General features: G+C 33.5%; 14 protein-coding genes across 29 annotated transcripts in view; 8 read left to right on the plus strand and 6 right to left on the minus strand.

The window, feature by feature from the left end:
* LOC132636882 (cytokinin dehydrogenase 3-like) overlaps positions 1–677 on the minus strand; it is a 3,609-nt gene extending 2,932 nt beyond the window's left edge. For both annotated transcript variants that reach the window (XM_060353940.1, XM_060353941.1), the window contains exon 1: positions 1–677. This exon is cut by the window's left edge and continues 24 nt beyond it. In XM_060353940.1, coding sequence (XP_060209923.1) covers positions 1–607 — 607 coding nt within the window. In that variant the 5' untranslated portion in view covers positions 608–677.
* A 16,406-nt stretch (positions 678–17,083) lies between these two features.
* On the plus strand, positions 17,084–31,471 carry LOC132636885 (translation machinery-associated protein 22-like). Its single transcript, XM_060353942.1, has 8 exons — positions 17,084–17,178; positions 17,223–17,391; positions 17,859–17,921; positions 25,852–25,913; positions 29,708–29,789; positions 29,898–29,965; positions 30,039–30,122; positions 31,145–31,471. The coding sequence occupies exons 2-8, from the start codon at positions 17,244–17,246 to the stop codon at positions 31,199–31,201; spliced, it is 564 nt and encodes a 187-aa protein (XP_060209925.1). The 5' UTR covers positions 17,084–17,178; positions 17,223–17,243; the 3' UTR covers positions 31,202–31,471.
* A 15,833-nt stretch (positions 31,472–47,304) lies between these two features.
* LOC132636886 (cytokinin dehydrogenase 3-like) lies at positions 47,305–51,266 on the plus strand. Its single transcript, XM_060353944.1, has 5 exons — positions 47,305–48,043; positions 48,756–48,883; positions 49,056–49,313; positions 49,775–50,043; positions 50,720–51,266. Exons 1-5 carry the CDS (start codon positions 47,392–47,394, stop codon positions 51,009–51,011), a joined length of 1,599 nt encoding a protein of 532 aa, XP_060209927.1. The 5' UTR covers positions 47,305–47,391; the 3' UTR covers positions 51,012–51,266.
* Positions 51,267–59,551: 8,285 nt separating this feature from the next.
* LOC132638800 (uncharacterized) lies at positions 59,552–60,891 on the plus strand. Its single transcript, XM_060355568.1, has 3 exons — positions 59,552–60,035; positions 60,191–60,215; positions 60,313–60,891. Exons 1-3 carry the CDS (start codon positions 59,929–59,931, stop codon positions 60,592–60,594), a joined length of 414 nt encoding a protein of 137 aa, XP_060211551.1. The 5' UTR covers positions 59,552–59,928; the 3' UTR covers positions 60,595–60,891.
* Positions 60,892–62,857: 1,966 nt separating this feature from the next.
* Positions 62,858–65,076, plus strand: LOC132638802 (uncharacterized). 2 transcript variants are annotated; one of them, XM_060355569.1, is made up of 3 exons: positions 62,858–63,044; positions 64,364–64,498; positions 64,903–65,076. In XM_060355569.1, the coding sequence occupies exons 1-3, from the start codon at positions 62,862–62,864 to the stop codon at positions 65,068–65,070; spliced, it is 486 nt and encodes a 161-aa protein (XP_060211552.1). In that variant the 5' UTR covers positions 62,858–62,861; the 3' UTR covers positions 65,071–65,076. The 2 variants fall into 2 exon arrangements, 1 of the variants encoding a protein (XP_060211552.1); XR_009581894.1 differs by lacking the exon at positions 62,858–63,044 and adding an exon at positions 63,322–63,456.
* Positions 65,077–67,399: 2,323 nt separating this feature from the next.
* On the plus strand, positions 67,400–69,830 carry LOC132638803 (putative transcription factor bHLH041). Its single transcript, XM_060355570.1, has 3 exons — positions 67,400–68,071; positions 68,587–68,946; positions 69,565–69,830. Exons 1-3 carry the CDS (start codon positions 67,463–67,465, stop codon positions 69,628–69,630), a joined length of 1,035 nt encoding a protein of 344 aa, XP_060211553.1. The 5' UTR covers positions 67,400–67,462; the 3' UTR covers positions 69,631–69,830.
* A 2,192-nt stretch (positions 69,831–72,022) lies between these two features.
* Positions 72,023–80,677, minus strand: LOC132636887 (nucleosome assembly protein 1;2-like). Of its 4 annotated transcripts, none has more exons than XM_060353946.1 (13): positions 80,518–80,677; positions 79,542–79,613; positions 76,881–76,924; positions 76,706–76,789; positions 75,753–75,845; positions 75,533–75,617; positions 75,395–75,456; positions 74,235–74,419; positions 73,964–74,141; positions 73,799–73,842; positions 72,821–73,022; positions 72,708–72,728; positions 72,023–72,368 (listed from the first exon to the last, which is right to left on the minus strand). In XM_060353946.1, exons 1-13 carry the CDS (start codon positions 80,561–80,563, stop codon positions 72,300–72,302), a joined length of 1,185 nt encoding a protein of 394 aa, XP_060209929.1. In that variant the 5' UTR covers positions 80,564–80,677; the 3' UTR covers positions 72,023–72,299. The 4 variants fall into 4 exon arrangements, with proteins under 4 accessions (XP_060209929.1, XP_060209928.1, XP_060209931.1 ...); XM_060353945.1 differs by having other exon boundaries at positions 76,706–76,801; positions 80,518–80,676; XM_060353948.1 differs by lacking the exon at positions 79,542–79,613 and having other exon boundaries at positions 80,518–80,672.
* A 10,296-nt stretch (positions 80,678–90,973) lies between these two features.
* Positions 90,974–94,562, minus strand: LOC132637994 (uncharacterized; the record flags this gene model as incomplete). Its single annotated transcript, XM_060354995.1, has 3 exons — positions 90,974–91,585; positions 93,942–93,994; positions 94,090–94,562. Coding segments are annotated over 3 exons (750 nt in total), but the record flags the coding sequence as incomplete, so codon positions are not given.
* Positions 94,563–97,391: 2,829 nt separating this feature from the next.
* On the plus strand, positions 97,392–98,379 carry LOC132637995 (uncharacterized). Its single transcript, XM_060354996.1, has 2 exons — positions 97,392–97,656; positions 97,769–98,379. Exons 1-2 carry the CDS (start codon positions 97,392–97,394, stop codon positions 98,377–98,379), a joined length of 876 nt encoding a protein of 291 aa, XP_060210979.1.
* Positions 98,380–99,729: 1,350 nt separating this feature from the next.
* LOC132637997 (uncharacterized) lies at positions 99,730–100,266 on the plus strand. The gene has a single exon (XM_060354997.1). It carries the CDS (start codon positions 99,730–99,732, stop codon positions 100,264–100,266), a length of 537 nt encoding a protein of 178 aa, XP_060210980.1.
* A 91-nt stretch (positions 100,267–100,357) lies between these two features.
* LOC132636888 (nucleosome assembly protein 1;2-like) lies at positions 100,358–108,853 on the minus strand. 4 transcript variants are annotated; one of them, XM_060353950.1, is made up of 13 exons: positions 108,672–108,853; positions 107,704–107,775; positions 105,031–105,074; positions 104,856–104,939; positions 103,903–103,995; positions 103,683–103,767; positions 103,545–103,606; positions 102,384–102,568; positions 102,103–102,280; positions 101,938–101,981; positions 101,148–101,331; positions 101,035–101,055; positions 100,358–100,703 (listed from the first exon to the last, which is right to left on the minus strand). In XM_060353950.1, the coding sequence occupies exons 1-13, from the start codon at positions 108,715–108,717 to the stop codon at positions 100,635–100,637; spliced, it is 1,167 nt and encodes a 388-aa protein (XP_060209933.1). In that variant the 5' UTR covers positions 108,718–108,853; the 3' UTR covers positions 100,358–100,634. The 4 variants fall into 4 exon arrangements, with proteins under 4 accessions (XP_060209933.1, XP_060209932.1, XP_060209935.1 ...); XM_060353949.1 differs by having other exon boundaries at positions 104,856–104,951; positions 108,672–108,852; XM_060353952.1 differs by lacking the exon at positions 107,704–107,775.
* Positions 108,854–115,627: 6,774 nt separating this feature from the next.
* LOC132636889 (uncharacterized) lies at positions 115,628–120,995 on the minus strand. 2 transcript variants are annotated; one of them, XM_060353955.1, is made up of 4 exons: positions 120,747–120,995; positions 118,663–118,924; positions 118,527–118,567; positions 115,628–116,158 (listed from the first exon to the last, which is right to left on the minus strand). In XM_060353955.1, exons 1-4 carry the CDS (start codon positions 120,787–120,789, stop codon positions 115,935–115,937), a joined length of 570 nt encoding a protein of 189 aa, XP_060209938.1. In that variant the 5' UTR covers positions 120,790–120,995; the 3' UTR covers positions 115,628–115,934. The 2 variants fall into 2 exon arrangements, with proteins under 2 accessions (XP_060209938.1, XP_060209937.1); XM_060353954.1 differs by having other exon boundaries at positions 118,515–118,567; positions 120,747–120,993.
* An 8,794-nt stretch (positions 120,996–129,789) lies between these two features.
* LOC132636890 (IQ domain-containing protein IQM1-like) lies at positions 129,790–133,759 on the plus strand. The gene is made up of 8 exons (XM_060353956.1): positions 129,790–130,234; positions 130,965–131,356; positions 131,466–131,646; positions 131,758–131,846; positions 131,967–132,054; positions 132,163–132,393; positions 132,490–132,591; positions 133,043–133,759. Exons 2-8 carry the CDS (start codon positions 131,004–131,006, stop codon positions 133,496–133,498), a joined length of 1,500 nt encoding a protein of 499 aa, XP_060209939.1. The 5' UTR covers positions 129,790–130,234; positions 130,965–131,003; the 3' UTR covers positions 133,499–133,759.
* Positions 133,760–136,608: 2,849 nt separating this feature from the next.
* LOC132636891 (diacylglycerol O-acyltransferase 1-like) overlaps positions 136,609–139,516 on the minus strand; it is a 12,929-nt gene continuing 10,021 nt past the window's right edge. For all 7 annotated transcript variants that reach the window (XM_060353958.1, XM_060353959.1, XM_060353957.1 and 4 more), the window contains 5 exons: positions 138,409–138,471; positions 137,894–137,941; positions 137,697–137,759; positions 137,472–137,525; positions 136,609–137,355 (listed from right to left, as the gene is read on the minus strand). In XM_060353958.1, the coding sequence (XP_060209941.1) occupies positions 137,251–137,355; positions 137,472–137,525; positions 137,697–137,759; positions 137,894–137,941; positions 138,409–138,471 (333 nt within the window). In that variant the 3' untranslated portion in view covers positions 136,609–137,250. The remainder of the gene's footprint in view (positions 137,356–137,471; positions 137,526–137,696; positions 137,760–137,893; positions 137,942–138,408; positions 138,472–139,516) is intronic.

Below are 139,516 nucleotides of genomic sequence, written 5' to 3' on the forward strand. Positions count from 1 at the left end.
TATTACTGATTTGAGGACCATGTCGGAAAGTTTGGCCACTAATTCCAGCATTAGAGAGAGTACCACCAACAGTGAGGTACAAATAATCCGTCCACGAGACAGGTGCTAGGCCATGCTCGAGGGTGGCATGAAGAACATCAATCCATAACTGCTCACCGCCAACGTCCGCATAAAACCCTAAAGAAGAATCCCTAGAAACCCTAATTCCATTATTTAAATTATTATTATTAGTGGTTAAAGAATTCATTTCCACAACAACCCCATTTTGTGCCATGGCTTGTCCCCTAATGGAATGGCCATGACCTCTGGCTGCTACATGAAAAGGGACAGAAAGTCCATAGGACAATTGAATGAGGTCAATTATGTCATTAACACAAGAAGGATAAAGAACTGCAGCTGGGAATATTTCTTGAACAATTTTTCCAAAATCTTTGGAAGATGCTTTTATGGCATCTGAATTTGTACTAAGTTTAGATGAAATATTAAGGGATAGAATTTCATAAGGATTTGAAGGATTCCAAGGCCTTAACTTTCCTGTAATGGACATTAAACTACTGATAATGAAGAAAATAATGAGATTATAACCATGGGACAAAAGCTTAGTCATTTTAAAATATGGGGAAATAGAAGATCAAAGAAGGATATTAGAAGTAGGTGATTTTTGGTGAAGAGAAGAGAGAGTGATACGAGGGTATATATAGAGGGGAAATAATAATATATGCATGCAAAAGAGTGAATAAAATATTCTTGGATATAGTAGCAGTACAAGATTAGAAGATCTTGAAAAAAATAATACTGATTACATGTGGGGGGAGAAATTCCATGAAAGATACAAAAGGACAAGACTTTAGTGACAATTGCTCTTTTGACTTTATGTTCTAATTGAACGTCATAACTTTCTCATGGGAAAAATTCAGCTCTTTCATGGTATTGTCATTACATGATTAATCAAGATTCCGTGACTAGCCACCCACTAATTATGGTGTTAGTGGTGGAGCAATTATCAGTTACATACATTTAAGGATAATCAAAATATGAAAAAAGTAAATGATTGAAAAGATCAAGAAAAAAATTCAACACAATATATATACATAAAAAATCTATCTACACAGTATATATAATTTTTCAGCAAAAGTGTATCAATTAACACTCATTGGATATTAATTTAATCTATCTACATAGTATATGCACCAGTTATACTAATTTACCATGATTAAGTGTGTACTAGTTACTTATAATATAGTGATAAAAGTGGTACGTGAAAATATATATTATGTATTCATTAAATTGGCATAAACATAAAATGTCTGTGGAGTGAGTTCATACATTGTGCCTGCAGGCACGCTAGACAAGTCCCGAAAGCACACAAATTTCTAGTTATAAATACATAAGTATTTATAATAAGTAATCAGTAACCTAAAAGATAAGGCATGGTAAAATTTCACTATCGGTCTACAAATTTCATTATATTGTCGGCAGCAGTGTTTTAAAAGATAGTTTCAGGACTCGCTCCGGGGCGGGGCGCTGGCAAAATGCCCCCGGACTCACGTGCAGGACTTAGTTCTTGTGAGACTATACGCCCTAAACGCCAGACTATACGCCCTAAACATGCCTAACGTCCAATGCTCGGGGCTCACCTAACAGTTCTTACACAAATTATATGTTAAATTCCTTAATTGAAATCGTTAACCCTCATAATTCTTTAACAAATGAATGATACTTAATAGTTTTTCATCTATAGAAATAAAAAGATTGGGCGTAACTCAAATAACAAGTCGTATAGAAATAAAAAGATTGGGTGTAACTCAAATAACAAGTCATAGTATTGCATATTTACCATTTGAGAACATCGTGAGGGTGAGTATCATTAATATTTCTTTTAAAATGAAAATACATAGCCGAATTGTACATTTTCACTTGTCATTAATTAGTCTTTTGTTCTGTGTATCAAAATTATCATATTTTATTAATTCGCTATTTGAAAGTAATTTTATTTTTATTCATGAAGGAGTTACGTTTTAATTATAATACTGATAGAGTTTATTGATTATTTCTTATAGGTAGATAAAATGAATAGTATGATAGTAATATTGTTTTAAGAAATATAATGTGATTTTTTCATTGTTTGAACGTTAAGATGTTAGAGTTGATTTACATTTCATAATAGCTTTTATTTCATTGTATTGTTTATACTTGTAAAATTATGTTATATATAATTACAACTTATAAGTGGCGTATAATGAATTGTTTTGCGCGCGTGCACACACACATATGTAAAGCGCTCCGCCTTTTAAAACACCGGTCAACAGTGACAGCGTACACAATATTTTGCACCATTAGTACCAACTTATTAATTAAACTAATATATATGTGTTTATTTATACAAATAGTGTCACTTATTATCACATTTCGACTAGTATATATGCTTAAATATGAGATTTTTTTTATTTTTTTTTTGGCTATAGCTAGTTAACCGCGTTTCAGACTTTCGGCATTATACTTTTGTTGAATATTAGAGTCTCGAGTTTACTTAGTCTTTGTTTTCAATATTAAGGAACAATATGGTCATAATTAGGTATGCACATATGAAAAGTAATTTCTAAAACTATCAATTCAATATCTTATGCAATCTTCACGAATCTTTGGTTTAATTGGACGAGCAATTAGATAGACATTTTACATTTGAAAAAAAAAAAAGTATTAATCTGCAAATTAACAGTTAACACAGAGAAGGGAAATGTACTGGAAAGTTGAAGGAAACACATCAACAGGATTTTTCTTCTTCTTTTTCTAAGATTTGGTTTGTAGGTATCTGATTTGAGATAACATATGAATGTGAAAAGTCAATTCCATGTTTAATGAGCACGAATCGTCATGTCCATTTCAATAGAGATTTCATCACTTTCAGCTGATCGTATCTTTTACTTTCATTTGAGTTTTTTTTCATGTGCATGCATTAATGTTGTAGATTAACACTATTTGGGGTCTTTTTGTTTGTGGCAAATTATGCTGGTATTAGATATCCTGATATTATTTCTTATTGGCGGTTTGATTTGTTGTATTAAAGTTAACATGCATTACATAACTTCTTAGAAGAAGTTGTTTGTTTTCAAAATACCCTCCATTTTATTTAGTACAAAAATGGTATGAAGGACCTCACGGGTATCTTTGTGATTTTCATTGTCTTATCCAGGGATAACGGATGGGGCTCCTCTCCATTTTCACTCTCTCTATTTTTTCCAAGTTCCTACTTGGATGAAAGACACATGTCATAGTTAATAATTAATGGTTAAGATCTAATTGTCCAAATCAAGGTCCTAACCATAGTTAGAATAACGAATATTTTCTTTATTTACTCTAAAAAAATTTGACAATCCCAAAATTCTAACTAAAACATTATCTCACCTATAAATTAATCCTTTTTTTTTTCCTATTTATTACGTGCTCTTCCTTTCTTTTTTTTTTTTTTTGCTTCTTTTGAACTTTTTTTTTCTTGTACAATTCTTCTTAATTCCCCCCCCCCCCCCACCCCACCCCCCACACCGTCCATCTGGATATGTTCCCATATTTGTTTTTGTATACTTTGTGCTTTAATTTTAATTCAAGAAAAGAAAATTTATAAGTCATTTATATGACATGTAATAAATAGGAAAGAAAGAAAACTTTAGGATTAATTTATAGGCGAGATAGCTAGAATTTTGGGATTGTCAAATCTTTTTAGAGTAAATAAAGAAAATATTTGTTATTCTAACTATGGTTAGGACCTTGATTTGGGCAATTAGATCTCAACCATTAATTATTAACTATGACATGTGTCTTTCATCCAAATAGGAACTTGGGGAAAATGAAGAGAGTGGAAATGGAGAGGAGCCCCATCTCAGGGATAACTAGTCCTGGTACTATTATTCCACCATCTGACAGAGATAATTATTCCCAAGGTTAATTAATAATCAAGCAAGGGATAAGACAACGCTAAATTTTTATCTCGAAACTATTTATACCTGTCCAACATACCAAACAGCCCCTTATAGAACAAATTAAACTCATAGTAACACCAAATCTAGTCTTGTACAAGCATTGTAGCAAGCAAATAGAAGTGAACCGTTAGTCCAATTACTTACTAGGCTGGAATTTTGAAGTCTCGTGTTTAAGATCCCATTAGTAGATCCGGGGGCAAATCCACGGCACTAGTTCATTTAAACGGGAGTATTTTCGGCACGTATAGAAAATCACTAAATTTCAACAAATAGTATATTTAATTTCTTAATTTTAAAAATTCAATAAATTCAATGTTATAACCTTGAAAGTTTAATTCCACAGAGGTCATCTGGTTATTAAATTTGGGATTGCATTTATCCACTATTTGGTTATCGATTATAGTTAACACCGGTATAAATTATCTATTCCATTATAAGAGATGGAATTATAATCTCAGGATTATATAATCTTGGGATAACCTATTATTTTGAACCAAACGACCTCATAAAACTTAAATCTTGTATCCGCCTCTGAGTAGATCGAGACCAATAATTCACTGTGTAATTTACTTGTAGTTTTCCCTATATTAGTTCGTATATCTATGTAGGAGCCGTTTGGACATGGTTTGAAATCACGGTTTCAAACCATGGTTTGAAATCACGTTTGGACATGCAATTTAGATATCTTAAGTTATATTTTCTCTTATAGACATAAAAACCTCACAAGTTGTGAAAACTATCAAAACATTCTCAATTCTTATACAATGTTACCAAATGAGCCAGTCATAGTTCATAACAAAATTAATACGCTACTAGAAGGTCTTTCTAAAAAAATACAACACCAATATTTTTTTAGAAAGGTCTTCTAGTAGCGTATTAATTTTGTTAATACGCATAAATAAAGGTAGACATAAATAAAGGTTGGTGGAAGTTAATGAGGTTGGCAAATGGTTGGTGGGAGTAATTGTTAAAGATATCTATCTATTTATGAGTCTTTTTTTATAAAATATAAACTTATGGGTCACATTTTTTATTTAAAATTTTTAAAACCATGGTTTGAAACCATGAGATGAAATGCATGTTTAAATACTAATTTCATCTCATGATTTCAAACCGTATGTCCAAACGCCTACATAATATTGGCCGTGGTACATGAATAACGAGCAATGCCATAGTACCTAGGTCACACGTGCATGTCTACATCTGGCAGAAGTGAATCCAAATAAGATCCTAACATTGCGAATATGGTCTCAAGTTATATAAGTCAAGAGTAATTTAAGACTAGTTAGTCAAGCATCTAAGAATAAAGGTTCAAAATTTATACTTGATGAGTTTAATATTTAAGGTTTTTGGCATCCAACTCAACATACATTTGGAGTTCCTGATTTCAAATAAATTATTTGTTAAAATTTCAGTATTTATAAATATATATTTATCTTTGTGTCGAAAATACTGGAAGCAATTGAACTCGTCGTTCTCGAATTTGGTTGGTTCTGGCATATTTTCACATCCTTGTTCACTGTCTTGGCTGAAAATATGAATTGCGAGGAGTTTCCCAACACGAAGTTAGAGAAAAACTGAAAGAAAAAAATTAAAGAAAAAAAACATAATTCCGTGTGATATATAGAATGGTCATGAAAATGCTTTGGCGTAATACACAAATAAGACAGAAAAAATGTGAGACATGAACTAAAACTTATTAAGCGTATGAATGGCGTGATATCCATTTGCTACCACATTACAATTTCACTTAAATATAATTTTTCTAACAAATTAGGAGACTCACTCCACCACCTTTGGCCAACATGGCTCCGCCACGGAACGAACGAGGGCGGAGCTAGCTTGAAGGAAGGGGTTCAATTGAAAATTCCATTTGTTGAATAATTATACCATGTAAATAATAGAGTAAAAATAAGTAGTGAATTGAATTCTCTACATATAAAATGTTGAATTTCCGTGACATGAGGAAAATTTTTAGTAAAGTAACAAAAAGGATTCAAAATTGCTTTAGGTCACATATTCAAATTCCATGTATTATATTTTTTAATCCCCTTGTATAAAATTTTGACTTAGCCACTAGACGAAGATATATGTTTAACACACACTGAGATCTTTATGATCTAGTTAGGAGAAACAAATTGATAAAGACAGAGAGATGTTTCTCGTTGGTCGTTGGGCATGCACTTCAATTCCCCCAATACAATCTGTGAGATTTAGATTTGAATATACTAGCATTATTGTTTTCAAGTGCTACAAGAAAACTATACTACGTATAATCTTTGACTATTTGACGTAAAGATCTAGCAGGTAGGAATTTCATCCAAACACTTATAGCCCCACATACCATACGGTCTATCTTTTCCTATATTTCGTGGTCCAAATATATATTTCAAAAGATACTAAGAATCACATCCATTAATTTTGCAATCTTGTACACGTTGAATTATTTTGGAACCAATGAATAATGTGTTTCAACAGGAAACTATGAATCAACAGAAACATAACGTCATTTCTTTTCAAATATCAGAAAGGACAGATGTCGGCTAGTAATGTCTTCAATACATACAAAATTTTGGTGCACAACATGTTACCACCATTCCATTGTTCTGCATCTTTAAACAAACACATTCATAGAGTCTCTCTGGCATTTCTCTCTCATGGCGGTGAATCCACAGTGTAATCTACATGCTCATGTAAACTAAATAGCTTTTGCCCAAACCATATGTATGTATTAAATATTTTTTATAAATATTTCATTTTGTACTAAATTATTATTATATATTAACTTGAGATTGCTATAGAAACTCATAAACAGACAAACTATGTTGCTCAGACTTTTCAAAATTGTCATCGGCTGTGTGTCAGATTATTCAAAAATAGTACATCGTTAGAGAATTCGGTACGGATGCGACAAGATTTCTATAGAGTCGAAGCAACATAACAGACAAATCGGCCGTGCAATAGTGAAGTGGTGATGGGGTGGACTAGCCTCAAAGATATTGCATATCTTCATGGGGTTAACATGATCATGAGAGAGTGGTCTCATTTCTCTCTAATGAAAGAAAAAAAAAAACGTAAGTACTCTGTACCAGCCTGGCTTTGGCCACGACCAAATTCGTCTTACTGTGCAATAATGGCTATGCATATATATATTGCATGGGAATTTTAGTGAACCCCAAAAGTACAATCAATCGCTTGCCACTAATTAATGTATAGTATCTATGGTCCAATCCCAAGTATATATGTCCATATGCCAGCCAATGCTTGGTACATTCACTAACAAGTACTATTGCTTACAATTATGAGTTATATATAAATTGTTGAATTTCTGTTAACATAAAGAACTATCCTATTTTAACGATAAAAGGTGGCCCAAAATGTTTTAAATCACATATCCTAATTTAATGATTAAAGGTGGCTCAAAATGTTTTAAATCACATATTTGAACCTCATGAATGACTTTGTTTTAATATATCGTTGTTAGAGTTTCAAATTTCGCCGCTACCTTCTCTAGACCACTGGATCATGTCATTGTTTATAATTAACATTTATCACACTTTTACTAGAAAGAAAATCAAGTAGTATAAGCAAAAGTTTTATACTCAGAATGCTTGACAGTTTCCAAAATTTGGATGAATTAGGGGGCCACCCTCCCAAAAGAGAAAGGAGTTTGTCAAAGAGCCAAAAAGGGTAAAGATCTTGCAAGATCGAACAATCAGACAAATCGGTCATTCATTATAATGTACCATGAAGATATACTTGGGTCCTTTAGATTCTTTGGTTCCTTCCTTATCCATAACTCCAACTTGGCTTTAGTACAATATAATTTATATATGTGTGGTGCTCTATTATCTCAGCTTTACTCTTGAAATTTATTATCACTCACCTAAGCATGAATGTTTCATTTTTGCATTTCCATGCCATCAAAGATATAATTAGGTAACTAGAAGTGTGATTTGTTCAAACGGATTAAGTTTTTAAATTGATGAGATCATCACACAATTGCATATGATATCAATCATCAGAACACATAAAAGTCCTAGATTTGAGTCCTACCATCACTCATTTGAAGAAAAAAAATCACATGCTTAGTCGAAAAACAAAGAATCTGCCCGCACAACAGTCGACCGGTGACATGTTAAAGATATTATTAAGTAATAAAAGTGTTTTCTCTCTGGCAATTTAAAGTATTAGATGTAACGATCAAAACATTTAATACCCTCTTAGATCTAGTTTCAGTACGTAATAGACATGACAATGGGTTCTTAGTGTCAGACCATATATATGTGTGTGAAAAACAAGTGTATATTGGAGTTAGGTAAATATCTCTAAATCCACGATGTCTAAATTCTAAATATGCTACTATAGTGTCTCAATCATTTTTTTTTTTTTCATTTGTTCTTTCTTCCTATTCTATTTTACTTATTATAGAAATTAGAATAGGCCATAGAAGCAAGGGCTGACGGCTACACGTTTTAATTTCCTCTTTTTCTTGAGCTTATTATCAGTACTCCAAAAACGTATTGTTTTTAAAATTTAATAACTGGCAAACACTATCATGATCATATGATGTAGTAGATATTTTGATGATAAAGAGCAAAATAGTCAAATATGCACGTAAGAGTACTTTAAACAATATGGTTCAGAGTATAAAAGAGGGTCAACTTGATATTACTCCTAATATTTATTAAGCAAAAAACAAAAATCCTAATATTTTGTACAGTACTATTTTTTAAAATATTGATGCTATTAGTATAGCTGTGTGACACCAAAAAAGGGTGACCTAATTATGCATAAATTAATAGTACCACAGAAAAATCCTTAGTTATTATGGTATGTCTAGCCCTAATTATAGCCCTTCTCCAATAACGAGGCTATGTAAGAAACATCTATAATCACTTTTTGTCTTGCAAATTACTGTGCAAAGCTCTGCTGATGGCAACACAAAGATTGAGAAATAATTACATCAGACAAAATTGTTCTATATTCTAGGAAGAGAAAAAGTACTATATATATGCACCATTGCAATTATGGGGCTAATTATCAATGATCATGCTGTATAGAGGTTACATATTTAGCCAAAATTATTATGTTCCCATCTCTTTAGTATTTTTTTCTCCGTGTGCACGCGTGCTTGGTTTGAGATCATAATTATCTTGGATTAAGGACTTCAATTATTTGCTTTATCATGGTAATCTCATAATGAAGGTTGAAGATTGCTATCTCAAGGAATTATTGAAGGGATAAAGTTTTATGCATAGGTGGTGTATACAAATTATTTGTGTTGATTAACAATCTGATAAAAATGGTGACAAACATACCGTCACATGTTAAACAACATTGATTATATTATATTTTCTTAAACTATGAGGGCGTACAATGATAGAGCAACCCTTGTTAACTGAAAAATATATTGCAGTTTGTAAATAGGTCAAAAAATTACAGTATGCATATATACTACACGCTGAAATTTCTTTAACTTTTTCGTGCATTTACTTTCTTATAATTAAATTAAACACCTCCTAATAAAAATCTTGACTCCAGTGCTATTAAGCGTATATATAGCTTAAATCCTAAAGTAATGTACTCAATTATTCTATTCTTTTTTCTTGTGGTGGGGTTAAGCATGGGGTGTAATCCTCCAAGTAGTAAAAATGTATTACTTTCTTGGGACAAAAAGGGGCTCTATGAAATATCTTGCTGTAGCATATTAGAAGCTTAATTTGGGCAATCTAGAAGGCATATTCACACTTCGGAATGTAATGAAAATTTTAATTAGGCACGTGAAACATAAAATCGGTGGGACTAAAATCTAAGCCTTTAAAAGAAAAGAGGGCACATATCTGATCTTTCGGTCCAACAGAATTGACTCAACATCAAAAGCCATTGGTGATTGGATATGCTTTGGAATGTTAAACCTTAAGCCATTAGGTCAGATTTTATACTCCCTCCCGGATAAAAATAAAAAAGTGTTCACTTAGTCATTTGCATACCTCTTAAGAAGATACTAACTCCTAGATAAATAGATAATTTGATTAAACAGCCCCTAATTAAATAGGAATTGTGATTTGGTCATATAACACTTAATAGGGGTAATCCTGGAAAAATAAGATTAATTCTTGGCAATCCTGGAAAAATAAGATTAATTCTTTTTTTATTTGATAAGTGGACACTCTTTTTGACTTAAGAAAAAAAGGCTAAGCGAACATTTTTTTAAACCCGGATGGAGTATGTGTTAACAATTCACATAAGTATAAATAAGAGATTTCAAACAAGGAAATCAAATGGATTGTGGTAAATTCCAAACTCAAATGCCCAAATTCCGAACTCGAACCTATAAAGTGAGATTCTTGAATGCGCATATGTCTCCACTGTTTCATGTCGCTCAATTTAACTCTGCCTATATGAGTGTGCTCGCATTACCAATCTCAATTCGAGATAAAGAAGGATGACTGTAGTAGCTTAATAGTCAACGCAAGATTAGTCCATTTATGATGAATCCTCGTAGTGCTCTAGAATGTTTGACTAACTCTAAAAATTATAACAAGTTGTGGATGACATATAAAACCAGATCTTACCGCAAAATGCAGCCTTGTTTCTTTGCCTTTATTTTTTATTTTTTTTGTTAGTTGTTGGAGAGCTGCACATCTTCTTTGTTCAAGTGAAGGCTGTGACTTTATCTAGTCTAAAGACACATTACGAAGTATTTGGTTTGTGTAATAGTACTTTATGTCTGGTACCTTGTAATACAGTTGCTTCTGCCTTAAGTAAATATCATGTTGCCTTTTTCACTAGAATCAACATTCAATGGGTAAGGTTAAGTACTTGGGAAACAGACTAGCTGCAGAAATGTCTCACCTCTATATATTACCCTTCCTTTCTTTCGTTTTCATTCATTTTGTCAAGTTTTATGTTAAAGCTAAGCATTAGAGGTGCAACTGCATTGCGCGCCCAGTGACGAATCAAGAATTTAAAATTTGTATATTCTAGGAATTGAAAGTGTGAATTTCGAACTATATATCTAATGTTTTCTGTATTTGGTTTGACATTTATATATGTCTCTAAAAGTTTAGTTTGATAGTCGTAATTTCTGACAAACCCATAAACTGACATCGGAGGTGACAAATCCATATATAGGTTTAAGGGTGATCAATTGAATCCTCTTTATTGAAACAATATAAATAATGTGTATCTTGAGCATTGTATTGGGCTAAATTCGTAAAAGACAGTTGGACCAGTATCGCTATGCCACGTGGTTTAAAGGATAAGTCAAAGATGAGTCAGCATTGAATGGCACTGGAGGAAATGCAATTGCACCGGAGGAACCATTTGGTCCGGTAGATTATTGGAATAGGTCCGGAAGAAAGCTCAACCTACTGCTGTTACAAATCAAGTTGAAACCAATGTTATTAGGCTTAATGGTCCTCTTTGTTGCTCATTATTATTACTCAATTAATACTCATTATGGGCAGCGGCGTCATACAAAGAATGTGTGCCCCTAACTCCTAGTATAAATAGAGATTATCATTCCCATTGTAAAGACAAGTAATTCAAGAGGAATACACTCCACTTATACATAATTGCTCATTTCTTAAGTTCTTTATTATTTTACTAAGTGTTTAGTCACAAGCTTGGTCGGAGGAACTAGCACCGGGGTCGATCAAAGCTAAGGCTATTCTCAACTTCACTTTGGTTTATTTCGTTACATTCGATTTATTTGCATAATATATTGACTTACTGGTCATTTTGATTCACGTGTCCTTGACCACGAACACAAATTCAACTTAATCGTTTTTCCGGTAAACAAACATCTTTAGCTAAATTCTCGACTCCACTAATGAATGGATCTGCCATTTGTATCATTAGGTACCTTCAAGGCCGACTTTAGGGTAAAGCTTGTGCTTTTAGGGGGGGCATTTTTTTTTCAATAATAAGCTAAATGGTTAATTATTTAGAGAGTAACGAGTATACCTTTAAGTAGAAAAGTAAATTTTTATATACAAATAATTTTTAGATGTGTTACTAATTGGAGTGATAATGTGAGTAAAAATTTGAGAAATATGAATCACTCTTTCAAATCTTTTACGTGTAAAAATTTGGCGAATAAGAATCACTACCAAATCTTTTTTGTGTGAATAAAAAATCTGACAAGTGAAATTATTTTATATTTTTACATTATTCACTCTCTATCTGTTAATTAAGAGTCTATCTCTCACATAACATTTATGCACTTCTATATTCTCTTTCTTGTCTTTTCCGAGTTCAAGCATGATAAGTTGTTGCTCCCAAACGCACACATAAGTATACGTGGTCGTACAAGTAATATAGACTGTTAAGTCCATATATCGATCCCACAGAGACTTAAATTCTACTGTTAAGCTAATTCAAATTCGAATGAAACTATTCAAGAAAGTGAAAATCAAGATGTTTGTTGTACTAAACTAAAACTTAAAAGTAAACAATTTGTGATGGGTGTTTTTGTGACTAGGACTAGCTTGACAAAGATTGTAAGAATTATCATATGAGAGAAAGATCTAGGGTTGTGGCTTTCGACAATCCAGTTGATCTTCAGACAATTCCACCTATTTTATTTCCTGGGTTACTAGTTGACGGGTTAATTATACTTTATGATATTCTCTCGAACTACTCACAAGCCTGTAGATGTTACTATAATGCCTATATCTCTATGGTCATATCAGAGGTAACAAGGACGCATTTATTTCTCCGTATTCAACTAAGTAGGGCTAAAGGGTATATCTCTATCCTCAGTAGCGAAACGATTAAATCGAACAAACTCTATTTATTCTTATTACGTACGCGAATCCCTTTCTCAAGTTCAATTCGCGCACCACAGATAGTGTCTAACTATTGGCCAGATAATCAAACAATTAAGATCAAGAATAAATAAGCAACCTAAATATGGAAAATCAATAGATAATAATTGTCATCAAACCAACTGTCAAGTCTTTCGCCACAACCCTAGAATTAAGAAGTTTAGCTACTCATGATTCGATCATAGACAAAAGAATCCCTGAATAAACTAGGTTTGAAAAAGATGAAAAATAAAATAACCTAGAGAGAGAAAAATAGAACGGTGGCTTACAAATCCTTGAATAATCCCAACACACCGAACTCAGCTATTAAAACGTCTATATATAGTCTAGGGTAAAAACAGAAAATAAGTAATCCAAATCCTAGTCGAATCGGGACAACTCTCGCAGAACCCCGCTTTCCTTCCGCATCGCGAAAGGATCGCGCAGAGTACTGGGGCTTCTCGCTTTCCTTCCGCATCGCGGAAGGATCGCCTGATGGTATTGCCTGGCTGGTCTTGTCCGTTTTCTTCACGATGCAGAAGAAAAGCGGACCCTTCAGTCGAAGTATTTTCCTTTTTTGGTTCGTCCTTTGTGGTCTTCGACTTGTCACCTCGTTTACACGTCAAATGCTCCAAACTCAATCACTTTAAGCTCAGTTTTCCATCGTCTGCCATCATCGCACCTATACACATGAAATATAACGACATAAGTTCAAATACGACGATTGCATCATGAATTAAGCGATAAAAGTCATACGAGTAGGCTGTAAAATGACACAAAACATGATATTTGTGCCAAATATCATAAGTTATAGTATAATTTTGTGAAAAATCACAAGTTAAGAGTACTATATTGACAAAATATATATATTGCGATCTTTTTTATATTTATTTTCGCGCGTTTCAAGCATTCCAAAGAGTTTTTGAAAAATATTTGGCAATCAACTCATCAATTTTTTGGATCATTCTACTATTCTAATTTTCAAGTTTTATTTTAGTTACATTTTTTTTTTGGTTGTTGTTGTTGTTATTTTTGTTATTTTCACTTTATAATTATATTTTATCTTTTCAATCATTTATAATAATTTAAATATGTCGACAATATGATCTGGTTTTTCAATTTTTTTTAAAAATCTAAACTATAACACATGTCCTAAAAAGGTTGGAGAAATTGATTATAAAAGGTTGAAATAAATTTGCATTTCAAAACGTTAGGAAAATAGATTTCAAATGTTCTAACATTTAGTTGTTTTAAACAAAATCTAAGGCCTCTCATCAATATTGGCTTTAGGCAATAAATATTCTTGAGCCGCCACTGAGTACCTTAAGATGCCAAGCCTCTTGTTAAATGTTTGTACCAAATTTTCCTAGAAATTAAACAAGCAAGAACATTGAGTGACATAAAGAGGCAAATGGGCTCCCCTTTAGGACTTACTGGGTGAATTGTTTCTGAGAATATTCTATAATTAACTTTAAATAAGGTTTATATACAATTATTTCAATATTGTAAAGTAATATTAACACATTATCTATCCTAGGTCCTCTTGATGCCAGAAAATTAAGTAAAAATTGTTGTATCTCACTAAGTATGTCTTTACGTTATGAAGACAATGTAATTTTTTTTTACATCTTTAATTAATTTGGCCTATAATAACAAGTAACTATTTGTATCAAACCTGCTATATATGATAACTCAAAAAAATGCAATAATAATTTGCAATAACTGACTGAATTGAATGTTAATAGATTTTTTTTTACACTATCAATTGCTTATAACTTAAAACCATTATACTTATATATACTCTTATTCTAGAACATGATCTAAAATGACTTACTACAAAACACCCGTAAAAAGTTGAAAAACTCTTAAACATATACTACTAAAATTCGAAAGCTACTAAATTCACATTAGTATTTGTTAATATCCTTTCAACGTGTTCTTTTTGAGATGCTTAAATTTCTATATTGATAAATCATATTTTCTCTCTCCCAATTGACATGAAAGTGTTCAATACAAGAGTTACAACACATAAATTTTGGCATAAATTCTTCAAATTTTTAAAAACAAAATTTGCATAATTAACAATTACATGAAAAATATTACTTGTAATTCTATGTAGTAGTTAAAACTCAAAAAATTTAAAAAACTTGAGAAAATTACTGTAAAAAAAAAATTGTTTGAGTCTCCAAAAAATCAAACTTCACGTAAAATACAACAAAGGAAATAAATTATTTAAAACATATTCCTTTATTCTTTCTTTTAAAGCTTTCGGGGGTCGTTTTGGTTGGTGTGATAAGAATAATAATTCCGGAATAAGATGCAAATTATTTATCCCTCGTTTGGTAAAGGGAATTAATTAATTCTAGGATTATTTTGTCCCATCATTTGTACTAAAATAGTGGGATAACTATCCATATAGAAGGTGGGATAAAATAATCTCATGAATATCTCCATTACAAATTCTTGCCTATCCCCATTGAAATTAACTAGGCAAAGTTAGTGACTTTTGAAAAACAAAATAAAGTTGAGTGGCTATGATGATCAATTACCAAAATTGAGTGACTATTTAAGCTTCTACTCAATGTTGAGTGACTTTTGGAAGAAAAAAGAAAGTTGAGTGACTATGGTGGCCAATTACCCAAAGTAGAGTGACCATCCAAGATTCTAACTGAACGTTGAGTGACTTTTGAAAGACAAACCAAAATTGAGTGACTATGGTGGTCAATTACCTAAAGTCGAGTGATGATCCAAGCTTTTAAGTTCTAACTCGATTATATATTTACCTTTTTGTTTTTATGGAAAAGGGCCTAAAATGCCCCCAAACTATGAGATTTGGTACAAAAATGCCCTCCGTTTACCTCTGCGCTCTAAAATGCCGTCAACCTATTGGGCCTAAATTGCCCTTATTTTTAACAGCAGTGGCATTTTTGGCCCAATAGATGGACGGAGCGCAATATTGTACAAAATCCCATAGTTCAGGGGCATTTTAGGCCCTTTTCCGAAAAAATATTTTTTTATTTATTTATTACGTGGCAAGTTTTAATTGGTCAGTTTTAAAATTAATCTAAACTAATTATATCCCAACACAAAATCTGGATCCACCTAACCAGCCTTGACTTAAAATGGTGATTGTAGCAACATCGGGCCCCGCCGATGAGCCACCATTAATCTCCAGCATCCTTTCCTCTATTGAAACAACCCAAAACTTGGATTGAAACCACCATATTAATTGGTTAGTTTTAAAAATTTTAAAAAAATATTACACTTATTGCGTGGCATGTTTTAATTGGTTAGTTTTAAAATTAACCTAGACTAATTATATCCCAACACAAACTTCTGATCTACCTAACTCGCCCCGAGTTGAAATGGTGACTGTAGCAACAACTGTGCCCACCGATGGGCCACCATTAATCTCCATCGCCCTTTCCTCTATTGAAACAATCCAAAACCTCCATTAAAACCACCACCGTAACATTGCTCATCCAAACGGTCCATCGAGCCACCATTAAATAGCTAATATTCTTGACAGTGATATGGTGGTGGTTTTAATTACCCTTAATTTCACTTGAAACCCATTAACTATATAAGGGAAATTAATGAGAATGTTCATGCGGCAAAATTGATTACCCTTAATTTCACTTGAAACCCAGTAACTATATAAGGAAAATTAATGAGAATGTTCATGTGGCAAAATTGATTACCTTTAATTTCACTCGAAACCCAGTAACTATATAAGGGAAATTAATTAGAATGTTCATGTGATAGAAATGATTATCCGGAAATATTCATTTAAGAAAATATTTCACTTCATAACTGCATTTTAAGGGCAATATTGCCTTCCGTCCATCTATTGAGCCAAAAATGCCCCTACCCTTAAAAATAAGGGCAATTTAGGCCTAATAAGTTGACGATAGGGGTATTTTAGAGCGCAAAGGTAAACAACGTTTTTCTACCAAATCCCATAGTTCGAGGGCGTTTTAGCTCTCTTTTACATTGTTTTAAATTACTACTCCATTTTTCGCAATTTATGGGATATTTTCCGCTTCCTATATTCAAATTATACAAACTTTGATCAACATTTTAATATGACTTTTTTCACCAAATTGATATGAGAAAAGTTACAATTTACAGTACTTTTCATGCAGTTTTCAAATATATAAATTTTAATATTCAAATACTAAATTAATCTAATTCAATTTAACTTCAAATTTTAATTAAATTAACTCTCCAAAAATTAAAAAAAATATATCACATAAATTGAAACAAAAAAAAAAAAAGTATTACTCCATTTGCTAAAAGCTAAGCTTCCTATTCCTTTTTTTCCCCTACTCCTCCCACATCAATAACCGATCGAACAACACCAACCCGGAAACGCCGTCGTTTTCGATACAATCGTCTTTTTTAATTTTCATAGTAACGAAAGAGAGAACTCAATTTGAGTTACCTTTCAGTAATGGCCGAAAAGCCCCAACCAATTCAAGTTTTATACTGTGGAGTTTGCGGGTTACCCGCTGAATACTGTGAATTCGGACCCGAATTCGAGAAATGTAAACCCTGGTTGATCCAATTCGCACCCGATCTCTACCCGGACCTCATTAAAGGTTATATAACCCTAACAAAAATCCAAAGACCATGTTTTATGATATTTGTATTTATTTATTTATTTATCAATTTGTCGATTTCTATTATTATCTGTTGTTTCTTGTACTTCAATTATATTGTAGGAGTATTCCTGTATAATTGAATTTATCATTACCATGGAATTTCCTGTAATAATAGGCAAATGAGCATATTTTGTGATGTATATGTATATGATATTCTCGTTAACCTTAATTTTCATATTTATCATTTTTTTTTTTGTGATTTGTTTAGTACTCTTTTCATTTTAATAGGAGTATTATGTGTATTACTATCTATTGCCGAGGGTTTATTGCGAACAGACTCTCTGCGTCGCAAAGGTAGGGGGTAAGGTCTGCATACATCCTACCTTCCCCAGGCCCGACTTGTGTGATTACACTTGGTATGTTGTGGTTGTTGTTGTTGTTTATGTATTTGTTTGTTTTTGCAGATTCCAATTCAAAAGAAGCTGATAAAGTCTGTGATCAGCTGCAGTCAACTTCAATCTCAGAAGGTAAATTATTATTATTATTATTATTATTATTTTTTTTTTTTTTTTTTTGCTATTGCTCTCTAGGAGAGATAGGATTAGGAATGAAGGCATCCGCGACAAGGTGAGAGTGGCATCGGTGGAGGATATAAGATGCGGGAAGCGAGGCTGAGATGGTTTGGGCATGTGAAGAGGAGAGACACAGATGCCCAGTGCGGAGGTGTGAGAGGTTGGCTATGGACGGTTTTAGGAGAGGTAGAGGTAGGCCAAAGAAGTATTGGGGAGAGGTGATTAGACAAGACATGACGCAGTTTCAGATTACCGAGGACATGACCTCAGATAGGAGGTTGTGGAGGACTCAAATTAGGATAGAAGACTAGTTGGTAGTCTCGCTTTTCTTTCGCACTAGTAGTCATAGTTTTGCTCTATCGTTTATTGCCCTTTGATTCCAGGTTGTTTTATCATGACTTCTTCGCTCTTGTTATTTCTCATTTTCGCATTGCTTTGATATGCTTGTCCTTATCTGACTCTTTTGCCTTGTTGTCCCTTGTTTTCTTTTGAGTCGAGGGTCTTTCGGAAACAGCCTCCTTACCTTCCAAGGTGGGGTAAGATCTGCGTACACTTTACCCTCCCCAGACCCCACATTGTGGGATTCCACTGGGTATGTTGTTGTTGTTGTTGCTGCCATTGCTCTCTTGTCCAAGGATATTAGTAGAAGTATTTGTTTTTCCTATAAAAATTTTTTTGGAACCCCTGGGGAAACTCGCAGCCGCTGGCCTCGAGTGCGCACTGGGTAACCTGCTCACTGTGCATTAGCTCGCAAACCACACTAGGCAAGCCTGATGCGACGAGCTCTGACTGAGAAGGCTGTTGGTGAGGGGAATTAATCTCAAGTCTCCCAGGCGGAAACTGCTCATTCAACCAACTCAGCCAATCCTTGCGGGTTGTTCCTTGTAAATTGGAACATGAGTTTTTTTACTTTAATGAAGAAAAGCACTATCTTTTTTCTGGTATAATGTAAATGTTTTAAATTGTTGGCAACAACCCTGGTATATAAGTAATATATCAAGAAGCAGAGGACCTACAAATAGATGTACTCCCTCCATCCTATTTTATGTGAATGTGTTTGGCTGAACATGAAGTTTAAGAAAGATACAAAGGCTTTTGAAACTTGCTGTCCTAAACAAGCCATGGCACTTTTGTGGCTATTAAGTCACGTTATTAAGGATATAATGCGGATTCTAAGATTAAATTGTTTCCAAAGAAATGTGTCATTCTAAGATTAAAAGGAAAGACTGTCACATATGGGACTTAGGAAGTAGTTTCTTTGAAAGACACCCTACCTTTTCCACAATTCGGGACATCATTAGTGTTTTAAGAGGAAACTAGAAATAAGAGGTTATTCCTCAAGTTAACAAAGTTATTTGCATCCCATCAAAAACTCTACTTTGATGTACGCACCAAGTGTTTCCATTCGTGCTCATCAGAGTACATCGTGATTTAGGATTTGGACGTCGTGAGCACGAACGGAAACACCGCACGTCCTAAATCTTCTCTTTTTTTTTTCCATAATTCCAACTAAATAGGGCCTCCTTTCCAGTGGTTGGTGTTGTCCATTTTGTCCTGAAAACCTCTAACCACTGACATGTGCTAGCTGACAATACAAAAAGAGGTAGTCCACATCCTCGATCGAGCTCTTTACGCATATAGCACCAAAGAACATATGTGATCCTTCTCCGGCTCAAGTTTTCGACTATTAGGATTGTTATGATCGTTGCTAATCAAGTGAAGAAGTGGCGCTATAGTTTTACGAATGGTGCAGGGAGTTCAACTCGTCCCCGCTTAAAGGCATATTGTAATAGGACTTTATTAGGAACAATCTACTGTTGCTTCCCCCTCCACCTCTATGAGTCTTTGTTCAGCGATGTACTCTGATTATAAGGCATTTCAATCAGGCTTGGAAGTTCTGCTACCTCCAAATCCCAAAGTTTCCTCCTATATTGTAGGTCCAAAGAACACCACACTCTTGTAGCCTTCACATATGTTGGATTGCATTCCTTTTGGCTCGTGCTTCTTTAGATGCTTGGGAATGTGAGCCTCAAAGTGTTATCTCTAAATATGTGTGCTTTCAAACATGCGTGCTTCCAAAAGATAATCTTGTTCTTGTTCCCTACCTTGAATGTTATGCTGCCGCTCTTTCTGTTCCTTCACAACTAGTATCCGTACCCGCACGTCGCGCGGAGAATATTAAATATAATATATCATAAGATAATGTTACTTGAAAAATATGGTGGACATGAAGGAGCATAAAAGAATTTTGGTTTTGTTATATGCATTAGCTCGTTCTATATGTAGTATTCTTTTTGCACTTCCATAATATTTATGTATGTAATCGACACTCATTGTATGTTTCAGACAAAGACAATAGAATTTATCAAGTATGAGTATAGCAGAATGATTGTTCCTTGAACTCAATTAGGGGATAAGTTCTTTAGATGTCGATGCAAGTAAATCAATATTATCCTTTCAATCTTCCCATCAATGATCCAACATTCATCTTCAAACACCTTGTACTGATAATGGAAAAGGCATAAACTAAAGGGAAAATTAGATATCAAGGGTAGAAGATAAAAACATTAAGAAAAAGTAATAACAGATAGACAGTAACATATTTGTTTTTGCACTTTAAATTAATTGAATTCAATCTCTACATGCTACAGATGCTTTCCTTTTGCTTAATTTTTTTTTTAAAATAAAAAACTAAACCCCATGAATCAAAAGAAGCACAACAATGACCCTCGGTGTTCCGAATTCTCTTTTTTGCACTAATCTTCATTAAAGATATAAATTGCCAGATCGAGTTCGTTCTTCTTTCAAAAATTTCTTCATAAACTGTTTTTGCCCAAACATAAGTAACCTTCTCATTCCGAGGGCTCAACTTCATACACTTTTTTTTTTTTGACAAAAAATCTCATACACTGTTCTTTTGAGCGATCAATCCAACTGATTGCATCTTGACTTGGTGTACTGCAACTGTACAGTTTCAACCGTCTGAATAGGTTTATACATTATAACAACATTAATACCTTCAAAAATCGATCCAAAGACACGGTTAATGGGGGTATAACCTTTTTGAAAAAATTTACCAAGAAATCTACATGCAGTGGCTCTGTTCACAGTTGGAAGTATCTTAAAATATATGCCCTGTAAAAAACGCTGGACATGATACAAATACACTACCAGTAAGGAAGTCTAAAGATAATAGAGCACAAGTGCACAACCACCAAACTCTCCCTCTACTACCTTATCACAAGCAGGAAAACACTTCAGCAATTAAAATAATACTTTAGTAAAGTATTGTGAATGGTGAGTGGTGACTGAATATTTCATTATACTCTTTTAAAATCGATCATATTGCATGGATGAAATAATATACGGTTTTCAAAAGGAGCACTTCTCCTCTCAAGTGTAATAAATCCGAGCAAATAACGTGTATTCTGTCCTTATGGATTTAACAAAATACGGAGTTATCATTTCTGAATGAAAATAATTAAGCTTTATTTCATACAGTGTTAAGATGAGCTGAAACTTGATGGTAATTACCTTCATTAAATTAATAAATTACCCCATCCAAATGAGCATGAAATTGTAATAAAATTCTCGTATCATCCACCAAAAATATGCAGCAGGTTAGTCCAAAAATTTAATAACTGGAGAAAATGCTTGCTTTTTGAGCCAAGATTTAGCCACCTATGCTAAAACTACAGATCATAAAATAAATCTTATATGCCACATAACATTCAAAAGGAGGGATCACTTAACTTTTGCAGTTCTGCTACAACTACTTTGTATTATGGACGTTCTTGAAAGTGTTATCTTCCTTGCTCATAATTTTGACTTGCAGAATCCATTGAATCTTATCCTCTAGCAAAGTAAAGTAATAGACCTCGACTGCAAGATATTTATAGGTCTGTGGAACGAGAATAAAAGATTAAATGAAACTTTAGCTAATCTTATTCTAATAATTGCATTTAAATAGACATATAAGTATAATTCATTGTTGTATCTATTTCTGCTTAAATTTAATATTTAAGCAAGTAATTTGAAAGATTTTTCTACAGTAAAGGCTAGCATCCTTTTCATATCTACATGCTCGAGAAATATGCTAAGTTAATTACTCATACATCAACTCATCAATGGGTGAGAAATGCAAAATAGATCAGATAGATTACCTTGAATAACGGAGAGCAATATATATATATATATATATATATATATGTGGTTCCCACCATTATCTCTAAGTCTATATATCCACCAACTTTGTTCCAAACTCCTCTATCGCATTCCTGTAATGTAGAGCCTGATAATTTGCTCTACAGGGAAACTTTGAATTTAGTAGAAACTGTCAGTTTACCTACTGAGAAATCCGCCGAACTCGAGAAGCGCTTATTACCATAACGATATATGTCATCATCAGGGAGTGGTCGAGATGACTTGGTGAGGGTATAAGGACTATTCGCACTACTGCAGTTGTTATGTTGAAAAAAACAAAAAGTACACAACATGAAGTTATCTAATCATCAAGACAATACCATTCATACAGAATACTTAAAGGAAACGAAAATCTAAGCGAGTAGATGTGCCATAAAATAATCCATCGGCACTTTTAAGCTAATGGTGGAACCTTTTGATGAGCGAAAGAACCTCCAATAGTTCATCCACAAATTAAAATCATTATTTCCATGGCTGAACTTCAAAAACTACAAATATCCATCAAACTCAAGAATATAGCAGCAGGCTAAGGTGACATTGACTACATTTAGATATACGAATAATAGAAACTGTGCAAATATTATGTGCGTCCCTCAAACATTGAATTAACTCATCACACTATTTTTGTATAATAATGTCCATTATCCATGCAATGTCATTGTTTTTATACATCTACCTAAGCAGCTTTTATCGAGCGATCATAATTTAGAGTAATTAAAACCATAGTGTAATTAGAAGTAAGAGTAAAAGTCAATGTTGATTAACGTTTTTGTCCTGCAGAATCAACTCAAATTCCACTACATCTTATTGATGGTGATTTCGCTAATAAGAAGGTAGATTACGCAAACAAAAATGTTAAAGAACAAACACATTAAAAAGCCTTTGTTTGCTGATAAAAATCCTCTGTTTGCTTATTTTCTAGTCTCCAGATTGAAGTGAAGATCTTGTGCTTCTTGACTTCTTATTCATGTTAAACAGAAATACATTTGGATGAGATTGAACTTACTGAAATTCCAAAAATCTCTATTCTACGATTTAGCGAATATTTCCTGTCTTTTCCGATGCCGGATTCTTCTCGGTGGCCTTCTTTTCTGCCTGAGGAGCCATGGAATAGTGTAGAAATTTAGCAAAGATTTGAGAAAGATTTTTGAATTAAGAAGTAAAACAATTTATTCTATGATGAACTATACCTTAAAACAAAGCAAAAAATGAAACATTGCTGCACACCTAATTGAAACACAGGTTAGCTACAAGTTTCTATTATAGAAGATGATAGAGCCGGAATTTAAAATAAGAGGTTACATGGTTTTAATTACGTTAAGATAACTGCAAGTCCCCCATCACTGCCCTTCATCTTACTCACAGTTTAAAAAATAACTGCAATAACACAAATTAAAACCGACCACAATAATTTTTTTTTTTTAAATAGAAGAAACTGCAAGCACACTGAAACAGTATCTCAACTCAAGTGGATAAATTGATAGTTCAACACTATCGGTTGAATGCTTGTAACCTTCCATTTAGTGTTATCAAAGGCGCGCTTAAGCCCTGAAGCGGGACTCAAAACATGTTGAGCGCTTCGCCTCGCTTTATGTGCGCTTTAGTGCCATCATCGAGGCTCTAAGACATACTTTTCCTTGCCTATGAGCCTCTCTTGGAGAGATGACACTAGATGATTGATATTTCACTTTATCGTAATATTTTTACAATTTCTTTGTCCATATATTTTTTATTCATGCTTATTATTATCCATCTTGGACTAAACATATATATATTTGTATTTTTGCACCATTGCGCTTTTTTTCATTAAAGCCCACACTTTATTTGCGCTTTGCGCTTAAAGCCTCAGCTGACCTTAAAGCTTTTTTGCGCTTTTCACTTTTGGTAACACGGCTTCCATTACATTGGTATCCTTTAAAATTGCCTTAATTGGTGGAACTGGTCCCACTATTTCTGCAAACATGTGAATTCAACGTTATTTTTTTGTTCAATGCGAGTGTTTTAAAGACTTTATCTGATTTGCATTAGCAGTTTCAACAATTTTTACTTAAGCAATTTCTTTTTTGTATTTTTAAATTCCGATTTTGTGGTGATGACACTTGTCATCCTATTATTCTTTTGCCTCTCCTATTCTATATAGATAGATGTTCCTCAAAAGCCGCACCTAAATTGGACAGTCATGCTTTTAGTCCACCAACCCCCTTCTATGATTCCATATTTATCCGCTATCACCTCTCTTCATAGTGTATACTCCTCTATCCCCAATCTGCAAATCTACTTCTCTAACAGAGCTATGTTATAAACACACACAACTTTCATCCTAAGCTCTCTCCATCTCTTTAAGAAACCTACTGATTCAGTTGACTTATTTGTCAACAACCTTATGGAACAACTCCTATTTGATCTAGCGCCACATCGCCACATCCGGATGCTTATGTGGTCGGGTTAACTTCTTTGCCCACACTCGTCCATTTTATCCACACTCGTCCTGTATACGGGAACCCTTCTTATAGTCTTCACACCCAGGCGAAGATTTTGTGGAACGTTTTACCCATTTAGCGCTACATCCAGGCGGTGAATAACGTGTGCCTAGACGTCCCAACAAGTTTAATCCTTATTGAACTTGTATGCCGAATTTGTACTCCTGGATGAAAAGGAAGTTAGTTATGATTTGCATGATATGCTGGACTTGTTAGAATATATGTAATGTAAAACAAGTCCTGCCTTTCGTATTTGCTGAAGTACTACCTTGGTACTGTTTCTTAATAATACTTTAACTTATCAAAGACGTCCCAGCAGGTTCATTCATGAGTATTCATAAAATTTGTTACTACTTTATTGGTCATTAACATACCTCACTCTCTTCCTTTATATGGAGTTAATATTGGGCATGCTCTGCAAACATTGGTGAAGTAAAAATAAAAAAACTGCGAGTGGACTGTACTCTTTTTGTTGCTAACGATATCCGCTTTACCAACCTCTGTCAATTTCTTTCTGCAACACTTTGCTAGAGCATTGCATTGCGTTAATGACCAGGAATGAGAGAGGAGGACTTTTGTCTGAGCTCTCTATCAAATTGGAACAATCCTCCCGAACTCCCACAATTGAGGGAAGTGAAGATGGAAGAAGCGTCACATTATTGCGTAGCTCATATGTGCTAAAGGTGGAGTAATTATAAAAAAATTTAAAAGAGGTGTCGAGTTTCTTTTTGGTCATTTCAACTTTTCATTTCATATCTTTGACTTCTTCTATGAACATGTATCAAGAACTTTGGGTTTGATGTTGAAATTAATTTAATCTACCTTTCCACAAATTGAATTATGTTCTTAACCTATTTCGATTCGGCAACTGTTTTAGAACTCTGGCTTGGTATTTGGTTTGATTTTCCCTCGCATTTCATCTACCTTCTCACAAATTGAATTATGTTCTTAACGTTCCTCTTTCCATCTGCATTTCTGGGCTTTTTGTCTGTTTTTGGAAGAACAATATTTACTTGATGTTTTAAACCCTGTCTTCCTTCCCTGTGGGGCCAATAGTTTTAGAGAAAAGTTTGAACTAAGAACTGTAGCTGTTGATTTTGGATCTTCTTTGTTTTTTTCGGATTTCATTTTATCTACTTCCCCCCTTAGCATGTTCAAATTGAATTCTGTTCTGAACCATTCTGCTCCCTTTGTTGGGTCAGGTTCTTCTACATCTAAGAAAGAAGAAGTCAAGCGCCTTCCTGGTGGAAAGATAAAAAAGAAAGTAAGAAATTTCAAGCATTTATCTTTTTGTCTAATGTATATTAATCCTTCTTTCAAAATGGCATGGCTCTGTGCCATCCATGTGATTTATTAGCACTTAGAAATTTCGATTTAGTGAAGTTCTTGTAATTCTTTCTTTGAATTCCTTTGCCTGTAAAACTTTTCATTGTTGTTCCCTGTCAGCTATCTTCATAAGGTTTTAGTTTGACCAACATATTATGAAATGGATCATTCTAATTGAAAAGTTTTCAGTCTTTTGCATTGAGATTTTATGTTACAAATCTTGCTTTTATCATTTATATTCAAATTTTGGATGGATGCTATTTCACCTAGTTGAACTAACTTGAAGCTAATTATGCTTCGGAATGGGTTTTCCCTGCAATGTGAATGTGCAAGCATCCTTAGTTATTTCTCCTTAGCTGTTCTTTCTCAACAGAAGAGGCTGTAGGTAGGGCCTAAAGAAATAAAAAGAGCTCAATCTAATCAGTTTACCAACCAGAAAAAAATCAGTGAATTGGTATTAACTTCCAAAGTTACTACATCTTTGTTTTTGGAAATTTTACACTGTTAGATACTTACGTTAATCAATTTCAGTTGAAGGTTCTCTGTGTACTATTTCATGCAGCGGTGAATCTTAAATGCCTAGTCTGTGATATAATTGAAATATTTGAACTAATTCTTTTAATCTCTTTTGTTCTGCCAAATCAAAGGTTTGCTTCTATGGACCGATGTAACTAAACCTGACCTAGACTAATCCTGGGAGGTTGTAAAATGACCTCTTTTCTACAACCGTCTGTTAAGATGTCATACCCCGAACCATGGCCTGGGCATAACACGACACTCGGTGCCTGACTGCATGTGACCTAGCGAACCACATGGATTGCTAAATCAACAAGGGACATGTACTAATGCAGAATATGAGTTAAATCATGAAAGTCTGAATGAGCATAAGATTAGGTAATCATAAGTTTGAAAATAACATTTTAACCATGAGTGCGGAAATAGTATGAAAAACATGATAATGTAGCTGACAAGGCTAAAACACAACTGAGTATTTGACATGACATGCTAGACTAGTCTATGAAACCTCTGAACATGAATCTGGATGCTAAATTGTTTACTGGGATAAGGCCCTTGGCATACCTATACTGCATGACATGACATAAACATGAAATAAAGATGACACCCCAGATGAATTGGGGCTTACCAATAGCTGATACGAGGAATCCCAGCGAGCAGATCCGTCGTCCTGTAAATTGATACCTGCATTTCACGGCAAAAGAGACGTAAGTACACTGGAATTGTACTTGTATGTAAAACAACTGAATGAAAGAAGAGTAAGTGTGGTGCTCGGGGAATGGGTAGTAAGTGGGGTGCTCGGGGAGTGGGCAACCAAATCAATAACATGGATGCATTAAGTTATACGAAACTGAAACTGCAAGCTGAGCATGAACATGAATAACATCTGACATGAATATAATATAACCTAAGTAAAACACTTTTAAGAGAGAGAGAGAGAGAGAGAGAGAGAGAGAGAGAGAGAGAGAGAGAGAGAGTGTATGTGTGTGTGTGTGTGTGTATGTATATATGGGAGAGCCTTAGTATAACCGACAACATGAAATCACCACGTGGAGTCTGGTACCTGGCCCGACCAACAGAGCAATCCCATACCTTGTCGGGGTACAAGACATGAACATGACATCAGTAATCTGAAGGTATCGTCCTAACTAGGCGGAGCGATCCTTACCCTACATTGACATATGTAGTTTCAGATAGTCTGCACCTTCTCGGTAAACCGATGCTACTCCCAAAAGTATGAACATGAATATAGGTGGCATCTGAGCCCATGGTTTTTTTAACATGACTTGTAAGCATGACTTGAGACTTGCAAGTATAATATTACATGTATATAGATATATAACTTGTGTAAAGCACGAAAACATGTAAGATTCATGAAGTAGAGTAATATTGGTTCATGACTTGTAATTGAGAACCCATGGAATTCAAAACATGAGTATTCGTGGATTATAGACAGATTCATGGTAATCGAAACACAATAACACACACACACACACACACACATATATATATATATATATATATATATATATATATATATATATATAGAGAGAGAGAGAGAGAGAGAGAGAGAGAGAGAGGATTTATCATGAACTGAGACATAATTTTCTAGCTCTAAGGAGAAGTCGTGTTTTCATGGATTAAACGTGGCGTGGGGAAGAACAATGATGTTCCCACATGTGGATAGAAGCCCTACATACTTGTAAACGCTCCAATCCAACGAATTATCTTGCTTCTCTGACGAAGAACACCTAAATCCTACCTTTGATTCGTTGGAGAACGATTACTTGTTAATCTTATATTTTTGTTTAATAATCATGTTAGGAATCATGTATTTAGCGCTAGGATTGATTAGGAATCGTAGAGATGTTCTTACCTTGATGTGGTAGGTTGAGAGGAGAGAAAAATCGTCCTTCAGGTGTTTTCTACGAAGTTGGAATATCTGACAAATGAATTTTCGAGTTAAGTGTTGAATTTATTGGATGGGGAATTTTGGACCCTACACCTCGCTGAGCGAGGTCTATAGCATGACTCTAGCTCGCTTTGAACTTAGCTCAGCGAGCTCCTAGGTCCATTCTGGAATTTTTCATTTTGGGACTCTACACCTCGCTGAGCGAGGTCTATAGCATGACCCTATCTCGCCTTGAGCTTAGCTCAGCGAGCTCCTTGATCCATTTCACTCTTAGCCAAAATTTCACGTTTTTCAACTTTATCGACAGCGTTCAGTAAAATGGTCATAACTCCTAGCACAAATCTCCTTTTGAGCTCCAACTTATATTGATGGAAAGGTATTTCAAAGGGCTACAACTTTCAATTTTAAATTTTCTCAAATTCCAACGGATTTTCACGAAATCAGGCTTGAAGGCAGACCTATCGTAACTTAATCGATTCTATCGAATCTTATGTATTTCACTATTTCCACCCAAGTTCATCCCGATGGGACTTCGTATGGCTAAAATGTCACACTAATACTCATTTAACACATTCACACCTAACCCGGATTTACCGAGTGTTACATAAGATGCTTGCAGTTCAGATATACATTCATTCATTGTTGTGAATACACTATAGGAGGTATGGTGAAGAAACTTGATTTCTGTGAGGCGTGGTGTTATGGAGGAAAGAAAGGTTTTAATTGGAAAAAGTAAATGGTTCATGACCTTGAGAATGATCTCCCCCATAGGATATCCATTTGGAGGAACTCAAGAAAATAGCTTCTCGAAACAAAGTTCTAGTGTACTTACTAAAAACAACTAGCATAACTAACTAGAATGTATTTAAAATGTTCGCTAGTGAATTTGGTTGAAATGAGTCCATTTTATTGAGGTAAACTGAGATGAAGATCCCAAATCAGTTGGCATGATCTGGTTTCCATGTTGGCATGGTTAAGCAGCAAATGAGGCTTATCTACTAGCACATTTCAATCCTTTGTCTTTTTCGCTCTTATATCAAGCGGGTGCATTCTTCTTCTCCTTCCTTCTCTCCCTCAGGAGAGCCTGATAGGCATTGGTAACTAAAACTATCATCTTGCATAATGCTAACCCAAGTCCTCACTGTATATGAGCAACTTTTCATATAATGAGTCTCATTTATTAGGCGTAGTATGGAGCCCTATCCATTTATTTAGCAGTGGCGTCATGATCCAAAAAATAATGCTGTGAAAATGGACTTACAAGTAAGTATACAAGTTATAAAACTTGCTTGGTTATTTTGTAGGATAAGCAGGAGATTATTATTGAAAAGGTCACCAGAAACAGACGAAAGAGTATCACTACCATCAAGGGCCTCGAAATCTTTGGTGAGCAATATCTGTAGTTGTATACTATCTTGCATTGTCTTGCTTTTCTATCTTTTCTGTCTTCCAAGTTGCTACAATAGTTAGCTTCACTAACTTTTGACATTTTAGGTGTTAAACTAAGTGATGCTTCAAAAAAGCTTGGAAAAAAGTTTGCTACTGGAGCTTCTGTGGTTAAGGTGTGTTGAAGTTGTGGTTCATAATTTTCTCTGATATGAGGTAGATGGATACTGACCTGGTTTGATGCTTCAGGGCCCAACTGAAAAGGAGCAGATTGATGTTCAAGGGGACATATCCTATGACATTGTGGACTTCATTACAGAAACCTGGCCAGATGTATGTTGTTTTACCTTCTGATTATTGTCTTTATATGTGTCTCAGTCTGGTTACACTTCCAACAGAAACTTTCCGTTGATGTTGCGGCTTGATTTTCTACCATAATGATCAATATCGACCTTTAAGATTATAAATTTCATCCTGTTTTATCTCTGACTATAAGAAGAAACTAAGTTTAAGTTGTACTCCATCATGCCTGGTATGTTGGTCATAAAATACTTCACTCATCTTAATCAAACCATCCACATCTGTAGGATGCATGCAGGATTTTCATTCAGGTAAAGAAGTTTGTGAACACATCTTGGTCGCTAGACTCGATACTACATATGATCAGACAAAATTGAGACTGATGTACTGTGGCATTATAACATAAAAACAGAGATTTTTCAGCTTTAATTTAGCATAATAATATATATATTTTTTGGTTGTTATTGTTGTCTTAAAGTTCTCATCATCTGAATAGCTTGGGGCCATTGTCCTGTATGTTGGCTTTGGCAGCTTTTATTGCAATTCACGTTGCAAGTAATGCATTTAAAGAAATGATAATCTTATACTTCACAAATGCAACAAACAAAAGGGTCTGACCAGCATTTCCCTATCTCTAGATGGGTTTTTCCTTTTTTCTGCCTCATGTGAATCCCCCTCCTTCTGCCTCATCTCAACATAAGAATCTTTTTTTTCCATTGTCATTTTCTATTTCTGTTGGAGATTATCCATGTTATCATATCAAGATCATGGTTGCTATTTTATCCATGTTATCATTTCAATATTTTTATCTTTCACTTAGCATACCATTTTCTACTTTCTAGTAATTTGATCTAGCTTTAGACAACTCTTAAATTTGTCTTAAAAGACATTTATGAGTGTTGGAATAAAACGACCCAAATAGAGGGGGAATGAATAAAGAGTATCCATATACTAATTGGGAATACAGATGTAGCAGTACTTGTTGGCTTTATACCATCTTCAACTGTCCAATTTCATAAAATGTCAGCTAAAGTTTTTTGCTTGGCGGTTTTCAGGTTCCAGAGACTTCAATATTCTTCATAGAAGACGGAAAAAAGGTTCCAGCTGCATAAACTTGGAAGTAACCCTGAACGAATGCTCGTAGCACTGTCTTGGTTGAAAATTGGGGGTGAGAATATGTATTGGCTCCATAGATGTGGCTACCATTCCACCCTCTATAGAGCAAATATAATAAGAAAAAGCAAAGAAACAAGGCTGCATTTTGCAGTTTGATATGGTTTTATTTGCAGTATCTCTTCTTGTACAGTTGCTGCGATGCATAAATATTGTTTTATGGATCTGGTATGATGAATGAAATTTTGAACTAGTCCTTATTATTTCAATGGCTTCTTGAAGTTGTGATTTAGATGCTAACTTCTTCCTGCAAGGATGAATAGTTCTGCATTGAAAGTGAGGTTAAATATTGTATTTTGAAACAAATCTTTGCTTTGTCTAAACAAGATTGCAGATTTTCATCGCAGTTCGGAAGTGTTTCCTACCAAATTACTATTACAAATCAGTACTATTCGTCGCGAAATAGTTCAAAGTCTATCCAAATCATTTTCATTTGAAAATGTTGGAGGAATTATTAAAATTCTAATGTGATTAAAATACATTTTCTAGCTCCTTCCTTGACAAGGAGCCGCTAGTAGATCTGCTACCTTGTTCTGCTCCCTATGTTTTATCTCCAGATTTTCGGATCTTTGCAGCAATGACCTCAGTCAAATATAATAGAGTTGGAAGGGATATGCTCATGTTTTAATATTTTGATTACCTCTGTAAAATCTATGGCAATTGTTTCTGACAAGTTTGTTCTGTTTGCAAAGAAGTTTTATGAAGTGGTGCAAGTTGTTAAAGTTTTTTTTTTCTTCTTTACCTTCTTTTTTTCTTGTGTCCAAACAAGCACCAAAAACCTTTCCATAGAAGGCATGTCAAATTAGGTCTCTATCTTTGGTGAAATCCCGCTAGCTACAATTAAAGGCAAATATATAACATAACTTGTTATACTTACAATTAATCAAACATTTCGGATTACTTTGAGGATTCTTTATAAATTGATTAACTTTACTTTGGTTGTGAAGTTATTGCAGTCTTCCGCCTTTATCTCAACTTGAGCCCGACAAAGTGAGCACACTCTTGTAGGCACATGGACAGTGAAGAGTATACACTGATCTAAGATTTGCACTTTTGAGTTTGAGATTCTACCACATCCATTTTCGAGTTTGAGATTCTATCACATTCAATTTGATTTACTGCGTTCGAAATTTATTATGTATACTTATGTAATGATTTTTTTAACACATATACAAGGTCTGACCCAAAGTATTGAACTCTGATTAACTCATATAATAAACGCCACGTCCACCTTTGTGAAGGTTCATGTGACCGACCTAGAGGCATAATTGTGTCTTTAGCATTGCGAGCACATCCAATCACCAATGGCTTTTTGATGTGGAGTCAATTTTATTGGACCCAAAGATCACATTTGTGCCCTCCTTTTTTTTAAAATAATATTAATTTTTGAAGCTTGGATTAGCCCACCTATGTTACGTTTCACATGCCTAATAAAACAAATTGCAATCCTCTAGATTTAAGTTTCAAATATACTACAGCAAGATGTTTCATAAAGCTCCCTTTTGTCCCAATATGACATTCTTACGGAGTACTTAGTATGAGGATTACACCCCATTCTTAACCCCGCCACTAGAAAATAAGAATAGAGTCATTGAGTATCTCTTTAGGATTTTAGCTAAATACGCTTATGGAGTCAAGATTTTCACTAGGAGCAGGAGGAGTTAAATTATAAAGAAGTAAATATCCGAAAAAAAGTCAAAGAAAATTTAGCGTGTAGTATATATACTGTAATTTCTTTTTATCAATTTACAAACTGTAAATTTTTAGCGAAGGAGTGTCAATTGACACTCTTTTTTAACAAGGGTGGCTATGCCATTGTACCCCGACAATTTAAGGAATTTTTATATTATCAATGTTGTTTAACATGTGATAACATCTTAGTTATCATTTTATCAGGTTGCTAATTTACGCTAAACATGTAATGGCAATCTTCAACCTTCATAATGAGATTACCTTGATAAAGCAAATAATTTACTCTTTAATCCAAGATAATTATGATCTCAAACCAAGCATGCGTGCACACGGAGACAAAAAGACTTTTAAGAGATGGGAACATAATTATTTTGGCTAAATTTGTAACCTATATATGCAATGATCATTGATAAACTAGCCTCATAATTGCAATGTGTATATACAAACCTTTTCTCTTCCTAGAATATAAGAACTATTTTGTCTAAATGTTAATGATTTCGCAATCTTTGTGGTTACCATCAGCAGGGATTTGCAAGACAAAGTGATTATAAATGTTTCTTTCATAACATCATATTGGAGAAGGGACTATAATTAGAGCTAGACATACCATAATAACTAAGCATTTTTCTGTGGCTATACTATTAATTTATGAATAATTAGCTCACCCTTTTTGGCACCGAACCACGTTTAAAGTTATATTACATGTTGACTATTTTGCTCTTTATACTTGACGTACATCTCTACTACATCATGATAATGCTTGGCAATCAATTCAAATTTAAAATCAATAAATATTTGGAGTAGTGATAATAAAATCTCAAGAAAAAGTGGAAAACATGTAGCCGTCCCAACCTAGCTTCTATGGTCTGTATTCCAATTTCTACAATAATAGAATAGGAAGAAAGAAACAAATGAGAAAAATGATTGTGACACTATGTTGTAGCAGATCCATACTTTAGACGTTCTAGCTAGGTTCTGAATGGTTTATCTAACTCTACATCCATGGTTGGACCCCTAAATACTAGGTTCTGCCTAACTCGTGAATCCATTGTTTTGGTCTATTACTGACACTGTGAGGGTGTTGAATTTTATAACTATGATATCTAATTTTAAGTTGTTAGAGATAGCACACTTTTATTACTTAATAATATCTTCAACACTCTCTCGACGTGCAAGCATGATTCTCTGTGTATGGGCCAAATCAGTATGTGTTAATTTTTGACAATAGGTGAAGATGAAACTCGAATCTAAAATCTCTATATGCTCTAATACATGTTAAATTATGTGATCATTTCATTTAAGAAATTAAGTTATTGAAGGAAGTACATTTTTATTTACTAAATTATATCTTCCATTCAGGCGTGTAGAAACCTTGACATTTTTTGTCAATTTTCCATTAGGTGTTCGGGATTCACATTGGGGTCGACTAAACTCAAATTCATATCGGGAAGTCCCACACTAAATGGTAAGACGCTCCCTATCAAAGGCGACTCCATACGCAGGGAGGACTCAAACCCGAAATCTCTAATTAAGAATGAAGGAGTACTTACCACTCCACCACATTTAGGCGCATGCATAAATAAAATTTAAATTAGAAGTGAATTAACGGAGCACCACATATAAATTGTAAAGCCAAGTTGGGGTTATGGCTAAGGAAAGAAGAATCCATGTGTTAAAAAGATGAGGGACCCAAGTATATCTGCATGGTACAATTCTCATGAACGACCCTTTTGTCTCATTGTTCGATCTTCCAAGATCTTGACCCTTTTGTCTCATTTTTCGATCTTCCAAGATCTTTACTGTTTTGTCTCATGGTACAATACTTAATCATGACTCAACATTTCACCTACTTTTGGGTGAGTTATATGCATTGACGGTATAAAAAATTACACCATTAGGTCACTTGAAAGGCAACTGCATATACTTATCTATACAAACATGCATTAATTGGTAACCTCAAAAAATGGAAAGCAATCTTCCTTAATAGTCACTTCAATCTTTATATTATCCATACATATAACTTAAACTCATTACTGTAAGCAGTAATACTTCTTAGAATGTACATAACATTGGTTGGCATATATACTTGGGATTGGACCATTGATGCTATTCTAGTGGCAAGTGATTGATTGTACCTTAAAAGATGGAAAGCAATCTTCTTTAATAGGTCACTTCTTCAGATCTTTACATTATCCATACATTTAACTTAAAACTCATAACTCTAAGCAGTACTACTTCTTAGAATGTACATAGCATTGGTTAGCATATGGATATTAATTTGGGATTGAACCATTGATGTTATTCTAGTGGCAAGTAATTGACTGTACTTTTGGGGTTCACTAAAATTCTGATGTAATACATGCTTAGTCATGAGTGCACAGTAGGACAAATTTGGTCGTGGACAAATACAGGCTGGTATAGAGTACTGTTTTTATTTTGTATTCAATTAGAGACATATGTCAGAGCTCCCTGTCATGATAGTGTCATCCCCGGCCATGAAGATATGCAGTATCTTAAGGGTAGTCCACACCACCAACAATTCACTATCAGGCCCCAATAATCCCTTTCGATCGGTGTCTAATTCAGAATTTAAACATTATAAGTTTTGAATTACGAAATTGAGATTCGAAAAGTTTGTAACCGATATTTATATAATATGTAATAATTAGGCTTCAACCCTAAAAGACTGGATTCAACTGAACCCGCAAAACCTTAGTTGATTAGGGCCCAATTCTTCTCTATATAATCTCTCTCATCCTTCACAAGATTTAGATGTTACTGATTTTGAATTTGGGTTTTGAAGGTATAACTAGCTATTTGACTCTATCTCTTTGTTTTTTTTTTTTTTTTTAATATGAAAATATACATAACCTGAGTCCAAGTCTTGGATTTCGCTGAATTTGCAAGAAAATCTTTTACATGTGTGACTGCTCCCCCTCCTCCCGTTCTGGTAATATCTCGTTCTTCTTACGACGTTAATAGGAACAATATGAAGCCTACAATATAGTATAAGTTGTATCATCTCGAGCCAGGCTAACAATCTCAAAGGATATAGCTCATCTCGATCATAAAGATGTTGTTACACTATCAGTGAATTTCAACACGTGATATCATGTTAGTCATCATTTTAAACTAATATATTTAGCAATTAATGTTATCAAAAATTTACTTGTAATTACCTTATAAGTGATTTGATTGTATAAATATGTGCATGTACGTGTGGAAAAATGAGAGGATTTTTGTGAGTTGGTGATTTGCCATTTGTTATTAACTGCCACAATTTTCACGTTTCCTCCCGTGACACAATATACTAATTCCACTAGCTAGAGAGGACTCCCAAAAGAGGGAAAAGAAAAGAAAAGAGAGAACAAAGGAAATCTTCTTATACTACTTCCAGTTTTCTAACAGTAGAGCATTACTATATTATAAATTCCGAGAGAGAAGAAAATGTGTATGTATGTGTGTGTGTTAGAGAGAGAAATATGAACGAGCTAGACTTTATGGGTGTTTTTTTTTTCTAATAATCTTCTATATATCGTTCCAATTTTATCGGATGTTCCTGAAGGACGTGTGTGTGTTTAAAGATCGATGCAGAATAATGAAATGATAGTAGCATGCATGAGTGTAACATGACTTTGTATGTATGGAAGACATTATTCTACCCTTTCAAATGTTTGTAATTAATCATGTTATGTTACTTTTCATTCATAATTTACTCTTATGTTACTATTTTTTGTGAAATCTTTTGTAACACATTATTCAAGAGTCCGGAGCCAAAATGACATATTTTTACAGCCATTAACCCAAAATAGGCTGCCTTTTTTTTTATACCACAATGGGTATTTCGTTGGATAACCAACGAAATACCCACACAACACCGTTCCGGTGCCGAACTAATGAGTTGCATTTCGCTACAAGTGTAGCGAAATGCAACAATTTTTTTTTTTTTTGCATTTCGTGAATATTAGAACGAAATAGGTGTATTTTTTTTTTTTCGTGAATTTGAACGAAACTGTTTTTTTTTTTTTTTTTTTTTTGTATTTCGTGAATTAATTCACGAAATATAACTGATTTTTTTTAGAAAACGAAATAGGATAATTTTTTTTTTTGTATTTTTGTATTTCGTTTATATAAAAAAATAGGAAAATAATTTTATTTTCATTTCGTTTATATAAAAAAGAAATAGGAATACATATATATATATATATATATTTTTATTTTATTATTTTATTTCATTCATATACCAATGAAATAGGATGAATATATATATATATATTTTTTGTATTTCATTTATATAAAAACGAAATAGGAAAATAATTTTTTTTTCGTTTACATACCAACGAAATGTTTTGTTCCATTTCGCAGGTGGAACAAAACATTTCGTTGGTATGTAAACGAAAAAAAAAATTATTTTCCTATTTCGTTTTTATATAAATGAAATACAATATATATATATTCATCCTATTTCATTGGTATATGAATGAAATAAATAATAAATAAATAAATAAAAAAAAATAATAATAAAATATATATATATATATATATATATATATATATATATATATATATATATATATATATATATATATATATGTATTCCTATTTCGTTTTTATATAAACGAAATGAAAATAAAATTATTTTCCTATTTTTTTATATATACGAAATACAAAAATACAAAAAAAAAATTTATCCTATTTCGTTTTCTAATACACGAAATGCAAAAAAAAAAAATATAATTTCCTATTTCGTTGGTATATCAACGAAATAAAAAAAAATTATCCTATTTCGTTGATCTACCAACAAAATGCAAAATATATATATATATATATATATATATATATATATATATATATATATATATATTTTCCAATTTCGTTTTTAGATGAAATAAAAAAAATTATATTTTCCATATTTTGTTTTTTTATTCACGAAATACAAAAAAAAAAACAAAAAAAAACTATTTCGTTCATTAATTCACGAAATGCAAAAAAAAAAAAACAGTTATATTTCGTGAATTAATTCACGAAATACAAAAAAAAAAATCAGTTTCGTTCAAATTCACGAAATATAAAAAAAAAAAAAAAACCTATTTCGTTCTAATATTCACGAAATGCAAAAAAAAAAATATTTGTTGCATTTCACTATACTTGTAGCGAAATGCAACTCATTAGTTCGGCACCAGAACAATGTTGTGTGGGTATTTCGTTGGTTATCCAACGAAATACTCATTGTGGTATAAAAAAAAAAGAGGAGCCTATTTTGGGTTAATGGCTGCAAAAATATGCTATTTTGGCTCCGGACTCCATTCAATGTTTCAAAATAATTCAAATTGGACAAGACTGCATGCAAAACAAAATTCGTTCTGATTCTTAGTATATGTTAAAATATATATTTGGACCACGAAATATAGGAAAAGATAGACCGTATGGGGTATGTGAGGCTATAAATGTTTTGATAAAAATTCCTACCTGCTACATCTTTAGGTCAAATAGTCAAAGATTATAAGTTGAATGGTAGTTTTGTTTTGGCATCTTAAAAATAATACTCCCTCCGTTCACTTTTATTTGTCCACTATACAAAAAATAAATTTTCACTTTTACTTGTCCACTTTAGCATATCAAGAGAAAGATAATTTTATGTTTCCTCTTTTGCCCTTAATATTAACTACACATTCCTCAAATCATTTCTCAAGTTCATTGAATCTATATATCACTAATATGGATATTATGGTCAAATATGTACTTCATTTATTGTTTCTTAAGGGACGTGCAAAGTCCATTGTGAACGAGTAAAAGTGAACGGAAGGAATAGCTAGTGTAGTATATACAAAGCTAAATATTTGCTTGGACCTCACACAATATATTGGGAGTATTACACTTAACTCCTTATACAATTAACTTATTTTTAATATATAGAATTGAAGTGCATGCCCAACGGCAACACGTCTCGTGTCTCTATCAACTTATTTCTCCTAACTAACTAGATCATGAAAATCTATGTGTGTGTTAAACATGTACCTTTATTTAATGTCGAGTCAAAAATTTATATAAAGAGATTTAAAAATGTGATACATGAGATTTGAGTTTGTGATCTAAAGCAAATTTTGATCCATTTTTGTCATATCACAAGATTTTTTCCTCATGTCAAGAAAATTCAATATAATAACATATGTATAACTAAAAAAAAACTAATTCTTACTTTATTTACACGGTAAATATATTTAACGAATGGGATTATCAATTGAACCTCTCCCTTCAACCTAGCTTTGGCCATGTTCATTCGGTGGCAGAGTCACATTGATCCAACGTGGTCGAGTGAATCTCCTTTAATTTGCTGGAAAAATCACACTCTGTGTTAGGATCGGGTGTCCAAGATAATGCGAAATTAGACAAAACAGTCAATTAAAGACACCAACAATTAAAGATAATAGCACACAAACTTGCTCTCCAAGAATAGATCAAACTTTGGCTCCAAGAAATACATGTGACCAAGTAAATTGGCACATGCCAAAGAAGACCATATCTTACGCTCTGTATTGGTGATAAATTTTCTTTTATATACACACACATTAATTATTTGATCCCAACAAGGGAAAGTTTTATCGTAATGATAAAGGGATTCAAAAAGAGAGATTAACCTATATATACATAATAAGAAAAGTATTTACAAAATGTAACGGAAATTTTTAATTTACAAAACATAACAATATATTCTTTATTAAAAATCTTTTTTTAAAAAAATCTTTTATTATTATTTAAAAAAAAAAAAAAATTAAAAAGTATTTTTTTCCCGCTCATGGCTAAAACAAAATCGCTCAAAATTTGGTGTATGAAAAATGTATGAAATGTGTATATCTTGTTCCAAGCTTAAAAAGCCTGCTCAAAGTTTTGTGTATGAAAATGTATCAAATGTGTATATCTAGTTCAAGACTTAAAAAATTTGCTCAAAATTGTGTATGAAAACGGTATGAAATATGTATATCTCGCTCGAGGCTATAATTCCGCTCACATCTTTCGTGTATAAAGTTCAAGTTATGTTTCCGGCAAATTAATGCAACTACAACAACATTGTCACGTTACAACTTTCATATAATATTTAAGGCTTAAAAAAATCCGCTCAAAATTTTGTGTATAAAAGTTGTATTAAACATTTTGCTCACATATACACATTTCATACATTTTCCATACACAAAAGTTTGAGTGAAGTTTTTAGACCTTGAGCAAAAAATATTATAATAAAATAAATAAAAAAGTATGAAAATCCGTTATATTTTGAAAATTTGTTATTATATTTTGTAAATAAGGAAAATTATCGTTATGTTTTGTAATAAAGAGTCTGAAGCAGTTACTTTATATCATTTTCCCATTTAAAAATTGTTTCAGTGTATAGACTCAACTGTGGCCTTTTAAGTAGCATTTTTTGAATCCGCGTTTCTGCAATCCTGCTTTCTCCTCTCTCTGTCGGTTTAATTAATGTTGCATGGACTATTCAAACGGCTATTAAGTTTTAAGTCAAACTCTCACATCTTTCTGTCTTATTAGTGTAGTATTTTCAAGACTATTCCATAGGATCACATGGAATTCTATGTGTTTATTTTGTTTCTTTCAGTTTTACTTGGTTGTTGAGACACTCCTCGCAAATCACATTGTTAGACAAGACATTAAACAGCCTGGATGTGAAAATATGCAAGAACCAACCAAATACAAGAGTTAATATTTTCAACATGTACACACATATATATAGATGTGTGCGTAGGAATTACTAAAATTTTGACTAAATAATTATTTGGAACACGTACTTTTAAATAGGGAGAATTTTAGTAACGTACAATTTAGCACACAAAATTACATTTGCGTAGTCATATTTTTAAATTACAAACCTATGACCCAACAAATTATGACCGCAACTTGTATATACAGCATTATACAACAATGTACAACTTTATACAATAATATATAACTTTATACACCTACTGTAGATAATGTATAAACCCTGTATAAAAATGTATAATAACGTATAAGAGTTGTTTATACACACTTCTACAGTATTATACAGTGTTTATACAGTGTTAAAAGTGTAACATAATGTATGTATTTTATACACACTTTACCCTTAAAAAAACACGGACATTAGAAAGAGATTCGGAAGGAAAAATAGCATCTTCGAGTTTCATATGGGGGGGAAGGGGGTGTCTATCTCGGGTAATTATTTAAAAAAAAAAAATGGGATGAAGGCTACAAAATGTTTAAAAAACAAAAATATGGCCATTTCGGGTAAATATTTTACCCAAAATGCCATAGAGTGTTATTTTCCCTTTTAAATATGCGATGAGGTTGACGGTTAATATTGAACACGTCAAATATAAATTTTGAATATGCCAGATCACATTAATTCTTAGATGCTTGACTAGCTGGTCTTAAAATTAAAGACTCTTGACTTGTACACCAAAAGATCATTTAAATTGGTTAGGATATTAAATGCAGTGAACCAATGCTGCAACGCTCGATACGCCTCTCAATCTACTATGAGTGGGATTGAATTAAAATTCCAGCCTAGCTAATTGTTAGGATCTTTTTAAAAGATGCAAGCAGAAGGTTAAAAACATGATTGAAATATTTTGTCTAAATTTTATTAGTCATAGGTGAAGGAAATAAAAATACTCAAAGGAATAATATAAGCACAAGTGGAAGACTCAACAATGGCTAGATAAAAGAAATTTATCAAACTAAAGAGAGAAGGTAGAAGACTTTACCTAATAACTCAAAACTCTATAATCTCACTACAATGAAAATATGTGACATAGCATCCCTATTTATAATACTAGAAACCAAAATAGACTAGGACTAGAAAACTCATTCCAGTATGAACTAGACAAATAAATCCTAACTAAGTATGAATTAAATAAATACCAAATACCAATCCTAAATAATTTTGGATTAGTAATCTTAGTTTAATTCCAACATAGCCTCCTTTAAACCAAGATCTTCAACCTTGAGCGTTCCATTAACAATATCATATCTTGTAGAAGTCAATCACCTTAGACTCTCGAACAATTTCCTGAAGTATGTAGCATCAACAAACTTGCGAGTGCCATCTTTAGTCAGCTTTAGTTTCTCTTCAACAAGATTCAAAGTTAATTTGGCTTTCTCCATCTTCAAAATATCATGAGCAGGTTTGTTCTTCTTTTTGTATCCTTCAATAACTCGTCTTGATTTAAAATCACCTGCTTCTTCACTTGATTTGTACTTGGTCTTGTGTGCCCATCCGACTCTAGTTGACCTTTCAATAGGTGGTAGAGCAGTATCATCAACAAATAATTTTTCTTCAAGCTCCTCAAAATATACAATCTCAGATAATGGTTCAAAATTGATTGTCTTCAATATCCAGAATCATGCACGTCAATTGTGGATCTGGACCCTTAATTATTTCTGCTTCAATTTTGGGTAGATCATCAAAAACATGCTCTTGATGAACTCTTTTGCTTCTTTCATCACTATATTCATCTTCAATACCTTCAAACAATTTTTCTTGTGTGATAATGGCGGGTACTTCTATTCCTTTTTTAATAGCCCCACATTGTATAGACCAATCATGTCTATTACATATTTCATTACTTAAAACACTAGTAGCCTCTACCGAAAGAGCATCAGTCTCAATCAAATTATCCTTTTTAGCTATCCCAAAAATCATTGATAAATCAATTTGAACCTCTCTCGAACTTTTAGAGAAGAGTTTCTTCCTTCCTCTTGTGCATATTTTCTTGCACCTCTTTGAAATTGCAGTCTTTCTACCAATCATTCAGAGCATGATTATTTTTCATGCCTATATCATTGGCCAAACGTTTACTAACATCATCATCATTGGCTAGACGAGCGGCATATATGAGTCATAGTCGTCCGTCGGCAGCGGAAGCTCTTTGATTTTCTACCAGAATCATAGAAGCTCTGATATCAATTTGAAAGAGAATAGTTTATTGATAAACTCTATGAATCTCTAAACGCTCTTTACAATCTCCACAATAAAAAATAAATAGCAGCAGTCCTATTTATAATAATATAAAACTTACTTTAACTCAGAGCAGGAAAATCTATTCCTATACTAATTTGATTATAAATCCTAATTGGACATGAATTAAAATATCAAATCCTAACCAATTTTGGTTTCCTACAATTTTGAATTATTATTTCCAACATTCTCCCGTAATTCAAAATTGTATATCTGATTCTTGATGCATTTGTCACCATCTTCCAATTGTTGAGGCACTTGTTTCCAGCCCATCAATTGTTGAAGCACTTTCTCTTCAATCGTCACTCACTATCTTCCAATTTGTTGAAGCACTTCCTCTTCAACCTTCACAATCGTTGGAGCACTTTCTCTCCAACATTCCAATTTGTTGATGCACTTTCTCACCAACCTTCAATTGTTGAAGCACTTTATTTTCAACCTTCACAATCGTTGGAGCACTTTCTCTCCAACATTCCAATATGTTGATGCACTTTCTCACCAACCTTCAATTGTTCTCCAACGTTGCAATTTGTTGATGCACTTTCTCACCAACCTTCAATTGTTGAAGCACTTTCTCTTCAACCTTCACAATCGTTGGAGCACTTTCTCTCCAACATTTCAATTTTGTTGATGCACTTTCTCACCAACCTTCAATTGTTGAAGCACTTTCTCTTCAACCTTCACAATCGTTGGAGCACTTTCTCTCCAACATTCCAATTTGTTGATGCACTTTCTCACCAACCTTCAATTGTTGAAGCACTTTCTCTTCAACCTTTATAATCATTGGAGCACTTTCTCTCCAACACACCAAATTTGTTGATGCACTTTCTCTCCAACATTCCAAATTTGTTGATGCACTTTCTCACTAACCTTCAAAACTTTTTTTTTCTTGGTTTCTCTCTCTCTCTTTGAACCTCTCTCGAACTTTTAGAGAAGAGTTTCTTCCTTCCTCTTGTGCATATTTTCTTGCACCTCTTTGAAATTGCAATCTTTCTACCAATCATTCAGAGCATGATTATGATTATTTTTCATGCCTATATCATTGGCCAGACGTTTACTAACAACATCATCATTGGCCAGACGGGCGGCATATATGAGTCATACCCGCCCGCGGGCAGCGGAAGCTCTTTGATTTTCTACCAGAATCGTAGAAGCTCTGATACCAATTTTCAAACAATTTTTCTTGTGTGATTATGGCGGGTACTTCTATTCCTTTTTTAATAGCCCCACATTTTATAGACCAATCATGTCTATTACATATTTCATTACTTAAAACACTAGTAGCCTCTACCGAAAGAGCATCACTCCCGATCAAATTATCCTTTTTAGCTATCCCAGAAATCATTGATAAATCAATTTGAACATTATTGGATTCTGCGTTGCAATCAAAGACATCTATACCATAAAAAAAAATTACCTCTACCTTCTCTTCTTTTCTTCATAATTTCTGAATTATGGCCTTCTTCATTTATTTTTGCCAGATTCGATGACTCTTCTTTATCTTTTGGTTCATCCTTTGTTTGCAATGCCTCATCTACTATCTCATGTGTTTTCTGATTCAATGACATCTCATATGCCACCAATTCATCTTCTAGATCATCAACTCTCAACGTATTAAGATCCTGGGTTGCCTCAATAACTGTTTTCTTAATGTGAAACTCTAATCTTAAAGACCGCAATATCTTTTCAACAACTTTAACTTCTTCCAATACTTCTCCGTTGATTTTCATATCATTAACAATTTCTGTAATTTTTACAAAAACTTCTTTGACAGATTCTGTTGGTTTCATCTGGACCAACTCATACTGTCTCCAAAGCTCTTGAAGTTTCTCTCTCTTCACATCTGCAGCACGCCTATATGATTTCACCAATATTGTCCAAGCCTTTTTTGCTAATTTTGCATGCAAATATCTGTTATATACATGCAATCGGACTTTGCTATGGAGGTAGTAGAATGCCTTATAATTCAATTGCATATTTTTCTCCAATTGTGTAGCTGCTTCACCAGTCAATGTTGTGCCTTTTGGGGTTTCCACGAACTCTTCATCAATAATGGACCATAGTCCAACAACTTTGAAGAAATTCTTCATCTGTTGATACCAACTCTCAAAATTATTTTTGCCATCAAACACAAATACGGGACAATCCGGTAAATATGGAATATTTATATTCTTTTATATATGCCGGATCTCACACGAGGCTTTGATCGGATCTCACACAGGCTCTGATACCAATTTGAAGGAAATAAAAATACTCAAAGGAATAATATAAGCACAAGCGAAAGACTCAACAATGGATATATAAAAGAAATTTATCAAACTAAAGAGAGAAGGTAAGAGACTTTACTTAATAACTCAAAACTCTTGAATCTCACTACAATGAAAATATGTGACATAGCATCCCTATTTATAATACTAAAAACTAAAATAGACTAGGACTAGAAAACCCATTCCAATATGAACTAGACAAATGAATCCTAACTAAGTATGAAATTAAATAAATACCAAATACCAATCCTAAACAACTTTGATTAGTAATCTTGGTTTAATTCCAACAATAGGACTTTAAATAGCCACATAATTAAATAAAGTACTAAACTTCTCCAATAATTAAAATATTAGACATTTACTATAACTAGAAACTAAATATTCTAGTAAATCAAATGTTAAATTTCTCACAACTAATTATTCTAAAGTACGTATGTGACAGTAACAGCTGCAACATCAAACGCTGGCAAGCAATTGCACACAACTAGACTTGGTGTTACTATGAGTCTGTTCTGTAGTAGTGTGAAATTAATCGAGAAAATGCATGCACATGAAAAATCAAACTCTGAAGGAAAGTAAAAGATACGATCAGTTGAAAGTGATGAAATCTATATTGATATTGACAAGAAGATTCGTGGTAATTATTTACCTGCATGGAATTTGACTTTTAAGATTCATATGTTACCTCAAATACCTACCAACAAGATCTTTGAATCAAGAAGAAGAAAATTCATGTTGATGCTTCCTTTAACTTTCCAGTGCATTTCCCTTCTGAACAGTTATTATGCAAATTAATTCTTTTTCTTAAATGTAAAAAATGCATATTTAATTTGCTTATCCAATCACATCAAAGATTCATGAAGATTGCATAAGATATTGAATGGATAGTTTTAGAAATTACTTTTCAATGTGGAAAACCGAATTAGGACCATATCGTTCCTGCATATGGGAAACGAATTACAGACCAAGTAAACTCTAGACCAAGCAAAATTTCCCCAGTTCCAATATTTAATTCTAAGTGAAAAATTAGTCATTTTTTCCTTGTTTTAGAGCAATCGTTAGTTAGAACGGTGATTTTGAGCTATTTGGCTAGTTGGAGGCATTTGTGAGCTAGTCGACTAACGGCAAGGACATTCTTGAGCCAAAAGTATAATGGATAGTAAAGTTAACCTATTTCCAATAGTTCAAAAGTATTTTTGGCCCTTTTCCCTTTTGGATAAGAAAATTTTAATCTCACTTGTGGGTGATCTCTCTATAACTTTTACCAACCTAATGAATTATGTGGATATTCCATTTAAAATTTAAACTTTTGGATAGATCCAAATACCTTTAATGTAATTATAACTAGTTATATTAATTGAGTCTCATGAGATCGCAAGTGGGGGAATATAATCTTGGTTGATCATGAAATGACAATATATTAACACATGATGAAAGAGATGAATTAATTTGATCTAATCTAATCCCATGAGAAAGTTATGACATTTTGAACATAAAAAGCAAAAGAGGAATGAGAACAATCTTGTCCTTTCGTATCTTTTATAGAATTTTCTCCCTCCATATAAAATGTTGCAAGATTTTCTGAATCTTGTTCTACGTACTCTGTTAAAGATTTAGGGTGTGTCATATATGGACAAAGACATTTTCTGAAACATTTTCCAAAAAATATTATCTAATTTTTTTAAAATTTGATTGATCAAATTTTGAAAATTATTTTTCTTATCTTTAAAAAAGGTTTCTTAAAAACATGAAAATGACTTTTCTGCTAGAAGTAAAAAAAGCAAGTTATAGAAGAGGTATTTCATACCGATAATTAGTTCCCCCACCCACCCCTCACCCCAGTCCTGGCGCACCCTATCCTTGCCCCATAATGTTTTTCTATGTTATATATAAATATTTTTGGAATAATAATTTATACTTATGTACAATTACCAACAAATAAGTAAGAAAACCACTTAATTTTTAGGAGTAACTTTTTTTCAGAAAACATTGTTTCCTTCATAGCAACTCACCCTTAATTTCTTACTTATTTCCATGCAAATTACTTCCCCCCTCTCTATATATATAGCCTCATACCACTCTCTCTTTCCTTCACCAAAATATAATCACCTACTCCTTTTTATTCTTCTTTCCTTCCCATTCTTCTTTCCCTAAATAGTAAAATATGGCTAAGGTTTTTTCCCCTGGTTATAATCTCATTATTTTCTTCATTATGATCAGTCGTTTAATGTCCATTATAGGAAAGTCAAGCCCTTGGAATCCTTCAATTCCTTATGATATTCTATCCCTTAATATTTCATCTAAACTTAGCATAAATTCAGATGCCATTAGAGCATCTTCGAAAGATTTTGGAAAAATTGTTCAAGAAATATTACCAGCTGCAGTTCTTTATCCTTCTTCTGTTAATGACATAATTAACCTCATTCGATTTTCCTATGAACTTTCTGTCCCTTTTCCTGTAGCAGCCAGAGGTCATGGCCATTCCATTAGGGGACAAGCCATGGCTCCAAATGGGGTTATTGTGGACATGAAATCTTTAAATAATAATAATAATGATAATGATGATAGAAATAATGGGAATTGTGGAATTAGGGTTTCTTGGGATTCTTCTTTAGGGTTTTATGCGGATATCGGAGGTGAGCAGTTATGGATTGATGTTCTTCATGCCACCCTCAAGCATGGCCTAGCACCTGTCTCGTGGACGGATTATTTGTACCTCACCGTTGGTGGTACGCTCTCTAACGCCGGAATTAGTGGACAAATTTTCCGGCATGGTCCTCAAATAAGTAATGTTCATGAAATGGATGTTATTACAGGTAAATCAGTAATATCAAAACTTACAGTTTAGTGGTATCAGTCGAAGTCTCAGTTCTCATTATCATCTTTCTCCCTTTTTGGTCTCCCAATACAATAGAAAATTCTATACAAGTAATTACATAAATGCTTAATTTTAAGCAATATTCTTTTTTTTTTCCAACATTATAATTGATATTTCATATTTTTCATAAAGTTCACATAAAGATAAAAGGTCTTTCTATTTTTTTTTTTTCATGGCTTATATTGTAAGTACAAGAAAAAAGAAGATGGGAAGATAGATAGTCATTATCAAAACTTAGTTAAGGTTTGAAACATGTCATGTCATGTTTGGGGACTAACCATATAAGATTCTTTTAGAAGTTTATACTGATCTAGTCATAGATTTATTCTTTTAACACGTAAAAGGATGTGCCTAGTATCCATAGGTTGTAATGTCTCTTTTTCCACCTGGAAGATCTTGTAGGTAAGATTCAACTGACACTAAAATATGTCAGAAAAATCTATACTTAATTGCAAGTGGCAGCTTTATACTGGCCAATTTACCAGTGCATGACCAACACACTAGTTTATCAGTGCATGACCAACACACTAGTTTATATATTAATTTCCTACACAATTAATTTGGGGAATAATATACTTTTGCATGATGTTAATGATAATATAATTAAATGAGTGTGTACTTAATTTATTTTGTCTCATGTTTGGTTTCAGGTAAAGGGGAATTTGTGACTTGCTCCAAACACATGAATTCAGAATTGTTCTTTTCAGTTTTAGGAGGTTTAGGGCAGTTTGGAATAATAACCAGGGCAAGAATTGTCTTAGATAAAGCCCCAACAAGAGTAAGTATATAATCCTCAGCTTTATTTTATATGGCGATATTCGACTGAGCACAAAGTTCCAGATTTTTTTTTTTTTTTTTTAGAATTTGTGATTTAAATATGCCAAATGATCAGAGTTAAATTGTACCAAATATATAGATCTATAATGATTTTGCATTTATTTTTCTTGTAGGTGAAATGGGTGAGAATGTTGTATGATGATTTCTCAAAATTCACAAAAGATCAAGAACATCTTATTTCAATTGATGGATTGGACTATGTTGAAGGCTCACTAATGATGGAACAAAGCTCTGTAAATAACTGGAGATCTTCATTTTTCTCACCTTCCAATCAGACCAAAATTAGTCGCTTGTTATCCCAAAATGGAATTATCTATTGCTTAGAAATGGTCAAGTACTATGATGATCACACTGCTAAAACTATTGATGAGGTATGCACCATGCATATTTACTATTGGAATAGTACTTAATAGACAGATACCTTAAACTGCAATGTTATTTTTTAACATTGTCCCTACTCACCTGCTTTTACAAGGACGATCACTTATATTCCCACTATTTTGGTTTATGTGATGCATTTTAATTACTTTTTAATTTATTTTAAAAGAATGATATCTTTCTAATTTTAGAAATAATTTAACTTTAAACTTTTCATTTTATCCTAAGCGAGATAATATATAGTCAAACAAATATATATGGCTTGTTATGAACTACAAGCTTTAATAGTCACTTTTTCTTACTTAAATACTGTGCTTGTTCAAAGTGGATCACATAAACCGGAACAGAAAGAGTAGTATACATTAAAAGAGTAGTATTTTAACTGGGTATAGAATATTTACAATACTATGTTACAACACTAGATTTGTTCTTATTTTGTTTAATATTTGTGCAGGACTTGAAGAAGTTGGCAAAAGGGTTGAACTATTTGCCTGGATTTATGTTCAAGAAAGATGCCACTTTTGTGGAATTTCTGAATAGAGTAAGAAGTGGGGAACTAGAGCTGCAATCAAAAGGAATGTGGGATGTTCCTCATCCATGGCTCAATCTGTTTGTACCAAAGTCATCTATCATGGATTTCAATGCTGCTGTTTTTGTAGACATCATTCTCAGACAAAACAAACCAGCAGGGCCCATCCTTGTCTACCCAACAAGCAGGAAAAAGTACTGAAACTTTCTTTTCACCGTCTTTGCAAACCCCCCCCCCCCCCAACCACCACCACAAGAGATATTGAATTATAATTTACATATACAGATATTTTTCTAGAAAAAAGTTACACTATCAAATCATTTTATCTATACCTTATGTTTAAGATTATAAAGTTCGCTTTTTATAAAAACTAAATTACTTATAGATATCTTTCGGCCGACTGATGATATAAAAAACTTACATTCTTGACGTATGTAACCTAAACTCTAATATTAATAATGTTTTTTAAGGAGTTTAAGCTAAATACAATGTCAATTTTACACAATCGGATTAGATGTACTGTTGTAGTATGTAAACTGTCTTATTTTCAAACAAGGGTGGAGTTAGAGTATAACTTATGGAATTGGTCTAATGCAGTAGCTTTTGATCGACCCTTGTATTTGTCTTTAGAAAAAAACACTAAATATACACAAATTATTAATTTAGAATCCGGTAACCTAAAAGGACTAGAATTTCGATCCCATAAGCTTCAACTCCACCTCTATTTGCAAGATTACAAAATTTACTTTTATGGAAACTTACCTATAAATATTCACTTTTATGGAAACTTACTTATAAATATTCTTTACGTGGCCTAATTTTTTTAAAAAAAATTAACGACACTAATAATATATGCAACTTAAAATGCAGATGGGATGATAGGATGTCAGCAGTGATACCAGAGGAGGAGACATTTTACTGTGTGGGGCTATTGCATTCTGCAAGTGGATATGATGAGTGCAAAATTTTGGATGACCAAAATGAAGAAATCTTGAACTACTGTGATAAAGCTGGCCTAAACATAAAGCAGTATCTTCCACATTACAAAACAAAGGAAGATTGGACAAAACATTTTGGGAAAAATTGGAACATTTTTCAACAAAGGAAAACTCAGTTTGATCCAAAGATGATTCTATCACCTGGACAAAGAATTTTTAATTAGCTTTTCACCAATAAGAGGTAGGATAAAGCATAGGGATTGGGGCATGTATTTAATTAGTTGTATTGAGCTACAAATAGATTAAAGTAGAGTCAAGTTATTACTGTTTTAGTTGACATTTGTTTCAGCTGGTATTATACTGGAAGATGAACTGAATGATGTAGTGTTTTTACTTAATTATAATATATCCAGTCTTTTGCACCAAAAAAGAAGGAAAAAAAATATATAAACTATATAAAAGTCTAAATTCTTTTGTGAGTCACACGCTTAAATCATCTAGGAGAAGATATTCCAGTACCATAATTAGCGCATTCTCCAACATTACCAAAACAAATTCGTGCATTGTCATTCACCAGAAAATCTGCTTACTGGTTCGCCCCTCCAAATATGTTTAACAAGGCCTTGTTTGTTTTCAGCAAATATTTACAATCTTCAATTATAGTCCTAAGAGGTTGGTATTGTATGTCCTCCTCTTTGATAAGCTTGACAACAAGCAGACAGTTCTTTATATACCACTTTCATTGATATCATCTCTGAAAATTTATCCAAAACAGCATCTCCAATTTGTGTCTCGATGTTGTCATTAGTATATATATTCAGTTTAATTTTTTCTGCACAAGGGGAAGACTAGACTATTCAGTTTAATCTTGAACTCCTTCTGGATGGATAGACAATTGTATAGAATGTATAACTTTGATGTACCTTAATAGGTACTCCTTTTGTATAGGAGAGAACAGTATTAGTCTCTCATCTCCGAATGTATTTTTGTAAGCTTATATGAAATCTTACTTGCTTGAAAGAATGGAGCTTGTTCCATACTAAGTTGGTACAGGAAGTTAACCTCTTCTGTTGTGCACTTTACTTCAATGATATATATAAATATGTTGTCATCCATTGAGATGGGAGATATTGAAAAAAAAAAAAGAGGGAAATTATGCTTCAACAATTTCTTTCGGAAACAGCCTTCCTACCTAAGATAGGGGTAAGGTCTACGTACAATCTACCCTCCCCAGACCCCACATTGTGGGACTCACTGGGTATCTTGTTGTTGTTGTAGTATTATGCTTCAACAATTTCTCTAGTATAATCACTAATATATTTGCATCCGGTATTTCAAAATATACCACACATTAATACGTATAAATGTAACACTGTATTGGTTTTAATATCATCTAGTCATCAATCAAGCAATAACTTGGTATTCACAGCTTCAATCTCATTAGATGAGATGAACTTGCTCCATATTAATTTTTTGACTTTGGTTGAGTATAAGATAATAATAATGTCTTAGCTTTTTGGTTGCATTTAACCTTTCAAATGGAACATTTTCTCTCAAGTGAAATGGTCACTTTCTGCAGAAAAATCGACAATGATGACAAGTAGATCTTTCACACGAGGCAACTATGATGAATGTAATACTTTTCTTTTCTCTGAACTTTATGATTGTTCCATTTTTCTTTCTTTATTTTGATGAAGAAGATGAAGAAAAGAAAAAGAAAAAGATGGAATGAGGCAAATTTGGAAATAAAAAGAATGCAAAAGGGTCAAAAATATTCTTGAATTATCTGAATTAGAGCACTTTTATCCTCTATTATTGTTTTTTGAATTATCTAAAATAATATTTTCACCTAATTGAAAAAAAAATCTTTTTCTATAGCATCAATCATATGTAAGAGAGTACCCTTTATGATTTTTGAGCCAAAAATTGTAAAAGTAAAAAGTGACCTTCAAATGAACTCTTATAAAAAAGAAAAAAAATAACAATCTTTGATTAAGAAAGGATTAAACAAATGTGAGTTTAGATTAATGATACGGTGCAGAATGTTGGATTGTATGGAAAGGCAAAACGCTGCTAAAATCTAAATAAACAGTTTAAGAAATAGCCATATCTTTGTTCCTTTTACCTTTGTGGTTGCCTTTCTTTATCCTGTCTTGATTTCCTAGATTCGCAGGTTTGTTTGTTTTTTTTTTTTCTTTCATTCGTACACATATTAGGACTCGACTAAATACATATTTGCACCGAAAAGTCTCACATTGTTGGGCAAAGCGCTCCCTAAAAAAGATGCTATGTACCCAGAGGGATTCGAACCTGAAACCTCTGGTTAAGGATGAAAATAGATAGACCTCTGATTTCTTAAGTTTTTTTTTTTTTTTTTTAATATACAAATTCCCTGTCTGTATTATTGTTTTAAAAAAAAAAATTGCATCCTTCAAAATGATAACGAATAGCCTTACCCATAAGGATATTTATCTCTCTTTTATCTGTCTCGATTGCTTAATTAGCACTCCATCAATTGAGCAATAACGATAGATTCAGAAAAAAAAAAATGTTAGATGTTTTGAAACAAATTTGGTTGACCAATATTATACTCCTATATGCCAAAGCAATAACACTTGCTCTTCGTTCAAAAAGGACGACATAATTCAAAACATGAGAATCAAATCATCAAAATTTTGAAGTTGATATAAAAAGAACTATAAATCACAATCCCTTATGATTAAAAACACTTAATAAAGTGTTTGAAAAATATCATCAAAAATAACATACCCAGTGTAATCCCATTATTTGAAATCATCATACCATAAAAATTCTCAAATGGCCAAACCTTAATCGAAGAAATCTTTATTTTTACTGAGTTTAATATATTTAGTCCATTTTACTCAATAATTGTGTTACTGGGCCGCGGGCCCTCTGATATTGGGCAGATTTCAGGGAGTCGCCTGCCAGTTTAGCCCAGTTAGAATTTTGCTAAGTACGAGTCCATAATGGGCAATTTGCAGGATTACCTTTCGCTGGGAGTGGTCTTTAATTTTTACCCCTCAAAATGGTGGTCTTTAAATTTTGCCCTTCAGGCATTACATGGCACAGGCAGAATTTGCATGGGCAGAAATTTTGCCTGTGCCCATGCAAATTCTGCCTTAAGGACCAACTAGGCAGAATTTGCATGGCAGATTTGAAAAATTCTGCCTTGCGATTTTTTATTTATTTTTTACTGAGCTGGGGTTCGAACCCACAACCTCAGGGTGTTAGGCGAGGGGCAAAACTTAAAGACCACAATTTGAAGGGCAAAAATTAAAGACCACCCCAAATGAAGGGCAATCCGCGCAACAAAAAAAGGTCCATAATAGATCTAGCAAATCATTGGGAAATTTGCACGATTGTGCTCATTCGGGGGTTGTCTTTATTTTTTTTCCCCTCAAATTGTTGGTCTTTAGTTTTTGTCCTTCGCTTAAAAACCCATGGATTCTGGGTTTGAATCCCCGCTCAGTCAAAAATTAAAAAATATTCGCAAGGCAGAATTTGCCAGCAAAACTCTACCTAGGCAGAGTTTTCTACATTATAACGTTGAGTTTGCCTTAAGGCTGCAAATTCTCCCTTATAAGGCAGAGTTTGCCTTCAAGCATAAGGCAAACTCAGAGTTTGAATTCAAAACTCTGTCTTGCGATTTTTTTTTAAAGTTTTGACTTAGCAGGGGTTCGATTCCGGAACCCATGAGTTTTTAGGCGAAAGCCAAAAATTAAAGACAAACAATTTGAGGGTAAAAATTAAAGCCCAGTGCCTTTGAAGGGAAATCCGCGCAAAATACAATTGCAAATCATTGAGGTAGAAATTCCATTGGCAAGAGCCTAAGACAAGCTTAATTGATGGCTCCAAAATGTTAAAATAGGCCCAATGGGCCTCATGCGAATTTCGCATAATTGATCTAGAAGTGAAAGATTGTTGTAGATTGAGGATCAATGTTCCGAAGCAAAATTTTGAATTCTCTTTGTGAAAATTTTGGATCTTCCACTGAGTGGTGGAGTGAAATAAGCTCGAATAAAGAGATATAGAACTCGGAATATATTCAAATATCAATTATATGCTAAGTTTTGTATAGAAAAAACCGGAAGAATAAACTGTCGAAACTGACCGAAATCAAATTAATTAGTCCGACTGATCTGTATATAAACAATACCCCAATAGATATGTGGGATGTGTATATGTATTACAAATCTTAACTATGTATATTAAACAAAGGATAGTTAATGTAAAATCATTTCTTCGAAAGAGAGTAGAACGTCCAAAGATCACTCATCAAGAAGATCGCTCATCAATAATAAAAAGCCGTCATTCTTTTAACTCCAATAAGTGAGCATCATTAAATTGACTTTACCAAACACCTTACAATAAGAACTTTCTAACTTATCCGCGGGCAAATAAGTGGATCAGAGTGTACTTGTAATATGAACAGAATCTTCCATGTTCAATAAGGTCCATTGAAAAAACCAAAGGAAGTTGTAAGATTTAATTTGTCACAATTCATGCTATCTTTTCTTAGGATCACACAATTTGGGAAAACGAAAGAAAATAATGAGAAATATGAAGACCATAAGAAGACTATTACTAAAAAATATAATAAGTAAAAATAAAAGCACATCACATAAAATTAAAACAAGAATCATAGTGTTACATTGTGGACTTTGACCGCTATTTTTCCACACTCTTGGCTGGCTCATATCTGTCCCCTACTCTAGTGCTACTCTTTTCCTTTAGAAAAATTCCATATTCTACTTTTTGCTACTTTTCTTCAGAATTTTCACATATTGATGTAACCATTTGTATTCAGCATTCGTTGCCCGCCTAATTTTTATTCGTGTTGCATAGGATTCATTTAAGAAGAAAACGCTACCGGCAGAGGATTTAATTGGATTCATTCAAGAAGGAAACGCTACCTGTAGAGGATTTAATTATTTTTAAAACTTAAATCCAAGACGTCTAATTAAGGACAGAAGAATGACACCCATCCCACCATACCCTTCCGTCATTTTTAAGATCTTTTATTAAGACTTGTTGCCCCATATCACTCTCTTCTTTTGGTTGGGACATTTTTGTTTCCTTTTCATAGTACTGTGGACCCTCCCTAGGTAGATGTAAGCCCGTCAACCGGTCCGAACCGGCAACCGATTATAAAATCGGCCGGTTTTCGATCTAAAAATCGAAACCTGACACCGGTTTTCGGTCTAAAAATCGGAACCTGACACCGGTTTCGGTTTAACCGGTTCCGGTTTACCGGTTTGAAACCCCAAACCGGAACCGGTCCGGTTCAAAACGTCCAAAACCTCTTCTTCTTTTTTTTGTATAGTATATGTATATTATAGTATTTATTAGTATATTGTAGGTATATTTACATATGTTATATAAGTTTATATATATATAACTTATATATATATATATATATATATATATGTAAGTTATATATAACTTATATAAATATATGTATATTCTTAGTATATTCTTAAGTAAGATGTATCATGTATATTATAAGTATATTCTTAGTATATTTTAGGTATATTCCTAACTTAATATATGTAAAAATATGAACACAAGTAAATAGAAGAAAGCTCAATGAGCTATATATTTTATTCATTCTTGGATAACATTTATTTGCAAGTTGTAGTTTTTTTAACTTGCAAATAATACATGAGTTGCAAAGAAATAGTAGAATAATAAAATCACCAATTCTCAATCATTTGGTTAATTTCCCCCATATCATAATCGGCCATGGAGATATCTTCAAAGTCTTCCATTTGGTCCGGTCCACTTGCTATCAAATCTTCAATCTCTTCCTCTTCGCCTTCCTCCGCTTCTAAGTTCTGGTTGCGTCGCTCCGATCTAATCCAATCACGAATGCACACTAGTACTTGCAAGCTAAAGCCGGATAATGAGTGTCTATGGTCTCCAATTTGTTGTCTTCCCTGGCTAAATGCACTCTCTGAAGCCACGGTTGATACTTGAACCGTAAGGATATCTCGAGCCATTCTTGAGAGTATCGGATGACTTGCCTTGTATTTCTTCCACCATGCTAAGACGTCCAGCTCATCTAGTTCCTTGATATCCACATTTGGCTGCATCAAATAAAAGTGATATTCATCAAAGTTTGCATTACAAGAAGGAGTTGGATGTGAATGTAAAACTTTTAAACCCGACAAGCCCTTTTTGCTACTTTAAGAAGTAGTAGGGCGTGGAGCAACGGGTGTAGCATGTTCTTCCAAACTAGAATAATGAGTAAAAACTTTTCTAAACTCATCATCAATAGCGGTTTCGGCTTCAGCTAAAGATGGTTGAACTCCCTCTTCAACTTCTAAAAATGTATAAATTTGACCGACCAATGCTTTAGTATAAGACACTTTTAAACAAGGATTTAAAAGAGAACCCAAAATAAATAAAGTTGGGATGGAAAAAAAATAGTTCTTAAATTTTGTTGTCATATCAAAAATAGTCGCTTGATAACCTGGTTTATATTTATATTCTTGTAAAACTCTAGTTATTTCTGCTAAGTAGGCTAAAATTTCGGTTACCGTGTGATAGAATTGTCTAGAAAAAGCAAGAGTTGCATTATAAAAAATTTCTAAGAGTTCAACACATTCCTTAACATCTTCCAAATTCGTAAAATTTAACCAATCATCACTATTAATATTATATTTGTTGTGAACTTGTTGTATGGGAATCCTATACTCATATGCTTGTTGTAGCATAATGTAAGTGTAGTTCCACCTAGTCTCAAATTCTCCTAGGTCTAAGGTTATTTTCCACACAAGCATTCTTAAAATCTCTAATTCTTCCCCTATTAGCATTACAAAAAAGAAATGCAACCGCGTCTCTAACTTTTTGAATAGAATCGTCAAAACGCATAAGACCATCTTTAACAATTAAGTTTAAAATGTGACAACTACATCTTACATGAAAAATATTTCTTAGCGAAGGGTTTAGTTCTCTTTTTAAAAGACCAATCGCCTTTGTATTATTAGAAGCATTATCTAAAGCAATACAAAGTGTTTTTCTATAAATGTTAAAAAATCTCATAATAGTAGACATTGAATCCGCTAAAAAATTTTCATCGTGACGACCTTTTCCTTCATCATATAAAAAAGCTATAATTCTTTTTGGCATAACCCAGTTGTCATAAACCCAATGACATGTAATAGCAAAAAAATCTAACTTGTTAAGACTAAGACCCAAATCAGCGGTAAGAGAAACATTACAATTTAAAGAATTAAATACATGGCGCAAATAAAATCTATATTTTTTATACAAATCTATAACATCCGCTCTACAAGTACTTCTAGGAATATCCTCAAATAACGGATTATAACAACGTTGAATGTAAGTAACAAACCCCAAACCCGAAGGAAAGGAAAATGGTAAACAATCATAAGCTACCATTTTAGCGGTTGACTTACGAGTTCTAGGCGGTTTGTCTTGTGTATGTGATTGTGCAGGACATGTATCTCCTATGGGATTTTCGGGGGGTTGTGTTTCATCATCATCATTATCATCATCAATTTCATTATAAGTATCGGTATAATGTTGTTGCATTGCCTCATGACCTAAAAGTGGATTATTTCCACCAATATCAATACCTAAATTAGGTGTTTCTTCCACAAATGTTTCCTCATTAAGCCCACGCCTAACAATACCACTACTACCGGCACCGCTTCTAAATCTCTTCGCCATTATTAAATAGAATTAATTTAAATCACAAGAAAATGAATTGCAGCAAATTAAATTGCGTAAATTAAATTGCGAAAAATAAAGATAGAGTTGGAACGAAGGTACCAAATTGTCGGACTAATTTCCAGCAAAGTGAAGGCGGCTACAATTGCAAATCCACCAAAGCTACTTCGGATTGTTGCAAAATCACCAACTCCACCAACAATATTATAATTGCAAATTAATAATTGAAACTATAATAAGACTTTATAATATTTATTTGAGAGAAATTTAAATATTTATTTGAGAGAAATTTAAAGTGGCTAATTGTTGCAAAGTAACTATAATTGAGAGATTGAAATTTGAGAGAAAGAGAAGAGTGAATTGGTGTGGATTTAGGAAATGGAGAGGGGTTTATATAGGGGTGGGAGATGGGTTAAAGTGTTAAAAAAAGTTTGGGAGGCTTGGGGGGAAAAAAACACTACTAAAAAATCAACTAAAATTTTATCTCATTATATAGTGGCGGATTAGCAACGAAAACTGAGTTTCGTTACTAATAATTAGCGCGAATTTTTGGCGCCTTAAATTTCACTACAGATTTAGCAACAGAAGAGGCGCGACAAATTTTATTTTTAATTAGCGACGGATTCAGCAACGAAATATCCGTCACTAGGCCTTTAATTTTTCTACAAAAAAATATATATTTGCAGCAACGGAATATTTTGTCGCAATATTAATTATTAAAAGAAATGAATGTATTATTTAGCGACGGAATATAAAATCCGTCGCTATTCCGTAGTTAAATGTAAAAAAAAAAAAAAGATATCTTCTAGCGAGGGTACACATTATTTCATTTCCAAACACAGCAGCCAACACGGATAGAGAGATAGACTGTGCGAAATTGCTAACATAGAGAGAGAGAGCACAACATAGATCAAAATAATGTGAATCTAGGGTTTCTATTGTGTTTTTCTCTTCTTCTACTGCAACTTTTATCTAAAGGAAAGGTATGTTTTGATTTTTCTATGTTTTATGGGCAGTTTCTTTCTTCTTTATCTCCTTCTTTGTATTTTTTGACATTAAATCTATCTGTGTTTTCTTGCTTATTATCTAAAGGACAGAGTGTCTTTAAGTATTTTTTTGGGCTAAAATCGAAGTTGGGTGTGTTGAAAACTGTTGGGTTTATAATTTATTTGAAGGTTAAGTGTTGGGAATCTCTATTTCGGCCAAAATCTGATGAAAATGGAAATTCGACCTTTGTTTGTGCTAAATCTTGTAGGATAATATTATTTGGTGGTTAAAGTTTGTTTTAATTCGTTGCATGTCGAGAAAAAGCTTGAAGAACTCAACATTCTTTATATTCTGTGATTTGAAATCAGTGTTAGTGAACTGGATTTCTTACTCGATTTTTTTTGTTTCAGTTTGTCATTTTTTTTAACTAAAAGGTGAATGATATTTTCTGTTTCAATAAGTTATTTCAGCTTGTTCTTCTCTCTTAGCAGCATTCTCATTAGCAAAATGTATCGTTTTGTAGCAAATCTTGCTTCCAAAGCCAGGTAATATTCACATTTTATAACTTGGATTTTTCTGTTAGAAAAATGTATTCTTTATTACTTTTAAGAAATACCCATTTTCTTGTTTTTCTTTTTTGTGTTAGAAAAATGTAATCTTTATTACTTTTAACAAATACCCATTTTCTTGTTTTGTACAGAGTGGCAAGAACCAACACCCAACAAGTGAGTACTATTTTGCAAGATACTTTTTTTTTTTTTTGATATAGATCAAGAAGAGCTGTATTTTGGATTGTCTGTTTATAAATGGTTTTTGTTGCAGATTGGTGGAAGGTTAAATTGGAGTAGAAGTTATGCTGCAAAGGATATTAGATTTGGTGTTGAAGCTCGAGCTGCAATGCTTCAAGGTATTGAAGAACTTGCTGATGCTGTTAAAGTCACTATGGGTCCAAAGGTGAATTTTTTATCAACCCCATTAGTCAATACACTCTGTTTGTTACATAGATTGTTTATATATTTATATGTAAACAATTCAACCCCATTAGTGAATACACACTGTTTGTTACATAGATTGTTCATATATTTATATGTAAACAATGTTTAGTATAAAATATTGTGACTTATAGTACTTGAAATGTTACTGCATCTTTAGAAGCTGAAATAAGTGTCAGGTTGCTGATTGTTTTTTAGGCAAGCAACTGCTATAGTGGAGACATATTTTGTGCCTTACTTTGCTATTTGATGAACTGCTACTACATTTGAATGAGTTTTGTATCTGCACTTTGAGAGTTGTTTACTGTGTTTGAATGATTGCATTTACAACAAACATATGTGGTCTTTGAGATAGAAACTCCTATACTTGATTGGTGCCTACTTTTGCCAAACAAGAATTGATGCTACATTGCGAAAATCCTGAATAAATATTGCTGCACTTTTACTCATTTTGCTGTTGTATGTTGGGGTAAAATTGTTGCTCTTAATATATAGTTGTGCATTTGATAGAAGCTGTTACACTTGACATGATTGTTGTCTTTTAGAAGGCAAAGAAATGACTGCATTTTGTTAAAATACAGAAGATGATATACTTTTTTTAAATGACATTTATTGAGACTGCAAGATCTGCGTAGTTCCTAGATCTCCTTCCGTCATTTTGTTATTAAAATGTTCATGCTGTATTGTGGAGAACTAGTATGATTACTTGAGATAAGACGATTACTCATGTCAAAATTCAATTATTATTGACAAAACGGTGAGAATGATTTCTGCTGAGTCTATTTGGGGCGTTTCGGCAATTCTTGCTCTTTTTGTATTGTAGCTATGTGTGCAGGCATAGATTGACATCATGCCAAGTTTATGTTTCTGTGCTTTACTGATTCTACTTGCGGAGTATAATATGCCCTTTGCTATTTGGTGATTTGTAACACTATGAAGTTGTAGTTGCAAGACTATAGCAGCCAACCGATAATTAATGATTCTAGCACTTTCTTGTTGGACAGGTGGTGTAGAGTATTATTTTCTCCCTTGGAATATGGAAACTGAAGCTTCTTTTGGTATTTGTAATTTCTTAAGGCAATTCAGCAGTTCCACTGCTGCTAGAAAAGTTGATTTTACAGACCTTACATAAGAATTGTATCTCATTTCTTGTTTACTGCATGAAAGAATATAGGAACCTTTTTGTTTGTACATATTAAAAGATAAAAAAAAAAGTATATCATCTACTGTTGTACTATGATTTTTCTACTGTAATCGATTTCAAATTGCAGTCATCCACATAAATGGTATCCGCAAATTGCAGTCATATTTATGCATTGGAGGTGATTTTCTTTAGCATCATTGTGGTTAGTCTTTGTGTATCTTTTATTATATGGATACTCCATATTAATGGACTAATTTTTTCGTCCTGTTTCTAATGTCCGTAAGAAGATTTTGACCTGATGAATGTTGAAGGAGTTACAATAGGGAATGTGGCAAGCCATCTCCAGGTATATTTATATATATTTTCATATGTTTCCTTTAATCTGCTTTATATTTTTACAAATGGTATATATGTATGCTTTTTGTTACTGCTCAGATATATGTATGCTTAGATATATGTATGCTTTTGTTACAAATGGGATATAAAGCTGCATTGCTGTTGATGTTCTATGTTGTTACTGGTGTGCTTTTAGTACAGTATTTTTAGCATTTTTGTACTGCTAATGCTAATGAAATGCAGTGCAAAAATGCTAGTTTTTCAGCATTTCTACACTGCGTTTTCAGCATTTCTGCACTGCGTTTCAACATTTCTGCACAATTTTCAGCATTTCTGCACAGCGTTTCAGCGTTTCAGCATTTCTGCAATGCGTTTCAGCATTTCTGCACAGTTTTTCAGCATCTCTGCACTGCGTTTCAGCATTTCTGCACAGTTTTTCAGCATTTCTGCACTGCGTTTCAGCATTTCTGCACAACGTTTCAGCATTTCTGCACAGTTTTTCAGCATTTTTGCACTGCGTTTTCAGCATTTCTGCACTGCGTTTCAGCATTTCTGAAATGCAGTGCAAAAATGCTAAAAATACTGTACTAAAATGCTGGAACTTAGTACAGAAATGCTGAAAAACCTATGCAGAAATGCGAAAAATACAGTGCAAAAATACAAATATGCAGTGCAGAAAAAAATCACTGCTGAAGCACAACACTAACAAAATACTGAAACGCAGTTTAGAAAATCGTGCAGAAATGCTGAAATGCAGTGCAGAAATGCTGAAAACGCAGTGCAGAAATGCTGAAAAACTGTGCAGAAATGCTGAAACGCTGAAAAATTGTGCAGAAATGCTGAAACGCAGTGCAGAAATGCTGAAAAATTGTGCAGAAATGCTGAAAAACAGTTCAGAAATGCTGAAACGCTGTGCAGAAATGCTGAAAAATTGTGCAGAAATGCTGAAAAACTGTGCAGAAATGCAGACCATATCTCACCATATCTCCAATAGTTCCTTTGGAGGATCACAAGATCTTCAAATTATTGAGAAGTGCTATCCCATGCAGAAAAGTATATTCTTGACGTTGACAAATGAGCAGGTTTATTCTTAACTTTCTAATATATAGGTGTTGATCGTGTTCGTTTCCTTTGAACTTGAATGCCAATAAAGATGGCTGAATACAATCTATGAATTACCAATGTCGTTTCATGGTTTTCAATTACTGTTTATTAACTTGTCTATAAGAATGATTTGCTTGGAATAAGAAATACGTTTTAGTATGAAAATTGCAATGTAAATTGGCTACTTCGATTGAGTCTTTGTATATGTAAAACCATTATTCTAAGAAGTTACATTTTGCATAACTTGAGGGCTTATCGAAATCCCTAATTTGCTGCTAAACTTGAAATGGAGTGACTGCTGCCTGCTGTTGGTTTTTCGAGCCACATTTGGAGTTGGGTTTGTTGGTAAGAAACTGCTGCATTTTGGATCATTTGGCTGCTGAACTTCAGGTAAGCTATTACTGCATATTTTTGGTTAACCGTTACTGCAATTGGAGCCTTATCAGTGTTAAATGGGCAGGCAGTAGTTGCCACATTCTGTTGTATAAAACACTGTAAGGATCAAGGGTGCTATGTTGTTACATCTCCTTGTCAAGGTGTACTGTCTTAAAGGCTGTTGTGGCACTTTTAAATTCATTGTTGGGACAACCTTGAGATAATTTTGAGTGTTGTTGCACTGAAAACATATTGCTGCACTTGGTTTCTATTTTGAGAACTAAGGTGTAATGGTTGTGCAGTTCTGAATTTTAATGACTCATGCCTTTACATTTTGTTGTTTTGCTGGCCATTACCTACAGTTGGCTTCTATGATCGGTAATGAATTGAGATTAAATGGTTGCTTGGTTTTTGCCATAGCATTTTGTCCTAATAGTGAACGACATGTGCTACTACATTTTATGGGTTGTTGTTGTATTTGTGATTTGGCCATTGCATCTGATGAATTAAGCTCCTACATATCTTGGTGTTGGAACTGTTGTGCTATAAGGTTACTTGCTGTTCCATTTTGAACTAAGCCATTGCTTTTTTTTTTTTGGGGCTAAACATGAATCTGCATTGCTGTTGATGTTCTATTTTGTTACTGGTGTGCTTTTGCTGGAATTTGTAATACTGTTACTGCATATACCAAAGGCGACTTAATCTAAGGATGGGTACTTACAACCCCACCACAAGTCCACAACTAACTTAACCTTCCAGCTCTTATAATATACAAATGCCAATTAGTACCTAATTGTATATGCGAAGCTTATTTTTTTTTAGTCGGTCCAAAAAGAACACAGTTGTTATTGACTCTTGAATACAATTCAAAAATTTTTTTTAGTAATTTCTCCCATTGAATACAATTTAAATTTTTATGCAGGGGCAACCCCCTGATTGCATACTAAAGGACGCAAAAAACACCAGCAAGCTAAGTTATTCAAGTTTGCTTGGGAGCATTAATCCTATGAGAAGATCTAGAGTTTATCAAGCTTTGGCAGAAGAAGATATTGAAGCTGTAAGTAGATGAAATTCAAAACTAATGAATTATGAAATAGGGTCACTAGAAATCATACCTTTCTTATACTTGAACATTTGGATACTTTTCTCCATGTTACTTATAGTTTTGGTGTAAAGGGTTCTAGCTATGACGTGTAGATAATTGGGATATTTTGTTAAAATGGATGTGGTTGAACAACACAAGCATAGTGTATTGTATACATTTTCCAACCATCTAAGTGCTATTAATGCAATTGATTAAACTTATCAGTAAAACAGAAAGGAAAACATGAGCAGAAGGTGTAAACTTGTGGTAAGTAATGAAACATTATTGATTGAGAGTAGTTCTTTCTCAGGATTATACGGCTTAAGCTGTAACCGTGACAAGATATCGGATGGCTAAAGCTCTTTTAATTTTTGCAGGATGCCAAGGGCAATGATGTTGATCTCAGTCTGATATTGATCAATGTGAAGCATATTACGAAGTTGCTAGGGGAACAAGGAAGAGAAGAATATATGGTCTTGGATCTCAAGCACAAAGTTATCTGCTTTTTGTTGAAAAGAACAAAATTATGCACTAACAATACTTGATGGATGTGTGGGTTCTTTTGGTAGTTGACAGCTTGGTGTTGTCGGTGTTTTCGACTTAACGATTAGGATTTCGCTATCTATTTTGAATCTTTTTTATAAATATTATTTTATGTGAATGTCAGTTATTTTTAAGGGTATTTATTACTTTGTATTTAGTATGTGTTAACAGGTGTATTTAAAATAAAATAAAAAATTGGAAGAAAAATATTTGTGACAGATTTGCGACGGATTTTGGTCGTTGTTAGAGGGAAAACAGTAGGCTACAGACTGCGACAAACATTGTATTGTCGCTAAATGCATGCACAAATAATTCAAAGATTTTGCGACGGATTAGCGACAATAGTTTTCGTCGCTAATTTACTAAAACGACGAAATGAAATATGAAATTAGTCACGGAATTCATAACAATAGCAACAAAATAATCCGTTGCTATAATGTGGAACGGATTTCATACGTCGCTACTCTGTCGCTAAGTTTGCTACGGATTTCATTTTTCCGTCGCTAATAGGTTAGCAACGCGCAAAATCGCAACAGACGACATTCCGTCGCTAATCCGTCGCAACACATGTTTAGCAACAGATATATGCTGATTAGTGACGGAATACGTCCGTCACTAAACGCTGTTTTTTTAGTAGTGAAATAGTTGGGGACCGTTTGGCAACGGCCATTTTTGCAAATGGACCGTTGCCCAACGGTCTAATTTGGGCCCAAAGCCGCAACGGCTACAAAGTTAAAAAAAAAAAAAATCACCGGTTAACCGGTTCCGGTTCCGGTTCCGATTTTACCGGTTTAATCGGTTCCGGTTTCAAAAAAATTGAAACCGGACCGGTACAAAATAATCGGTTAACCGGTTCCGGTTTTACCGGTCCGGTTACCGGTTTTAACCGGTAAAACCGGACCTGTTGACGGGCTTAGGTAGATGCAAAATTTGCAATAATGGGTTGATTTGTTCAATATAGACAATACGAAAAGGAACCACCTAACAACATTTTCCTAACATACTGTATATTTTATCGACTTTGAGGCGGTTTGTTCTTTTGTTTCATTTTCCTTAGTTATCAGTAATGCATGTCTGATTTCATAGTTTTTTAATGTCTCTGGATGGCATCTACCAATGAGACAATGGTGTTGTCTATAGGCTTTCTGAAGATTACTATAGGCGTTAATTGATTCTTATACGTAATAATGTGGAAGTGATTAATCAAATTGTGCTAGAAATGTATATTTACAAGCAACAATTTTGTTAGAGAATTAATTATTCGAAATCAAGCTGGTTAATCACTTCAGCCATGTTCCAGGCTGCAGTTGGCATATTAATTTATACACTAACAATGTAATTGTAGTTTAACTTCTTGTAGCATATAATTAGCCTAATTTTTCAAGTTACAACTCCCACTTTTTTTATTGACAGTTACCCATAGTTTCTTTTTAGGTGATCTGATAACATAAAAAATAAAAAAAAAATTATATTGTCAATATATTAATGTTAAACTCACGATAAAAAGAAAACCACATTTTGTTATGCTTTTCGCTGATGTCTAGCCTAACTTCTTGTTTCTGTTTGATGGTTACTATAGGAAGCTGGAATTCATCTATGTTGTGCACAGAAGAACTTGAAATTGGATTGTCTTTTGCCCTCAAGCATGACCATAATAGCAGAGTTGCATTTAAGTTATATACATTGTTGTAAATAATGTTTTTACACTATCCATGAATTTTAATCTGTTATCAGATTACCAATGAATGTTTTTCAAAAGTTTACTTGTATTTGTTGGGATCAAAATAACATGCCGTCATGTGAAAGCTAACAATTGCAAAACTTGAACGATGATAAATCAGACAATAAAGAAAATATACTAAAAAGTATAATGTTATAATATGATTTGGTCAAGTAACCTACATATTAAAAAACTAATATAAAAAGAAAATATTAAAATTATGAGAGAATAATCTCCCCCTAAACCAGACCCTTTAGTGACTACATTATGGATGTTATTGTGCGTTTTTTGCGTGAGAGGGATTCCTCAATTTATAGACGTCTAAAACCTTTTTCTCCACGAAAAAGATATATATGGTAAATCCTTTTTCACCGAGAAAACATTTTTGATTTAAAGACAATTATGATCAAATTCAAATGAGGTAGGAAATTCAGGGCAAAGCTTAACAATATTTACCTAATAAGTAATCTCATTGTGTAAACAAAATTTACCGTCGGTACATAGAACTTAAACATTAATACTATTACTTAATAGTCTTTTAGGGCTTTAACAAATATCCATTCAACTACGAAGTCTACTATATTAGTCAACTGAAAAAAAGCAATTCTTTATTTCTTGAGTTCCTAATATAAGAAATCCCATTTGTAAATCAATAGATTAACTTAGAAACAGAGATGAACAACTTCTTTCCTGAAAATGTTCCAAAACAAACAACAACAAGAGGATTTCCTCAACCAATGTCAACTGATCAAAATTTGCACTCATCTTCTTCATCATCAAGTGAATATTCATCCCTTATTTTCAATACTGCAAACACATGTTATGTAACAGAGCAACAAGAAACAGAAGAAATTCAAACTTTAACTCAATTCCAAGGCCTACAACTCCCAAAAATCAAAGGCGAAGACGATGCAATAAAAAGAGCATATCTTGCTGTCATATCATCGTCGCCTTCCTCTTCTTCTTCTTCGTCTCGTGCACAAATTCAAGAGAATTTTACACAAGATCATCTATTAGCAACACGAAAAGTGAGTGCATTCAGTAGGTTTAAATCATCTTTAGGCCTTAATGCCTCAATAGCTACAAGAAATTGTAGACATAACATGTTGAAGAGATCCATGATATTTTTCAAGAACTTATATCTGATGAAGAGGCAAGAAGGGATTCAGGTGAATCCCCCGACTAGGACACAGGTTCATCACATGATCTCAGAGAGAAGAAGACGCGAAAAGATTAACGAGAACTTTCAGCAGCTGAGATCTTTGCTCCCTCCTGGAACTAAGGTATGGTTTTGGTGAAAGTATATATAAATAGTATTAATCGTTGAATTGTGTGTAACTATTCTCTAGCCTACTGATCTCATTGGTCGTATAACTAGAAGGTGTCATATCGGATGTGAATAATCACCACGACAAGGCTGATCCCTCTTTTAGTAGACTCGGCTATATGCATATACATCAATCATACACTCACTCTGATGTACGGACTTTGATTCTTGAAAAAGTCAAGCACATGAAAAGAAGAGAATTGAACTCACGAACTGTACGATCATCTCATCTAAAAACTTAAGTTATTAGAGAAAACACATGTTTATCTACTTAACTATATTTTGATGAATCCACTTACATAAAGACATGATTCTTTTTCATGAGCCACACACATGAAAAGTAGAGAATTGAACTCATGACTTATGTCTGCTCTAGAAACATGTTGAATTGTGTGACATTCTCGTCTAAAAGCTTAAGTTATGAGATAGAACACGCGTTTATTTACTTAATTATATCTTTTAACACTGCAGAAGGACAAAGTATCAGTTCTTGCTAGTGCAACAGAATACTTAAGTTCATTGAAAGATCAAGTGGAAGAACAATGTAAAAGGAATGAAATGTTGGAAGCACAACTTTTAACTGAGAAAGAAGCCTATGAGTTTCAACAACATGGAAATGGAAGAGTAGCTGTTTACATAACAAATATAGAAGCAAGACTTGTGGACTTGCAAGTTATAGTAAGAGGAAAATGCAGCATGTTGGATTTGGTTATTGATTTGCTGGAATTCTTGAAAATGGCTAATAATGTAAGCTTAGTGTCAGTAGAAGCAAACACTAAGATGGTTCATTCATGTCCAGTTACTTCCATAACCTTAAGACTGAGAATCCAGGTATATTATGTTTTTCAATCATCTTAATTATTAGCACAAAGATTTAAGTGGTATACACTGATAATATCTTCTTCTTTTTTTAACATAAGCAATGAATTTTGACATGTAATAGTAGGTCAGATACCATTTTATCAATGCAAGTAGCACATTTTATCATATAAATTTGATTACCTTTATTTGCGATATAATTATGTAAAATATTTTTCTTGTTAGTGTAAAGAAATTAATCTCCTCATTCAAATATGATGCATATAGATGGAGTGCAACTAATCTTAACTATTTTGTAGTAATGATTAACTTGTATAGTAAGCTAGTTACCTTTTATATCAATATATTACCAATTAATACTTATCGTACAAATTTATCTATAATTATCTTTAAATTGATATAATTTTGTAAATATTTTTACAGCATCAGTGCATAAAATTTAAACTTGATCTTCACAAAATAGTTAGTAGGCACATATGAAGGCTTATATGAACTTTCTTTTTCATTGCAGGATCAACTTTTTGTCCATTTTTTAATTCACTATTTGGCCTAAAGAATTGCTTAATTTGTTTCTACTGCCAGCGCCTTTATTTATTTATTTATTATTTTTGTGGTTTTCTCTTGCTATAGGGAGATGAATGGTACGAGTCTGCTTTCCTGGAATCAGCAAAAAGAGTTGTTGGAGACATGACATAACTTTTTATAGTTTCATAAAAGTTTCACAACAATGTTAGACAGAGTAAAGGCGAATTTAGAACCTTTAGTCCGTAAATCAAAACGAATATTGTCAATCCTAGCTATTATATGTATATACAATTCAAATAAAAGCAATGGATTTAGTTGAACTCACAAAAACATCTTAAATCCGTCTCTATCACGTAGTCGTTGAGATGACATAGGCCATTGATAATTGTAGAATTACAATTTCTGTTTCTAGTGGTAACATTTACATAAGTTTTGATTTATTCATGTGTTGCCGTTCTTGACTAAAAAGCAAACTTGTGGACCAAAATAACAGTATTATATTGCATGATCTAACGTCAAGATCAAATTAAATTAATTTATTTTGATCTTATATCTTCAAATACTTAATCCACCCTTATTCATGTAGGGGTATTTGGTTGGGAAACAAATTATACTTAGATTATAATAAAAGGATTAAATAATAACGGGATTATTTGGTGGATGAATTTTTATTGATAAATATTTGCTTTATTGAACTAAATATAAAATGTGCTAGGTTTAAACTGGATAAATTAAGATAAACTTTTATTTTTAATTTAAACCTTATCTTCAGTTAAAAACTTTGAGAGAAGAGCCTAAGAGAAAAAAAGATAAATATACTTTCCTATCTTTAAGTTTAAATTAAAGTCATCCTTGTGGCTTGTTCTTCTAATGAATCATTAATAGTCCTCCTCCATCTTTACAAATATTGATGCACTTTTGGTTGTCTCTCAAACTTCATTATCTTTTTTAATGTTGAGAGGGTACAGAACTTTTTTCCAAGGCAAAATCCTTGCAATGTCATTTGTCTACAATAATTGGTATGTAATTTAGAGGTGTAGGAAACATATTATACACCTCTTTAAAATTTTATTAAATTTTAAGACGGCCCCACAGAAGGAAAAAAACAAAAAGAAGACAAATTCTAATCGAATAAAACTGTGAAAGAAACAGTTTATGCAACATTAAACTGTTGATTTGACTTAAATCTTCTTAAATAATTCAGCAACCATGACTTCAATCTATGCGACCATGATAATTAATTCTATTAATTTGAAGCATCCAATGTTGTTACGTATTTTCAGTTCTTTTGTTTTTTCTTCATGGAATTCAAAGAAGTAGAGACGACGGTTTTGACTGATATAAAAATTAATTAAATACTCTATGTCTATCGATCACCTTTACTCTACCTAATGTCTGTGGATGAAGCAAGTAAACCATGATAAATTGAGGCAATTTTAATTTGATTAAGTGCAAGTGCGGAAATAATTTACAACCTTACAGAAAAGCAAATAAAAGAAAAAGAAGCGCAAACAATTTTACAAAATTTCTGCATACGCCACAATTAGAAAATAATTTAAACAAAACTAATTAAAAGAATAGTTTAAATTTGTTTAAGAAAATAAAATGCTTTAAAAGAAAATTTGTCCTTCAATGAAAGGATGTATTCTTTCATTATTTTGTAATCATCCCAGTAGTACATGACTACAAATGGTCTTGTTTCAGATTTCACCTTCTCTTCCTAACATTAACTTTCATATTTGCAAAAAGTTCCTTCCTTCTCTTTCATGACTACAAATGGTCTTGTTTCAGATCAAATCAATGGTTTTTGCTTTTCTAAAATAGTTCTCCACTGTTTGCATTGTATAGAAACTTAAAGCTCTGTCATATATCCACTAAAGATTTTTGCATTAATCTCATAAAAAGATGGAGCACATATAGCTTTTTAAGAAAATATTTTGAACATGTTTCAAACCTTCATCCGTTGTGCTTTCTGTTCATACTTTCCAACCACCACAAGCCTTAACAATAACAAGAAAAAATAGGAGGCAAGGGTGGAGCCAGGGACGCAATAAATCCCCTTCGCCAAAAGATTACCCTGTATATACTAGATCAAAGTTATTTTTTATGTGCGTATTTTTTTGATCAAGCATCTTCTTTTTGTATATATATAATAGATGTCCAATCCTGTCACTTTTTCTCCTAGTAAAAATTCAAACTTCGCCGCCGAGGGGATGGTTCAGAGAAGCTTGCATGCATACCAGAAACATTGTCACTATTTAGATGAAGTAACCATAGAAGAAGAACATACTATATCCGGTTTCTGATAATGACAGCGTAAAAGTCTTTTAAAACAAATTATACTTATCTGAAAGATTGATGGAAGCTGATACTAGATGGATTGCCTAACTCTCTGCATGGCATCATTGAACAACAAGAGGTAAAGCACATGCCAAACTGTTTTGGCAGACCATATACAACTTTAAAAATGACTTGAATTTTCCGGATTTCTGAGACAGTAGCTAGAAAATGTTAAGAGACATAAGGAAAGAATGAAGGCATCTTACTTCGGATAACAGACAAATATCTTAAAACTAAAGCTATACTTCAGATTTCGGAATCACCAAACAGTTCAATAAGAGTACACAACAATATTCATCACACTTCCTATCTACTACCCCAAGAATATAAACGCGCAAACTGACAAAAGCGAAAGAATATAAACCAGAAAATATAGCAAAAATGACTAAAAGATTGTTCTAACATTACTGGAACAATAGCAAGCAAACAAAATTGCAGGATCTCTTCTCTGCCATCCATCTTTTCAAGACAAATATCACATAGCCAGCTCCAGCAAACGTCTACTGTTGCTTGCACTCTGGTGGCCTCTCACCAGCTGGACCATCTGCTCCAAGTACTCTACCACTCCTCTGCGACATAAATATAAACAACTCAGTATGTCTAGTTTTACAAGAGAGAAATGCTTCATACATCGACACTCAAACTATGGCATGTTTCAATTGAAAACACGTGATAAAGTTTTCCTAATAGACACTTCCGGTTCAAGTTATGACAATAGGAACTGAAAGTGTCTAATAAGGAACATTTTATCATGTGCTCAGGTTCTCAACTTAGACGAGCCATAGTTCGAGTATCTAAATAAAATTTACTTGCAAGCTTTAAGGGGTAAGGGGTTGTTGATGCATTAAGTCAGAGAGAGAGCATATGAAAGAACTTTCAAATGAGAAAAATGAGTCTGTCGTTCATACCTTGCGCGCAGCAGAAGACGACTGCAGTGTCGTTTAAAAAAAAGGGGGAAAAGGTTAGTATTCATGGCCAACTCGAAATATAAAATTTAGACACTAAACAAAGAACTAAGTACCTTTTTCTTGGTACTGCTATCCTCCTCATCCTCATCATCTTCATCGTCCTCATCATCCTCCTCGTCCTCATCATCTTCATCATCATCCTCTTCGTCATCATCGTCATTGTCGTCATCTTCCAAGTCAGCAAAATCATCTTCGGCAGCTTCCCCAGTGAACCAAGAAACCGCATGCGGAATAATCTTATCTCGAATAGTGGATCTGCATAGACAATCAGGATATGAATCTCAGCAACTAATGGGCAGATTGAAAATTGAGCAAATATAGATATCAGCATCATCTTCCTTTAGTAAATTTTTACATCTTCCTTCAGTAATTTATATTCTGGATGCTGCAATATTCACTTCAAATGGAAATTATAATCATGGTTAGGAGCGGCAAACGGTCAGGTCGGATTGCATATGGGCGGATCGAAAACGGGTTAAACAAAAATGGATAAAATATCCAACCCACCCATAGTTAACAAGGATTAAAATGAGTTAACTGACGGATAATATGGACATCCATGGTTTCATGAATCTAAAAGCCAAAACGAGCTTTTGGATTGGCTTGTTTTAAGTGCTCACTGGCTTTTAAGCTCCTCTACTTTTTGTAGTGTTTGGGAAAAGATAAAAAGTGCTTTTAAGCACTTACTTTTAGGCTTAAAAGTACAAAAATAAGCCAAAAGCCAAAAGCCAAAAGTTAGGTAGAACCAACTTGTGGCTTTTAGCTTATAAGCTATTTTTAAAAGCCAACCAAACACCCTCTTTGACTCACAAAAAGCAAGAACTCATAAAAAATAACAAACTAGCAAATGGCTATTGATAATATGGATATCCATACTATCCATCTGTATATCCATTTTTAGTGGATAATATGGATAATATCCATATCTGATCCATTTTTAAAGAGTCAGTTATCTGAAACATGTCTACTGGGGCGGATTGGATAATATCCTAATCATGCTCATGCAAATTGATATTTTCATATCAACTTACCCAATATCATAGTCTTGTTCCATCAGACTTTGAAGTTCTTCAGCCTGTCCAAGAAGTAGAGAGTAAATGTTATTCAAATTGAACCTCAAAAGAAAATAAAACACTAGCAGCATCTGCATCAATAACCTCAAGATACTTAACAAGCGAAGAAAATAAAATACTTACAGCATCTTCATCAATATCCTCTTCGTCCTCTGGAACTTGAGGTGGACTAAAGAAGTTGAAGAAACTTTCACATTGTTCTGTTTTAGTAATAGGCTTGGCATTCTTTGAGCCCTTCTTTGGCTTCTTCTTTAGAATCTTTTGTGTCAAACATTTTCCTGGATACCATTCTATCTCGGTCCTATAGATTGTCAACAGTTAGAAGCCATTTGAAAAAAAAAAGACTAATAAATCAAATCAAAAAACTTGGCTACAGATTAAATATGTCACATACCCTAAGGCCTTCTCAAGTATCGGTTCGTCTTCATCAATCATATGATATGTTTTAGTCAGCACAGTATTCTTGAAGTACGGATTGGTATCAAAGAAAAATTCAAGCTTAAATCCCTTAGGATTATCAATTCTGGTCCACTTTATATCCTTGAGAAATTTGAGTGCTCCTTCATCTCGCTCTGTGATCTGTAAATAAAAGAATTTGATCAGGTTAAGATAGGTGAACTTGCTAGATAAAAAAAATTAAGGGAAAAGGTAATATATTAATCACACATCTATCCTCTCTTATACTATGTGACAGAAATTACCCCCTCTGTTAAGAAAGTTATCAAATATGCGTACATTATACCCTCCCCATATCCAACTTGTGGATTACACTGGGTATGTTGTTGGTGTACGCATTAACCCTTGACCAATAACCCACATAACCAATACCAAATCCCTTATATTTACATATCCGAAAGAATATGTGATTTATATCCACTATGTAAAGATTTAATTTGTGTCCGTTAGTAGTGTTACATTTTTTTTAAATATTCAGCACATTTTGACTGATTTACACACTTAATTTCAGACAGAAAATTACCTACAAGTGGCCTTTTAGTTAATATATAAAACCCATACACTGTTATTGCTAGATAAATATTTAACTCATCCAAAAGTCGCAGCTTTACATCATAAATTAATACTATGGAACTGCAGCCTAAGTATTGCCACCAAAACATTACCATAAAAGCCAGCAATTAACTACCCATAATGCAATTAGAGACAACAAAGGGCATAAAAAGTAGTCTTATTAACAGTGGAATAAAGAAAAGCGTTATTCACAAAATGGTGAAAAAAAGACAAAGAAATGTGAGGACAGCGATGGAGCAGAGGGAATCCAAAATTAAGGTAGGAAAATGAAAAACAACATAGAATGCAAGTAAAACCTGGAATTGGTTAGGTGGCTAACTGGTTACAGGTCACTAATTAACAGGCAATCAAGTGAAATTGGGTAATCAAAAGGGGATTCCGTTAATTTGAGGGTGTATTTCAAATTTCTCTTTAACGGTGGAGGTAACTTTTGCCATAGTATAAAGGAGGATATATGTGAGAGGGATAAATTTGGCCGTTTTCCAAAAATTAGCAACATGAAGTACTTGATGATCAACAACTAACCTCCTCAGCTAGAACATCATTATTCTTCATTGCAGTGAACCAGAAATCAGGGACTCCTTTCTCTATCAAAAGCCAAATGTAGAGAACACTGATCACAAAAGAAACAAACATAAACCCAACTTGATATTTTTAACATACCCACTGCATCTTCTTCCTGGTCCGCTGCAGCTGCCTCAGTCACACTGCCATCAACTTCAACAACTCCATTCACAATATCAAATCTCTACATATGTTCAGTTTTTGCTTAACATTAATTCAAGATAAATGGTGTATATAATCAAGAGAAATTGACATAAATAGCTGCCACCAAAATAATAGCCAGCAAAAGCAAATGCAGCAGCAATGCGGCATCACAAACCTTAGTATATAAAGGCTGATACAACTTTTGGTATTTGGCTTCAAGCGCAGCTCTCTCCTCAAAAAATTTTGCCTCCAATTCGTCATGTTGAGACTGAATTTAAGAGAAAGAGAAAGAGAAGTCAACATTCAAGGTTGCACAGATAAACAATGAGATTAAACGACAAAGAACCTGTGAAAGAAAGACATAGGCAACTACCGAGATACTAAAATTTACTCAAAAAAGGTGAAGCTAATTTGAAAACTAGAAGACATAATATTTTGTGAATCAAAGAGATAATTTCCTAAATAACTCAAAATGACGTGACTACCCAACAATATATGTTCTGAATATAGAAGATACTTAAGACGCAAAATAATCACGTTAAGAGGCAAAAGTTATATTTCACTCACAACTCAAAGAACAAAGGGATATGCTGGTATATATAACATCACGATCAGAATCAGACAAATTGAAAAATGGACGGACAAAAATCTTGATAAAATACAAGATGTTCCATATTATCAACTTCTTCTGGAATACAAACGTAGTTTGACTTGTAATGACCTTTGTTTGGATACAGATGAACCATGAATCCGAAGTGTCCTATCCTATTAAGTTTAATTTTTAAAGAAGAAAAAGAAAACTTAAAAGATTCCTAAACGGCGGTGCCCATTCTGATTAGTAACTAACCATTCTAATTAAAAGGTTGTATTCGTTGGTAGCATTTACAATTTGGAACAGCCTTGAAAAGTTAAATGAATAACACATGGTACTGTAAAGAGGCCACAGATTGAAACGAAAAGTCAGTAGAATTTAACAGTGGCAAACTATGGAAGTCAATGGAATTTTCTAAATAGTAAGAGATAATAATGACACATAAATCCAACTAGATGGTATACAAATATCAGATGAATAGCCAAAAGATACCAATGACCATATACAAACAATAGTAGTGTATAGAATACACATGCCTGGATCTCTCTTAGAACTTCAACACGCTTTCTAACATTGGGCGTCAAATTTTCAAGCAAGTTTGTGTGCTTCCCAGTAAGGTCCTGAAGTTTATTCTGCAAAACAATCAAGAAAATCACTACTTAAATTAAACAAAACAACCACACAAACATGTAAACAAACAAACAAACTCACCTTGAGAACATTAACAAGGTCTGCTCTGTCCCCAGCATTTAGAGCTGCAAAATGGACTTAAATTAGAGAAAATCACATGCATAACACCAAAAAAATGAAAACCAACAAAAGACAAAAATCAATACTAAACAGTGTGTGCTTTTAAAGAACCAATTTTTACACACAAAAGTAATTATATGAAATGTTTTTTGGATAAAGTTTAACTATTGGTGTATTAAGGTTTGAACCCCATTAAAACTCTCTATCTTTTAAAGAAACCCACAACTTTTCAGTAGCAAACTTTCATAATACAGTAAAAACCCATTAAAAAACTCATCTTTTCAGGAAAACCTGAAATTTACACCAGCAAATATACATAAAACTAAATAAACAAAGTTTAATTCTTTGTGTATTAAGGGTTTGAACCCCATTAAAAGTTTCATCTTTTAGACAACGCCACAACTTTTCACTAGCAAAATACACATAAAAGTAAGCTATAAAGTCTTTTATAGATAAATTTTAACTCTTACCTCATTAAAAGCTTCTTCGTTTGAAGAAACCCACAAATTTTTTAATTGCAAATATACATAGTGCCGTAAAAACCAGTCAAAAATCTCATCTTTTCAAGAAACCCTGAAAATTTTACACTAGCAAATATACATAAAACTAAAAAAAAATAAAGTCTTAATTAAAGTTTAGCTTATAAGGTGTGTTGTGGATAGGTTTTAACACTTACCCACACCAAAAATCTCATCTTTTGAAGAAACCCACAAATTCACTCGCAAATTTAGATATTACAGTAAAAACCAGTCAAAAATCTCGTCTTTTCAAGAAACTCATAAATTTTACACCAGCAAATATACATAAAACTTTTTTAAAAAAAAGTCTTAATTGAAGTTTAGCTTATAAGGTGTTTTTTGGATAGGTTTTAACAATTACCCCTATCAAAAATCTTACCTCAAAATAAAAAAATAAAAAAACTACCCCGATTAAAAATCTCATCTTTTGAAGAACCCCTCAATATTTTCCTTGCATATGTACATATTACAATAAAAACAAGTCAAAAATCTCATCTTTTCAAGAAACCCTGAAAATTTTACACTAGCAAATATACATAAAACTAAAAAAATGAAGTCTTACTTAGAGCCCGTTTGGATTGGCTTATAAGTTGCTTATAAGCTGTTTTCAGTGTTTTTGAGTGTTTGGCTGGCCAGCTTAAAGTCATTTTGTGCTTAAAATAAGCTCAAAAAAATAATTGGGCCCATTTGACTTAGCTTATCTAAAGCAGCTTATAAGCTGAAAACAGCTTATAAGCCAAAAAAAAAAAAAATTAGACTACCCCAACTTATTTTTTTTAGCTTATAAGCTGCAAACAGCTTATAGGCATAAGCCCATCCAAACAGGCTCTTAGAGTTTAGCTTATAAGGTGTTTTGTGGATAGGTTTTAACACTTACCCCTATCAAAAATCTTATCTTTTGAAGAAACCCACTAATTGATTTACATAATACAGGAAAAACCACTCAAAAATCGCAACTTTTCAAGAAACCCTGAAAATTTAACACTTGCAAATATACATAAAAACTAAAAAGATAAAGTCCCATCAAAATTTTCTTCTTTTGAAGAACCCCACAAATTTTTACTTGCAAATTTACATAATACAGTCAAAAATCTCATCTTTTCAACAAACCCTGAAAATTTTACACTAGTAAATATACATAAAACTAAAGAGATACAAGTCTTCTGGGGGTAAAATTTAGTGGACAGGGCTTACCACTTACCCCATCAATATTTTCTTATTTAGAAGAAACCCACAAATTTTTACTTGCAAATTTACATATTACAGTAAAAAGCCATCAAAAATCTCATATTTTCAAGAATCTAATAAAATTTTACACTAGCAAATATACATAAAACTAAAAAAATTAAAGCTTAGCTTTCAAGGTGTTTTGTGGATAGGTTTTAACACTTACCCCTAGGGGTGTTCATGGTTCGGTTTAGGTCGGTTATTGATTAAAACCATAACCAAACCAATTTAGTCGGTTTTTAAATGTCTAAAACCATAACCAAACCAAATAAAATAATAACCACCGGTTTGGTTATTGTCGGTTTGGTTGGATTTTTTGGTTTATGACTAGCAGCCATGAGACTTATCAGTAAACATTAAAAAAGTTAAAAAAGACATGTCTTTTTTTTTAATTCAAACGATATCTTTTATTTATAGTTTAAGGTGGAACATACATCATAAAAACATTTTCACTATTAGTGATAGTGTCGTACTCAAGTTACCCAAAGTTGATAAACTACTACATATAAAGCTAAAAACTAACTAAGTAGTGGCTGCACCAATTTTGTCATCTTAATATACATACCTGGAAATAAAGTAGAGCATAGGAGCTTTTAGTTGTTGTTACAAATATACATATTAATTAAACATAAAGACTACCTAAAATTAAAATGAAAATATATGAAATAAAAAAACTTTGTGTAATGATCCCAAACTTTGGGGCAGTACTTGCATTTTGCCCTCAATTCTCCCATTTTATTAAAAAAACTTTCTGTAATGATCCCAAATTTCAGATGTTTTTCTATCATTATCCCCAAGGCTAGGGTCTCGACTACAAGGAGTTGTTCTTTTCTGCTTTTTAGGAGGATTATCCACGGAAGAAGTATTAGGACATTACCATGTGCTTGAGTTGCAGCAAATGCTGATGTTATCGAAGCATCTTCTATAGGAATCTCCAAATCTACAACCTCTGTCCTTTTCATATGAAAAATATTAGACGTTTAGGACCCATTCAGACAAGAAAAAAAGAAAGGTATAAATTCGAAAAAAGAAGAAGAAACAACCTAAAATCAAATGGCTGACAAAGAAAGGCTAAAAATTTAAGTTAAAGACATTAGACTCTAACGTGAGCTTCTGTTAGTAAGTTTACACTTAACACTTAAAAGAGTTAAAAGACTTAAAGACATGGGCTTGAACATATTCTTAAAAACACGGGCCTTAAACAATCATGTGAAATAAGTAGACCAGAAATCAAATTAATGATTAAAAGGGATAAAATATTTATAATTATTTATGAAAAACTAATATTATACATATAAATAATTATAAAATTTATGTATATAATTTATCGGTTTGGTTCGGTTATTTATTCGGTTATTTTTTAATATAACCATAACCAAACCAAATATTATCGGTTTTTAAAATTTAAAACCAAATCAAACCAAATGTCGGTTTTTTATTCGGTTTGGTTAAATTTTCGGTTTGATTTTGGTTTTAACCAAACCTGTGAACAACCCTACTTACCCCTATCAAAAATCTTATCTTTTCAAGAAACCCATAAATTTTACACTAGCAACTATACATAAAACTAAAAAAAATAGTTGAAGTCTTGATTAAAGTTTAATTTACAAGGTGTTTTCTGGATAGGTTTTAACACTTACCCCTATCAAAAATCTTACCTCAAAAAAAAAAAAATACCCCTATCAAAAATCTCATCTTTTGAAGAAACCCCACAATTTTTTGCTTGCATATGTACATATTACAGTAAAAAAGCATCAAAAATCTCATCTTTTCAAGAATCCTATAAAATTTTACACTAGCAAATATACATAAAAACTAAAAAGATAAATTCTTTAAATGGATAGAGGTTATACCAGCACTGAGATCAGCAACATTGAAGTTGTCTTTAGTGTTGCTCATTTTTTATGTAGTGGAGAAACTTGGAGAAGGCAAAGCAAAAACCCTAAAACAGAGATGAATAATAAGTGAAGAGATATATATAGAGAGAGAGAAAAGGGTTTTTGGTGCCTTTATTTCAATTTAAGTAAGGTTTGATACTTTCCCCCGTTTCTCTTAAGAGAAAACCTAGCAAGCTGTACTTTACTAGATATCCAACTGTCAGCAAGACAGTGTTTGGATGAGGGATTCTTGAAAGGCTTAAAAAGATTCGTTTAATTTGAAGAGTCGAGGTAAGTACGTGTTCATCCTTAATTAGATATGTTGACGCCCAATTTTGTCTCACCTTTTTTCAAAAAATATTTATTTGCGTTTCTAATATTTTTAAATAGCTTAAAAATAGTCATTTATACTTTGCCGCAATTTTAATTAGTTTTCTATTAATACCGCCGTTTATTATCCAATTATAGTCATTGCCTATTATTATTATTATTATTATTATTATTATTATTATTATTATTATTATTATTATTATCATTACCATTACTATTATGATTTACATTATGATCACTTTTAACATTTTCTATTCACCGTCTTATGCACACACGCATCGCATTTATTTTGTATAATTAAACAAAAGCATCTACTTACTATTAAACTTTTAAAATATTATCGCACGGCTATTATGATATCATATAATTTTATTTTTATCTGAGTACTAAATATATATACCTTTATATTAAGTAATTTTTAGCACGCGTTAATATATAGTTCATTAAAATGGGTCCTTCATTCAAATTTAGAAGCACATTCGTCCAATGACCCAGCCCATGTTTTTAAATTCATCAACCCGCGAATATTTTTCAGATCAGCCCAATCCGTATCCATATGAGACCAGCCCATTACCCCTTCAGTTGACCCGGCCCACTATTCGAACCGACCCGGCCCACACCTTTACATTTCACTACCTAAACCTAATGAATCAGATCCGCCTCCTCTTTTCCCTTTCCCTTCCTCTCTCTCTCTCTTTACCCGACGTGAATAGCAAATCCACAGAAGCTTTTTGTTCCTTCAGGCCATGCATGGCCATTTCGGGGAAAGGAAATTAATGCTCGTCCTTTCCCCGTCAGTTTTCAACCGTTGTAAGTTGTCTTCTTCCTTCTTTTTCTGTTTTCAATCTGAAGCCATTTTAATGATTTTCGTCCATTTGTGAGTTTGAATACTCACTCGTGATTGGTCGGTCTATTGGAGGGATTTTTCCCTCCATTTGGGCTCACCTCACAACAAGAACGAAAAGGGATCTAGGGTTTACTATAAGAAACCCACCCCAGTTTCAAGGGGAGGTTTTTTTTTGGGAATCGGGGCGGAATATCCTGAAAATTTCGATTAAAAGCTTTAAAACTCAGTCTTATGTTAATTAAAAATCCAATAGAATATATACCGAGTCTAGTTCGATTTCCAGTTTTAAACTCTTTATTTTTGTCGTGTTTGAGAGTATTGAGGGTCTTAGAAGGAATTTAAACTCTATTCTCGGTGAGGGTTGCATTCGGAAGATCCGAGCGTCATTCGCGTTCGAGCATAGATCCGAGACCCCCCGCACCCCTGTTCACTGCACCCAAGAAAGGTAATTTTTCTTCCTTTAAGTTATTTTTGTGTGTGTTTAGTTCAGTATTATTTGTTTTTGTTTGTGCTTAGGTTAAATTTTGTGTCATTATCTTTTCCTGTTGTTATTAGTAGTAGTTTAGCATGTCTATTTATGCTTTACTTGTTAATTAATAGAGTACGTGACAATAGTAGTTTATATGTCCTGTTAGTAGAATATTCAACCTTGTTAAGTGTTGTTGTTAGATCAGGCATGACTAATAGGTAGATCTGTGTCTAATCTTTGTTTGCTCATGGTTATGTTAGTGAGGAACATCTCTATAATGTTGTTTAATGTAGTTTAATAATGACACAGTAACATGGATTGCTGAGATTATAGCATAGTAAAGGCATATCAGTTTGTTATTGTGATAACAATGATTACTTGTGGTTAAGACATATGGTTCCGGTTTGTTTTTATCTTGAGGAAGGCCAAATCTGGTATTTGTTGAAGTTATGAATGAGCCCCTTTAAAATTCAAGCCTGGTTTGGTTAATGTCTTAAAAATGAATATTTTGATTTGAGTTGAGTTTACCGCTTACATGCCTATAAACCTTGCTTAAGTTTGAACATTGTTTAGTTGTATGCTCATGGGAAGGGCTTATAAGTGCATTCGTTATTGAATGCCACTCTTTGCATAACTTGACTAGTCCTATACCATTAACCTTTATATATCCCTCTAAGTTCAGATATCTATATATTTTCATGTTTTGTTAGTGGAATAATGAAAGTTTGATTAAAGTTTTGGCCATTACTACTGTATGAACAGTATATCTATGTTTTGACTAAGGTTTTGAGTATGTTGTTTTGTTCAAGCATGGTCCATGTCTAAGCATATGATTGTTGTATTTAAATATATGTGGCTAAGGAATCTCTATACTAGACTAATCACAGTTATGCAATAGAGTATGTCAGGAAAATGTGAGTATTAAAATAGGTCCTGTCCATTTTTAGTGTGAAAATGCCTTCTAAAATAAGTAGTCTTTTCTAGTTTATCATCTTAGTTTTACTTGGAGATGATGTACATGATGTCACATGTTATGTTGACTTTTAAATCTGTGAAGCATGAATACAAGTGGTATAGAGTCTTGTTTTGATGGAGTCCGACATAGAACTATCACTTAAACTAGTTTCTGAAATCAAATGTGCATGATAAGTCATTTTTTTTAGTCCAAGGCATATGTGATTGAAGCCCTTTTTGTGTCTGGTACGAACCTATTTAAACCCTTTAAGACCCATTTTAACTAAGAGCATCTTATGAGTAAAAAGTGCATCTACATGGTACATGTTTGCATTTATAATAGACGTGACACTGGATTCTAAAATGAATTTTGAAGACAAGTTTAGAATGCTATGTCCATGCTGAGTGTCTCAGACCTATAATTATGTGTATTTGTTTGTCTCTGCTCATGTGCATTAAGTTGAGAGTTAGCTATAAGTTATGGACTTAAGTATAGTCTAAAATTGATGAAAATCTAGTTCAAAGTATTGTGTTTTGCACTAGTGAGTATACTGCTAAAACCTGCCTGCATGCTTTGTTTACAGAGGTTTATTTTCTTAAAATAATTCTGCAGTACTTGTTTAATTGAGGTTGTGTATGCTATGTATATCTAAACTTGTTTGGTATATTGTCCCTCTGTCCTAAACTTGTTTGGTGTATTGTCTCTTTTCCCTGCATATGTTGTTATTGTATTTAACTGGGAACTCTGAAATATGCACGACCTTAAGTACATTTTCCTTAAAATCTTCTTTTGCCTAATTGATTGTGTGTGGTATTTAGTAGATGCCCTTGCATATACAAGTTATATTCAATCACATATACTCCAGAGTATATGAGTTGGTATATCTGTGTATATATGGCATATCATTCCTTACGTGGTTGATTGATAAATTACTCTTGTTAAATTTGGGCCTTCTCTTCTTCTTCCTAAATTAGGCCTCTACGTATACAGGAAGTTTAACTTGAAATTCAACCCAATTTGCCCATTCTTGTTTAGTTACTTATTTGGAACATAAATTGTTCGCCTTAGCCGAATTTAATCTTAATCTTCTTACTGTTACGTGATGGTATTTGAAGTTTCCTTCTTTAAGTTATTAAATTTTGCATTACTGAGTATCTAGACCTATACTAATCCTTTTTCTTTCATTTTTATGCATGACCCTCTCGTATAAGTCCAAGGGACTCGTCTTATTCCCGCATTCGATGTTGGGCTAAATCCCAACGTAATATTCCTCTCAAGTCACCCCCCCCCCCCCCCCATCAACCGGGCAGAAAAGGGATTTTGGGCCAAAGCCCATATGGCAGAACAGATCGCAGCAGCATTAAAATGGGCCAAACCCATTTGATTATATTGTTCCTCTACTTTATTTTGCGTATTTGATTTGTATTGCATGACTAACATTTTACCTTATTTTTGTTTTCTTAGCTTAGATGAATCCTAGCGGAATTAGTGGGGGACAGTTTTGATGATAATGGGTAGTTAGAGTTCGAGTTTGCCTTAGAAATAATGTATTTAAAACAATTTAGAATTTATGATATTTGAATTTAGAATACCTTAAAAAATAACGCATTTAAGGTAGTTAAATTTAGATAACGTACTTATTCTATGACACAATTTAAAACAATAACGTACCTAACATATTTAGAATAATTTATGATATTTCAATTTAGAATACTTAAAAAATACCGTACTTATTCTTTGTTTTGTTTAAAAAAAAATATAAAAACAATTTTCTAAACGCATAAGATAAGATTGCCTATAATGCCTCATTCATTTCATTTGAGACTTAATTAGTTAATCCCTTTGTTTAATTATGATGTCCACTTATGTCTTTATATTCATTAAATTCGGCTAGTACTAGGTATTAAACCCATTGTGTTATCAAATGCAAATCTTTTACTTAACCACTTAATTACTTAAGATGAAATACTTTTTCTTATATTATCCATAAAATATAAAAATATTATTTTTGTCAAAATGCCTTATATTCTCCATTTTTTGAAATCTTGATAACATTTACAAACTATTTTCCTAAACATTTAAAATGTTATATTTGTATTTTTTAGTCTTAATTAAATAACCTAAGTTTGACCGGTTAATCGTAGTTAGCGAATCTTAAAGGATGCCTAACCCCTTCCCTTTAGGATAACCAAGAACCCTTACCTAGAATCATATTAGTTAAGCGGACCATTAACGGAGGTTTAGTTTAGCTTTGCCTTAGTTAATACTTAGGTGTTCTAATTCACCAATAAAATAATTAGGTGGCGACTCCTTAAAAATAAACGAATAGGAATCACCAATATGTTGTACTCCGATTTGACCCGTTTAAAATGGGGTATAACAAGATGTTTGAAATTTTAGTTTTGAGAGTGAAGTGTCTATATTTAAAAGTATTTTAGGGATAAGACACTAGTATCTCTCTGAACTTTGGCTAAAATTATTGCGACGTATCTTATCTTTACAAGAGTTTTGTTATCTAGCTAAACTTTTTTCTTCTGTAATTTTTTGCAGCTTATGTGCTGACGTGGAGCAGGGTGTGAGAACACCTCCTTCAAGCGTGTGGGAACTTTTAAAAAAGGTTCTAACCTATATGAAATGGCCACGTGTCAATTCCAATGCTGATTTTCAAGAACGTTTCACCCCCATTTTCAAGAGCTTAAAATCTAATTTTTGTCTCGAAATTCAACAAAAACTCAGCTAAATCAGCACCAATCAAGCTCAAATTTCAACTACAACTTCACAACAACATCATCACCAAACCCAATAATCAATTTGGCCAACAACCAAGAATTTTGACAAACCCATTTTTTTGTTCTTCAAGCTTTTTTAAGGTCCAACAATGGTGAATTTGAATTTTTTTAATGTTGTTTAATGTAGTTTAATAATGACACCGTAACATGGATTGCTGAGATTATAGCATAGTAAAGGCATATCAGTTTGTTATTGAGATAACAATGATTACTTGTGGTTAAGACATATGGTTCTGGTTTGTTTTTATCTTCAGGAAGGCCAAATCTGGTATTTGTTGAAGTTATGAATGAGCGCCTTTAAAAATCTGGCCTGGTTTGGTTAATGTCGTAAAAATGAATATTTTGATTTGAGTTGAGTTTACTGCTTACATGCCTATAAACCTTGCTTAAGTTTGAACATTGTTTACTTGAATGCTCATGGGAAGGGCTTATAAGTGCATTCGTTATTTGAATGTCACTCTTTGCATAACTTGACTAGTCCTATACCATTAACCCTTATATATCCCTCTAAGTTCAGATATCTATGTATTTTCATGTTTTGTTAGTGGAATAATGAAAGTTTGATTAAAATTTTGGCCATTACTACTGTATGAACAGTATATCTATGTTTTGACTAAGGTTTTGAGTATGTTGTTTTGTTCAAGCATGGTCCATGTCTAAGCATATGATTGTTGTATTTAAATATATGTGGCTAGGGAATCTCTATACTAGACTAATCACAGTTATGCAATAGAGTATGTCAGGAAAATGTGAGTATTAAAATAGGTCCTGTCCATTTTTAAGTGTGAAAATGCCTTCTAAAATAAGTAGTCTTTTCTAGTTTATCATCTTAGTTTTACTTGGAGATGATGTATATGATGTCACATGTTATGTTGACTTTTAAATCTGTGAAGCATGAATACAAGTGGTATAGAGTCTTGTTTTGATGGATTCCGACATAGAACTATCACTTAAACTAGTTTCTGAAATCAAATGTGCATGATAAGTCATTTTTTCTAGTCCAAGGCATATGTGATTGAAGCCCTTTTGTGTCTGATACGAACCTGTTTAAATCCTTTAAGACCCCTTTTAACTGAGAGCATCTTATGAGTAAAAAGTGCATCTACATGGTACATGTTTGCATTTATAATAGACGTGACACTGGATTCTAAAATGAATTTTGAAGACAAGTTTAGAATGCTATGTCCATGCTGAGTGTCTCATACCTATAATTATGTGTGTTTGTTTCTCTGCTCATGTGCATTAAGTATAGTCTAAAATGGATGAAAATCTAGTCCAAAGTATTGTGTTTTGCACTAGTGAGTATGCTGCTAAAACCTGCCTACATGCTTTGTTTACAGGGGTTTATTTTCTTAAAATAATTCTGCAGTACTTGTTTAATTGAGGTTGTGTATGCTATGTATATCTTAACTTGTTTGGTATATTGTCCCTCTGTCCTAAACTTGTTTGGTGTATTGTCTCTCTTTCCTGCATATGTTGTTATTGTATTTAACTGGGAACTCTGAAATATGCACGACCTTAAGTACATTTTCCTTAAACTCTTCTTTTGCCTAATTGATTGTGTGTGGTATTGAGTGGATGTCCTTGCATATACAAGTTATATTCAGTCACATATACTCCAGAGTATATGAGTTGGCATATCTGTGTATATATGGCATATCATTCCTTACGTGGTTGATTGATAAATTACTCTTGTTAAATTTGGGCCTTTTCTTCTTCTTCCTAAATTAGGCCTCTACGTATACAGGAAGTTTAACTTGAAATTCAACCCAATTTGCCCATTCTTGTTTAGTTACTTATTTGGAACATAAATTGTTCGCCTTAGCCGAATTTAATCTTAATCTTCTTACTGTTACGTGATGGTATTTGAAGTTTCCTTCTTTAAGTTATGAAATTTTGCATTACTGAGTATCTAGACACATACTAATCATTTTTCTTTCATTTTTATGCATGACCCTCTCGTATGAGTCCAAGGGACGCGTCTTCTTCCCGCATTCGGTGTTGGGCTAAAGCCCAACGTAATATTCCTCTCAAGTCACCCCCCTATCAGCCGTGCAGAAAAGGGATTTTGGGCCAAAGCCCATATGGCAGAACAGATCGCAGCAGCATTAAAATGGGCCAAACCCATTTGATTATATTTGTTCCTCTACTTTATTTTGCGTATTTGATTTGTATTGCATGACTAACATTTTACCTTATTTTTGTTTTCTTAGCTTAGATGAATCCTAGCGGAATTAGTGGGGGACAGTTTTGATGATAATGGGTAGTTAGAGTTCGAGTTTGCCTTAGAAATAATGTATTTAAAACAATTTAGAATTTATGATATTTGAATTTAGAATACCTTAAAAAATAACGTATTTATTTAAAATAACGCATTTAAGGTAGTTAAATTTAGATAACGTACTTATTCTATGACACAATTTAAAACAACAACGTACCTAACATATTTACAATAATTTATGATATTTCAATTTAGAATACTTAAAAAATAGCATACTTATTCTTTGTTTTGTTTAAAAAAAAAATATAAAAACAATTTTCTAAACGCATAAGATAAGATTGTCTATAATGCCTCATTCATTTCATTTGAGACTTAATTAGTTAATCCCTTTGTTTAATTATGATGTCCACTTATGTCTTTATATTCATTAAATTTAGCTAGTATTAGGTATTAAACCCATTGTGTTATCAAATGCAAATCTTTTACTTAATCACTTAATTACTTAAGATGAAATATTTTTTCTTATATTATCCATAAAATTTAAAAATATTATTTTTGTCAATATGCCTTATATTCTCCATTTTTTGAAATCTTGATAACATTTACAAACTATTTTCCTAAACATTTAAAATGTTATATTTGTATTTTTTTAGTCTTAATTAAATAACCTAAGTTTGACCGGTTAATCGTAGTTAGCGAATCTTAAAGGATGCCTAACCTCTTCCCTTTAGGATAACGAAGAACCCTTACCTAGAATCACATTAGTTAAGCGGACCATTAACGGAGGTTTAGTTTAGCTATGCTTTCGTTAATACTTAGGTGTCCTAATTCACCAATAAAATAATTAGGTGACAACTCCTTAAAAATAAACGAATAGGAATCACCAATATGTTGTACTCCGATTTTGACCCGTTTAAAATGGGGTATAACAGGATGTTTGAAATTTTAGTTTTGAGAGTGAAGTGTCTATATTAAAAAATATTTTAAGGATAAGACACTAGTATCCCTCTGAACTTTGGCTAAAATTATTGTGACATATCTTATCTTTACAAGAGTTTTGTTATCTAGCTAAACTTTTTTCTTCTGTATTTTTTTGCAGCTTATGTGCTGACGTGGAGGAGGGCGTGAGGACACCTCCTTCAAGTGTGTGAGAACTTAAAAAAAAGGTTCTAACCTATACGAAATGGCCACGTGTCAATTCCAATGCTGATTTTCAAGAACGTTTCATCCCCATTTTCAAGAGCTCAAAATCTAATTTTTGTCTCGAAATTCAACAAAAACTCAGCTAAATCAGCACCAATCAAGCTCAAATTTCAACTACAACTTCACAACAACATCATCACCAAACCCAATAATCAATTTGGCCAACAACCAAGAATTTTGACAAACCCATTTTTTTGTTCTTCAAGCTTTTTTTAAGGTTCAACAATGGTGAATTCGAAATTTTTTTCTTCATTTTCGAATCTCATCAACAACTAAGGATCTAGAATGAGTTTAGCACTTGAATCTCAATTTTAAAACTTCAACTACCTTCGAGTATGCTCAACACCTCTAATTCTTTTTCAAGCTCATACAAAAATAATAACAATAACAATTGTCCTTTTCATTTTTCTAAATATAAAATAATATCTCCATTACATTTTGGAATTAAAAAGAAAACAAAAAAGAATAAAATGAAATAGATTTTAAAAAAAAATTGTGAAATACATGTGGCAGCGCAGGTATTTCACTGCCTGCCAAATGTTTGATTTTCTATGCCACTTCAGCACTTAGGATGACATTTAATTTATTTGGGGGGGGGGGGGGGGGGGGGGATAATAAGATCCTAGTAAAGGTGTGTCGCAGCAACCTGGGCCAAAGTTCAGGATCACTAGTGCCTTATCCCAATATTTTACTTTCAAAGTAGAAATTTCTAGTGTGGATCTCAACAATCGTGTTTCAAAACGAATATTGAATGATGTAAGATAATACAAGGTTAAAGTCGAAAAGAATAGTTAAAGTTCTAGTTTTAAAAGTACAGCTATTTTGAACACAAGCTTCACTTTATTAAAAAAAAAAAATACATGTAAAAGTTATGACTTATAATATTATCTTACTTCTAAATAATTTTTTGATACGGTGTTTGGTACTTTTTTGACCTTTTACTTTTATGGATCTACCAACTAAAAATGAGAACGGAAAAAATTCAAATAAAAAAATTCAAATAAGTTCTAAAAGTATTTGAAATTAAGTAAATATACTCTTTGCTAATAGCTTAATACATATACATCTTGACCATTCAATTGTCGGTCCAACATGCCCTTAATTTAATTGAATTAATTAACCTAATTAGCTGATTCATGAGTTAAAAAAGTATACAAACTTGAGCACATATGCCTTCTAGCAAGTTGTTTTCTTTATAACCATCAATTATCTTATTTGCTGAATTATAAGTTTAAAAAGGCAAATACACCCTTAAAAGTAGACAAAATTGAGCACATATGCCTTCTAACAAGTTGTTTTCTTTATAAGCGCAAGGGTGGTTGAGTTGGTGATCTCCCAAATTGGGAGTCTCAAGTTTGAAACCAAATGCAAACTTTCTCGGCGGAGCTTGTCGCACAGAACTTGCTAAGAGCGGTTTATGCCTCCTATTTGATTCGCAGTCTGTTAAGTAGAATTTCACTTGTGCGCATACGAAGGGTAGTGACTACGGTCCCCTTATCAACAAAAAAATAAGGTTGGTTCACACTTACGCATATAATCAAATGCACAACACAAAAAATGAAAAGAATAACAATCTTTCCTACTGCAACAATATCAGTGGTTGGATCAATATATAGGAATCAAATTGTCTCACAAGAGTAGTGAGAATTACTAATTTTGCATGCACAAACACCTCACATCTATATTTTTGGGATGAAAGTCGCAAAATAAGGCATTACATCATGAAACTTTGTACGGATACACATCCACTGATAAAAGATACACCCAAGCAAATATGGAAATAAGAGAAAAATTTCAGAAAAAAGATTAAAAGAAGCAGGAAAAATTGGGTATCTCAACACAAATTTATATACAACAGAAGTAACTCATTGTGAATCAAAGAGTAAAAACAATTAAAACTCCACCAAAACCAATCTCTCGTGACCTTGAGGTAAGATTTTTTTTTTTGCCAAGCTTTCAAGATCAATGTCCAAATCCATTTTCCTTCTTTGAATAGCACTGCTAGATTATTTCTTTGGATGAATTGAGCGAAATAGTGCCTCGATTTCTTCCTTGGCTCGTTCGAATATATTTGGACCTTTAACTTCACTAATTGGTGTATTTTCATCAATATCATCACTCCTTCCGTGAGTTTCTTTGTGATGAAGACGTGGAGATTTTTGTCCGGGCAAATGTGCTCCTGTCGTTTCCTCGACCCTTTCATTGTGATTATGCACCTTTTCTTTGTTCTCTGCTTAAACAGAACCACAGTTTGATCAGAGGATGAAGATGGACTTGAACCTCTAGCCGAAAGTGTGATGTGAAAACTGACCTTTGCGTTATTGGTAAAGCATGCACAAATAAATATAGAGTTCGGTCCAAAAAGACGGAAAAAAACTAACAGTTATTGTCACATGTTGCATATAAGGAACAAACATAGTGGAAGTTCTTCCCATTCTAAATTGTTTCTGATAAGCAAAAAAAATTAACAATACCAGATAGTGTATAATAATATGACACCACAAACCAGTCATTTTCAAATAAATCAAAAGCTTCATTTGGTTGAAAATAAACTGTATTATGCCCCAAAAAATGGTTGTTGTAGGAGATGTTCTACGTGAAAGAGGAAGCAAGTTAGGTTTGATGTTCATGGTATTTGATGGAAGTGAAAGAACTTCCCATCACTCAACCACGGGGAGTAAAACAACTCTGCCTTCGCAATTGCTATAGTGTTTCCCTTGCCTATGGACATTGTCCTACTTAATTGTCCCCGTGTTCATAACCACCTTTAAAACTTTTTGCCACCAGAAGACTTATGTAAGCATTTAAATTAAAGGTGTGTTTGGTATGGAGGAAAACATAAGTGCATTCTATGCTAATTGTCTCCCCAACACTCCTCTCCCCGTACCCCCCACCCCCCAGCATCACGCATCTCCCCGTCCCACACCGCCACACCCCTACCCCCAACACCTCCATTCCCTTCCTCCCCCCTCCCCCCCCCCCCCCCCCCCCCCCCAACCCAAAGCCCAGCTCACCCCCTCCATTGCCGTAGTGTTTGCCTAAATTATATATAAATGTTTGTGGGATAATATTTTCTGCAAACATACCAAACATCAGAAAATTAGTGGTACCAGTAAAACATTTTCCTTCATGCCAAACACTCCCTGAAGCCAAAACTCAATCTTCCATGAATTTTATGTCTAACCCAAAACTCACACACTTTCGACCAGATTGTATGGGTTTATATGAGCATCGATTCAAATTCAAAATGATTTAGACGTATAACACTATTAGCTAATTCTAAAACATCAAATGTTATCAGTCTAAAGGCTCTTACCGACAACGGATTTAGCAAATAATGTTTAAGGACACAAGGGGGTGGATTCACTATATTTGGACTTTGATACAAGATCCAACAAAAGTCTACCCAATGGAAGCTGAAATAGACACTGCCAGCACCAAGATTGCATAACCTGACCTTGCTTTATAAGAGGTTCATCTCCCACTTCAAAAATCAAGGGAAGTTCCCCATTTGAGGGTCTGTGGCAGTTAACTTAAATTAAAGTTTCAGCATTTATAGTTCAGAATTTGAAGGAAACTATACTCTTCATATAGAAGAGTTTTGAAAGTAAACTATTTCTCTCCTTGAGAGCAAATAGTTCTCCCCTATTTCTATAATGTAAGGTCAACAAACACCAGAAGTTAGAAAAAATGTTCCACAGAACATTTTCCACCGAAGCAGATGAAGCCTAAAAGGAAATGGAACTTTTACAGAGCTATCTCGCAATGGTGCTAGTGTTCTTGATCAGTCTGTTGCAAATTTTCATCTAATTCCCTAAGGGATCGTTTGATTACCGGGTTGAGGATAATTTGGGATTGTGTTTATCCACCACTTGGTTATTGGTACTCCCTCTGTCCCAAAATAGTTGTCACGTTTCGCTTCTCGAGGGTCCATTTGACTAATCTTCGGAGTTAAATTAGATTAGATTACTTTAATATTTTTGAAACAAAATTACTTTAATATTTTAATATTAACATTTAGATAATCGGAAACTTATACGAAAAGGTCTATCGGAAACAACCTCTCTACCTTTCACAAGGAAGGGGTAAGGTCTGCGTACACCCCACCCTCCCCAAACCCCATTTGTGGGACACACTGGGTATGATGTTGTTGAAACTATACGACAAAGTACTATAAGTTGCAATTCTTCCATTATATATATGACGAAAAATACATCTTAAATTTTGGTCAAAGTTTATATACTTTGACTCTCGAAAAGTGAAACGTGACAAGTATTTTGGGTCAGAGGAAGTATTACCAAAATCTTGAAATGATCTTATCCCGTATAAGAGGTGGGATTATAATCTCTAGATTATGATTCTGGGATGACCTCGTTTCGAACCAAATGACCCTAATTGTAATAGGAAAGTTTAATCATTTTAAAGAACGGGGCAAAAGCAGTACACAAAAACACACACGAGTCACTACTTAAATGTATAAGGTGACATGAGTCACAACACTGTTTATTAATCACTTGTTAAGTGATTATAATCATGAATCTTGGGAGTTAAAACAATCCGTCGAAGATTAATCATAGGGTTCAAACCTGAAAGAGAATCTGGCTTATGTGTCTTCAACTCAGCCGTCGTCCCATTAGTCCTGCAGATCATCAACAAATTAGTGCAAAATTAACTACTTAACATCCTCAGTAACATTTGTTCTCTATCTTTTATAGGAAAACCCGTTCTTGAAACCTTTTGTCGACGTCCGAAGTTGAACCATGACAATGATCTTCCTTTTTAGGATGAATTGCCTGAACAAGAGCCTCGATTTCCTCCTTGGCTCTTTCAAAGACATTAGGTGCTTTCACATCACTAATTGGTGTGTTCTTATCAATATCCTTACGCAGCCCGTGAGTTTCCTTGTGATGGTGATGTGAGTGTTTTTCACTATGCAACACTGCCTCAAATTCTTCTTTAACTCTCTCAAACACATTAGGTGCCTTTACATCCTTATCTGCCAATGTTAGAGTATCAAAAATCAGTCCGTTATCCAATGCAAATGTAAAACTCCAACCACCTATACTATACTCTCGAATGAAGGGAGTTGTGGAAGAATCTGAGCATTCAGTGCTAAATCTTAAGACACTTAGTGGAGTGGCCAAGATGGAATTAGTTTGGCTCGTGAAAGAATAAAAAACATATGACAATGCGTAGAGCAATTCAATTTATAAGCTCTTGTTTTTTCATGCGGTTTATACCCTATGTGGGATATTATGAGCCGAGTTGGCTTAACTGGTTGAAAGTAGCCGATAAGCTTATCAAGAGCTGAAGCTAATTTTATCAATAACAGTTTAAGTGTTTGGCTAGCAGTAGCGGAACCACAATAGAAGTTACGGATTCGGCAGACCTCAATAGTTTTGGCCCAAACCTTGTATTTGTAGTAAGAAATTCACCTAATATGTATGAACCCAGTAAACAAAAAAAGTTAGTGCTGAAACCATAAACTTAGGGCCTAGTGCTGGAACCATAAACTTAGGGCCTGTTAGGACAAATGTTTTTTGCTTTTCTCAAGTTCTTTTTTTCAAAAACCTGTTTGGTTACACATTGAGTCAGTTTTCCACTCCAAACATGAAATAAAAGTTTTTCAAGTAAAAAGAATTCCTCACAAAACTTCAATTGTTTTTCAAGTGAAATGCATGTCCAAACACAAGTTCAAACTTCCAAATACCCTTTTTCAACCTAACTTCAAATACAACAGCTTTTCAAATATTACTCAATTCATGTCCAAACACCTCCTTAAAATCCTGGATCCGCCTCTTTTGACTAGAAATGTTGAAACTAATAAGAAGCAGTTGATATGTTTTGTACTAGCGTGTTTCTACAACAACAACAGCATACCCAGTGGAATCCCACAATGTGGGGTCTGGGGAGGGTAGAGTGTACGCAGACCTTACCCCCACCTTGAAAGGTAAGGAGGCTGTTTCCGAAAGACCCTTGGCTCAAGAGAGAACAAGATAAAAAGGTACCAGCGTGTTTCTATTCTGTTAAAATGGTTGAAAACTGAAATGCCCTTAGAGATGTTTACCCTCAAAATAAGTTCATTATTGCAAAATTTTGAATCCTAACCTGATTCAAATACAAATTAATTTAGTCTCATGAATTACAGAAAAAGATTAGTAACAAAAGTAATAAAAACTCCAAACTTTTGGCTGAATTTAACCTACTAATAGAACTCCAAATCACTGAAGATGCATGAATAATTGATTGCTTAAAATAAAAGGGCTAAACTAAAATTCACTGAACTGGGCTTCCAAAGTTAATGTTAATCAAACTATAAAAAGCTGTTTACAAAACTAAAAATGTGCTCATTCTTGCAAAATTTTCAATCCTAAACTGATTCAAATACAAATTAATTTTAGGGACTACAGAGAAGATTAGTACTCCCTCCAGCCTAATTTAAGTGTCTTAATCTCTTTTTTTGTCTGTCCCAAAAAAGTGTTTCTTTCTATATTTAGTAAGTTAACAATTCCGTGACAACTTTATGCCCAGTTCATAACCAAAAGATTCAAATGACATTTTAGTACATTATACACATCTGGACCATTCTCTTTATTTCTTAAATACCGTGCTAATCAAACGAAGCGCTTACCCCCCGTTTGGATGGTGGTTTCCCGTGGTTCATTAATGTATGGTTTTCTAGGAAACCATATTTGTTTCTATTGTTCTTAAAATTATGTGGTATGGTGTTGTAAACCCGTGGTTCATTCCATGGTTATATAACCTTGAAAAGTCCCACTTTTTGAAATCACGGATTTGATGGTTTTTTCGTGGTTACGTATTTCATTTCTCCATTATACACTCCACCATCCACCCCATCCCACCCCCACCCGCCCCACGCTCCCACCCACCCCCGCCACTCACCCCAACCCCACCCCTGCCCTACCACCCACCCCCACCCCTAACTACCCCACTCCTCTGCCACCCACCCCACCACCCACTACCCTCACCACCACCCACTACCCCTCACCACCGCCCAATCCCACCCCACAACAACTCACCCCCACCCTCATCCCACACTACCCACCCCCCCTCACCACAACCCAACCCCACCCCCACAATCACTCACCCCCACCCTACTACCCACTACCCCCACTCTCATCTCACAATCACCCACCTCACACCACCCACTCCTCCCCCACCCACTACCTACTTATTTTTTAAAATTCCTATGTTATTCTTTACCTGAGTTTTATTAATATATATAAATTATTTCTAATTAAGAGTTAAGGTATTTTAGTAAACTTACAAGTTATTATCCAGTACCATATAGTCAAACCAAACAATACAAAGGTTATTAAACTTACAAGAAAATAAAATGCTTTAAAAGAGAATTTGTCCTTCAATGAAAGGATGTATTCTTTCATTATTTTGTAATCATCCCAGTAGTACATGACTACAAATGGTCTTGTTTCAGAATTCACCTTCTTTTCCTAACATTAACTTTCATATTTGCAAAAAGTTCCTTCCTTCTCTTTCATGACTACAAATGGTCTTGTTTCAGATCAAATCAATGGTTTTTGCTTTTCTAAAATAGTTCTCCACTGTTTGCATTGTATAGAAACTTAAAGCTCTGTCATATATCCACTAAAGATTTTTGCATTAATCTCATAAAAAGATGGAGCACATATAGCTTTTTAAGAAAATATTTTGAACATGTTTCAAACCTTCATCCGTTGTGCTTTCTGGTCATACTGTCCAACCACCACAAGCCTTAACAATAACAAGAAAAAATAGGAGGCAAGGATGGAGCCAGGGACGCAATAAATCCCCTTCGCCAAAAGATTACCCTGTATATACTAGATCAAAGTTTTTTTTTATGTACGTATTTTTTTGATCAAGCATCTTCTTTTTGTATATATATAATAGATGTCCAATCCTGTCACTTTTTCTCCTAGTAAAAATTCAAACTTCGCCGCCGAGGGGATGGTTCAGAGAAGCTTGCATGCATACCAGAAACATTGTCACTATTTAGATGAAGTAACCATAGACGAAGAATGGGTGACTATAATGCAGTACTTGCGCTCGAGGACAGAGTAATGGGTAATCCTGTGGTGGAGGCAGACATCAGAGATTTCAATCAGTTCCTAGTTGATGCTGCTATGACAGAGATGAGAACTGTGTGGAGGGATTATACGTGGACCAATGGACATGTGATGAGTAGGATTGATAGAGCCATTGTGAATTCAGACTGGATGCAACAATATCCCCAACTGGAAGCCTCTGTGCTGGACCCTTATTTTTCTGATCACTCCCCTCTATGTGTCAAATTTGATGACCCTCCGATGAAGCCCAAACCATTTAAATTTTTCAACCACCTAGCACAACACCCCGAATTTCTTAATCATGTCAAAAGCCTAGGGGACTCAAACAGCTACTAGTTTGGCACCAGTTTGGAACAAGCTCAAACGAGTTAAACTGGCACTCAAGAACCTAAACAACACTGCGTTTGCGGGGGTCGACACGAGGGTAAAAATTGCCAGGCAACAGTTGAAGGATATGCAAGAGAAGATGAGAAGCATGAACACACCGAGTGCACTGTTCGGGGCAGAGAAAGAATTAAGGAGGCAACTGGAGAAATGGAGTACCATTGAAGAGAGTGTATATAAACAAAAATCCAGGGTGCAATGGCTCAAGTTGGGGGACTCTAATACTGCCTTTTTCCATGCTTCAATAAAGAATCGAGTCAGCCAAAACATGATCAGGAGCTTGGTAAGCACAAATGGAAATGTGATCAACACAGAGAAGGGGATTGAAGATGAAAGTATAGGGTTCTATAGGACTCTATTGGGCTCCTCTGCTAAGACACTGCCTGCAATTAACTTAGCTGTGATGAAAAGACGTAGAATTCTAGATAGAGACAAACAATTACGCCTCATTGCTCCTGTACAGGCAGCAGAAGTCCTACAGGCTCTAAATGGAATAGACGACCAAAAAGCCCCTGGAAGTGATGGGTTCAATTCTCACTTTTTCAAAACAGCATAGCCTATTATAGGTGATGAGGTAACTAAAGGTGTCCTCCACTTCTTTGAGTCTTTAGAAATGTATAAACCTGTAAATGTCACCTCAGTCACCCTTATCCCAAAGGTCAAACACCCCACGACAATTAAAGAATACAGGCCTATATCGTGTTGTTCAGTCATATACAAAATTATCTCCAAAATTATGACTAACAGGCTACAAGGGGTAATGGATGAGTTGGTGGACAGCAGTCAAGCTGCCTTTGTGCCAGGGAGAGTGATTACCGATAATATTATCCTTAGTCACGAATTGGTTAAAGGGTATGGGAGGAAAGGAGTGTCCCCTAGGTGCATGATCAAATTGGACATGCAAAAAGCTTATGATTCTGTGGAGTGGGTATACCTTGAACAGATCCTAACTAGCCTGAACTTCCCTGGAAAATTCGTTAAATGGATTATGACTTGTGTGAACACTGTTACCTATTCTATTCTCATAAATGGCTGCCCCACAGAACCTTTCAAAGCACTAAAGGGACTGAGACAGGGGGACCCACTATCCCCTTATCTGTTTGTCCTGAGTATGGAGTATCTCGCAAGAATTTTGAAGACCCTTCAAGACGATCCTAACTTCAACTACCACCCCAAATGTGAGAAGCTCAATATAGTACAACTGGGGTTCGCAGATGATCTTCTATTATTTTGCAGGGGTGATCTCGGCTCAGTACAGATGGTATATGATTGCTTTACTTGCTTCTCAAAGGCTTCTGGGCTGGTTGCCAATGCTAGCAAAAGCTCAATTTACTTTGGAGGAGTGCCTCCGCAGGAGCAGGAATAAATCATACAAGCACTTGGGTTTGCTAGGGGTGAACTCCCGTTCAAATATCTAGGAGTTCCTCTAAGCACAAAGAGACTATCTATCACTCAATGCATACCTTTAGTGGACAGAATACTTGCCAGGATCTGTACATGGACATCCAAATTTCTCTCCTACGCAGGCAGGCTGCAACTAACAAAATCAGTGCTATTCTCGGTCCAAGTGTACTGGTCACAGGTGTTTGTACTACCTAAGCAAATCTTGAAATTGATTGAGGCGAAGTGTAGAACTTATCTATGGACAGGAAGGCCCGATGAATCCAAAAAAGCCTTGCTAGCCTAGGAGACAGTCTGCAATCCTAAAACAGCCGGAGGATACAATGTAGTGCAGCTAAGGACATGGAACAGAGCAGCCATATGCAAGCTCTTGTGGTGTTTGAGCAATAAGGACAGACTTTGGGTTCGCTGGATCAATGCCTACTATGGGAAGTATATGCACGACTGGGCCGTCCCTAAGCAAGCCTCATGAGTGGTCCAGAAAATTATCAAGGCAAGAACGTATATGTTGGAAGCTGGTTTGGATGTAGAGGCAATACTGAGAGGGCCCTCTTTCTCTATAAAGAAGATGTATGTCCAAATGAGAGGCAATTTCCAAAAAGTCCATTGGAAGAAGCTCACTTGCAACAATGATGGTTCTCCCAAGTGGATTTTTGTGCTAAACTTGACTGCCCAAAACAGGCTGCTTACTAGGGATAGATTGGCTTCATGGGGGATTACTCAAGAAGTTATATGTCCCCTATGTAATGTGGCGAAAGAAACTGCAAATCACCTATTCTTCGCCTGTGCATTTTCAGAAGGTATTTGGGCTAAGATATTGGCATGGCAAGGAATTAGAAGGTTTGTACTCGAATGGAAGGATGAACTACAATATGCTACAACAAGGGCAAGCGGGAACTCGATCAATGCGTGCATCTATAGGATGTCTATTGCTGCGAGTATATATCAACTGTGGGCAGAGAGGAATATGAGGATTTTCCAAAGTAAGAGCAGGACTCCAGATCTCAACTTTTTTGGCAGACCATATACAACTTTAAAATGACTTGAATTTTCCAGATTTCTGAGACAGTAGCTAGAAAATGTTAAGAGACATAAGGAAAGAATGAAGGCATCTTACTCGGATAACAGACAAATATCTTAAAACTAAAGCTATACTTCAGATTTCGGAATCACCAAACAGTTCAATAAGAGTACACAACAATATTCATCACACTTCCTATCTACTACCCCAAGAATATAAACGCGCAAACTGGCAAAAGCGAAAGAATATAAACCAGAAAATATAGCAAAAATGACTAAAAGATTGTTCTAACATTACTGGAACAATAGCAAGCAAACAAAATTGCAGGATCTCTTCTCTGCCATCCATCTTTTCAAGACAAATATCACATAGCCAGCTCCAGCAAACGTCTACTGTTGCTTGCACTCTGGTGGCCTCTCACCAGCTGGACCATCTGCTCCAAGTACTCTACCACTCCTCTGCGACATAAATATAAACAACTCAGTATGTCTAGTTTTACAAGAGAGAAATGCTTCATACATCGACACTCAAACTATGGCTTGTTTCAATTGAAAACACGTGATAAAGTTTTCCTAATAGACACTTCCGGTTCAAGTTATGACAATAGGAACTGAAAGTGTCTAATAAGGAACATTTTATCATGTGCTCAGGTTCTCAACTTAGACGAGCCATAGTTCGAGTGTCTAAATAAAATTTACTTGCAAGCTTAAGGGGTTGTTGATGCATTAAGTCAGAGAGTGAGCATATGAAAGAACTTTCAAATGAGAAAAATGAGTCCGTCGTTCATACCTTGCGCGCAGCAGAAGACGACTGCAGTGACATTTAAAAAAAAGGGGGAAAAGGTTAGTATTCATGGCCAACTCGAAATATAAAATTTAGACACTAAACAAAGAACTAAGTACCTTTTTCTTGGTACTGCTATCCTCCTCATCCTCATCATCTTCATCGTCCTCATCATCTTCATCATCATCCTCTTCGTCATCATCGTCATTGTCGTCATCTTCCAAGTCAGCAAAATCATCTTCGGCAGCTTCCCCAGTGAACCAAGAAACCGCATGCGGAATAATCTTATCTCGAATAGTGGATCTGCATAGACAATCAGGATATGAATCTCAGCAACTAATGGGCAGATTGAAAATTGAGCAAATACAGATATCAGCATCATCTTCCTTTAGTAAATTTTTACATCTTCCTTCAGTAATTTATATTCTGGATGCTGCAATATTCACTTCAAATGGAAATTATAATCATGGTTAGGAGCGGCAAACGGTCGGGTCGGATTGCATATGGGCGGATCGAAAACGGGTTAAACAAAAATGGATAAAATATCCAACCCACCCATAGTTAACAAGGATTAAAATGAGTTAAAATATCCAAGCCACCAACTTGTGGCTTTTAGCTTTTAGCTTATAAGCTATTTTTAAAAGCCAATCCAAACACCCTCTTAGACTCACAAAAAGCAAGAACTCATAAAAAATAACAAGCTAACAAATGGATATTGATAATATGGATATCCATACTATCCATCTGTATATCCATTTTTAGTGGATAATATCCATATCTGATCCATTTTTAAAGAGTCAGTTATCTGAAACATGTCTACTGGGGCGGATTGGATGGTTACTTGTTTTTTAAACCATTTTGCCAGTCCTAATCATGCTCATGCAAATTGATATTTTCATATCAACTTACCCAATATCATAGTCTTGTTCCATCAGACTTTGAAGTTCTTCAGCCTGTCCAAGAAGTAGAGAGTAAATGTTATTCAAATTGAACCTCAAAAGATAATAAAACACTAGCAGCATCTGCATCAATAACCTCAAGATACTTAACAAGCGAAGAAAATAAAATACTTACAGCATCTTCATCAATATCCTCTTCGTCCTCTGGAACTTGAGGTGGACTAAAGAAGTTGAAGAAACTCTCACATTGTTCTGTTTTAGTAATAGGCTTGGCATTCTTTGAGCCCCTCTTTGGCTTCTTCTTTAGAATCTTTTGTGTCAAACATTTTCCTGGATACCATTCTATCTCGGTCCTATAGATTGTCAACAGTTAGAAGCCGTTTGAAAATTAAAAAAAAAAAAAAGGCTAATAAATCAAATCAAAAAACTTGGCTACAGATTAAATATGTCACATACCCTAAGGCCTTCTCAAGTATCGGTTCGTCTTCATCAATCATATGATATGTTTTAGTCAGCACAGTATTCTTGAAGTACGGATTGGTATCAAAGAAAAATTCAAGCTTAAATCCCTTAGGATTATCAATTCTGGTCCACTTTATATCCTTGAGAAATTTGAGTGCTCCTTCATCTCGCTCTGTGATCTGTAAATAAAAGAATTTGATCAGGTTAAGATAGGTGAACTTGCTAGATAAAAAAAATTATGGGAAAAGGTAATATATTAATCACACATCTATCCTCTCTTATACTATGTGACAGAAATTACCCCCACTGTTAAGAAAGTTATCAAATATGCGTACATTATACCCTCCCCAGACCTCACTTGTGGGATTACACTGGGTATGTTGTTGGTGTACGCATTAGCCCTTGACCAATAACCCACATAACCAATACCAAATCCCTTATATTTACATATCCAAAAGAATATGTGATTTATATCCATTATGTGAAGATTTAATTTGTGTCCGTTAGTAGTGTTACATTTTTTTAAAATATTCAGCACATTTTGAATGATTTACACACTTAATTTCGGACAGAAAATTACCTACAAGTGGCCTTTTAGTTAATATATAAAACCCATACACTGTTATTGCTAGATAAATATTTAACTCATCCAAAAGTCACAGCTTTACATCATAAATTAATACTATGGAACTGCGGCCTAAGTATTGCCACCAAAACATTACCATAAAAGCCAGCAATTAACTACCCATAATGCAATTAGAGACAATAAAGGGCATAAAAAGTAGTCTTATTAACAGTGGATTATAGAAAAGCGTTATTCACAAAATGATGAAAAAAAGACAGAGAAATGTGAGGACAGCGATGGAGCAGAGGGAATCCAAAATTAAGGTAGGAAAATGAAAAACAACATAGAATGCAAGTAAAACCTGGAATTGGTTAGGTGGCTAACTGGTTACAGGTCACTAATTAACAGGCAATCAAGTGAAATTGGGTAATCAAAAGGGGATTCCGTTAATTTGAGGGTGTATTTCAAAATTCTCTTTAACGGTGGAGGTAACTTTTGCCATAGTATAAAGGAGGATATATGTGAGAGGGATAAATTTGGCCGTTTTCCAAAAATTAGCAACATGAAGTACTTGATGATCAACAACTAACCTCCTCAGCTAGAACATCATTATTCTTCATTGCAGTGAACCAGAAATCAGGGACTCCTTTCTCTATCAAAAGCCAAATGTAGAGAACACTGATCACAAAAGAAACAAACATAAACCCAACTTGATATTTTTAACATACCCACTGCATCTTCTTCCTGGTCCGCTGCAGCTGCCTCAGTCACACTGCCATCAACTTCAACAACTCCATTCACAATATCAAATCTCTACATATGTTCAGTTTTTGCTTAACATTAATTCAAGATAAATGGTGTATATAATCAAGAGAAATTGACATAAATAGCTGCCACCAAAATAATAGCCAGCAAAAGCAAATGCAGCAGCAATGCGGCATCACAAACCTTAGTATATAAAGGCTGATACAACTTTTGGTATTTGGCTTCAAGCGCAGCTCTCTCCTCAAAAAATTTTGCCTCCAATTCGTCATGTTGAGACTGAATTTAAGAGAAAGAGAAAGAGAAGTCAACATTCAAGGTTGCACAGATAAACAATGAGATTAAACGACAAAGAACCTGTGAAAGAAAGACATAGGCAACTACCGAGATACTAAAATTTACTCAAAAAAGGTGAAGCTAATTTGAAAACTAGAAGACATAATATTTTGTGAATCAAAGAGATAATTTCCTAAATAACTCAAAATGACGTGACTACCCAACAATATATGTTCTGAATATAGAAGATACTTAAGACGCAAAATAATCACGTTAAGAGGCAAAAGTTATATTTCACTCACAACTCAAAGAACAAAGGGATATGCTGGTATATATAACATCACGATCAGAATCAGACAAATTGAAAAATGGACGGACAAAAATCTTGATAAAATACAAGATGTTCCATATTATCAACTTCTTCTGGAATACAAACGTAGTTTGACTTGTAATGACCTTTGTTTGGATACAGATGAACCATGAATCCGAAGTGTCCTATCCTATTAAGTTTAATTTTTAAAGAAGAAAAAGAAAACTTAAAAGATTCCTAAACGGCGGTGCCCATTCTGATTAGTAACTAACCATTCTAATTAAAAGGTTGTATTCGTTGGTAGCATTTACAATTTGGAACAGCCTTGAAAAGTTAAATGAATAACACATGGTACTGTAAAGAGGCCACAGATTGAAACGAAAAGTCAGTAGAATTTAACAGTGGCAAACTATGGAAGTCAATGGAATTTTCTAAATAGTAAGAGATAATAATGACACATAAATCCAACTAGATGGTATACAAATATCAGATGAATAGCCAAAAGATACCAATGACCATATACAAACAATAGTAGTGTATAGAATACACATGCCTGGATCTCTCTTAGAACTTCAACACGCTTTCTAACATTGGGCGTCAAATTTTCAAGCAAGTTTGTGTGCTTCCCAGTAAGGTCCTGAAGTTTATTCTGCAAAACAATCAAGAAAATCACTACTTAAATTAAACAAAACAACCACACAAACATGTAAACAAACAAACAAACTCACCTTGAGAACATTAACAAGGTCTGCTCTGTCCCCAGCATTTAGAGCTGCAAAATGGACTTAAATTAGAGAAAATCACATGCATAACACCAAAAAAATGAAAACCAACAAAAGACAAAAATCAATACTAAACAGTGTGTGCTTTTAAAGAACCAATTTTTACACACAAAAGTAATTATATGAAATGTTTTTTGGATAAAGTTTAACTATTGGTGTATTAAGGTTTGAACCCCATTAAAACTTTCTATCTTTTAAAGAAACCCACAACTTTTCAGTAGCAAACTTTCATAATACAGTAAAAACCCATTAAAAAACTCATCTTTTCAGGAAAACCTGAAATTTACACCAGCAAATATACATAAAACTAAATAAACAAAGTTTAATTCTTTGTGTATTAAGGGTTTGAACCCCATTAAAAGTTTCATCTTTTAGACAACGCCACAACTTTTCACTAGCAAAATACACATAAAAGTAAGCTATAAAGTCTTTTATAGATAAATTTTAACTCTTACCTCATTAAAAGCTTCTTCTTTTGAAGAAACCCACAAATTTTTTAATTGCAAATATACATAGTGCCGTAAAAACCAGTCAAAAATCTCATCTTTTCAAGAAACCCTGAAAATTTTACACTAGCAAATATACATAAAACTAAAAAAAAATAAAGTCTTAATTAAAGTTTAGCTTATAAGGTGTTTTGTGGATAGGTTTTAACACTTACCCACACCAAAAATCTCATCTTTTGAAGAAACCCACAAATTCACTCGCAAATTTAGATATTACAGTAAAAACCAGTCAAAAATCTCGTCTTTTCAAGAAACTCATAAATTTTACACCAGCAAATATACATAAAACTTTTTAAAAAAAAAGTCTTAATTGAAGTTTAGCTTATAAGGTGTTTTTTGGATAGGTTTTAACAATTACCCCTATCAAAAACCTTACCTCAAAATAAAAAAATAAAAAAACTACCCCGATTAAAAATCTCATCTTTTGAAGAACCCCTCAATATTTTCCTTGCATATGTACATATTACAATAAAAACAAGTCAAAAATCTCATCTTTTCAAGAAACCCTGAAAATTTTACACTAGCAAATATACATAAAACTAAAAAAATGAAGTCTTACTTAGAGCCCGTTTGGATTGGCTTATAAGTTGCTTATAAGCTGTTTTCAGTTTTTTTGAGTGTTTGGCTGGCCAGCTTAAAGTCATTTTGTGCTTAAAATAAGCTCAAAAAAATAATTGGGCCCATTTGACTTAGCTTATCTAAAGCAGCTTATAAGCTGAAAACAGCTTCTAAGCCCAAAAAAAAAAAAATTAGACTACCCCAACTTATTTTTTTTAGCTTATAAGCTGCAAACAGCTTATAGGCATAAGCCCATCCAAACAGGCTCTTAGAGTTTAGCTTATAAGGTGTTTTGTGGATAGGTTTTAACACTTACCCCTATCAAAAATCTTATCTTTTGAAGAAACCCACTAATTGATTTACATAATACAGGAAAAGCCACTCAAAAATCTCAACTTTTCAAGAAACCCTGAAAATTTAACACTTGCAAATATACATAAAAACTAAAAAGATAAAGTCCCATCAAAATTTTCTTCTTTTGAAGAACCCCACAAATTTTTACTTGCAAATTTACATAATACAGTCAAAAATCTCATCTTTTCAACAAACCCTGAAAATTTTACACTAGTAAATATACATAAAACTAAAAAGATACAAGTCTTCTGGGGGTAAAATTTAGTGGACAGGGTTTACCACTTACCCCATCAATATTTTCTTATTTAGAAGAAACCCACAAATTTTTACTTGCAAATTTACATATTACAGTAAAAAGCCATCAAAAATCTCATCTTTTCAAGAATCTAATAAAATTTTACACTAGCAAATATACATAAAACTAAAAAAATTAAAGTCTTAATTAAAGCTTAGCTTTCAAGGTGTTTTGTGGATAGGTTTTAACACTTACCCCTAGGGGTGTTCATGGTTCGGTTTAGGTCGGTTATTGATTAAAACCATAACCAAACCAATTTAGTCGGTTTTTAAATGTCTAAAACCATAACCAAACCAAATAAAATAATAACCACCGGTTTGGTTATTGTCGGTTTGGTTGGATTTTTTGATTTATGACTAGCAGCCATGAGACTTATCAGTAAACATTAAAAAAGTTAAAAAAGACATGTCTTTTTTTTTAATTCAAACGATATCTTTTATTTATAGTTTAAGGTGGAACATACATCATAAAAACATTTTCACTATTAGTGATAGTGTCGTACTCAAGTTACCCAAAGTTGATAAACTACTACATATAAAGCTAAAAACTAACTAAGTAGTGGCTGCACCAATTTTGTCATCTTAATATACATACCTGGAAATAAAGTAGAGCATAGGAGCTTTTAATTGTTGTTACAAATATACATATTAATTAAACATAAAGACTACCTAAAATTAAAATGAAAATATATGAAATAAAAAAACTTTGTGTAATGATCCCAAACTTTGGGGCAGTACTTGCATTTTGCCCTCAATTCTCCCATTTTATTAAAAAAACTTTCTGTAATGATCCCAAATTTCAGATGTTTTTCTATCATTATCCCCAAGGCTAGGGTCTCGACTACAAGGAGTTGTTCTTTTCTGCTTTTTAGGAGGATTATCCACGGAAGAAGTATTAGGACATTACCATGTGCTTGAGTTGCAGCAAATGCTGATGTTATCGAAGCATCTTCTATAGGAATCTCCAAATCTACAACCTCTGTCCTTTTCATATGAAAAATATTAGACGTTTAGGACCCATTCAGACAAGAAAAAACAAAAGGTATAAATTCGAAAAAAGAAGAAGAAACAACCTAAAATCAAATGGCTGACAAAGAAAGGCTAAAAATTTAAGTTAAAGACATTAGACTCTAACGTGAGCTTATGTTAGTAAGTTTACACTTAACACTTAAAGAGTTAAAAGACTTAAAGACATGGGCTTGAACATATTCTTAAAAACACGGGCCTTAAACAATCATGTGAAATAAGTAGACCAGAAATCAAATTAATGATTAAAAGGGATAAAATATTTATAATTATTTATGAAAAACTAATATTATACATATAAATAATTATAAAATTTATGTATATAATTTATCGGTTTGGTTCGGTTATTTATTCGGTTATTTTTTAATATAACCATAACCAAACCAAATATTATCGGTTTTTAAAATTTAAAACCAAACCAAATGTCAGTTTTTTATTCGGTTTGGTTAAATTTTCGGTTTGATTTTGGTTTTAACCAAAACTGTGAACAACCCTACTTACCCCTATCAAAAATCTTATCTTTTCAAGAAACCCATAAATTTTACACTAGCAACTATACATAAAACTAAAAAAAATAATTGAAGTCTTAATTAAAGTTTAGCTTACAAGGTGTTTTCTGGATAGGTTTTAACACTTACCCCTATCAAAAATCTTACCTCAAAAAAAAAAATACCCCTATCAAAAATCTCATCTTTTGAAGAAACCCCACAATTTTTTGCTTGCATATGTCCATATTACAGTAAAAAGGCATCAAAAATCTCATCTTTTCAAGAATCCTATAAAATTTTACACTAGCAAATATACATAAAAACTAAAAAGATAAATTCTTTAAATGGATAGAGGTTATACCAGCACTTAGATCAGCAACATTGAAGTTGTCTTTAGTGTTGCTCATTTTTTTATGTATTGGAGAAATTTGGAGAAGGCAAAACAAAAACCCTAGAACAGAGATGAATAATAAGTGAAGAGATATGTATATAGAGAGAGAAAAGGGTTTTTGGTGCCTTTATTTCAATTTAAGTAAGGTTTGATACTTCCCCCCCCTTTTCTGTTAAGAGAAAACCTAGCAAGCTGTACTTTACTAGATATCCAACTGTCAGCAAGACAGTGTTTGGATGAGGGATTTTTGAAAGGCTTAAAATGATTCGGTTAACTTGGAGTTGAGGTAAGTCCCACTTCATCATTAATTAGATATGTTCACACCCAATTTTATTTCGCCTTCCTTTCAAAAAATATTTATTTGCGTTTCTAATATTTTTAAGTAGCTTAAGAATAGTCATTTATACTTTGCCGCAATTTTAATTAGTTTTCTATTAATACCGCCGTTTATTATCCAATTATAGTCATTGCCTATTATTATTATTATTATTATTATTATTATCATTACCATTACTATTATGATTTACATTATGATCACTTTTAACATTTTCTAATCACCGTCTTATGCACACACGCATCGCATTTATTTTGTATAATTAAACAAAAGCATCTACTTACTATTAAACTTTTAAAATATTATCGCACGGCTATTATGATACCATATAATTTTATTTTTATCTGAGTACTAACAATATATACCTTTATATTAGGTAATTTTTAGCACGCGTTAATATATAGTTAATTAAAATGGGTCCTTCATTCAAATTTAGAAGCCCATTCGTCCAATGACCCAGCCCATGTTTTTAAATTCATCAACCCGCGAATATTTTTCAGATCAGCCCAATCCGTATCCATATGAGACCAGCCCATTACCCCTTCGGTTGAACCCGGCCCACACCTTTACATTTCACTACCTAAACCTAATGAATCAGATCCTGCCTCCTCTTTTCCCTTTCCCCTCCTCTCTCTCTCTCTCTACCCGACGCGAATAGTAAATCCACATAAGTTTTTTGTTCCTTCATGCCATGTATGGACCATTTCGGGGAAAGGAAATTAATGCTCGTCCTTTCCCCGTCAGTTTTCAACCGTTGTAAGTTGCCTTCTTCGTTCTTTTTCTGTTTTCAATCTGAAGCCATTTTAATGATTTTCGTCCATTTTGTGAGTTTGAATACTCACTCGTGATTGGTCGGTCAATATTGGAGGGATTTTCCCTTCCATTTGGGCTCGCCTCACAACAAGAACGAAAAGGGATCTAGGGTTTACGGGGTTCTATATAAGAACCCCACCCCAGTGTCAAGGGGAGGTTTTTTTTTTGGGAATCGAGGTGGAATATCTTGAAAATTTCGATTAAAAGCTTTAAAACTCAGTCTTATGTTAATTAAAAATCCAATAGAATATATACCGAGTCTATTTCGATTTCCAGTTTTAAACTCTTTCTTTTTGTCGTGTTTGAGGGTATCGAGGGTCTTAGAAGGAATTTAAACTCTATTCTCGGTGAGGGTTGCATTCGGAAGATCCGAGCGTCGTTCGCGTTCGAGCATAGATCCGAGACCCCCCGCACCCCTGTTCACTGCACCCAAGAAAGGTAATCTTTCTTCCTTTAAGTTATTTTTGTGTGTGTTTAGTTCAGTATTATTTGTTTTTGTTTGTGCTTAGGTTAAATTTTGTGTCATTATCTTTTCCTGTTGTTATTATTAGTAGTTTAGCATGTCTATTTATGCTTTACTTGTTAATTAATAGAGTACGTGACGATAGTAGTTTATATGTCCTGTTAGTAGAATATTCAACCTTGTTAAGTGTTGTTGTTAGATCAGGCATGACTAATAGGTAGATCTGTGTCTAATCTTTGTTTGCTCATGGTTATGTTAGTGAGGAACATCTCTATAATGTTGTTTAATGTAGTTTAATAATGACACAGTAACATGGATTGCTGAGATTATAGCATAGTAAAGGCATATCAGTTTGTTATTGTGATAACAATGATTACTTGTGGTTAAGACATATGGTTCCGGTTTGTTTTTATCTTGCCAAATCTGGTATTTGTTGAAGTTATGAATGAGCCCCTTTAAAAATCTAGCCTGGTTTGGTTAATGTCTTAAAAATGAATATTTTGATTTGAGTTAGAGTTTACCGCTTACATGCCTATAAACCTTGCTTAAGTTTGAACATTGTTTAGTTGTATGCTCATGGGAAGGGCTTATAAGTGCATTCGTTATTGAATGCCACTCTTTGCATAACTTGACTAGTACTATACCATTAACCTTTATATATCCCTCTAAGTTCAGATATCTATATATTTTCATGTTTTGTTAGTGGAATAATGAAAGTTTGATTAAAGTTTTGGCCATTACTACTGTATGAACACTATATCTATGTTTTGACTAAGGTTTTGAGTATGTTGTTTTGTTCAAGCATGGTCCATGTCTAAGCATATGATTGTTGTATTTAAATATACGTGGCTAGGGAATCTCTATACTAGACTAATCACAGTTATGCAATAGAGTATGTCAGGAAAATGTGAGTATTAAAATAGGTCCTGTCCATTTTTAAGTGTGAAAATGCCTTCTAAAATAAGTAGTCTTTTCTAGTTTATCATCTTAGTTGTACTTGGAGATGATGTATATGATGTCACGTGTTATGTTGACTTTTAAATCTGTGAAGCATGAATACAAGTGGTATAAAGTCTTGTTTTGATGGAGTCCGACATAGAACTATCACTTAAACTAGTTTCTGAAATCAAATGTGCATGATAAGTCATTTTTTTCAGTCCAAGGCATATGTGATTGAAGCCCTTTTGTGTCTGATACGAACCTATTTAAACCCTTTAAGACCCTTTTTAACTGAGAGCATCTTATGAGTAAAAAGTGCATCTATATGGTACATGTTTGCATTTATAATAGACGTGACACTGGATTTTAAAATGAATTTTGAAGACAAGTTTAGAATTCTATGTCCATGCTGAGTGTCTCATACCTATAATTATGTGTACTTGTTTGTCTCTGCTCATGTGCATTAAGTTGAGAGTTAGCTATAAGTTATGGACTTAAGTATAGTCCAAAATGAATGAAAATCTAGTCCAAAGTATTGTGTTTTGCACTAGTGAGTATACTGCTAAAACCTACCTGCATGCTTTGTTTACAGGGGTTTATTTTCTTAAAATAATTCTGCAGTACTTGTTTAATTGAGGTTGTGTATGCTATGTATATCTGAACTTTTTTGGTATATTGTCCCTCTGTCCTAAACTTGTTTGGTGTATTGTCTCTCTTCCCTGCATATGTTGTTATTGTATTTAACTGGGAACTCTGAAATATGCACGACCTTAAGTACATTTTCCTTAAAATCTTCTTTTGCCTAATTGATTGTGTGTGGTATTTAGTAGATGCCCTTGCATATACAAGTTATATTCAATCACATATACTCCAGAGTATATGAGTTGGTATATCTGTGTATATATGGCATATCATTCCTTACGTGGTTGATTGATAAATTACTCTTGTTAAATTTGGGCCTTCTCTTCTTCTTCCTAAATTAGGCCTCTACGTATACATGAAGTTTAACTTGAAATTCAACCCAATTTGCCCATTCTTGTTTAGTTACTTATTTGGAACATAAATTGTTCGCCTTAGCCGAATTTAATCTTAATCTTCTTACTGTTACGTGATGGTATTTGAAGTTTCCTTCTTTAAGTTATGAAATTTTGCATTACTGAGTATCTAGACCCATACTAATTTTTTTTCTTTCATTTTTATGCATGACCCTCTCGTATAAGTCCAAGGGACTCGTCTTCTTCCCGCATTCGATGTTGAGCTAATTCGCAACGTAATATTCCTCTCAAGTCCCCCCCCCCCCCCCCCCCCTCATCAACCGGGCAGAAAAGGGATTTTGGGCCAAAGCCCATATGGCAGAATAGATCGCAGCAGCATTAAAATGGGCCAAACCCATTTGATTATATTTGTTCCTCTACTTTATTTTGCGTATTTGATTTGTATTGCATGACTAACATTTTACCTTATTTTTGTTTTCTTAGCTTAGATGAATCCTAGCGGAATTAGTGGGGGACAGTTTTGATGATAATGGGTAGTTAGAGTTCGAGTTTGCCTTAGAAATAATGTATTTTAAACAATTTAGAATTTATGATATTTGAATTTAGAATACCTTAAAAAATAACGCATTTAAGGTAGTTAAATTTAGATAACGTACTTATTCTATGACACAATTTAAAACAATAACGTACCTAACATATTTAGAATAATTTATGATATTTCAATTTAGAATACTTAAAAAATAGCGTACTTTTGTTTTGTTTAAAAAAAAAATATAAAAATAATTTTCTAAACGCATAAGATAAGATTGCCTATAATGCCTCATTCATTTCATTTGAGACTTAATTAGTTAATCCCTTTGTTTAATTATGATGTCCACTTATGTCTTTATATTCATTAAATTCGGCTAGTACTAGGTATTAAACCCATTGTGTTATCAAATGCAAATCTTTTACTTAACCACTTAAGATGAAATACTTTTTCTTATATTATCCATAAAATATAAAAATATTATTTTTGTCAAAATGCCTTATATTCTCCATTTTTTGAAATCTTGATAACATTTACAAACTATTTTCCTAAACATTTAAAATGTTATATTTGTATTTTTTTAGTCTTAATTAAATAACCTAAGTTTGACCGGTTAATCGTAGTTAGCGAATCTTAAAGGATGCCTAACCCCTTCCCTTTAGGATAACCAAGAACCCTTACCTAGAATCACATTAGTTAAGCGGACCATTAACGGAGGTTTAGTTTAGCTTTGCCTTAGTTAATACTTAGGTATTCTAATTCACCAATAAAATAATTAGGTGGCGACTCCTTAAAAATAAACGAATAGGAATCACCAATATGTTGTACTCCGATTTGACCCGTTTAAAATGGGGTATAACAAGATGTTTGAAATTTTAGTTTTGAGAGTGAAGTGTCTATATTTAAAAGTATTTTAGGGATAAGACACTAGTATCTCTCTGAACTTTGGCTAAAATTATTGCGACGTATCTTATCTTTACAAGAGTTTTGTTATCTAGCTAAACTTTTTTCTTCTGTAATTTTTTGCAGCTTATGTGCTGACGTGGAGCAGGGTGTGAGAACACCTCCTTCAAGCGTGTGAGAACTTTTAAAAAAGGTTCTAACCTATACGAAATGGCCACGTGTCAATTCCAATGCTGATTTTCAAGAACGTTTCATCCCCATTTTCGAGAGCTTAAAATCTAATTTTTGTCTCGAAATTCAACAAAAACTCAGCTAAATCAGCACCAATCAAGCTCAAATTTCAACTACAACTTCACAACAACATCATCACTAAACCCAATAATCAATTTGGCCAACAACCAAGAATTTTGACAAACTCATTTTTTTGTTCTTCAAGCTTTTTTTAAGGTTCAACAATGGTGAATTTGAATTTTTTTTCTTCATTTTCGAATCTCATCAACAACTAAGGATCTAGAATGAGTTTAGCACTTGAATCTCAATTTTAAAACTTCAACTACCTTCGAATATGCTCAACACCTCTAATTCTTTTTCAAGCTCATACAAAAATAATAACAATAACAATTGTCCTTTTCATTTTTCTATATATAAATCTCCATTACATTTTGGAATTAAAAAGAAAACAAAAAAGAAGAAAATGAAATAGATTTAAAAAAAAAATTGTGAAATACATGTGGCAGCGCATGTATTTCACTGCTTGCCAAATGTTTGATTTTCTATGCCATTTCAGCACTTAGGGTGACATTTAATTTATTTGGGGGGGGGGGGGGGGGGGGGGGAGGGATAATAAGACCCTAGTAAAGGTGTGTCGCAGCAACCTGGGCCAAAGTTCAGGGTTACTACCGCCTTATCCCAATATTTTACTTTCAAAGTAGAAATTTCTAGTGTGGATCTCAACAATCGTGTTTCAAAACAAATATTGAATGATGTAAGATAATACAAGGTTAAAGTCGAAAAGAATAGTTAAAGTTCGAGTTTTAAAAGTACAGCTGTTTTGAACACAAGCTTCACTTTATTAAAAAAAATAAAATTACATGTAAAAGTTATGACTTATAATATTATCTTACTTCTAAATAATTTTTTGATATGGTGTTTGGTACTTTTTTGACCTTTTACTTTTATGGATCTACCAACTAAAAATGAGAACGGAAAAAATTCAAATAAAAAAATTCAAATAAGTTCTAAAAGTATTTGAAATTAAGTAAATATACTCTTTGCTAATAGCTTAATACATATACATCTTGACCATTCAATTGTCGGTCCAAATATGCTCTTAATTTAATTGAATTAATTAACCTAATTAGCTGATTCATAAGTTAAAAAAGTCAAATATGCTCTTAAAAGTATACAAATTTGAGCACATATGCCTTCTAACAAGTTGTGTTCTTTATAACCATCAATTATCTTATTTGCTGAATTATAAGTTTAAAAAGGCAAATACACCCTTAAAAGTAGACAAAATTAAGCACATATGCCTTCTAACAAGTTGTTTTCTTTATAAGCGCAAGGGTGGTTGAGTTGGTGATCTCCCAAATTGGGGGTCTCAGGTTTGAAACCAAATGCAAACTTTCTCGGCGGAGCTTGTCGTACAGAACTTGCTAAGAGCGGTTTACGCCTCCTGTTTAATTCGCAGTCTGTTAAGTAGAATTTCACTTATGCGCACACGAAGGGTAGTGACTACGGCCCCCTTATCAACAAAAAAATAAGGTTGGTTCACACATACGCATATAATCAAATGCACAACACAAAAATTGAAAAGAATAACAATCTTTCCTACTGCAACAATATCAGTGGTTGGATCAATATATAGGAATCAAATTGTCTCACAAGAGTAGTGAGAATTACTAATTTTGCATGCACAAACACCTCACATCTATATTTTTGGGATGAAAGTCGCAAAATAAGGCATTACATCATGAAACTTTGTACGGATACACATCCACTGACAAAACATACACCCAAGCAAATATGGAAATAAGAGAAAAATTTCAGAAAAAAGATTAAAAGAAGCAGGAAAAATTAGGTATCTCAACACAAATTTATATACAACAGAAGTAACTCATTGTGAATCAAAGAGTAAAAACAATTAAAACTCCACCAAAACCAATCTCTCTTGTGATCTTGAGGTAAGATTTTTTTTTGCCAAGCTTTCAAGATCAATGTCCAAATCCATTTTCCTTCTTTGAATAGCACTGCTAGATTATTTCTTTGGATGAATTGAGCAAAATAGTGCCTCGATTTCTTCCTTGGCTCGTTCGAACATATTTGGACCTTTAACTTCACTAATTGGTGTATTTTCATCAATATCATCACTCCTTCCGTGAGTTTCTTTGTGATGAAGACGTGGAGATTTTTGTCCGGGCAAATGTGCTCCTGTCGTTTCCTCGACCCTTTCATTGTGATTATGCACCTTTTCTTTGTTCTCTGCTTAAACAGAACCACAGTTTGATCAGAGGATGAAGATGGACTTGAACCTCTAGCCGAAAGTGTGATGTGAAAAATGACCTTTGCGTTATTGGTAAAGCATGCACAAATAAATATAGAGTTCGGTCCAAAAAGACGGAAAAAAAACTAACAGCTATTGTCACATGTTGCATATAAGGAACAAACACAGTGGAAGTTCTTCCCATTCTAAATTGTTTCTGATAAGCAAAAAAAAAATAAAAAATTAACAATACCAGATAGTGTATAATAATATGACACCACAAACCAGTCATTTTCAAATAAATCAAAAGCTTCATTTGGTTGAATATAAACTGTTTTATGCCCCAAAAAATGGTTGTTGTAGGAGATGTTCTACGTGAAAGAGGAAGCAAGTTAGGTTTGATGTTCATGGTATTTGATGGAAGTAAAAGAACTTCCCATCACTCCACCACGGGGAGTAAAACAACTCTGCCTTCGCAATTGCTATAGTGTTTCCCTTGCCTATGGACATTGTCCTACTTAATTGTCCCCGTGTTCATAACCACCTTTAAAACTTTTTGCCACCAGAAGACTTATGTAAGCATTTAAATTAAAGGTGTGTTTGGTATGGAGGAAAACATAAGTGCATTCTATGCTAATTGTCTCCCCAACACTCCTCTCCCCGTACCCCCCACCCCCCAGCATCACGCATCTCCCCGCCACACCCCTACCCCCAACACCTCCATTCCCTTCCCCCCCCCCCCCCCCCCCCCCCCCCCCCCCCAACCCAAAGCTCAGCACACCCCCTCCATTGCCATAGCGTTTGCCTAAATTATATATAAATGTTTGTGGGACAATATTTTCTGCAAACATACCAAACATCAGAAAATTAGTGGTACCAGTAAAACATTTTCCTTCATGCCAAACACTCCCTGAAGCCAAAACTCAATCTTCTATGAATCTTATGTCTAACCTAAAATTCACACTCTTTCGACCAGATTGTATGGGTTTATATGAGCATCGATTCAAATTCAAAATGATTTAGACGTATAACACTACTAGCTACTTCTAAAGCATCAAATGTTATCAGTCTAAAGGCTCTTACCGACAACGGATTTAGCAAATAATGTTTAAGGACACAAGGGGGTGGATTCACTATATTTGGACTTTGATACAAGATCCAACAAAAGTCTACCCAATGGAAGCTGAAATAGACACTGCCAGCACCAAGATTGCATAACCTGACCTTGCTTTATAAGAGGTTCATCTCCCACTTCAAAAATCAAGGGAAGTTCCCCATTTGAGGGTCTGTGGCAGTTAACTTAAATTAAAGTTTCAGCATTTATAGTTCAGAACTTGAAGGAAACTATACTCTTCATATAGAAGAGTTTTGAAAGTAAACTATTTCTCTCCTTGAGAGCAAATAGTTCTCCCCTATTTCTATAATGTAAGGTCAACAAACACCAGAAGTTAGACAAAATGTTCCAAAGAACATTTTCCACCGAAGCAGATGAAGCCTAAAAGGAAATGGAACTTTTACAGAGCTATCTCGCAATGGTGCTAGTGTTCTTGATCAGTCTGTTGCAAATTTTCATCTAATTCCCTAAGGGGTCGTTTGATTACCGGGATTAGGATAATTTGGGATTGTGTTTATCCACCACTTGGTTATTGGTACTCCCTTTGTCCCAAAATAGTTGTCACGTTTCGCTTCTCGAGGGTCAATTTGACTAATCTTCGGAGTTAAATTAGATTAGATTACTTTAATATTTTTGAAACAAAATTACTTTAATATTTTAATATTAACATTTAGATAATCGGAAACTTATATGAAAAGGTCTATCGGAAACAACCTCTCTACCTTTCACAAGGTAGGGGTAAGGTCTGCGTACACCCCACCCTTCCCAAACCCCATTTGTGGGACACACTGGGTATGATGTTGTTGGAAACTATACGACAAAGTACTATAAGTTGCAATTCTTCTCATATCAATATGACGAAAAATACATCTTAAAATTTTGGTCAAAGTTTATATACTTTGACTCTCGAATAGTGAAACGTGACAAGTATATTGGGTGAGAGGAAGTATTACCAAAATCTTGAAATGATCTTATCCCGTATAAGAGGTGGGATTATAATCTCTAGAATATAATTCTGGGATGACCTCGTTTCGAACCAAACGACCCTAATTGTAACAGGAAAGTTTAATCATTTTAAAGAACGGGGCAAAAGCAGTACACAAAAACACACACGAGTCACTACTTAAATGTATAAGGTGACATGAGTCACAACACTGTTTATTAATCACTTGTTAAGTGATTATAATCATGAATCTTGGGAGTTAAAACAATCCGTCGAAGATGAATCATAGGGTTCAAACCTGAAAGAGAACCTGGCTTATGTGTCTTCAACTCAGCCGTCGTCCCATTAGTCCTGTAGATCATCAACAAATTAGTGCAAAATTAACTACTTAACATCCTCAGTAACATTTTTTCTCTATCTTTTATAGGAAAACCCGTTCTTGAAACCTTTTGTCGACGTCCGAAGTTGAACCATGACAATGATCTTCCTTTTTAGGATGAATTGCCTGAACAAGAGCCTCGATTTCCTCCTTGGCTCTTTCAAAGACATTAGGTGCTTTCACATCACTAATTGGTGTGTTCTCATCAATATCCTTACGCAGCCCGTGAGTTTCCTTGTGATGGTGATGTGAGTGTTTTTCACTATGCAACACTGCCTCAAATTCTTCTTTAACTCTCTCAAACACATTAGGTGCCTTTACATCCTTATCTGCCAATGTTAGAGTATCAAAAATCAGTCCGTTATCCAATGCAAATGTAAAACTCCAACCACCTATACTATACTCTCGAATGAAGGGAGTTGTGGAAGAATCTGAGCATTCAGTGCAAAATCTTAAGACACTTAGTGGAGTGGCCAAGATGGAATTAGTTTGGCTCGTGAAAGAATAAAAAACATATGACAATGGGTAGAGCAATTCAATTTATAAGCTCTTGTTTTTTGATGCGGTTTATACCCTATGTGGGATATTATGAGCCGAGTTGGCTTAACTGGTTGAAAGTAACCGATAAGCTTATCAAGAGCTGAAGCTAATTTTATCAATAACAGTTTAAGTGTTTGGCTAGCAGTAGCGGAACCACAATAGAAGTTACGGATTCGGCAGACCTCAATAGTTTTGGCCCAAACCTTGTATTTGTAGTAAGAAATTCACCTAATATGTATGAACCCAGTAAACGAAAAAAGTTAGGGCTGAAACCATAAACTTAGGGCCTAGTGCTGAAACCATAAACTTAGGGCCTGTTAGGACAAATGTTTTTTGCTTTTCTCAAGTTCTTTTTTTTCAAAAACCTGTTTGGTTACACATTGAGTCAGTTTTTCACTCCAAACATGAAATAAAAGTTTTTCAAGTAAAAAGAATTCCTCACAAAACTTCAATTGTTTTTCAAGTGAAATGCATGTCCAAACACAAGTTCAAACTTCCAAATACCCTTTTTCAACTTAACTTCAAATACAACAGCTTTTCAAATATTACTCAATTCATGTCCAAACACCTCCTTAAAATCCTGGATCCACCTCTTTTGACTAGAAATGTTGAAACTAATAAGAAGCAGTTGATATGTTTTGTACTAGCGTGTTTCTACAACAACAACAACATACCCAGTGGAATCCCACAATGTGGGGTCTGGGGAAGGTAGAGTGTACGCAGACCTTACCCCCACCTTGAAAGGTAAGGAGGCTGTTTCCGAAAGACCCTTGGCTCAAGAGAGAACAAGATAAAAAGGTACCAGCGTGTTTCTATTCTGTTAAAATGGTTGAAAACTGAAATGCCCTTAGAGATGTTTACCCTCAAAATAAGTTCATTATTGCAAAATTTTGAATCCTAACCTGATTCAAATACAAATTAATTTAGTCTCATGAATTACAGAAAAAGATTAGTAACAAAAGTAATAAAAACTCCAAACTTTTGGCTGAATTTAACCTACTAATAGAACTCCAAATCACTGAAGATGCATGAATAATTGATTGCTTAAAATAAATGGTTAAACTAAAATTCACTGAACTCGGCTTCCAAAGTTAATGTGAATCAAATTATAAAAAGCTGTTTACAAAACTAAAAATGTGCTCATTCTTGCAAAATTTTCAATCCTAAACTGATTCAAATACCAATAAATTCTAGGGACTACAGAGAAGATTACTACTCTCTCCAGCCTAATTTAAGTGTCTTATTCTCCTTTTTTGTCTGTCCCAAAAAAATGTTTCTTTCTATATTTAGTAAGTTAACAATTCCGTGACAACTTCATGCCAAGTTCATAACCAAAAGATTCAAATGACATTTTAGTACCTTATACACATCTTTAATTTAAGACCATTCTTTTTATTACTTAAATTCCGTGCGAATCAAACGAAGACACTTAAATTGAGACGGAGGATTAACAAAAATAATAAGAACTCCAACTTTTGGCAGAATTTAACCTAATAATTGATCTCTTAAAATGAAAGGGTTAAATTAAAGTTTACATAACAGGGGTTCTTAAGTTAACTAAAATCAAGAAAATAAAATTAGAAGTACTGAGAATTTTTTTTTTTTTTTTACCTGATGATGAGATTGAATTTGGTTTAGATTTTTCTTCAGACATAATTAATGGGAGAGTTTTTTCCTGGAGTTGGTGTAAAATCAAGACTACTTATTGATGATTCTTGATTCAGGTAATTTGAGATATGGTTTTAATAATCAGAAGTGGATTTGTATCTGATGCAAGTCCAACGTGGAGAGAATATAGGAATCAGACAAAACATATGCTTGGTTGGTTTATTGTGTTTGGATTTTCCTTTTTTGGTTCTTGGTAAACACAAAGTTAAAGAGAGGAAAGTTTATTTACGGACTCGAACCCCAAAAGCTAGCTTACGAGATTGGGATTGTCTAAATTCATATAAAAAGTTCATTAATTTCTTAATCGGGATATTTTAGCAATTTTACAGAAAAAGATAAAAATGGTAACTTATGCTTTACTCCCTCGTTTATTTTTATTTGTCATATGTACTAAAAATGAATCATCTGTACTAAAAATAAATGTTTGTTTTTACTTATTTAGTTTGAAAACTAAGACATAATTTATCATTTCATACATGTTTTACCTTTACTATTGATTATGTTGGAAACTTCGATGAATTGTTAGTGACTGTATAATTTTTAAAGTATGTTTGATTGATTTGACTTAATATTAATTAGGAGTGATATAGTAAAATTATCATTTTATTTATGTGTTCTTAAAGGGTGTGCTAAGAATGAGTAATATTTAATAAGCAAAAAGATTTAAATTTGTTATTGAACTATGCGAAATGATTCCGTAGTAATTGAGATTAAATTTATTGTTAATTTTATAAGTAGGCTAGATTTGCTCTCGTTGACTAACTTAGTCAGCTATTAAGACTAATTCTTACTAGCAATGCACAATTCAGACGTAAATTTAATGAAAATAGTTTAGATTTACCCTAGTTGAATAACAGGTTAACTATTTAGACTACTTTTTATTATCAACGCATAGTTCAAGAGTAAAATTAAATTATCTTATATATGGAAAATGGAGCAGTCAGTACAGATCAAGATATTATGAATTTCGATAGGTATTTGAGATGGATATACGATTAGAAGTGAATTTGTGTCTGTTGCCAGTCCAACGTGGAGAGAATAAAGGAATCAGACATAAAATATCGGGTGAAAATCATTTTCACTTCTCAACTTTGCTTTAAAAATTAAACTTTTCCATCAATTTTGAACAATAGTCATTCTCACCCCTTTATTGTTCATAGTTAAGGGAGGAGCTTGGTCAGTTTATTGTTTTTGGGACCAACTCGGTTTGCCTTTTTTTTTTTTTTTTGTTCTCGGAAGAAAAAGGCTAAAGACTGGAAAGTTGGTTTTAGAGAAAATGACAGACATGGTAAGTAGATTTATTAAGGGAAAAAGATTTTATTTGTCCTTGAACTATGTGAAATGTTTCGACTTGCCTTCTATAAAATAGGTTGAAGTTGACCTTGTTGACTAATGGTCAATTATTAAGACTAATCATCACTATCAACGCGTAGTTTTGGAAAATTTTGAACCATTTCAAATGGCTTGATCAATGACGAGCTGACTCCCCTCTTCTCCCTTATGTATATTTGTATCGTTCACCAAAATATCTATGCTATATGATTAAATTGTAGATAGTTTTTTAATTTTATTTTAACATCAAACGCTTACATTTCTTAATTCTTATATGGAAATTTCGGTGTAGAGATTTCATCCTATCACGCCGTTGATAATATCTTTTTCTTTTTGTTGCAAACTACTAGGTGATTTATTTTTATCTGTCAAGTCTTGATGGATGAAGTTACGCAATATATGAGCCAGTGGAAGGTAGCAGATACACAGTAAAATTAGTACGGGTACGCGCAAGTTAATCCAGATACACAGTAAAATTAGTACTGGTGCACGCAAGTTGATCCAAATACCATAGTTATTAAAAAAATAATTCTTCTTTCTAAAATTGGAGTAACTAATTAATTTAGTGTCGATTGGTAACTACAATCATCATGATTTTGGTTGAGAAAAAGTTGAGACTTTGATACCAAACAAATATTCTAATTGAAGGCATATTTGGGTTTGGGCCATACCATACTGCATTTGGTCTTTGTTATAAAATGGACATGTCCAGCCTCATTACTGCAACTTAATTAGAACTGGAAAGTGACCAAAGATAATGCTCATAACTCAAAACATATAGCAAAGCTTTTGCTATATGGTTGTAATCAGAAAATTAGGATTTCGAATGGTCATGAGAAAAATGTTTTACTTGGAGAGCTACCGCGATATATCCAATCCACATCATAGGCCAACCTATACGTGTTGTTCGCTTTGCTCAACAAGCCTCACAAATTTATTCTTTGGGCTACATCATCATCGAGTCAAAAAGCGCACTTATCATACGAACTTGTGTTTTGGCTTATAAAGCTTTCACGTTCCTCTCGCATTTCGATGTGGAGTTCGTTTAAGATATCACGTGTACCGCTCTTCATAAGCTTTAAAAGGGCATCACATATTACCCAATCCCCCCCCCCCCCCCCCCTTCCCACTGAGGTCTGCCCCACCCCCTTGCTAAGGGAGCGTCAGGCTCTGATACCATATTTGTCACAACCGAAGTCCATGACACGTATTGTCTGCTTTGACCGAAAAGGCCTCACGGAATTGTACCTCGGGCTACGCCATCATCAAGTAGCGCACTTATCGAGTGAACTTGTGTTATGACTTATAAAACTCTTCACTTTCCTCTTACATTCCACTGTGTGATTCGCTTAAGGCATCATGTGCACCTTTCTACAGAAGCTTGCTACCCTAGAAGCTTGTCAATCTTTCTCTGTGACCCGTTCTCGTCGGCCCACATTCCATCTTGAACGTTACACTCCACTAGCGTACGCAGGGCCGGCTCAAGGCTAAAGCCACTAAAGCAATGGCTTTGGGCCCCCAAATTTTTGGGGCCCTATTTTTTGTTAAGTTTTATGGCTAATTTATTTAAAAAAATTATTGTGACTTATAATACTTTTATGTAGTTTTTAAATTTGTAAATTGTTTTTCAAAAAACTTAAAGATTGAATGTCCGAATTCACAATAAAGATAAAGAAGTTTGACTCTTGAAATCCAAATTGTGTAACATAAATTGAGATTGAGGGAGTACACAATTTTTATAAATAAAAAAAAGACAAGAAATTTTTTTAGTCACGTGATTGATTAGCTATATTGTCAGTTGATTTTTTTTTTTCACAATAGATTGATTTGAAAAAATGTTAACAATTTTGCATTGTTATTGATGATTATAAAACAATAGTTAATGAATTTGCATCTAAAAAAGCTAAAAATTACCCTCCCTCTGGACTTTAAAGTTAGGGCCTCTCTCTGAAGTTTAGCTTTAAGCCATCAATCTTGTTGAAACGACTTTGAGCGTACGCGTGATCTTGTGTAACTGATGTCGACTTATTATGGTCTATTTTATATATAGACATATTATTTATTACAAAATATATTATTTACATATTTGTGATTCTTTTTGGCGAAACAATGTTGGCAGTTGGATAACAAACGCTTGTAGAAAGGGGTCATTGTCGATGGGCATAGCATTAGACGTGTGTTTAGACGCGGAGAAAATCATATGTTTCAAACTTTAATTTGCTTGAATTTCTTTAACTGAAAAAATCTTCATATAAAGAAATAATCGCAAATTATAAAGTAAAGTCAATATATGTCATTTTACATATATAAAATTGCATAAAATATCATGTAAGTCACCTGCTTTTGCCCCCACAACAACGTCAGCCTGTCAACCACTTCACCATCTACGTTGGCCCTCCAATCATATAGTCCTTGGCTGGCACGTACACAATTATATGAATTAAATTTCTATTATTTCAAATAATATTGGGAGTATTAAAAAAGAAACTTAAATAAGCGTTTCTTTTACATCTTAGTCCATTAGTTTACTCCAATTTGATATAAATCATTTGAAGTATGAAAACTTGTTTAAAGACTAAAGAGGCCCCCAATGATTTGAGATAGTTTATAAGGAGGAGATCAAAATGGATCTTTCTCTATTTCTGATAAGAACTTAAAATTCAATGTTACTCCATAATTAGTATAGTTGAGGTAATTAAATCATCCAATATCAATTGGAAATACATCGATAAATTTTATCACTTTATATTATTGACTTTTAAGAGACAAAAATAACATTTTATTTAAAAGTCTAACCCAAGAGGGTGTCTGACAAAGAACAAGCTTTTATTATGATTTAAATATAAAAATAGGCATTCAGCTAAATTTAGGGTCAGAGAAGCTACTGAGAAATCAAAGACTATCAGATTCAGAGGTGGCTAACATGTATAGTCCACAGGATCACTTTTAGCGGTAAAGAGATGCGTGGTGTTAATTAAATATTTATTCATCATTAACTTTATAAATAAAGTCTCTCTGTGGTAAAGAACGCTTAATTTAACCAAAAGTAGGACTTTTCAAGGAGCAAAACTGAATTAATTAATCGGATTTCAAAGCGGATATTAAAAACCAGACAAGAAATTAAAAAAAAAGTAAGAGTACTATATAACTAACCAAGGGAGATATATAGAAGCCCAGCTACGAGTTCAGGTGAACCCGATAGTTTTTGCTCAGATCCTACAGGCTATATAAAAAGAACTACGAAATATCTATATAATTTTTTACTGCAACTTCAATTATTGTTGTCGTTATAAAAACTCATAAACTTAAAATATTGAATCCTCCTCTTAGCTAACCAGAAGTAATCCATTTGTCCGGTATACGTGGATTAATATACTTAATTAAGAGAAATCATTTCCTCTTTTCTTTCATTTTTACTACAAAAATCGATATAATTTCTATCTTACATGATCGTTAATTACTAAGAATAAGGAGTATATATCCGTTTGCTAGAAAGTGAATGTACATTCATTTGATCTCGATTCTTGTGGATCAAAAAGTAGATTAAACTGGATTTGCACTGCCACCCAAAGTATATTACATTCTTTTGCAACAGATGAACATTATTATCGTGCGTAAATCCCAATGCATGATAATTTTTCAAAATTCTATGTTGAAAAATCATAGTCAAATAGGTTATTTGATATACAAATTTAAACAGAAATTATTGTAGCAGCCGACGATTGAACCAAGTTGATGCAAATGGCTGCTGATATTATATTCTCTTCCATATAATTTTTCCAAACCCTTTAATTAAATAAAGTTTAACAGTCTGACTTGATAATTAGATTTATTATAAATTAACTGTTTCAAGTGGTCAATTTGATCCAAATATATTGAAAATCCAGAATGGCATTTGTCCTCATTCTTGACCAACATCTGTTGATTTTGACCATTAATTTTCAAAGTCTAGATTTTACGTTTGGCACCCTATCCATTTTATTTTTCATTTATATTAATCAACCAATAATGTGATTATCGTCCAATTATGTGATTAAACAACCATTTACATAAAAAAGTTCAGACATTATATAAATTAAGCATGTCACCAGCCATCAAGTTCGCATGCGTAATATTAGTTTGTACTCATAATCAATATTATGATTCATTACTACAATCTTTATTTATTTCTCTGATAAGTATTATGTAAAATTTGTAAGACTCAATTAAACCACTATAAACATCCATAGTTCAAATTTTAAATAAATGATAATTAACGAATTCGAAGTGCAAATGTTTTTATACTAAACCTGCATCCTTCTCAGTGTCTTTTACAACATGCATTTTGTAAATAATTACAAAAGACAGGAGAGAAAAAAGGTTGGATTAATCAAAAGAAGTACTACGAGATTATCATCAATCATTAATTTATTATGTATACATGTGTATAAAAGTCGGAATTGAGACTAAAACTAATCTACTTATTTACTTTAATTTCTTAAATAATTTTTATTAGTCGGATTTTGAATGTTGGGAATGCAAAAAACCATCGATAGAGAGCACTCTCTCCTTAAATATGCTCTTTGAGGCGAATATTTAAAGTAATCGGGCCATTGGATTTCAAATACCATATGCAGTGGCGTATCTAGGTCGGGTTTCTAGTTTCACATGTATCCATGCTATATTCTTTCAAGACTACTTAAATGGGCAGCCAAGCTCAAATTGTTATATGGTGGAAATATGTTTATTGAGTGCACCTCTCTAAGTGAGATCGGAGGTTTCAAATCCTATGTTTATCTTGTTATTTTTTCTCTTTTTTTTTTTTTTTTTTTAAATTGACACCCCACCCCACATGAGGATGAGCATATTTGGGGTCCCTTAGCTTCTTGCATTCTAATTAAGTACTTTTTTTTAGTTCTCTTTCTATTTTCTAAGTCAGGCACATTGAAATTTCTATCATATTTTGTCCCCATAAAGATTCAAATATATTAAAGCAAATGTATATTTTAAAACTAGTAGCAGTAAAGAATGTAACATATAGTCAATATGTTCAATTAATCTCAGTATTTTGGACATTGGACAACAAATATTGAAATAGATGTGAAAATTTACATTTCCAAAAAACAATTTGTACTTATATAATTTCAAAAGCTAATGATATCACTTGTAAAAAGTTAAATACTGAATCGGTTAAATTTATATTCTTAATTTACCTCTTTATAATAATGGACTCATTTCTATGATTAGCCAAAAAAGTAAAAAGCAAAAAATCCACTTGCCACCGCGGCTCACGGAAAAAGGAAATTGCATGAGACACAACAAAACACGTCCACATTTGTCATTCAAGACCAACTTGAATTTTTCAGCAAACCGTACTATAAGTACTTCATTTATTTTTCAACAACCAACCGCCCAAATTGCCCATTAAATGAACACTAAAATAAATATCTTTTTCAATTAAAGTTCATCAACTACTACTACTTTAGTACTCCCTCAGTTTAAAAAGAATGTCCACTTAACTATTTACACATTCTTTAAAAAAAAAAAAAAATTACTCCTAAATTTTTTTTAGATAATTTGACTAAATTATCCCTAATTAAATAAGTATTGAGATTTAATAACTTGACACTTAATAAGGACAAATCTGATAAAATAAGGTTAATTTTTTTTTATTTGATAAGTGAACACTCTTTTTGTACAAAAAATAAAATAAGGGATAATTTAGTCAAATTATCTATTTTTTTTAGGAGTTAATATTTTATAAAGGCGCCGTTTAGCCATAAATACCAAAAACAAGTTCATTTTTTTTTGGAATTTTTGAAGTTCGAGTTGGAGTTGGAGTTGTGTTGGACCATAGTTTTTGAAATTGTAGTTTTTGGTGAAATGTAGTGTAAAAAAGTGAAAAAAGTGATTTTTTTTTTAAAAAAAATAAGTTTTTCTTGTTTTTGGTATCCGGGAATACAACTCCAGAGTTGTATTCCGAATATTTATGGCCAAACGCCTAAAAGTAAAAAAAAGTGAAAAAAAATTCCGAAAAAAGTAAATAATTTTTATGGCCAAACGGCTACTAAGGGTGTATTTGGTATGAGGGAAAATGTTTTCCTATTTTCTCTTATTTGGTTGCACTTAAGATCTTAGAAAATGTTTTCCATAAAAGTTTGGGGAAAAACATTTTCCGGATTGATAAAAACACACCAACCCATTCCCCAACCCACCCTCACCACCACCCCCAACTCCCCCCCCCCACCCATACCCACCAACCCCACACCCCTCCCCCACCCACCCACCCCCACCTCTCACTACCCCCCCCTACAAATTTTATTTTACTTTTATAAAAAAAAATAAAAAAATCTTACCCCCACTACCAACCCCCCCACAACCCTCCAATATTTAAAACAATTTTTTTTTTAAGAGTTCTTTTCTTTGGTTTTCTACACCGCCCACCCAAGCACCCACCCCCACCTGCAACCTACCCTACCTCCCAACTCGTATTCTCCACCACCAAATGTTGCACTCCGAATTCAAAAACTTCATATTGGTTTTGCTTTGAGTATATGCAAATGCTCTTTAAATGACATTTTCCAACTTGCATACCAAACACAAGAAAATGAGTAGGAAACAACTTATTTTCTTGAAAAACATTTTCCATCATACTAAACACATCCTAAGTGGACACTCTTTTTGAACCGGATGGAGTATAAATAAAAATAAGTCAAATGTAGCAAGGGTAAATCAGTCATTTCCATCACTATCGACATGGAAATATTTAAGATAGAAGACAAATGGAGCTAACAAATCTCAACATCAGCATACTCGATAACGTGTTGGCGCGTTTCATCATCCAAGACCGCAGAAGTAGTTGAACTTTTTTATTATGTTTTTTATTTTTTAATTTGATTTTTTTATATATATATATATATAAAACAAACCTCACAAATAATTAACCACCTTTCTGCTCATATAATTGGAAAAAAAAGTCATTATTCTGGAGATGTAAATTTCATAAGTGAAACTTCAGAATAATGTATAGTAATTTTACTCGTAAACTTTGGAACTATTGAATGGTGGCTATTTTTTTAAAAAAATAGGCCAATATATGTTATTTCTGTGATTACATCTTGTCATGTTAGTCCAACGAGCTAAAATTCACCTTTAAAAGTAATATGATGAAATTTTTTGGGAGACAAACTTAGTGCATTAACAGGGGAAAAATTTAACTAGATGCATAAGAAAATGCCGTTTGCGCAAATGTCCAAATTATCCATTAACCCCACTAATTCGGATTTACATTAGATAAATTCGCTAAAGGAATAGAATACTTTGTGTCGAATATTTTCGATCCCAATAATTGAAACTCGAGTCTTCTGGTTAAAAGCGAAGGAGTCCCGACCATTCAACTATACCCTGAGATAGAGTAGTTGACTTTTGAAGTTCTTAACTAGACTAAAAGTAAATTCCAAGACTAGAAAAAAGAAGGAAAAAAAAAAGTTACTACTACAAGAAAACCATATTTTCTCAAGGTGATTTTCCATCTAAGAAGCCACATAGAAAGCTTACCATATTTTCTCAAGGCGATTTTCCATATAAGAAGCCACATAGAAAGCTTACTTTCTTTGACCATTTAAAATTCTAACTTTGTATATATACTCTCATTTTCTTGTAGTACAAAAGAAGGACAAAAATCAAAAAGCTTTCTTGTTTTTGTGTTTCGTCAAAATAAAAAGTATAGTTTCAAAATTTCCATAACTTTGAATTGATCAACTATTAGTTCAGACTTGAAACTCACGTAAGTTATAAAAATCAACTCACAAATTCCAACTTTTTTCTTTTCCATTTTTTCCATTCACATTCAAGAAAATTCTCAGTAAACTTAGATAGCTGTCTGCTATTTACTATACAATTTCCATTCCACGTGCTACACCAAAGTTAGACGAACTCTTTGACTCAATCTTTTTAAATTCTTTTTTCTGCAAATCCACGCTTTAAGCTTTTTTCATTTTTATATATAAGTACATAAAGGGGTAGTAGTTAGTCATATTCATAGACATCTGTGGTGCAGTTGAAAAAAACAACAACATAGAAGTTGAGATTTTTCTCTTTACAGCTTTTAGATATTTGAGGTAATTTTCTTTTTCCAGTCTTTCTTTGTTAGTTTGATATTATTTTAGGACATGTTTTTTTTTTTTGGGCTTTGTGTTCAAGTTTAAGGTTCTTAGCACTGAACACATTGTGTTTCTTGAAATTATCGGTTCATAATTTAATACTTGTTGAGATTCTAGAGTTTCTTTACACAGATATACTTATGTTTCGTGTCGAAAATACTGGGTTTTTTGCCTTTTGTTTGGATGAACATTAGTTCAATTTTGTATAGCATGCTAAGTTTTGACCAAAAGTTTGATAATTTAGCCCAGGAAATTAAAATAGTAGAGGTTTTTGCTTCTCAGTAGAGTTAGGAAGAGAGAGTTTTTAATAGTTTTCCAAATATATGTGTAAAGATTACTAAAGTTTCAAGAGATATTAGATTTGAACTCATAATTTTAATTGTACAATAAGTTCAGTGCTAAAAACTCAAAGGTCGAAACTGTTAAGTTCAAATCCCGGATCCGTCTTAGATGATGGGCTTTAGTTCAATTTTGTATACAAGGCTACTTTTTTTTTTTGACAAAAAAGTTTGATAATTTAGCTTAAGAACTTGAAATAATGGAAGTTTCTGTTTCTAAGTAGAGTTAGTAAGAGAAAATATGTAGATGATGATTAGTATATTTTCTAGTAGCAATAGTTTTCTATTTTTAGTTCTTTCTTTTTGATAACTTTGGCTTAATGAATTTCATTTGTCATACAAATTTGCAGGTTAAAAGGCTTTTTAGTATTTTGCTAAAAACTCGGGAGATGACTGTGCGATCGAATAGTTTTAAAGGAACACATGTGGAAACTATAATCCAATCGAATGATGTCGATAAGATGACAAGGAAGAATGCGATAATCTTAAGGAACTGTGAACCAAAAAAACTGAAGTTAGAGACAACTCTATCATTCAAAAATTTGGTTCAAGACTTAAATTTATCAGAATGGAATGAACCAAAGAAAAGAGAAACAGCTTCATTACCTGAGCCTGCGATTCTGTTTTCTCCACGACCTGTTAGCGAGCTCAATGCTGCTGCTGTTAAGCTTCAAAAAGTGTATAAGAGTTATAGGACAAGAAGAAATCTTGCAGATTGTGCTGTTGTAGTTGAAGAACTATGGTATGTGGTCTTAACTATTTTTGATAAATTGAATCTTGATTTAAATATAATGTCACTGTTATAGTGTTCGGTTTATTGAAGTGGTTGTGTTGTATATATATGTGTGTAGGTGGAAGGCTTTGGATTTTGCAGCTCTCAAAAGGAGTTCTGTTTCTTTCTTCAATGTGGAGAAACCGGAAACTGCTGTATCCCGGTGGGCTAGAGCGCGTACAAGAGCAGCCAAAGTTGGTAAAGGATTGTCAAAAGATGAAAAGGCTCAAAAACTTGCTCTGCAGCATTGGCTAGAAGCTGTAAGTTCTTGATTATTTTTTTCGAAATCTTGAATTATAATTAGTCATTTTATTCTTGAAGAGTTCCAATGATCATGAAACTGATTGTTTATTTATTCTAATGATGTGTAGATTGATCCACGACACCGGTATGGGCACAACTTACACTTCTACTATGATATATGGTTTCAAAGTGAAAGCTCTCAACCTTTCTTCTACTGGTGAGTGTTCATTCGAAGATTTTGAACCTGTATTATATGAATAAATACCTTTAGTAAATGTACCTGTAAGTGGAAATATGTTGTAGCTGACATTTTACATTATCAATTTTTGCCTTGAAGGTTGGATGTTGGAGACGGAAAAGAAATAAATCTCGAGAAGTGTCCAAGGACCAATCTGCAACATCAATGCATCAAATATCTTGGACCGGTAAGTCCAGATTTTGCAAATGTTACCACAAAAATGTTTTATGTTAACTGAACAAATGGATCCATTTTGTTCTTATTAACTAAATTGATTCTCTTTTTACTATTTCAGAACGAACGCGAATCATATGAAGTAGTTATTCAGGACGGTAAACTCGTCTATAAACAAAGTGGTGTCTTTGTTGAGACAGTAGAAGGTTCAAAGTGGATTTTTGTTCTTAGCACAACAAGAACACTGTATGTTGGAAAAAAGAAAAAAGGTGTGTTTCAACATTCGAGTTTTCTATCGGGTGGTGCCACCACTGCTGCTGGAAGACTCGTCGCTCATGGTGGTATTTTGAAGGTAATTATCGGTCTACTATATAAATACACAATGGATCTCTGCATATCTATGGATTTTCGAGATTTGTTTACTTATCTTCTCCTTTGTTTTCTGCAGGCTATTTGGCCATACAGTGGCCACTATCACCCTACAGAAGAGAATTTCAGGGAATTCATCAGTTTCCTCGAGGAGCACAACGTAGATCTTACAAATGTTAAGGTAATTGTTCAAATTTGTGTCTTGTAGCCTGTTTGGCCGAACTTCTGGGAAGCAAAAACTGCTTATTTTAGATAGTTGATGTGTTTGACCAAGCTAGCTTTTAGGGAAAAAAAGTGTTTTGAGTAGTAGCAGAAGTTGTTTTTCAAAACACGAAAATAACATCTTTTTCCTGGAAGCAGTTTTGGAACTTTGGCCAAGCACAAATTTGCTGTTCTAATATTGACAAAAGTGTTTTTCCAATTGATTAGCTAAATACAAGCTGCAACTCTCCAAAAACACTTTTTTTCGAAGATTACTTCTGACAAAAAACACTTTTCAAAATAAACAGATTTTGGAAGGCCAATTGGCAAACATGCTATTGAACATGCATCCTCATGGCTTAAAATGTTATAGTGAAATGTCCAAGAGAAATACATTGCTAACAAAATTCTTTTTTTCCTTTTCTTTTCAGAGATGTTCTGTTGACGACGATGAGCATTCGTATAGAGTTAACAACGAGGGCTCGAATCTTTCTGTTGCTAAAGAATCACCAAAGAGAAGCACTTCTGATGCAAATGATCAAACAAAGGAGAAAGGAGTCACAACTACCGATGCTGATCGCGAAGACAAGAAACAAGAAGATACCGTCAATAACAAGACACAATCATCCTTTAGCTTTGCTAAACGTTTGTCTCGTAAATGGTCAACAGGACACGGACCTCGCATTGGCTGCGTTAGGGAGTACCCAACAGAACTACAATTCCGAGCACTCGAACAAGTTAAATTGTCACCACGGGTGGCTAATGGAGGTTCAAACATGTATGGCCCGATCCCCTCACCAAGGCCCAGCCCGAAGATTCATCTTTCTCCTAAGATTGCATATATGGGAATACCTAGTCCAAGGACACCTATTTCAGCAGCTAACTAAAGTAACATTTTACATTTGCACCAGCTGACTTTGGACTACAGACAGAAGAAGTAGATGCAACAAACTAACTAGAAATCTTTATTTATTCGCTCCTTCGTATTTGATTAATTTTTACAAGATGCATGGCTTCATTGAGCCTAATCATCGATCTTTTTCAAAGTTTAGCCTCATTTGTAAATTGAAGGATGGCTTTGATTAACATTTATCAAATTTTTTTCATATTTTTTGCTCCAATGAATTGAAGTTGAGTTGATAGCTTTCTATTAGTAGCAAAGTTTCAATGTCCAAATCTTGTAATTCTCTGCCTCAAGCATAACTAAGAAACAAAACAAATTACTCCATTTAGTTTCAACTAAAGGCGGAAGGAGGATATATCAAACCTGGAGGTCCGTTAACAGGATAAGGGCATAATTAAACCAGTTTGTTAACAGCAAGGGTAAATATAAACCAAAAAACCAACAAAGGAAATTTTATCCTATTTCCATTAGTCCAGGGTCAGTTTTAGCCCTTTCATGTTTTCTTTCCGGTCACTTTGTTGAGTTTCATTGACTCAAAAAATGTAAGGAACCAAAAGTTGGACTGTTGAATTATCTTTCTTCCTGGTCTAGCTAAACACCATGGGATGTACCAGAAATGAAAGTGTCCTTTTCTTGTTTTTTTTCCTTTTTTCCCTTCATTTTATGAGTTGCATAGTTTGTGCCAATCAGCCAACCTAAAAATCGATTATATATGTTCAATTTCAAGTTAGTTGGGGTCGATTATAGGAATTCTTTTTCTATTTCAATTCAGCGTTGTTCAGGTGCATATCATTTTAATACTCAATTCTACTACCTCTTAAATACTCGACAACTATCATTCAAAACTTATAACACTTCCCTTTCCCTAACTTTTCAACACCGGACTAGTGTTACCACTAGAGTCTTGTGTTTTTATTAAGCAATCGATATTCTGCCTTCAAATTCTTCAGTCCTTACTAGTTACCATGATTCCTACCTACCCTGGACAACTCTTTCTATGTTTCGTCTTCCTAGGACAAATCCAGTCAAAAAGTGGACCAATCTAGTCAAGAAATTTTTTGGTGTGTTCGCATTCTATTTTGACTTAAATAACTTTGAATGAGATTAATGTCAGCCGTCAAATTCTCCTCAAACTGCTCTGCACGATATATATAGAGGTATTTAATATGTACGTATATCTGAGTTTCCTATTCTTGAACAAGAACAATAATTAATGGCTCTTAATTTTCATTACATTGTTGGATTATTTAAGGAACTAAATCAGCAAATTGTGAGCAAATATGTCAAATCTCACTCAACCACACTCATCAAAGTCATCAAGTCAATGGCACCCAGAAGCCACTAGTAAATTTGTAAATACTCCTTCCATAGCAAATTAGGTGTCATGATTACAACTTTCATCTTGTTGGTGAGAATTCAAATCCCCACGTTGTAATCCTCTTCCTCATCTCTCCTTTCTCTACCCCTCTATGTAATAAAGAATTTTTTATTTTATTTTAAAAAAGTTGTCATGCTTTGCGTCTCAAAGGTCAAACTATGTGAATTTTGACTGATATTTCAAAATATGTTTTTTCATCAAATTGAAATGAGAAAAATTGCAACTTGTAGTACTTTTGATATAGTTTGTACAGATTTTTGCAAAATGTTAAATTGATTTAATTCAATTTAGTTTCGAAGATTAATTAAATTGACTCTTAAAAAACGAAATATAACAACTAATTTGGAAGGAGGGAGTAACAGTTTAGCTATGAGTTCAAAAAAGAATGGTTTGGCTAAGAGTATTTGCAATTACTAAACTTGAATATTTGAGCTTAAATTGAAATATCGAAATACTCGTTACGTTTAACTTCCACACACTTTATTCATCCCAAATGAACTGCCATCAAATCCAAAACACAATTTTCACAAATAGTTTATTCAACTTCAACTACAATTTTTTTTTTCCCAGTATCAACTCATATATTGTATGAACACTTACTAAATTCTGGACATGTCTCACCTCAAGCGATATATTAATTGTGTGCACTTCTCTTTAATCCAACGAAAGCTCTTTTTTACCTTTCCTTCAACTGTGTAAACTTTATAACTAGCAACTCTCTTTTTCCTTTGCAACTCTGGGTCAATATTGAAGCTCCAGTTCTTTGAAGTTGACACATTTGTTGACTTTGATTTCTTGAATTTGACTTCTTTGAACATCTCCATATTCTGGTTATTGTTAGACGCATATGAAATAGTACTGTTGCATCTGAGTTTGTGAATTCCACTTTGGTTGACATGAGTTCCACTAGCAACATAAGTGAAATTTTCTAGTTGGAGTCTTGACTCGTTATATGAATTGGATCTCAAGTCTTCCATTTGCACAAGCATACACTTTTTGAATTTCTTCGACCTATTGTTTAAATGTGGAATTAGTTTTGAATTCCCTAGGAGTTATTATTCCAGTAGATTACCATTGGTTTTATCGATTTTTGGTCACGTCAATTGTAATGATGGTATTTCCAAGGTGGAGGAAGAGGTTAAAATAAATTTTCATTTTTACTTATCCACTTTAACATATCAAGAAAAGATAAAAAAAATTTCCCCTTAATATTAATTATTCATTTCGAAATCATTCTCCAAACTCAATGAGACAATACACCAATTAATATTGGTATTAAAGTAAAATACATGCTTTATTTATTAATTCTTAAGGGTCGTACAAAGTCAAAAGTGAACAAATATAAATAAACGGAGGGAGTATAACTGAAGCGTGTTGTGCGACACTTTTTTTTTTTAATTTTCATGACAAACAAAAAAACCAAAAAACTTCTTTTAATTTGAACTTTCAGAAAACACATTTCATTCTTTTTCCTTATAGTCGAAACCTTGCATGATGTAATATCTGATCTCATAAAAACATTAATTTCAAACAAAGTTGTATAGCGTTCTCTAAAAAGTTTCCAAAAGTATCATCAGACCACAGCATAACATTAATAAATTTGAATTCGACCGTGTTCTTTTGTCGTTTAAGTCTTCATAGGTCCGCACATTCATCAATTTATGATGGAAAAGAGTAGCAGCAATAATATGTACGGCCCATATAACAAACATGTATGACAATTAAGTGCGCGTATACTATACATTGACCATTATGCATGTCAGCATGTGACATAAGAAAAAGAGAAATTTCGAAGACTCACATCAAGATTTACCTTTGCGAGACTTTCTATTTTGAGCTATTACATTTACCTCAACCAAGAATGATATACATACAGATAAAAAAGGAAATTGATAAGCTGGTTAAGTAGATCTAGAATGGCAAGAAAGTGTTCATACTTGATATAGAAGATTTGTAATTAGGCTGCTATGTTGTTTTTTTCTCGAGGTCCGGAGGCTGAAACTCCCTTCTTAGAAGGTGGTCAAGGTCCTGGATGCTCTTAGGTTGTACTTCATTTTGTTGGTATGGTAATACTACACAGTTTATTGGCAAAACAGAATGATATACATTTCTGTAATATTAATAGAAAGATATAATACAACTATACAAAGCAAAAGTTCTGTTCAATTCCCCCGCGTTTTCTCCTTTTCAGCATGATAAGTAAAACAGCAGGAATTCCTTGTCATAAACTTACTCGTGGCAATAGGAATTGAAGCAGTTGTTCACCGATGTCTGTTTAGGGGACTAGCTTAGCACTTAGACGGTTCAAATTAAAGACGAAATACTCTTTCGTCCAACAAAATAGTCTGCGATGAAGCTTAGCTTGCACTACCATTTCTGTTCATCACATCGTGATAATACAAAAGCACGCACATTGGTTGACCAACAATGCAGAAAATGCACCAGAATATCATGTTGCCCACCTGAAACAGTTCCCATACTATAAATGTCGTTTCTTTGATCAACTTTTTACATAATTATACCAGTAAAAAGAGAATAAATCATCCTAAGCTCATGACAACAAGGTGGAAAGACATACATTTGAGTTTTTGAACTTGTGTTGCAAGAAGTTCGTGAGTATGACTAAGGGAACCTGCTCAGAGAAAAGCAATCACTACATGTCAATACTTGTACCGTCAATGAAGATGCAAGCCCTTGTTCAAGTGTTACTATTATATGACTTCTTATCCCCAAATATATATCCGTACATATTTATAAATATATATTTATATATACTACACACATACGTCTTAAACACCATTACCTGAAACATGATTCCTAGGAACGCCCAAAACTTGAATAGCCGACAAGGAACAGCAATACACAGCTGAAGATAACAACACACGTCATCTAAAGCCAGTCATTTTGTTGAGGCGTAGTTGTTGTTTGTTTGTTTTTATAAGCTGTATATACCCGCACATGGTGTAAAATAGAAGATAGAAGGGAACAGAAACCACATACCTCGTGGAAAACAGCAGATATAAAGAAAGAAATCACCATTGCACCACCCTGCACCAAGAATCAAGTGACAATTAAGCTAACTTAATCATAAAATAAGGTCAAGAATACAAATTGTAAGGTCAAAACTTCTGTAAAGTAGAAAGTCGAAAAACCATCCAAAGCAGAAAACAGGCGCATAATACCAGGGATACACTTAAAATCAAACTGACATGAAAGATATGAAGCAAAATGTCGTCCTAAAAAAGCACTTCACGAAGGTCTAATCAAAAATGTAATCTTCCGGGGTTTTTAACCTTCTATAAACTAGAACCCAGTAATTCAAAAATCCATCTAGGATGCGAGGTTAAGTGCTATTAGTTTTTCTTTTGTGACAAAGAGCAGTGTAAATATAAGATCACTCAAGTGCATATAGTATATATTAATATACTAATAGCACACAAAAGATTAGAAATTAAGCAGACAGAAGACAATTCAAAAACAAATTAGAATCTAGAATGAGAGAACTCCGAAAGTACCTTAGGTATGCCATTCCTTAAGCATGGGAAATAAATGTGACGAACCATCCACTTATGTACAGGCTGCAGTTGTCACCAACACTTGGGTTATTAATGTCCATAAAAGATGTTCGATAAAGACCAAACTAAACCGAAACAAATGCATACAGATAAAATTTATCCCCCTTTACCAGTTCCCCCTCGGTAAGAATTACATCTACCCAAAATGAAAAAATCCGCAGCATCTAGACATAGGTGTCCAGAATATACCAGTGTTGGATTATTCACTTATCTAGAGAGTCGAACAATCCACTGTTCCATTTGATCTTGTGCTTTTTAAATTCTTGGTTTACCTTTCCATTTGTTATGAAAATCATAAAGAATATCTAGGACTTGAATCAGCTGTTCAATTGACAAAATATCAACCTTTTTTCTTACAATACACTTCGGTTTATAGTGAACGGTAATGCTATCTAAACAAATTCCACACTTATCCTTGTTACTATTATCGCTCCTTTACTATCTTTTTCATGTATCCTAGATTTATGCATCTATTATGTGTACGCACCAATTCTCAAAAACTTTTTCTGGCTACATGCAGAAACTAAAAACATAAGGACAAATTTATTGCCATCTTCATAGTTGCAGGGGCAGATCATTATGCTAAAGCTTATATCAGAGTAACTCACCAAGGTCGTGATAGTAACTCCTATTTCTTATTGTTTTTTCCATTTGGACTAAAAGAATAAAAAAGGTGGACCAGATTTTTTTTTTTTGCAACTACTAGATTAGTTAACTGATGGCAACACCGCTTATTTAACTTTCTCTAATGCTGAAAAATAATAGTGGTTAGTAACCTGTTATCACAGTTCATAGTAACAAACGGAATCCTTTGATTCGTTTCTGTTTGCCTGAGGCTTATAAGGTTCACATTTATCAGGAAAAAGGTAGAGGTGAGAAAAAGGACCTGACAGCTGGGAAAACAAACATTTCCCAGGCATATCCACTGGAAAAACCACTCTCAGCAGGAAAGACCTTTTTCTTCCCCTACCTCCACAGATATGGTACCCAGATATGGACACACACAACCATGTAGCAATTCCCTAGGGAGGATGCCACTTATTAACAA

This window comes from Lycium barbarum, chromosome 4 (genome assembly GCF_019175385.1).
Source record: "Lycium barbarum isolate Lr01 chromosome 4, ASM1917538v2, whole genome shotgun sequence".
Lineage (NCBI taxonomy): Eukaryota > Viridiplantae > Streptophyta > Magnoliopsida > Solanales > Solanaceae > Lycium > Lycium barbarum.

Coding starts and splice junctions, on each gene's coding strand:
- LOC132636885 (XM_060353942.1), top strand. CDS start 17,244: ATGGCCGAAAAGCCCCAACCAATTCAAGTTTTATACTGTGGAGTTTGC. Junction 29,790..29,897: donor CAAGGGCCTCGAAATCTTTG/GTGAGCAATATC, acceptor TTGACATTTTAG/GTGTTAAACTAAGTGATGCT. Junction 29,966..30,038: donor CTGGAGCTTCTGTGGTTAAG/GTGTGTTGAAGT, acceptor TTGATGCTTCAG/GGCCCAACTGAAAAGGAGCA.
- LOC132636886 (XM_060353944.1), top strand. CDS start 47,392: ATGGCTAAGGTTTTTTCCCCTGGTTATAATCTCATTATTTTCTTCATT. Junction 48,044..48,755: donor TGAAATGGATGTTATTACAG/GTAAATCAGTAA, acceptor GTTTGGTTTCAG/GTAAAGGGGAATTTGTGACT. Junction 48,884..49,055: donor TAGATAAAGCCCCAACAAGA/GTAAGTATATAA, acceptor TTTTTCTTGTAG/GTGAAATGGGTGAGAATGTT.
- LOC132638800 (XM_060355568.1), top strand. CDS start 59,929: ATGATATTTTCTGTTTCAATAAGTTATTTCAGCTTGTTCTTCTCTCTT. Junction 60,036..60,190: donor AATCTTGCTTCCAAAGCCAG/GTAATATTCACA, acceptor TGTTTTGTACAG/AGTGGCAAGAACCAACACCC. Junction 60,216..60,312: donor CAAGAACCAACACCCAACAA/GTGAGTACTATT, acceptor TTTTTGTTGCAG/ATTGGTGGAAGGTTAAATTG.
- LOC132638802 (XM_060355569.1), top strand. CDS start 62,862: ATGCTGAAACGCTGTGCAGAAATGCTGAAAAATTGTGCAGAAATGCTG. Junction 63,045..64,363: donor TGACGTTGACAAATGAGCAG/GTTTATTCTTAA, acceptor ATTTTTATGCAG/GGGCAACCCCCTGATTGCAT. Junction 64,499..64,902: donor CAGAAGAAGATATTGAAGCT/GTAAGTAGATGA, acceptor TAATTTTTGCAG/GATGCCAAGGGCAATGATGT.
- LOC132638803 (XM_060355570.1), top strand. CDS start 67,463: ATGAACAACTTCTTTCCTGAAAATGTTCCAAAACAAACAACAACAAGA. Junction 68,072..68,586: donor TGCTCCCTCCTGGAACTAAG/GTATGGTTTTGG, acceptor TTAACACTGCAG/AAGGACAAAGTATCAGTTCT. Junction 68,947..69,564: donor CCTTAAGACTGAGAATCCAG/GTATATTATGTT, acceptor CTCTTGCTATAG/GGAGATGAATGGTACGAGTC.
- LOC132636887 (XM_060353945.1), bottom strand. CDS start 80,563: ATGAGCAACACTAAAGACAACTTCAATGTTGCTGATCTCAGTGCTG. Junction 79,614..80,517: donor TGTTGCTGATCTCAGTGCTG/GTATAACCTCTA, acceptor TGAAAAGGACAG/AGGTTGTAGATTTGGAGATT. Junction 75,846..76,705: donor AAGTTCTAAGAGAGATCCAG/GCATGTGTATTC, acceptor TCTTAAATTCAG/TCTCAACATGACGAATTGGA.
- LOC132637995 (XM_060354996.1), top strand. CDS start 97,392: ATGGGTGACTATAATGCAGTACTTGCGCTCGAGGACAGAGTAATGGGT. Junction 97,657..97,768: donor TTCTGATCACTCCCCTCTAT/GTGTCAAATTTG, acceptor GGACTCAAACAG/CTACTAGTTTGGCACCAGTT.
- LOC132637997 (XM_060354997.1), top strand. CDS start 99,730: ATGTTGGAAGCTGGTTTGGATGTAGAGGCAATACTGAGAGGGCCCTCT.
- LOC132636888 (XM_060353949.1), bottom strand. CDS start 108,717: ATGAGCAACACTAAAGACAACTTCAATGTTGCTGATCTAAGTGCTG. Junction 102,569..103,544: donor ATGATGTTCTAGCTGAGGAG/GTTAGTTGTTGA, acceptor TTTTATTTACAG/ATCACAGAGCGAGATGAAGG. Junction 102,281..102,383: donor ATACTTGAGAAGGCCTTAGG/GTATGTGACATA, acceptor GACAATCTATAG/GACCGAGATAGAATGGTATC.
- LOC132636889 (XM_060353954.1), bottom strand. CDS start 120,789: ATGTCTGAAGAAAAATCTAAACCAAATTCAATCTCATCATCAG. Junction 118,925..120,746: donor AAATTCAATCTCATCATCAG/GTAAAAAAAAAA, acceptor TAACATTGGCAG/ATAAGGATGTAAAGGCACCT. Junction 116,159..118,514: donor TAAGCCAGGTTCTCTTTCAG/GTTTGAACCCTA, acceptor CTGTTTAAGCAG/AGAACAAAGAAAAGGTGCAT.
- LOC132636890 (XM_060353956.1), top strand. CDS start 131,004: ATGACTGTGCGATCGAATAGTTTTAAAGGAACACATGTGGAAACTATA. Junction 132,055..132,162: donor GCATCAAATATCTTGGACCG/GTAAGTCCAGAT, acceptor TTACTATTTCAG/AACGAACGCGAATCATATGA. Junction 132,592..133,042: donor TAGATCTTACAAATGTTAAG/GTAATTGTTCAA, acceptor TTTTCTTTTCAG/AGATGTTCTGTTGACGACGA.